General features: G+C 40.5%; 1 protein-coding gene, 1 long non-coding RNA gene, 3 other non-coding genes and 2 pseudogenes across 5 annotated transcripts; 5 read left to right on the top strand and 2 right to left on the bottom strand.

The window, feature by feature from the left end:
• Positions 1–31,726: 31,726 nt before the first annotated feature.
• LOC133570158 (uncharacterized) lies at positions 31,727–34,647 on the bottom strand. The gene is made up of 3 exons (XR_009810057.1): positions 34,466–34,647; positions 33,979–34,057; positions 31,727–33,862 (listed from the first exon to the last, which is right to left on the bottom strand). It is a non-coding gene; the product is annotated as an uncharacterized lncRNA (long non-coding RNA).
• Positions 34,648–35,160: 513 nt separating this feature from the next.
• LOC133570300 (H-2 class I histocompatibility antigen, alpha chain-like) lies at positions 35,161–41,426 on the bottom strand. Its single transcript, XM_061923144.1, has 5 exons — positions 41,264–41,426; positions 38,566–38,832; positions 37,524–37,778; positions 37,038–37,334; positions 35,161–35,399 (listed from the first exon to the last, which is right to left on the bottom strand). Exons 1-5 carry the CDS (start codon positions 41,424–41,426, stop codon positions 35,161–35,163), a joined length of 1,221 nt encoding a protein of 406 aa, XP_061779128.1.
• Positions 41,427–64,034: 22,608 nt separating this feature from the next.
• LOC133570436 (5S ribosomal RNA) lies at positions 64,035–64,153 on the top strand. The gene has a single exon (XR_009810203.1). It is a non-coding gene; the product is annotated as a 5S ribosomal RNA (ribosomal RNA).
• A 6,734-nt stretch (positions 64,154–70,887) lies between these two features.
• On the top strand, positions 70,888–71,006 carry LOC133570320 (5S ribosomal RNA). The gene has a single exon (XR_009810096.1). It is a non-coding gene; the product is annotated as a 5S ribosomal RNA (ribosomal RNA).
• Positions 71,007–73,426: 2,420 nt separating this feature from the next.
• Positions 73,427–73,545, top strand: LOC133570309 (5S ribosomal RNA). Its single transcript, XR_009810086.1, has one exon. It is a non-coding gene; the product is annotated as a 5S ribosomal RNA (ribosomal RNA).
• Positions 73,546–76,961: 3,416 nt separating this feature from the next.
• On the top strand, positions 76,962–77,070 carry LOC133570378 (5S ribosomal RNA; annotated as a pseudogene).
• A 7,023-nt stretch (positions 77,071–84,093) lies between these two features.
• LOC133570402 (5S ribosomal RNA) lies at positions 84,094–84,207 on the top strand (annotated as a pseudogene).
• The last annotated feature ends 25,929 nt before the right edge of the window (positions 84,208–110,136 follow it).

Raw genomic sequence — 110,136 nt, 5'->3', positions numbered from 1 at the left:
AATATCAACATCTTAGCTTAGTGTCAGTTTAGTTTTTTCACTGTGCTCTGATGTTTGCTTTTCTACCCTTGCTATTATCCTCATAATCGCCTCTAACGAGCAGCGCTCATGTGTCTTATAACAGTTTTTTGTTTGTAAAATAAACGAGTGCATGTTTCCACTGGAATCAACTGATGTCTGAGTGTTTATTTATCCAGTAAATATTTCCTATGAGACTAACTGCAATGTACTGTATAGGCTACCTTTGCTAACATTAACAGTGCTTCTTTGTGATTTAGCCTTGATTAAAACTTATAATACCTGGGAAGTGGTTCTTAATTCCAATTGCCCCAAAAACCTTTGAAATCCTGGAGGAAGAGTAAAAAAGTGTACTTACCGGCACAGAGGAGTTAGTAGGATTCTCTGACATGGACAGCAGCAAACACAATCAGTGTCAATAACACTGTCTCGCAAGGGATAAAAGAGATGCATATGTCATAATTTTGCCTTTTAAGTTTTAAGTTAGCCTTTAGATAAAAAGGGATGATGTGTAAAGTGGAGACTACATGATGAACATAGTGAGGTGGGTTTATCAACAAATGTTTATTTTTAAAATAATGAAGGATTTCATCATTTCATTTGGATGTTAAAAAAAAAGTTAAATTCCCCCATCTATATCAAATCAAACTTTATTTATTTAGCACTTTTTATACACAGGTAAGTCAATCAGTCAATGTTTATTTATATAGCCCTAAATCACAAGTGTCTCAAAGGGCTGCACAAGCCACAACGACATCCTCGGTACAGAGCCCACATAAGGGCAAGGAAAAACTCACCCCAGTGGGACGTCGATGTGAATGACTATGAGAAACCTTGGAGAGGACCTCTAGGGGAGACCGAATGCAATGGATGTTTTGCAAGACCCGCGTCACGTGACTTTAAATTTGACACCTTGTTGGCTGGTTCTTAGACAGGATCGATTGCTTCTGTCTTAAAGGCCTACTGAAACCCACTACTACCGACCACGCAGTCTGATAGTTTATACATCAATGATGAAATCTTAACATTGCAACACATGCCAATACGGTCGGGTTAGCTAACTAAAGTGCAATTTTAAATTTCGCGCAAAATATCCTGCTGAAAACGTCTCAGTATGATGACGCCTGCGCGTGACGTCACGGATTGGAGAGGACATTTTGAGACAGCATGGTGGCCAGCTATTAAGTCGTCTGTTTTCATTGCAAAATTCCACAGTATTCTGGACATCTGTGTTGGTGAATCCTTTGCAATTTGTTCAATGAACAATGGAGACAGCAAAGAAGAAAGCTGTAGGTGGGAAGCTGTGTATTGCGGCAGGTGTTGTGCCGGATAATGCACCCCCGCCGTATAATGCACCCCCTGACTGTTGTGCCGGATAACACAGCCGGTGTTTCATTGTTTACATTCCCGGAAGATGACAGTCAAGCTTTACCATTGGCCTGTGGAGAACTGGGACAACAGAGACTCTTACCAGGAGGACTTTGAGTTGGATGCGCAGACGCGGTACCGTGAGTACGCATACAGCTGCGGCTTCCAAACATTTGATCGCTTGCCCGTACGTGCGTGCCGCTATGTGCATGTCACATACGTAACTTTGGGGACTTTGGGGAAATATATGTGCTGTATGAACTTTGGCGAAGGTGAACGGTACTTTGGGCTGTGGGATTGAGTGTGTTGTGCAGGTGTTTTGAGTTGTATTGGCGGGTTGTATGGACGGGAGGGGGGAGGTGTTTGTTATGCGGGATTAATTTGTGGCATATTAAATATAAGCCTGGTTGTGTTGTGGCTAATAGAGTATATATGTCTTGTGTTGATTTACTGTTTTAGTAATTCCCAGCTGAATATCAGGTCCCACCCGCCTCTCACAGCATCTTCCTTATCTGAATCGCTCCCACTGCCCTCTAGTCCTTCTCGCTCACTTTCCTCATTCACAAATCTTTCATCCTCTCTCAAATTAATGGGGAAATGGTCGCTTTCTCGGTCCGAATCGCTCTCGCTGCTGGTGGCCATGATTGTAAACAATGTGCAGATGTGAGGAGCTCCACAACCTGTGATGTCACGCTACTTGTCTGCTACTTTCGGTACAGGCAAGGCTTTTTTATCGGCGACCAAAAGTTGCGAACTTTATCGTAGATGTTCTCTACTAAATCCTTTCAGCAAAAATATGGCAATAACGCGAAATGATCAAGTATGACACATAGAATGGACCTGCTATCCCTGTTTGAATGAGAAAATCACATTTCAGTAGGCCTTTAATTTACCAGAAGTGATTTTTGCATTTTGAACAAGTGAATTTTTCAACACTATATTTTTTTACACTGAATCCTTTACACTGATAGGTTTTACACTGAATTTTTATACATTGTATTTTTTTACACTGTATTTTTATACATTACATTTTTTACACTGAATTGTTATACATTTAAATGAATTAGTTTTCAATTAAATTGTCAGCATAATTTGATGTAAAAACATTAAGTTCACAAAATTCAAACGCAATAAATTCAGTTACATAAATTCAGTGCTTATATAATAAATGTAGGTGTACACTTAATATTGTGCACATATTTATTTATGTATCCCTAATAACCTGACATCCCTCAAAATGTTTTCATCCAATCGCATCCAGGACCTTGGCCATAGGCTCGGCCAATCAATGACTTGCAGGGTGGTGGACTGGCGAATGGGAGGAGATGAGGGGCGGGACAAGAGAAGAGCGGGAAAACAGAAAGACAGAAGATGGCGGTGCCCGAAGAGGTCCGAAACTGACGGAGATTTCGGTATGAGAAACAGTAAATAACAGTTTAACTCTTAGTTACTACGTGTGTGACAGGGTTGAATCTGAGCTACAGAACTTTTAAGGGTTGAGTGGCGTGTGGAGGAGCGGAAGACTCCACGCTAACAACGCTGAAAATTTGTCCTCCATTATACCAGCAACATAAGTCGCGTAGTGCGAGGCACATGTCCTCGTTAGAGAGGGAAACGTGTTGTTTACTCAGTTCTATGACTAACAGTCGTCAACGTGGGAGTCTCGTCACGTCAGAGAAGGACGACAGCCAGCCTGTTGACTGCTGCAGTACTGACGTGTCTGTGTCCGCTCTCCTCCTCATCCTCACACGCCAGTGATATACGGTGCGGTTGGTGAGTAAAAAGACTTCCCTGCCACACATAACTCCACCCTTTGGACCGGACAATACGCTCATGATGGACACAGGTTTTTGTTGTTTTTAACGGTCGGCACATACGAAACGTTGCGTTGGACAATCCAAACCGAAAGGAACTTTGAACAACGAGAGGACATTGAATACTGTGAAAGCTGTGTGAGACTGTTCTTGGGTTTACTATTACCGTATTTTTCGGACTATAAGCCGCAGTTTTTTTCATAGTTTGGCCGGGGGTGCGACTTATGTGTGAAATTATTAACACATTACCGTAAAATATCAAATAATGTTTTTTAGCTCATTCACGTAAGAGACTAGACCATGGGTAGGTAACCTTTTTGGCTGAGAGCCATGAAAGCCAAGTATTTTAAAATGTATTTCCGTGAGAGCCATGTAATAGTGTGTCTAGTTTCTCTTGTTATATTCTTATTTTACTGTTATATTTGTATTCTCATTGTTGCTTTTTATTTTTATTCTATTGTAATATTGTTCTATTTTGTTTCCATTTATACCCCCATTATTTACTTTTTAAATTCGATCTCAATTCTGTACACTGCTGCTGGAATTTTAATTTTCCTGAGGGAACTCTCCAGAAGGAATCAATAAAGTTCGTTCGTTCGTTCGTTCGTTCGTTCGTTCGTTCGTTCGTTCGTTCGTTCGTTCGTTCGTTCGTTCGTTCGTTCGTTCGTTCGTTCGTTCGTTCGTTCGTTCGTTCGTTCGTTCGTTCGTTCGTTCGTTCGTTCGTTCGTTCGTTCGTTCGTTCGTATATTGTTTGAACACTGAATACAACTAAATGTGTGCGTTTTTAAGTAAGACCAACATTTTTAGAGTATAATAGGTCTCTTATTCTTTTTAATAACATTGTTATTCTGAAGCTAACCAATAATAAATAAAATACTTCTTACTATTAATGCGACTTCTTGAACAGGTGCGGTGGAAATGGATGGATGGATTAAAATGCATGAGAATGTTTTATATTTTGAACGTTATTTTTAACATTGTGATTACCAGCGGAATTTGTCATTACTTATCGTGTTAAGTAATGTCAGCTGTGATTTATCTGAGAGCCAGATGCAGTCATCAAAAGAGCCACATCTGGCTCGAGAGCCATAGGTTCCCTACCCTTGGACTAGACCAGGGGTCGGCAACCTTTACCAGTCAAAGAGCCATTTTGACCAGTTTCACAAATTATAGAAAACAATGGGAGCCGCAAATTTTTTTTTAAATTTTAAATGAAATAACACTGCATACAAAGTTTTTTTTGCTTTGTGCTATGTATATACCAGGGGTCTCAGACACGCTGCCCGCACCTTTATATGGAATTTGAAAGCTGGTGCGGCACGCACAGAGAGGGGGGGGGGGGTGTTGATGTGTGAGGGAGCAGGGTTGGGGTGGGGGCGGGGTTTGGTGGTAGCAGGGGTGTATAATGTAGCCCGGAAGAGTCAGGGCTGCATGGGATTCTGGGTGTTTGTTCTGTTGTGTTTATGTTGTGTTAAGGTGCAGATGTTCTCCCGAAATGTGTTTGTCATTCTTGTTTGGTTTTGGTTCAAAGTGTGGCGCATTATTAGTAAGAGTGTTAAAGTTGTCCGTCAGTGTAACCTGTGTGGCTGTTGACCAAGTATGCCTTGCTGTCACTTACGTGTGCAAGCAGAAGATGTATATTGTACAACAAGTGTTGGGCTGGCACGCTGTTAATACAGATTGTAGAGGGTGCCAAATGTTGTACCATCATTGCACGCCCTTATTATAGCTGTAAGGTTGAAAATCGGTGAATATTAATCCCGGGAGTTTTCTGCGAGAGGCACTGAAATCCGGAAGTCTCACGGGAAAATTGGGGGGTTGAGCAAGTAAGCTGCTGAACCGCATCAGAATGATCAAAGAGCCGCGGGTTGCCGACCCCTGGACTAGACGAATAAGATTTCATCGGGTTTAGCGATTCGGAGTGACAGATTGTTTGGTAAACGTATAGCATGTTCTATATGTTATAGTTATTTGAATGACTCTTACCATAATATGTTACGTTAACATACCAGGCACGTTCTCAGTTGGTTATTTATGCGTCATATAACGTACACTAGTGATGGGTCCGGCAACGCCGATGCATCGGCGCATGCATCGAGCTCATAGAGCAAAACCCTGTGTCGGTGCGCGTACCGCTTTTAGAAAGTCACGTGGCCGATCATGAGCTGTTTCGGTCACGTGACCGATACGCAAACTGTCGCACTGACGCCTCCTCTGTGCCCTGTGAGCGGGTCTTTTCTACAGCCGGAGAAATAATAACTAAGAAGAGAAATTGTCTAAAATTTAATACGTTGTGTACTGGCAATCTTCACCTTCAAATGTTCCAATTTATTGTCATTACTCAACAGGTTTGAGGGAGTGATCCTACGCAGTAGCAAACATTGCATATGAAGTGAGGTCCAGTCAGAAATCCAGTTTATGTCTATTTATTAATGAACTTGCAGGGTGAATGAAACATACCAGGGATTATTGCAGTGATATTGTGTTATATGTTCTCCTGCCTGTTGCTGTCTGCTGTTGCATTTGCTGTTGCCTGATGTTGCCTGCTGCTGTCTGATGTTGTCTGCTGCTGGTAAGAACGGTTTGTGCTCCCACACCTGAGTCCTTCCTCGTTTGGCTCACCTGTGCTCCTACATATGCCTTCCCCCCTGCACTGCTCAACCAAAAAGCCCGCCACCTAGTGACAAAAGAAAGTAATGCCAACACAAAAATAAGGATGCCTTAAATGGCTCCTACACACCGGCCCCTAATTGTTTACGCTGTAACAATTACTTGAAAGGGAGCCATTCAAATTCACTTTTACAAGATTCTTCTTCCCAGTTTAAAAAAAAAAAAAAATTATTTTATTTTTTTTGTAATTTCAAAATAAAAATATGTTGGCATTTATAGTTCATTAATCTTGAATCTTCATTAGTCTTCAATTTCAGTCTTTTGGAGGAGACATATCTTGGTTATTGGTCTTTCCAGTATGTTGGTTTTGGTCTTTAGTCGAACTGTGCGTACAAGACCTTTTGCATCAGGAATAGTTTCCAGTATTCTCCCCAGTAACCAGGATCCTCGTGGGGCAGTGGAATCGACCACCACCACAATGTCACCAGGAGCAAAACTTCTCTTGGCTCTGGTCCATCGCTGACGTTCTTGGATTAAAGGTAAGTATTCTTTTGTCCATCGTTTCCAAAAGAGATCTGCCATGTATTGTACTTGTTTCCATATACGTTTGATGTACAGATCCTCCTTTACAAAGAGTCCAGGTGGCAATACTGGATTGTTTTTTTTGCAAAAGAAGATGGTTTGGGGTCAGCGCTTCCAGGTCCATGGGGTCATCAGAGGATTTGGTTACGGTGGCTTTAAATACTTGCATCTCTTCTTCAATCTTCTTCTTTAATTTGACAGGATCATTTTCAACACTACTCACAGCAGTTTGAACTTCTTTTCTTTTCCTAGTCAGTTGCAGGAGTGCGGTCTTTACTTTTAAAAGCCAGGCTATTGAAATCTTCAGTCTCATCCAGGATGAGAAGTAGTGGATGAAATAGTTAGTTGGGTTCAACTGACTTTTGACAATGGCATTTACTGTGATGCCAGGTTTGATCTCTGGATCATCAACAGAAATTTTGGATTCAACTTGCAAAATTGGCCATTCTTGGCTTGCTTTCCAGAGAAAATCTGGTCCTCTTATCCAATTTTTGTAGCCTAAGAAGCGATCTGCTGTCAGCCCTCTTGATGCTGCATCTGCAGGGTTTTCCTTTGTGCTCACGTATCTCCATTGTGATATGTCGGTAGCATCCCTTACAAAAGAGACTCTGTTTGCTACAAATGTTTTAAAGCGTTTGGTTTTGTTGCTTATGTATTTAAGCACGGTTGTGCTATCCGTCCAGAAAAATGATTTCTCCAGTTTTAACTAGATCCTTTCGCAGCATTGTGTCAACTTTGACAGCGAGGACAGCTGCCGCCAGCTCCATTCTGGGAATTGTCATTTGTTTTAATGGTGCCACTCTTGATTTTCCTATGATGAATGCAACATGCACTTTGTTTTTGTTTTCCAGTCTTAGATATGAGACAGTTCCGTAGCCACTCTCACTGGCATCCGAAAAGTGATGCAGCTGTGAGTGTGTGATTTGACCACAGTGTGTAGGCTGCATGCACCGGTCAACTTTAAACTCTTTCATTTTGCTGAGATCTGCTAGCCATCCTGTCCACTGTTGAGAGAAAACGTGTGGTATGGTTTCATCCCATTGAAGCTTTTCCTTGCAGAGCTCCTGCATAATCATTTTGGCTGGCAGAGTAAATGGTCCTAGAAGTCCTAAAGGGTCGTATACAGAGCTGACCACAGACAAAATGCCACGTCTAGTGTGTGGTCTTTCTGGTACAACAACTGTGAACTTGAACACATCAGTTTCCACACACCAGTGTAGTCCTAGGGCTCTTTCCATTGGTAGATTGTCCTTGTCCAAATCCAACTCCTTGATTTCTTTAGCCCTGTGCTCTTGTGGAATAGATGTTAATACAGCACAGCTGTTGCTGATCCATTTGGACAGAGTAAACCCACCCATTTGGCAAAGAGCAGTCAGATCTTTTACTAATTGTACTGCTTCTTGTTCTGTGGGAATCGAACGTAAACAGTCATCTACATAAAAGTTATGGCGTACTGTGTCTGTCACCTCAGGTGGAAAATTAGCTTGGTTGTCTTCAGCAGTTTTCCTCAAAGCGAAATTTGCACAACTTGGTGATGACACAGCTCCAAATAGATGTACCTTCATCCTATATTCAGTCAGATCTTGCTGCATATCACCGTCAGGCCACCATAAGAATCTCAAGTAGTCGACATGCTTATCAGACACCTTAACCTGATGGAACATGGCTTTAATGTCTGCCATCAAGGCAACCGGTTCTTGTCTGAATCTGATGAGGACTCCGATAAGTGAGTTGGTAAGATCAGGACCCTGAAGTAGTTCACAGTTCAGTGATGTTCCTTTAAAGACTGCACCACAGTCAAAAACAACTCTTAATGTTCCTTTTTTTGAGTGGTGCACACCATGATGTGGAATATACCAGAGTCTTCCATCTTTTCTATTCAGCTGGTCTGCTGGTACCCATTCAGCATAGCCACTGTCAATCATATCTGTGAGGAAAGATGTATATTCTTTATGGAACTTTTAATTTGTGTTGAACTTGCGTTTCAGGCTCTGGATGCGTTGCTCTGCAATACAACGGTTGTTCGGCATGATGGGATCTTCTTCTTTAAAAGGTAAGTTTAAACAGTAATGTTCATCTTTAATCTTTGCAGAGTGGCTCACAATATCAAGAAACTTTTCCTCTTCTCTTGACATTTCCTCTATTTCCTTACTGGATCTTTCACTGAAATCTTGGTTGTACCATTTGACTAATAACTCCTCCAGGTTTAGAATAGATATTCTATTGACACCAGCAACAGGGCAGCCATTATGCCTGCTGGTGTCATCTCCTTTTAAAGGACCATAAATGACCCATCCCAATAGGGTCCTCACTGCGTATGGCCCGTCCTCCTGGCTATTGACCACCTCCCAGGGTTCCAGTACCTTAGAGGCATTCGTGCCAATGAGGAGGTCGATGTCAGAGTCAATTTCAGGTAATGTGATATGGTTTAGATATGGCCAGTGTTTCAAATCCTGCTGTTTTGGAATATTGTGTGGTGAAACGGGCATGATTTTGTGTGTAAATACATCAGGCAATTGAATAAAGTCATTCGTATTTATCCTTGCTATTTCCAGTCCAGTGATGTGGTAGCTGGTTTCGGGTTTCACTTGATTCATGGTTTTGAGAAAGATGGTTGTTCTTTGTCCTGTTATGTTCAGTCTTTGCATCAGTTTTTCTGTGCAGAATGTGGAGGTGCTTCCATGATCCAAAAATGCATATGTTTGTAACACTGTATCTCCCTTGTTGCTTTTAACTTGTACAAGTACAATGGAGTAGATGGAGGGGTCATCCCCGGCCCCAATATGACCACAAGTATGCTTGGGAGGTTGCACAACAGTATTGGTTCCAATTGATTTGGTTTGTGTTTGTTCTGTCTGTTCAATGTGGAGTATTTGTGGATGTTGTTGTTTACAGGTTTCACATAATAGACGATTTCTGCAGTCTCGACTTAAATGTCCTATTTTCAGACAACCAAAACAGACTCCTTTTTCCTTTAAGAAGTCTATTTTTTCTTTGTGCTTCTTCCTCTTGAATTGTGGACAGCACTCCAGTGTGTGACCACTCTTCGTACAGAACAGTGGTTTGACAATCACATTCCTTTTTCCTTCATTTGACTCCACAGTTTCTATGGGTACTAATGTTGTTGCAAAGCTGCTTCTTGGACTTGACCTTACTCTTGGCTTAGGGACAGATGAGGGTTTGACAGTTGATTGCTTAGTGTCCTGAATGTTACCAAACAGCGGATCAGAGAGTATTTTGACTTGTTATTCAATAAAGTTCACAAGGTCTGGGAAAATGGCTCGATGGCCTTGCTTCTCCTGTAGGTCACAGGCCTTGTTCCTCCACTGCTCTCTGAGCTTGTATGGAAGCTTTAGGATGATGGTCCTCATATTAGAAACAACATTCATTTCTTCCATATAGGCCAGACTTTCCATTGCATTGGAACAACTTCTGAGGAATAGAGAGAATGCTCTCAATCCTTTTACATCCTCCAATTTAATTGTTCCCCAGGAAAAAGCCTTTTCCATATATGCTGTTGCAATATGATATTCATTACCAAAATGTTCCTTGAGTAGCTGTCTTGCCTTCTGGTAGCCCTGGGACGGAGGAAAATGTTGGCAACTTTCAACCAGCTCTTTTGGATGCCCTCTAGTATATTGTTCCAAATAATGCAAACAGTCATAGGTGTCACACTTTTTCTCCACTCCATATTCAAATGCCCTTATAAAGGTTTCATACTGAAACGGATCTCCATCAAACACAGGTACGTCTCTTGATGGTAAAGAGGAATGGACATTCTGCTTAACCAATAAGGCATTTAAATCATGTTGTCCTTTTAGTAAATCAAGAATGTGATCTTGTTTGATGGCATTTGTGACAGGGGATGTAGTGTGAACTGTATGACCTTTAACATCATCTTTTTTCACAGAAGTATGATCAGTTTGCCCAGTTGTATTCGACACATTTTTCATTTGCATAGTTGATTTTGACAGATTGTCAGTTTGCATTAAAGAGAGAGCAGCCTGTCATGGAGTCATGTAATGAGCTTTGGTATACTTTTCATATATGAATTGTTTTGGCTTCCCAACCTGTGTGTCAGAGAGGGGCATTGTTTTCTTTGGAGCAGCAGCTCCTTTGTGTGATTCAGAGCTCATTCTTGACACTCTTGATCCTTCCCTAGATCCCATGGTTGCAAAAACTTGCTCCCTTGCATTTGCTGCTGCCAGCTTGGTTTCCATTTCCAACTTTTCCTTTTCCATTCTGAGTTGTTCCTGTTGTTTTGCAAATTGTTCCTGTTGAATTCTTTGTTGTGATTCAATCTGATGTTTTTTCTCCAATGCAGCAGCCTCTGCCATGAGAGCAGCCTTTTCGGCCTGGGCTCGAATGCGAGCAGATGAGGTAGCAGAGGTTCTTGATGTTATGGAACTGCGTGGGATTGAGACATTTGATGCACTGTCCTGGGCTCCAATATCAGAAAGTGTAACACATAAATGTTCATCATGGGCAAGTGGGACATGCATTTCATCTTGGACTTGCATTTCAACTGAGCCATGTGTTTCAGAGACATGCAATTGTGACTCCTCTCCCATAGGGGCAGTGTCATGTGTGGTTAGCTTTTTCACTTCTGATAACCATTCATGCACAAGTTTTATAAAACCTTCTAGTACCTTAATCTTTTCTTGAAACCAGTCATTTTTTCTATCAAGTTCCTCTTCAGGCAATGGTAAGGCAATCAATGAGGAATGATTTCCCCTTGCCTCTCCACACAAATGAATCAATTCATCCAAGTGACCTCTTACAGCATTTGCATTTTCATCATTTTCATTTGAATGCATGAGTTGTTTAATTGTGTCCCTTATTTTAGCAGCTTTTTTAACACATGCTCCTATTGCTTTATGATAATTGTCAACTTTCATTTCCAAGCCTTTGGCAGTATACTTTATGGCTCTTTTTTCCTTTTCAAAATATTGTACATTTTCCTTTTCAGGATCCACCTTTTCGCCACCTTGTGGCTGTACATCATATTTGCCACCAGACATAATTGGCCAAGTCTCTCCCTTGTGCTGCTTTCAGCTCCACACAACTCACCCTATAGAGCTGGCAGGTGTTTCCTATCACCCTGGCTGATGAGCAGCAGCGTGGCCGTGGCACAGTTCGTCCTCTTGCGGCTTTTTGATGTCCTTCGGTGTTCTTCTTGTTGTCCTTTTCACTCGAAGAGCACCGTTCTTACTTGATTGTACTGGCAATCTTCACCTTCAAATGTTCCAATTTATTGTCATTACTCAACAGGTTTGAGGGAGTGATCCTACGCAGTAGCAAACATTGCATATGAAGTGAGGTCCAGTCAGAAATCCAGTTTATGTCTATTTATTAATGAACTTGCAGGGTGAATGAAACATACCAGGGATTATTGCAGTGATATTGTGTTATATGTTCTCCTGCCTGTTGCTGTCTGCTGTTGCATTTGCTGTTGCCTGATGTTGTCTGCTGCTGTCTGATGTTGTCTGCTGCTGGTAAGAACGGTTTGTGCTCCCACACCTGAGTCCTTCCTCGTTTGGCTCACCTGTGCTCCTACATATGCTTTCCCCCCTGCACTGCTCAACCAAAAAGCCCGCCACCTAGTGACAAAAGAAAGTAATGCCAACACAAAAATAAGGATGCCTTAAATGGCTCCTACACGTTGGAAAAACTGTTTTCTTTTAAAAAAAATGTGTAAAAAAAAAAAAAAAAAAAATTCCCAGTCCACAAGCATCCTCATTCACAACACAGTATCAATACAGTTTTGCAATGTGTCGAAACGCTTCATGACGCCTCATCAACCCATCACTAACGTACACTTATTCACAGCCTGTTGTTCACTATTCTTTATTTATTTTAAATTGCCTTTCAAATGTCTATTCTTGGTGTTGGGTTTTATCAAATAAATTTCCCCCAAAAATGCGACTTATACTCCAGTACGACTTGTGTTTTTTTCCTTCTTTATTATGCATTTTCGGCCGGTGCGACTTATACTCCTGAGCGACTTATACTCCGAAAAATACGGTATTAGCAAGGGTACTGTGTGTGTAATGTGTTCACAAGCACACGACTGCTATTTGCATATGTGCGATTTTTCTGATTTCTTTAAAGAAATGAGCAAAGCCTGGAAGGGCCACGTCATCTCGGGAGAAGTAATGCTGATGGTGTTGAATCCAGCTTTCAGGTGTTATTGTGCCTCTAGTGAAGTGAAGGTGAACACAACGTTTTGGGTTTCTTATAGTGGTTACAGATTATTAGAGAAATCATTCATATAAGTCTTTATTTTGTTTTTATCTTTTTTATTGACTTTTCTATTTTACTTATTATTAGAGTACTAATACTGGTGTAATAAATAACATAATCTTTTTCAACTTTCACCATACTGATTTTATTGTGAAGATTTTTTTCCTTTCTCTGAAGTAGGAGCATCTAGTCCTCTGTTCTAGAGCATAATAGTTAGGGGGAATACAGTAAGTCCCACACACTGACACTTTCACTTATTCTGTACTTTAGGTTCTCACCGTGACAGGTTCAAATCCTAGAGCAGTGGTTCTTAACCTTGTTGGAGGTACCGAACCCCACCAGTTTCATATGTGCATTCACTGAACCCTTCTTTAGTGGAGAATACAATTGTTTTTTGTTTTGTTTTTCAAATTCAAGACAAAGTTATGTTTTTGGTAACACTTTAGTATGGGGAACATATTCTAAGTAACAAAGACTTAATATAGAGTTATTTGGACACTAGGGGAACATATTCTAAGTAATAAAGACTTAATTTAGAGTTATTTGGTTAGGGTCAGGGTTAGGGTTAAAATAAGACCATGCTGAATAAGGCATTAATAAGTACTTAATAATGACTAGTTAAGAGACAATATGTTACTAATTTGCATGTTAATAAGCAACTAATTAATGGTGAATATGTTCCCCATACTAAAGTGTTACCATGTTTTCTTTACTGGTCCATAAAATGAACCGTACATGAACAAAAGTAAAGTTAAAGTACCAATGATTGTCACACACACACTAGGTGTGGTGAAATTTGTCCTCTGCATTTGGCCCAAACCCTTGTTCACCCCTTGGGAGGTGAGGGGAGCAGTGGGCAGCAGCTCAGGAATCATTTTTGGTGATTTAACCCCTAATTCCAACCTTTGATGCTGAGTGCCAAGCAGGGAGGTAATGGGTCCCATTTTTATAGTCTTTGGTATGACTCGGCCGGATTTTGAACTCACGACCTACCGATCTCAGGGCAGGCACTCTAACCACTAGGCCACTGAGTAGTTAACCTCACCTTGTTCAAACAACAAAACCAACAGTGCATAAACTCACAACAAACTACACTCCTGCAAATCAGTCAGCTGTTGCCGTAACCCTAATACGCTGATAGGGAGAAGTTTGTATTCACACGATGAGTCAGGTGTGTTTTGACCTCCGCCGAACCCCTGAGGCCGATTCACCGAACCCCTAGGGTTCGATCGAACCCAGGTTAAGAACCACTGTCCTAGAGCCTAAGATATTGTGTTTTGACTGAACAGGCAGAGTGGACACAATATCTCTGCAATAGCTCCATGTTTTGATTTCAAAATTGTGGGACTTAAGCAGATCACAAATACAAATTAGCAGGTGCCATCAGGTAAAAAAAAGTTAGTTTGGCATGATAGGGCTCCTTTAAGATATAAGTATTTTGAGTTCTGAATTTGGTTATGGAACAGATTGAGCTCGAAAGTTGAGGTGCCACTTGTAGTACTTCTGTAGTCAGAGGTAACCTTTCTGATACCTCCAGGTTGCCTCCCTGAAATTTTTTTTACAAGTATGTCCAACCGGTATTCGACTGAGGTAGAACTACAGAGCTGCCCCCTATGCAGATCAAGTGCTGTGCTTAGGGCCCCACAATCTATGATGGGCCTTGTTTTGCGTGAAGAAGCGCATGTAAAATGTCAATGAACGACAGGGTGCATCATATAAAATGTTACAGTAAACATATTCATCGCCACTTTCTGCGTTGTCACTGGAAAGAATATAATGACAATTGACCCCACCTGGTTTGACAGACTCCTGTGGTGTGCGGCATTAGTGCTTCTCTTCAAAAGCATGTAGTAGTAGTGGGTTTGAATTAGGGATGTCCCAATCCAGGTTTTTGCACTTCCGATCCGATACCGATGTTGTTTTTGCACTTCCGATCCGATACCAATACTGACCTATCCGAGCATGTATTAAAGTTTAAAGTTATTTAGCCTACTTGGTTGTCAGAATCATGTTGAAAAGCGTTTTAGTACTCTTGATAACAACGAGCCAGCTGAATTAGGGGAGTTTGAATAATACACAATGGTTGGTAACAAGAAACTGACCTGTTTATTCAAGGATAAACACAAAATAGACAAAATTATACATGACAAACAGAAATGGCATCATTGAACTAGGGCTGGGCGATATGGCCTTTTTTTAATATAGCGATATTTTAAGGCCATATTGCGATACACGATATATATCTCGATATTTTGCCTTAGCCTTGAATGAACACTTGATGCATATAATCACAGCAGTATGATGATTCTATGTGTCTACATCAAAACATTCTTCTTCATACTGTATTAATATATGCTACTTATAAACTTTCATGCAGAGAAGGAAATCACAACTAAAAAAATCACTATTTTTTTCATACGGTGTTGATCTGGAACTGTTTGCTTCGGCATTTTGATGGTGTGGGCGTGTGGCACCGAATGGAGATGTTGACGTGCGGAGTTTCAAACACTCTTCATTCTCTAGCAGGGGACTTTTCAAATTATGCTACATATTAGCAGTAATGCTACTTTTTATAGCAACGCTTTTGTTCCACACTTGACAAATTATGGTTGTCTGTTCGACATATTCCCACTTGAAGCCAAACCAACGCCAGACGATGCCCCCCCCCCCCCCCCTTACAATGACAATAACAAAAAATATTGTTTTTCATGAACTGTGTACTTGTATTGTTTGTCTGGGTGGAGGTCCTGCTTTGGAAATAATTTGTACCCCTTTCAGACATTGCATTTACTTCCCATTAAAACTTTCACATGTTGCACAATGAGATGTAAGCAGGGCATCATGTGTACATTCCTGCAACTTCCTGTTTGTAAAAAAAATTTTTTTTTAGTATTTATTTAATATACTAACAGCATTTCATGATTAATATTTATCAATCAATCAATGTTTATTTATATAGCCCTAAATCACAAGTGTCTCAAAGGTCTGCACAAGCCACAACGACATCCTCGGTACAAAGCCCACATAAGGGCAAGGAAAAACTCACCCCAGTGGGACGTCGATGTGAATGACTATGAGAAAACTTGGAGAGGACCGCATATGTGGGTAACCCCCCCCCCCCCCCCCCCCCCCTCTAGGGGAGACCGAAAGCAATGGATGTCGAGTGGGTCTGACATAATATTGTGAGAGTCCAGTCCATAGTGGATCCAACATAATAGTAAGAGTCCAGTCCATAGTGGGGCCAGCAGGACACCATCCCGAGCGGAGACGGGTCAGCAGCGCAGAGATGTTCCCAGCCAATGCACAGGCGAGCGGTCCACCCCGGGTCCCGACTCTGGACAGCCAGCACTTCATCCATGGCCACCGGACCTGTGCCCACCCCCCCTCCACAAGGGATAGAGGGGAGCAGAGGAGAGAAGAAAAGAAACGGCAGATCAACTGGTCTAACAGGGGGGCTATTTAAAGGCTAGAGTATACAAATGAGTTTTAAGATGGGACTTAAATGCTTCTACTGAGGTAGCATCTCTAATTGTTACCGGGAGGGCATTCCATTGTACTGGAGCCCGAATAGAAAACGCTCTATAGCCCGCAGACTTTTTTTGGGCTCTGGGAATCACTAATAAGCCGGAGTTCTTTGAACGCAGATTTCTTGCCGGGACATATGGTACAATGCAATCGACAAGATAGGACAGAGCTAGACCGTGTAGTATTTTATACATAAGTAGTAAAACCTTAAAGTCACATCTTAAGTGCACAGGAAGCCAGTGCAGGTGAGCCAGTATAGGCGTAATATGATCAAACTTTCTTGTTCTTGTCAAAAGTCTAGCAGTCACATTTTGTACCAACTGTAATCGTTTAATGCTAGACATAGGGAGACCCGAAAATAATACGTTACAGTAGTCGAGACGAGACGTAACGAACGCATGAATAATGATCTCAGCGTCGCTAGTGGATAAAATAGAACGAATTTTAGCGATATTACGGAGATGAAAGAAGGCCGTTTTAGTAACACTCTTAATGTGTGACTCAAAGGAGAGAGTTGAGTCGAAAATAATACCCAGATTCTTTACTGATTCGCCTTGTGTAATTGTTTGGTTGTCAAATGTTAAGGTGGTATTTTTAAATAAATGTTGGTGTTTAGCAGGACCGATAATCAGCATTTCCGTTTTCTTGGCGTTGAGTTGCAAGAAGTTAGCGGACATCCATTGTTTAATTTCATTAAGACACGCCTCCAGCTGACTACAATCCGGCGTGTTGGTCAGCTTTAGGGGCATGTAGAGTTGGGTGTCATCAGCATAACAATGAAAGCTAACACCGTACTTGCGTATGATGTCGCCTAGCGGCAGCATGTAAATACTAAAGAGTGCAGGGCCAAGAACCGAACCCTGAGGAACTCCGCACGTTACCTTAACATAGTCCGAGGTCACATTATTATGGGAGACGCACTGCATCCTGTCAGTAAGATAAGAGTTAAACCACGACAAAGCTAAGTCTGACATACCAATACGTGTTTTGATACGCTCTAATAAAATATTATGATCGACGGTATCGAAAGCAGCGCTAAGATCAAGAAGCAGCAACATAGATGACGCATCAGAATCCATCGTTAGCAGTAGATCATTAGTCATTTTTGCGAGGGCTGTCTCCGTAGAGTGATTTGCCCTGAAACCGGATTGAAAAGGTTCACAGAGATTGTTAGACACTAAGTGTTCATTTAGCTGCTGTGCGACAATTTTTTCGAGGATGTTCGAAATAAAGGGAAGGTGGGACACCGGTCGGTAGTTTACCATGAGGTCAGGATCAAGGTTAGGTCTTTTGAGCAGAGGATGAATAACCGCTTTCTTGAATGCTAGGGGAACAGTGCCAGAGGAAAGTGATAAGTTTATAATATTTAGCACTGATAGACCTAATAATACAAAAAGCTCCTTGATAAGTTTCCCAGGAAGTGGGTCAAGTAAACATGTTTGTTTTATCCCACTTACACGCCGTAATAGTTCCTCTAATGTTATTTCATCAAAAAGAGAGAGACTATTTTGTATTGCAGTAGCCGTCGTAGATACAGTTGTATCTGTGTTAATAGAACCCAGTTGTAGCTGGGATGCGTTGTCTTTAATGTCCTTTCTAATGAGTTCAATTTTCTTATTAAAGAAATTCATAAAGTCATCTGCCGAGTGGGTGGAGCTATTGGGAGGAGTCCCTTGTTGGGTTAGCGATGCTACTGTACTAAACAAAAATTTAGGGTCGTTTTTGTTGAGGCGGATGAGATTTGAGTAATATTTAGCTTTAGCTAAGGTAAGCATGCGTTTATACGATATTAAACTATCACTCCATGCTTGATGGAAAACCTCAAGCTTGGTCGTGCGCCATTTGCGTTCCAACTTTCTACATGATAATTTATGAGCTCTGGTTTCTTCTGTAAACCATGGGGTGCGCCTTTTAGGGGCCCTTTTTTGTTTTAGCGGTGCTATACTATCAATGGTTTTGCGCAGGGCATTGTCAAAGTTGTTAGTGAGGTTATCAATAGAGCCGACATAATTTGGGAATGGTGCCATTACCGAAGGCAGTAGGTCAGCAAGAGTCATCGTTGTGGCAGCATTAATGTTGCGGCTGCTATAGCAGTTATTATTATTATTAGTTTGTTGACAATGAGTCAGAACTTCGAATTTTATAAGGCAATGATCGGACATTACTTTAGTATACGGGAGTACCATAACTTTGGAGGTGGTGACACCCCTGACCAGCACTAGATCTATCGTATTACCGTTGCGATGCGTAGGTTCATTTATTATTTGTGTAAGACCACAGCTATCAATTATAGTCTGGAGCACCACGCACTGAGGGTCCGATGGGGTATTCATATGGATACTAAAGTCCCCCATTATGATTATATTGTCTGCGTGCCTCACTAGATCAGCAACGAACTCTGAGAATTCATTGATAAAGTCCGAGTAGGTCCCTGTGGGGCGGTAGATAACAGCCATATCGAGAGGCAGCGGTGCGACAGACCTCATAGTAAGCACCTCAAACGATTTGTATTTATTATTTAGGTTAGGGGTAAGGTTAAAGTTTTCATTGTATATTAGTGCGACCCCCCCACCCCTTTTAAGGGGACGGGCAATATGCGCATTCGTATAGTTAGGAGGAGATGCCTCATTTAGCGCAAAAAAATCGTCTGGTTTGAGCCAGGTTTCGCTAAGACCAATGACGTTAAGATTGTTGTCTCTAATGACCTCATTAACTAATAATGTTTTGGGCGACAATGATCTTATGTTTAAAAAGCCCATATTATAAGTATTGGGCTGTTTTGACGAGTTTTTGTTTAAATTATCCGTAGTAGCAATATTAATAATGTTGCGTTTATTATACGTAGTGCACTTTAAATAGTTTCGACCATATCTAGGAATTGATACAACGGGAATTTTCAGATTGTTTGCTTGATGCTGCGATCGACTGAACGTATCATGATTTGCCACCTCAGTAGAATGCATATCTACCCCGGACACATTCACAACAGAAAACACATTATGTGAGTTGTGTGTTATTCTAAGAAAATTGCTATGCGTACAGGAATTATCCAGCCTGGTGCTGGCTAGTTCTAGCTTAACTGACTCCTCACCCGGACTAGCAGGCTCTGTAATTGCCTGTGACCGAGCTTGCTCTAGTGTAGTTAGTCAAATGTGACTTAAACAGTAGTCTATGTTTTTAGGCAGGATGATGGCGCTTTCCTGGTTAGGGTGAAGGCCGTCTCTCATCAGCAAGCCTGGTTTGCCCCAGAAAGAGGGCCAATTATGAATAAACAATAGTCCCTGTTGTCTACAGAAGCTAGCCAGCCACTTGTTAAGCGAGACTAATCTGCTATATCTCTCATCATTGCCTCTCGCAGGCAGGGGGCCAGAGACAATTACTCGATGCCTGGACATCTTTCTAGCGAGATCACAGGTCCTGGCTATGTTTCTCTTTATAATCTCTGATTGTCTCATTCTAGTGTCATTGGAGCCAACGTGTACAACTATATTCGCATAACTAGTGGTGCGATTAGCCTGTCGTACGTGTTTACTAGGCCTGTTGCGAGTTAGCTCCCTAGAATTAGCCTCAATGTCAGGTGCTCTGGCACTGGGGATGCACTTAATTGTGGCTGGTTTGCTAAGCTTTATGTTTCGGGTGATGGAGTCCCCTATGACTAAGGTGTGGTGCCCGGTAGACTGGGGTGTAGGACTAGCTAAAGAGCTAAATCTATTATGCGTCTCAACCGGTACACCGTAGCTTGTAGGCCGCCTAGAACTACTACAGGCTGGGCTAGTTAGCTCGCTACAGCTAACGCTAGCAGATGTGTCCGCAACATCTAAAGTTACGAGATTACTCTGCTCTAACTGGCGGACACGGCCCTCTAGCAGAGCCAGCCTCTCCGTGAGTAAGGTGCAAGACGCGCAGGAAGCCATACTCACGGTGTTTTCTGTCACCGAGTGAAGTTCCTGCTGTCTTCCGAGAAGTCCTGGTCACGGTGTGCAGGAGTAGATTCCTTCTGACCGGCGACGCCTTTCTCCGCGCTAGCTTCGTTAGCTTAGCTGCTAGCTAGCTGCGGGAGGGGTGGAGAGACAGAGATCGGGTGATTTGCAAGTTAAATAGTACTACTAAATATGTTGAGAAAGTAATAAAGAAAGCTGCAGAACAATTAAAAGCACAGAAATAGAACGATACTTAGCTTTTTCGAAACAGCGAGCAGTCTGCGAGCAGTCACGCATTTATAAATTATGATTCCTAATAAATGACACTAGAATAAGCACACATTTGATTGGTAAATCATAGTGTAACGACCTGGAATTACACTTTATGTGTGGTGTTGGAGTTGTCCGACTTTTTGTGTGGTTGTAAACGCATCACTGGCTAAGTGTCATATGGGAATGTGTTGGCGCAAGTGAGAAAGAGCGAGCGGCTGCTGTTGATATAACAAAATTGCTTTTGGTCTGGTTTGTACTGCAGAAAATGACCACTTTAGCTAGATATATTTTTTTTTACCTATGTTTTGGTGATGTTTATGGCCGACAAAGAGTTTTGCTCAGTAAAGTGATCAATGGAATTCATGTACTCAAAGCGTCTCGAAAGACGTTACTATATTTTAACAATGATGACAAACTGTTTTCTCTGTCGTGTCGTGTCGAAAATTGTTATGCGCTTATTTGTTTATTTGATTTTGTGCTTGGCTTATATTTGCTGTGCTCAGAGGACGCTTGAGCAGTGCGCAATTGCACAGGCGCGTACCTTAGAGGGAACGTTGCTCGCACGGCTGCGCTAGCATCACAGCTAACGTTAGCCATGCTGCTACCTCTGCTGGGAGAGGGCAGATACGTATGACACGTATGACGTGACAGTATGTGACGTGTGTAAGAAGGTGCGCTTCTTGTCTGTGAGAGGGAGACACAGGAAAGAGTGAGAAGAGCCTGTCGTGTAATGCCAGCAGCTAAAAGCAACTGCGTGAGAATTCACAGACCTGTGGATGTGTTGAAGGTGTGCTAGAAAATGCGGAACGGAAATTAGGGAGCAGCAGAAAAGTGGAATGTATTATTTAAATCAGTGCGTTGGAAAACATAGACCGGAGGTTTTTTTTTAAAACTGGATCTGGATCGGCATTTTCCCATGCCTTTCCGATACGCATTTTTTGGCAAATATCGGCGGCCGATCCGATCCAAATATCGGATCGGGACATCCCTAGTTTGAATCCCAGTCGAAAATGTATTAAAAGATCAGAACATTTTGGTTTTTATATCCTAAAATTGAACAATGTATTTCTCGTGAATTAATTTTAGTATAAAACCTGCATCAAATTATATTTTTTCCATCCATCCATTTTCTACCGCTTGGCCCTTTCGGGCTCACGGGAGTGCTGGAGCCTATCTCAGCTGCATTCTGAAAATGTATTTAAAAAGTAGAAAAATCATTTCACATAAAGTGTGAAAATATTTTGTAATGGTGGCGGCCTCCAAACATATTTCTGCTTAAGGCCCTATTTAGCCTGTAGACCTACACTGTAAGAAATTACTGTAAAAATACAAAAAAAATACAGTTATATACTGTTCTTCTTAAATGCAGTTAAGTACTGTAAATTTGGTTGCATTTTACAAAAAATATCGACCAGCAGTAAGTTACTGTAAAACCTACAGTATAATTCAGTATTTTTCAGACTTGTTTCTTGGGTCCGCCCACAATTCGTCCAACCGAGCTTCATTTCACCTGGCCGCCGCAGCTAAATCCATCCTACTGGTGTGTTTTTTATAACAAGGTAAGAGTCACTTGTACCTTGATGTGTCATTTTCTGTTAGAATTGCTTTATATATTTTTTTATAAAGTCCGAAATGACATAGAGTCACAGTCAGCATCACAGATACTATCGTTGACCACATGTACCCCCCCCCCCCCACATGCTAGCTAGCTAAGTTTTCTTAATTTTTGTCATAGTGATTATAATGTCATAGTCATCTGAAAAAGATGATAACTTGCAACATATGTGCTACGACTTGCAGCAATGTATTTGCGTATGTTACACACATGCGAAGTCATAGTTGTATGCCTAATGCATCGTTTAAGTGTGCTTTCCCTAAATGCACAAGAGTTTTTTCCAACTTCTCAGCCTTCAAAACTCACAGCCGTCGTCATACAGTAAATATGGCAAGAGTAGGACTGATCTGTATAGCGCAGAAGGTTTACCTTGTAATATTGTTTCATGTAGCGCGAAGTGCGATGATATACGGGGCCTTCTCCTGCATATGAAAAGTCATATTACCGAAGGTAGGACAGTTACGTGCCCCTTCAGTCAATGTGAAAAAAGATTTACAGTCAAGTTTACTTTCACATCGCACGTGTCAAGGAAGCACTACGGCTACACTGAACCAAGTTTGACTTGCTGAATAGCAAATCCAAGCAGCTCCTGTGTTATTAACACTGATGATGACTATTGTGATATGCAACTTGAGAATTCAGGATATTCCTGCTATGAAGACATGGAGGTCTTAATTAAATGATGCTCCCAACTTCCATGTTATATTTTGTCTCAAGTCATCATGGTGACCTATTTTTTCTACAGTTGTCTGCCACTGCAGCCGATGTGGAGCGGACACTGACCCTCCTGACCAGTCCACGACTGATACTGCTGGGTAAGTGTTTCATGGAGCGCAGAACAAAAGTCTTGTTTGTCCTAAAGCTAAGAACCATAATGCTCAGTCTACCCTTCCTGTGGATGAAGATGGGGAGTTGACTCTTCGTATCATCCAGCTGTTGATGGCCTATTTTGATGAAAGAAGAGATGCACTGATACTCCTTGCAGATGTAAGTTTAGCACTATTAAGCTATAAAAGCATACCAACCTCTAAATTACTATTATAAATATTCTAAAATTCAATGTTTTTTTGTTATTGTTTTTCAATCTCTTACCCACCAAATTATGCAGAAATATTGTGTTCTCACATTATAATTAAATGATGCTCCCAACTGCCATGTTATATTTTGTCACAAGTCATCATGGTGACCTATTTTTTCTACAGATGTCTGCCACTGCAGCCGATGTGGAGCGGACACTGACCCTCCCGACCAGTCCACGACTGATACTGCTGGGTAAGTGTCTCATGGAGCGCAGAACATAAGTCTGTTTTGTCCTAAACGTATGTATACTCTGCTCTCCTGCGGATGTATTTGTATCGTTGTTTTTGTCATTCCGAACATTGGAAAGTAATGATTTGCAGCAGTACACCTTAGGAGACTAGATGTAAACAGAGTAAAGAGAGAGCGATATATTCTTGGGTGTGAGGTGGCCATTCCAAATACCTTTAAAATGCTACCCATATTGGATACTGTTTAGGAACATAAACTGCATTTCTTGACTGTACCAGTTGCTGGTGACAAAGTCACAATAAAACGTTGGATGATCAGCATGGAAGGTGATGTCATCTGCGAAGGCGTCCAACCTAGCTTCATCTCAGGGCTTGCTGCCCTTCTTGCCACCTACTATGTGTTCAACTTGGGATACCAAAAGGAAGGTGCTCAGACATTGGAATTTGTTCAAAGGTAAATCCTCTTGATACTGTTAAATACTGTTAGGATATTTTGCCCCCTTTCTCACCTCTGTTCAGGAATTTGACTTGTCATTTCCCCAATTTTGTGCCTTAAATCAATGACTCTTCTGTTCCTTTGTGGACCTTCTTATTACACATGCATACCTGCCAACTACTCCGGTTTTCCCGTAATTAGTACGGTTTTCATCAACCTATTCCGGGTTACGGTTGCAGTGATAAAAAATACGGTTTTTCATTAATTAAAAAATAATAATTTTTTTAAAGTTTTATTCACAAAATCGCGTAACATCAATGACAATCGACACTGATTCCCGTAACTTCCTATCGAGCCATTCCGAATGCCACACGCGAGGCTATTTATAGCACCGCTGCCAAGCACGAGGCCATTGTTTCCAAACGAGCGAACGATCATGGAATCAGCCGGAGAAAAATCGCATACGAGTCTTAAACCGAAAAGAAAACTGCAGTCATTCCGTGAAGAATATTCAAAAGCCTATCCGGGAATAATTATCCGTTCCAAAAAGGGTGAAAACTAGGCGAATTGCACCTTGTGCAGACAAGATTTTTCGATCGGACACGGAGGAATTAGCAATGTAAAAGACCACGTTGGGACAAAAAAACACAAGTCTAATGCCGTTGCTAGCGATACAAGTGGAAAACTTTCAACGTTTTTCGTCGCCCAAACAGATTCTTTGGATGTGATAAATGCCGAAGTTTTATTTACGGAGGCAATAATTGAGCAAACAAAAAGGTAATGACACCAATGTTATCTATTGGAATTGTTTAGTACTGTTATACTGTTAAAAGTGTTTATACTATTTATGGTTTCAAGTCCAAGTTGAAGAAATCTTGTTAAATGTTGACAGCATAACTACCAAAATACAGAAGTATGTCCTTAATATTTTTGCAGTGCTATTTCTGTTGAAAAGTTAAAATGATTACATTAGAGATGTGATGTGCCACTTTTCAAGTGTCTGATGGCTTAAATTAATTTTCATTAATTTTTCATATTTTGAATTCTTTTGAAAGGCTTACAAAAAAACTACATTTGAATTGTAATTCCATGCTATTGACGAGACTATTAATTTTAATGAAGTTAGCTTACCATGTTTACAGTATGATAATTGTGATAGAAATGTGAATTTTAGGCACAGAATATTTTTTACAATTGAACAAGGCAGTAGATTATACAAGCTTGGACAGAAAGTTAATAATGACACCAATTTTTTTTTTTAATGGAATTGTTTAGTACTGTTTTACCATTTGTTTACTGTAAAAAGTGTTTATACTGTTTATACTTTCAATTAACAAATTGAAGTCTTGTGAAAGGTTGACAGGATAACTGGCATTAACTGTCAAAATAATTTCAAACTATTGAAGTTAGTTTACAGAATAAACATGTCAATCAACCCATATGATTTTTGCTGTAATATTTTTGTTTTGAAAAGTCACTGTGACTGATAGAAAAGTGATGGTTTTAGCAACATTTTAACCTGTCTGAATGCTAATAATCATTTTGCGTCGGGGGGTGAAGGAACCCCCCACCAGGACTTTGTCCTGGACCTACCGGGGCCTGCGGCCCCTGGACCCTGGCTACTAGGTTTTTCTGATTTCAATAGTTGGCAGGTATGCACATGTTTCTTTTGATAGCAAGTTGAAGATGGCATGTTCATCCAAAGTGTGATGCTGGATTCAGTGTGAATGAATTATTAACACATTATGTTTTTTGATCCAGAGTAATTCTTTCTGGCCACCAGACTGTCTGTCAAACATATCAGCATCTCAAACCACAGCTACCTCATCTTTGTGCAACTTGTTCCAACCAGTCTGAACAATCCAGTCAACCAACATGGTTACCAAAATGAGGCGGGTTGTGCTTTGACATGGACATAAAGCCAGGTGAAGAGAATGAATCTGTCTCTGCCCTCCCTCTTTTGATACCGTGCCTTTTGTTGTTGTTTTTTTGGCATGCATAACAACAGATTAAGTTGTATTACAGTAGGTAAGTTTCCAAAACACTACATAACAAACTAGAAAATAATGTGGAGAGTGCAGACCACCACAATAGGGTCACTGGCAGCGACATTTTGGTGTGTCCAGATATGACCTTAGTTAGGAAATTATTTTCTAGTGCGCTGGGTACTCCTTCTGGCTCTTAGCCTCTATCACAGCTTATAACAGTGGGGTCTCTGGCAGAATCCTTAAAAAGAAAATACTGGATCCAGACAGTGATCTGGGTTTCCACCAAAATCTAACAATCTGTTCTTTATCTGGATACCCATCTTGTGTCCTTTGCCATTTTTAAAGAAAGCCTGTTTTCCTTTCAGATGACTGTAAAAGCAGAAATGAATATACAGGTAAAAGCCAATAAATTAGAATATTTTGAAAAACTTGATTTATTTCAGTAATTGCATTCAAAAGGTGTAACTTGTACATTATATTTATTCATTGCACACAGACTGATGCATTCAAATGTTTATTTCATTTAATTTTGATGATTTGAAGTGGCAACAAATGAAAATCCAAAATTCCGTGTGTCACAAAATTAGAATATTACTTAAGGCTAATACAAAAAAGGGATTTTTAGAAATGTTGGCCAACTGAAAAGTATGAAAATGAAAAATATGAGCATGTACAATACTCAATACTTGGTTGGAGCTCCTTTTGCCTCAATTACTGCGTTAATGCGGCGTGGCATGGAGTCGATGAGTTTCTGGCACTGCTCAGGTGTTATGAGAGCCCAGGTTGCTCTGATAGTGGCCTTCAACTCTTCTGCGTTTTTGGGTCTGGCATTCTGCATCTTCCTTTTCACAATACCCCACAGATTTTCTATGGGGCTAAGGTCAGGGGAGTTGGCGGGCCAATTTAGAACAGAAATACCATGGTCCGTAAACCAGGCACGGGTAGATTTTGCGCTGTGTGCAGGCGCCAAGTCCTGTTGGAACTTGAAATCTCCATCTCCATAGAGCAGGTCAGCAGCAGGAAGCATGAAGTGCTCTAAAACTTGCTGGTAGACGGCTGCGTTGACCCTGGATCTCAGGAAACAGAGTGGACCGACACCAGCAGATGACATGGCACCCCAAACCATCACCCAACCATGCAAATTTTGCATTTCCTTTGGAAATCGAGGTCCCAGAGTCTGGAGGAAGACAGGAGAGGCACAGGATCCACGTTGCCTGAAGTCTAGTGTAAAGTTTCCACCATCAGTGATGGTTTGGGGTGCCATGTCATCTGCTGGTGTCGGTCCACTCTGTTTCCTGAGATCCAGGGTCAACGCAGCCGTCTACCAGCAAGTTTTAGAGCACTTCATGCTTCCTGCTGCTGACCTGCTCTATGGAGATGGAGATTTCAAGTTCCAACAGGACTTGGCGCCTGCACACAGCGCAAAATCTACCCGTGCCTGGTTTACGGACCATGGTATTTCTGTTCTAAATTGGCCCGCCAACTCCCCTGACCTTAGCCCCATAGAAAATCTGTGGGGCATTGTGAAAAGGAAGATGCAGAATGCAAGACCCAAAAACGCAGAAGAGTTGAAGGCCACTATCAGAGCAACCTGGGCTCTCATAAAACCTGAGCAGTGCCAGAAACTCATCGACTCCATGCCACGCCGCATTAACGCAGTAATTGAGGCAAAAGGAGCTCCAACCAAGTATTGAGTATTGTACATGCTCATATTTTTCATTTTCATACTTTTCAGTTGGCCAATATTTCTAAAAATCCCTTTTTTGTATTAGCCTTAAGTAATATTCTAATTTTGTGACACACGGAATTTTGGATTTTCATTTGTTGCCACTTCAAATCATCAAAATTAAATGAAATAAACATTTGAATGCATCAGTCTGTGTGCAATGAATAAATATAATGTTCAAGTTACACCTTTTGAATGCAATTACTGAAATAAATCAAGTTTTTCAAAATATTCTAATTTACTGGCTTTTACCTGTATATCTATCTCAGATTATATCTTCTAACTGTAACAACCCCAGAGTTCTGTTTAAAACTATTAACACTGTCATTGATGCTCCCAAATCTGTTGGTTTTGATGCTTCTTTTGAATTCTGTGAAAATTGTCTCAATTTTTTCACTGACAAAATTGTGTCAACTAGAGCCAGTTTATCTCAGCCTTCATATGACCCTTCTGTTCCCCTGCATTTCTCTTCTGTTTTCCATCAGTTTGAGCCGGTGTCCTTTTCTTTTTTAAGTGACACAGTTAGTCATATGAAGCCCTCTGGTTCTCCTGCAGATGCCCTCCCATCTCGCCTGTTTAAGGAGGTACTTGCTGCTATTGGATCAAGTGTCCTTAACATTATCAATAGTAGCCTCTCTTCTGGAATAGTTCCAGTAGAGTTTAAACATGCAGTGGTACGACCTCTACTTAAAAAACCAAGCCTCGACCCCTCTCTCCTCTCTAACCTCAGACCTATCTCTAATCTTCCATACATTTCCAAAATATTAGAGAAGGTTGTCTACAGTCAGTTGTTGCCCTTCTTAGAGGATAATGGTATCACTGAGCTGTTCCAGTCCGGTTTTAAAGCCCTCCACAGCACATAGTCAGCGCTTCTAAAAGTTTTTAACGATATCCTCCTGTCAACTGATTCTGGTAAATATGTTGTCCTGGTGCTTTTAGATCTGTCTGCTGCGTTCGACACCGTCGACCACGCCACCTTAATCACTCGTCTTGAGAACTGTGTGGGCATTAAGGGCGCCGCCCTCAACTGTTTCCGGTCGTACCTAACCGACAGGAGTTTTTGTGTAAAAGTAGACAGTTTTATGTCTTCCACAGCTCCTTTACCACATGGGGTCCCCCAGGGCTCAATCCTTGCCCCAATTTTATTTGCGCTTTACCTTCTCCCCCTTGGTTCTATTTTTAGGAAGTACAGTATTGCATTTCATTTTTACGCCGATGATTGCCAGATTTATTTTCCCATGGCACAAAATAACACGGTTCAACGTCTTATTGACTGCCTGCACGACATCAAAGTCTGGCTTTCAGCTAACTTCCTGAGCCTAAATGAAGATAAAACAGAAGTTATGTTGTTCGGTCCAAGTCGCTCTCCCTCCCCCAACGTTGACCTCGGCAATCTGACCCCGTATCTCAGCGACTGTGTCACAAACCTGGGAGTAAAGTTCGACTCAGATTTTAAATTCGAAAAACAAATCAGCAGTGTCGTACAAAAAAGCTTTTATCAATTACGCCAAATAGCGAAAGTGAAACCGCTTCTATCAGGACATGATCTTGAGAAATTAATCCACGCTTTTATCTCGACTCGTCTTGACTACTGTAATGCCCTGTATGTAGGCATTAGCCAGGCCTCCCTCGCCCGCCTGCAGCTCGTGCAGAACTCTGCTGCTCGTCTGCTAACACAGACCCGCAGACGTGAGCACATCACCCCTATTTTAGCGTCCCTTCACTGGCTCCCTGTGCGTTATCGAATACATTTTAAACTCCTTTTATTTGTTTTTAAATGTCTAAACAACCTCGCGCCAACCTATCTCTCAGACCTCCTTCAGCCTTACTGCCCCACCCGATCCTTAAGATCAGCCGATCAGCTGCTACTGACGGTCCCTGACACAAGGCTGAAGCTTAGAAGTGACAGAGCTTTCGCCGTTGCTGCTCCCAAGCTCTGGAACGACCTACCCCTGAGTGTTAGACAAGCCTCCTCTCTTCCTGTTTTTAAATCTCTCTTAAAAACATACTTTTATTCCATGGCTTTTAACACTGAGTGATATCCATCCTGCAATGGCGCCCCATAATACACCTGCTGTGAACCTGTTTTTATTTATTCTATTTTATTTATTTATTTTTTATCGTGTTCTGTTTGTGTTGTGTTGTGTTTGCTCGGTACTCGTTTTATCTTTTAACCTGTCCATTGTACAGCACTTTGGCTACCCCTGTGGTAAATTTTAAATGTGCTTTATAAATAAAGTTGATTTGATTTGTGCGAATATATGATCAAAATACGTTTGAGCTGTTTCCATATTTTGCAAATGCACTAACATCAACAAAAACATAACCTCCTAGGCAGAGGTAAATATGTAAACGTGTCTAAGAAGTATCCATGTTGCATGCTCCTATGCAGTAATATGCCAGATACACAATGTCATTACATTGTTTTGTCTGCCAATGAAGGAATTATAAATGTGCTATCAAGAGATGGCAGAGGATAGACGGAGAGAAATACATAAATAGAGAGAGGGATTGGGGAGGCTTTAGCATTGCCTTCCTCTCTGAATTTTTACTCATGGGTTTTAGAGCATTCACTCATCTTCAGCTGTGGTTATGGTATAGGCTCACATATATCCTCAAATTGATATGAATATTTGTGCAGTGCATATTCATAAATTAACAATGTGAGGGGAGTTCTGTATCGACTGCAAGTAATCTTCAATCACAACAGAATATCTTATATGCTTTCTCTGTTTTTTAAGCGATTCATTGACATTAACCCTGAGAGGGGAACAAAGGCTAGCCAGGGAAAGGTGGTGTCCAAGAAGACCGGGAAGCTGGTCCAGAAAAAGGCAGCAACTGTAAATCCTCACTTAGCCACCCTTATAAAGAATCTCAGACTTTGAGTGGGGCTTTATGTAGCCGACAACTAAACACTGGACTCGTGTTCAGTTATTTGTCTCCAGTTTGAAATGAAGTCGACAACTGAACACTGGGTATGTCCTGTTTAGTTAGTTTAGTCAATTCTGCTGTTCAGTTTTGTTTTACAAATGTTTCTATTGCACATGATCCTAACTTATGTTTTGTTCTAAATGTTAAAATGTTCGTTGAAAATGTGTGTGCCCTCTCTGATGGTGAAACAGAGGCACTATGTATGGAGGTGGGTGTGGGGGGGATGTTACCATCATATCTAAATGGACATCTTCATTTTGATCGTTTTGATTGTTATCTGGATGTACAACCATGTTCTCTGATGCCATTGTTTGTTCAGATTGCAGGAGTTGCTTAACATTGTTTTAAATGTTAAAATGTTTTCTTAAAATGTGTGTGCTCTCTCGGATGGTGCAACAGAGGCACTATGTTTGGGGGTGTGGGTGTGTCCTGGTGAGGAGATATCTAAATGGACATTTTCATTTTGATTATCTAGTTCTATGGACTGTTCTGATGCTATAGTTGCTTAACATTGTTCTAATAGATAAAATGCTTCACTGAAGAATGCACTAAATGTACATTGAATGTATTTGATGCGCTTTAAAATAATTGGTTAATAAAAGCATAAACTTGCAAGGCCATTTCTCCAGTCATTTCATTCATTTTGATTTTGAAAAATTAAAAGTTCAACTCATTAACTTCTAGTGGCATTATACTGTAAAACTCAGTCTATAGTACTTACAATTATTTTACTGTAATTAACTGTCATGTATATTACAGTAGATACACTAAAATAACAGTGTAATGCCGCTAAACAGATGACAGTATTATGCTGTGAAACGTATATTTGATACAGCACAGTACTGTGATGCCTTTTACAGTAATAAACTGTAGTGATAAATCACATTATGTGTGCTGTAGAAAAACAGTTTTATACTGGAACCATTAGCTGCCAGTAGGTTACTGTAATTAAACGGTAACATTTCTTACAGTGTAGGACATGCTTTAAGGACTATGTCCCACTAGTGATATAACAACTTATCGACCTTGGGAGTGGAGTTAGAGGACTATGTCCCACTAACGAAATAACACCTTAGTGACCTTGGGAGTGAACTTAGAGGAAGTGATCAGAGACAGGGACTGCTGACAGACTGCTGTATCTGCAACCAACAACCAGGATTAGGTGAGGAGGAATTGATGGATAGATAGATAGTACTTTATTGATTCCTTCAGGAGAGTTCCCTAAGATGAACATAAATGTAAACCTACTGGTATACAGTAAAATAAGATGGATGGATGTCTTCATTATCATGGAAGATAATGTATTGCTGCCTCTCATCTTTTCTTATACATCGGAAACAACAGAAATCAACGAAACAGAAATTTCAATCAAAACATTTTTAATGGTACAGATATTAACATGCACATTCAAGATTATTCATACAAGTTGTAAGGGAAACCGCACTTTTTTTCCGGAATTTTGCCTATCATTCGCAATCATGAAAGACATGATGACAGATGTATTTTTATGCATGCTAAATATTAAATACATGCGATCAAAAGTTCGCTTACAATGGAGGCTAGTTAGATTAGAGAGATTAGAGTTAGATGAAGAATGACTCATAGTCTTTGCAAAGAAAAGGTGGGGGAAACCAAGCGTCTTTTTGTGTCATTCTTGCCATTTCCTGGTCTAAAATAGTGTACCATCCTCAGCCTTATTTTATCCAGGTGAGAGGCATGATTTATGATCTACAATAAAGTTTGACGAGCACGGAAACGAGGAAGCAGCTGATCAGTCGATCATGTCAACATTACACACAATCTTGTGATCAATAGTTTGTCTGCGTTATAATACCAATGTCACTAATATTTGGTTAATTTTTAAGTCACAAAATGTAAATGGGGCAGCACAGTGAAACAGGGTAGTGCATGTGCCTCACAATATGAAGGTCCTGGGTTCGATTCCCGGGCTCGGGGTCTTTCTGTGTGGAATTTGCATGTTCGCCCCGTGACTGCGTGGGTTCCCTCCAGGTACTCCGGCTTCCTCCCACCCCCAAAGACATGCACCTGGGAAAGGTTGATTGGCAACACTAAATGGTCCCAAGTGTGTGAATGTTATGTGTCTATCTGTGTTGGCCCTGCAATGAGGTGGCGACTTGTCTAAGGTGTACCCCGCCTTTCGCCCGAATGCAGCTGGGATAGGTTCCAGCACTCCCGTAACCCTGAAAGGGACAAGCAGTAGGAAATGGATGGATTGAAATGTAAATGGGGTATTGTTGGCGGTTTTTGGATAATTATTATTTGGGTTTTATGGGCAGAATAGAGGACTGGGCTCCACTGTAAGTAGACTTTTATTCACGTTTATTTACGGGTTGGAATGCTTTTTTAAAAAAAAATCCATTCATTGTCATGTGTTTCATAAGGGTTGTGAATGATAGGCAAAATTCTCAAAAAAGTGCAGTTCTCTTTAAGAAAGCTTACCAGTCCAAAAATAAAACATCTTAAATGTGACGATAAATGACACTGGAGTAATGCAGACATGTCACTTTTTAACACTCTGGTAAAAAACGTTAACTGTTAAAGGTTACTGGTCGAAGGTAAAACCATGAAATGACTTAACTACCAATCAAGTGACAACACTGTGGTCACACTGCAATGGTACTGCTTTGAATGTGTGTTTGCCAATAGAACATTCGATTTAAATTTTGACAAATCCATGTTTTGGCATATCAATATTGTAATTAATTTAAAGTAATATCTGTTAAAAATATACTATGTTTTACTTTTATTTCACAGTTTTCATCTTAGTTGGCTTTCAGTTAGTGCTGTGAAAACTTAAATCTTTATCTTGTTCTCTTCTTGTATTTTTCTCAACATCACTTTCTGACTCTTCCTCCTTCTGGAGCCGGAATGAACAAATTAATTTATTGAAAGAAATGTGGCACTATGTGATTGTCATCAATAAATAGCGGCGATTTCACTACTATTAGTTTGCATTTAAAGCAACACACACATTAGGACCTAAATCAATCTGAAACGACAAAACTTTGATATGATCATAACGGGTTTTTTAAGTGCCCAGAAAAGACAGTGCATGATGTAACAGTAAAATATGAGTATAAGGTATATGTATCATGAAGAACACAGAACATCTCCATCTCATCTCCATCTCATCTCCATTTTTTAAGTACCCAGAAAAGACAATGCATAATATAACAGTAAATTATGAGTATAAGGTATATGTATCATAAGGAACAAAGAACATCTCCATCTCATCTCCACCTCATCTCAATCTCATCTCCATTTTTTAAGTACCCAGAAAAGACATTGCATGATGTAACAGTAAAATATGAGTATAAGGTATATGTATCATGAACAAAGAACATCTCCATCTCATCTCCGTCTCATCTCATCTCATCTCAATTTTTTTAGTACCCAGAAAAGACATTGCATGATGTAACAGTAAAATGTGAGTATAAGGTATATGTATCATAGGAACAAAGAACATCTCCATCTCATCTCCATGTGGGATGATGTCCTTCAGGGATGGAGATATCTTTGTGTTCCTGGAGGAAGAAGATGACAGCATATTACCCACAAAAGTTAATCCAAGTTAAAGATCATCTTCACACCGAGTCCAAAAACATTTGGACATGCAAACAGTGCTTGTAAGTTAACTCACTGTGTGCCAGCTGCTGTGTCTCACGCAGACTCAGACCGAGTAAACCTAATGGTCATTGTCTCCCAGTAGGTACTGTGAGCTGTTGAACAAACACAAACGCACTGTTAGCTGGCTACTCATGCTAACCAAACACCTCACTCATGGTGAAGAAAGTGCATCCAGAAGGTTCCTCATCACTTGCATGAGATCTTTGAGGTGAGACTTAGAAACTTGATGTTTCTCTCTTACTTCCTCTTAATGAGTCAGCAAGATAAGTGTGTACACGTGATGTCACCTGAAAATAAGGGGACATTCTGGTAGTTTTGCTGTCGGAGAGGATTAAAATAAAATACAATTGCATGATGGGAAAACTACAGGACACTATTAAAATAGAAAAATGAAGACAAAATAAGGCTGTTTTCTGGTCAGAAATGGTCAGTTTGACAGGTTGAGTGATGCTGCGCTGAGTAATAGAAGACAAGAAAAAGACAGAAGATATGTAACTCACTGTGTCTGTAACGCTTGACAATCCCAAAGATGATGGCCGACAGAAGGACAGCCCCAGCAACGACCCCCACCGTGACAACAGCGACCTTGACGCTCAAGTTTTCTGTTGAGAGCAAAAAGCATAACTGGGTTGACAAAACATGGCAAGGAAATCTTCATAACTACTTTGCATGTAAACATCAATCATTGTCATCATGACATAGAATATAACAAAGTTAAGTGTAAGATGATTATTTTGACTTTTAGCACTCATCCAATCCCCAGTTAGAACTCAGCATAAAAGCATTCTTGGCCTTACAGACAATCAGACAATATACAATTATTTTGAAAACTGCACGTTTCTCTTACTCCTGTGTTAAAAAAAATTCCACAAACGAGACTGAAGAGGATGGAGGATTATACAATTATTTTAGAATTACGGTGACTCACATTAAGGGTGAAACATTCAAAAGGAGTATTCCATGACTCCATTTACTGGTATTTTTAAAACAGAAATATTAAAATATATCCATTTTTTTTACTGCTATGTTTTAGTGCAGCAACATTTCTGTTAAACAAAGCTATAGTCATATATAAATCAAGTTGATATATGAAATATGAATTAGATCTTATTTGAACTGATGCTCCTCATGTTTAAATAACCACTTAGAATATACATAGGCCTGGACTTAATGTCTCATATTTACAGTCTAAAATCTAAAATTGTCCCTTTGTCTGTTTACCTTCCAGATGATCTGTGGACTTACTGTGACCAGGAGTTGGCGGGGTGGCATCCGGGTTGTTGAGACTGGGTCGGGTGGTTGCTTCAATGGTTGTGTTCGGCCAGAAAGTAGTTTGGTTGTCATTGGAAGTACCGCTGGTTGTTGGTCTGATAGTGATGGTGGTCGGCCGTGAGGTTGCTTGGCTGTTATTACCAGAGATGGTTGTATTGAGGTCTGGATAGAAAGTAGAATGAACAAGCACAAAGTTAAAAGTGCTTCACACAAATAAATTGATAAATGGGTTTGTTGGTCCGTGTGGGGGTTGACAACTGGACCTAGATTCTGTTGTACATCACCACATAGCAGCTGAAACAGTAACGTGCTAATTACATAGCATGGATCAATGTAAGGGACAATTAGACTTCTGATGAGAAACATCTACATTAGGGGTGTGACGATTAGTTTTAATACCAATTTGATAAAAATCATAATTTGTGGTTGGTGATACAATTCAAGGACGATATTTTTTTTTTTTAGAACGATACGATACAAAACGATTCAAGTAAGTAGAAATCAATGCAGTAACTTTTTAGCAAAAAAGAAGTCAAGCAGTGAGACTGTCAAATAAATACTGGATACTGGACACTGCAGGTGAAGTTTCCAATATTCCCGTTCGTTCTTGTAAGGAAATCATGCATGAATGAATTATACATACAAACAAGCAAGTAAACAACAAGTAATGGCCAATTCATTTACATATTATTTAAATAAAGTCCAACCAACACTTTAGAATGAATTAAGAAAAAAATATTTTTTTTTTACATTCAAGAAATTGTCTAAAGTACAGTAACCAAAATTTCAACTGTAGATTTACCTGTTGACGTTTGCTTTTGTTTTTCAACATGAAATAATACACCATTAATATCAAACATAAAGTGCAACCAACATCTCTTCAGGTTGATTTAACAGTAAATTAACCTGAGAAATTTCAGGTTAAATGAGCAGTGGTTTGATCTGCTACTACTATCATTTTAGTAAACAGGCCGAGAAAAGGTCACAACAAATGCAAACTCCACAACACAACAACACGAAGCCACAACACAACAACTTTCAGCTACAACATGATTGCAAAAGCCACAACAAATACAAATGCGACAACACAACAACTAAAAGCCAAAACACAATTAAAAAGACATGAAGGAATTGATGGACCACAATGGCTGAGGCAGAAAGTTGAAAACGGTGTTATGAACAAAGTTGGAAAAGTCAACAACTTTTTCAGTCATAAATAACTTTTTTTTCTTTTTCATGAACACTAACACTCTATGTTCATTCCACCGTTTTCAATCTCCCGCCTCGGCCACTTGGTCCGTCGACGAAAGTTGCTCCGTGGCTTAAAGTTGTGTTATGGCTTCATGTTATTGTGTTGTGGTGTTTGTTTTTGTTGTGGCTTTGGGCTGAAAGTTGTTGTGTTGTGGCTTTCGGCTTTATGTTTTTGTTTTGTGGCGTTTGCATTTGTTCTGACGTTTCCCGGCCACCGTACGTATCTGCCTTTTTTGTTTTGATGACTGATGGCCACAGACGGCAGACAGACTTGAGTAACATTTAACATCCTCATTGTCAAATTCTAAACTTCATATAAAGTCGGACATTCTTACATCCAATGTTTTCTTTTCCTAGTATCAATAAAATCGATTGACTGCCTTTTAAAACGATGTTAGCGCAATATATATTTTGCGGAAGGTCAACCTGCCGAGCACGGATCGATGGAGTTGAATCTTAGGAACATAAATTGATAGATCATTCTATGGATGAATGGTTACACCCCTAATCTACATCAATGTGCCAATCAACCACATGTGTCTTTCTCACCTTCACCGCTCGCGTTGCTCAGGATGCTTCTGCTCTCCAGCTCGGTGACGATGTCCTCCTTGACGCCAGTCAGCTGAAACACACATTCGTACTTGCCCTCCATGTCGGCCGTCACGTTCAGGTCCACAGACATCTGGAAGGTTCCGTCTTGGAGCATTTCTCCGTGGTCCACGCCCTCGTGCAGCCTCTCGCCGTCTTTCCTCCAAAACATGACGGCTTTGTCGGGGTAGAAACCTGTTGCGTTGCAGCTGGCCGGAGAAGATGGTGTCTCCTGGAGTAGGGACACCTTTGGAAGCTCTGCACAGGAAGTGAGGTTATGTATGAACAGAGAACAATATGGAGAGAAGGTGTGGGAGGAGTAAATATGGACGGAAAGGGAGAAAATAGGAAGAGTATAAAGAGAGTGTAGTTTGTAATGCTAATAATGTTGCTATAGAGAACATGCTAACATGGTTACAAAGGTGAAAGTAAAAGGTGAGGTTCTACCTGTTCTCGTTAAGATGCTCACAAGCATCTTCAAGTAAGAAGGACACTCCTCACTGTCGAACATGAAGGTGTCTGGGGGAGCTTCGTCATCGTCCCAGATCAGTTTGATGTGATCCCCTTGATCTTTTGCTGCGGTCCATCTCTTCATTTGGTTTTCGTCTTCAGTAAATTCCATGTCTTCCATATACCAACCTGTGACCTCATCAGTCTCATCATTCCATTTACATCCAGAAAACCACACAGCAACTTGATCACCTGAGAGAGTAACAAGACATAGTTATGTGAAACTTGATTTGTTTAATGGCTCAAGTTCTTATGAGTCACTCACTAAAGTGTCTATTGGGGTACTTCTTTCACTAAAGTGTCTATTGGGGTACTTCTTTCACTTAAGTTACTCGTCACAAAGGCATGTGCAGAAACTTGCATATATGCAACAAGTTCCCCCCTTGGACTCGAGTCTTGATCAACTACTCGGGAGTCAGTGAAACTCGGTAAAATCAGTACATTTTAGTGTTTGCCAAGTAACCTTAAGTCAGTAAAACTTGAGCCTTCAGCGAGTCAGGGAAACTTGCCAAATGAGCAAGTGAATTAATGGTTTTGTTGAGCTTATGATTCCCCCTGGGCAGGAAGGAGAAAAATTAGCCGTTTTAAGACATGGACCAGATTTGTAGCTTTGCACAATTAATGACATGTTACCTTTTTTAATCTAGCTCGCAGTAGCAGGTATAAGTAAGGGAACGGGTGAATTGAGATGATTTAGTATCAAGTATTGAAGGAGTCATTCATAACCTGCAAATTCCTAACACAAAGTGTTGTAAAGCAAAGGAAAACCTCAACACCATAACACAGAGATACACACACACACACGAGTACACACACACACACACAAATAATGTTTTTTCATAGGTCATTCTAGGATGGACAGAGACAAAATATATGTACAATAACGTGTGCGTTTCACAAAGTAATGTGTGCGTATTAAAAAGTATTAAAATAGAACATCTAACATAACTTAACAGTTGAAAGTTCAACATAAACAAACCTTCAGTTTGATTCAAATCCTTCAAATAAGTTTCAAATCTGTTTGTGAGGAACTGCTCACGAACAACAGCCTTCTTGGTCTCTCTCTGCCAGTACTGAGGATCTTCTGCTGTGATTTTTCTCATCCAGTCCTGAACCGGTTCTACTTGTCTGTTCTTGCTCCTGTAGAAGAAAATGTCTTGGCCATCCAGAGTACCATCGTCAACATACTGCTTGAGCTTTGAATCTCGATAGTACACCAGTTGGATATGCCGCAGAGAGTGATTCACTAAAAGAAAAAAAAAAAACATATTTATTTAAATTGGATTTCATGTTCAACAATCTTTTAAGCAGTTTAGTTTTCAGTCAAGTCCTGATGTGCACTGCTAGATCCATCCATCCATCCATCCTTTTTATTTTGCTCATCTGAAGTAGGGTAGCGGGGGCAGCAACCTTAGAACAGAAGCACAGACTTCCCTCTCCCCAGCTACTTTCTTCCAGCTCTTCCCGGGGTATCTCGAGGCGTTCCCAGGCCAGCTGGGAGTCATAGTCTCTCCATCGTGACCTGGGTCTTCTCTGTGGTCTCCTACTGGTCGGACGCGTCCTAAACACCCCCCGAGGGAGGCGTTATGGGGCCATTCTGATCAGATGCCTGAGCCACATCATCTGGCTCCTCGATGTGGAGGATCAGCAGCTTTACTCTGAGTTCCTCCTGAATGACAGAGCTTCTCACCGTATCTCTAAGGGAGAGTCCTGCCACCCGGCAAAGGAAACTCATTTCGGCTGTTTGTACAGTATTTTGTATATTGTACACGATTGCTTATTGTTCTTATTGGATAGTAGTCTGTTTATTTCAATTACTATTTTTTTAATCTTTATTACTACTTGTGTGATTTATTTTTATTCCATATTTGTTTCCACTACTGCACCTTAAGTTGGAGTCCTTAATCTCGTTATATGCAAATATAATGACAATAAAGTCCATTCTATTCCATCCATTCTATTCTTGTACCCGTGATCTTGTCCTTTGGGTCATCACCCAAAGCTCATGACCATAGGTGAGGATGGGGACTTAGATCGACCGGTAAATTGTGAGCTTTGCCTTTACTTAGCTCCTTCTTCACCATGACGGACCGATACAGGGTCCACATCACTGCAGACGCTGCACCGATCCGCCTGTCGATCTGAAGATCCACTCTTCATCTGTGTTTTGTTGAGTTTGTACATGTGGAAAATATATAAATATTTTTTCTTTTAAATGGGGTTTGAATATTTTTTTTTACTATTTTCATTTGTAAATAAATATGTTACATTTATGACACATTTCCATTGGAGAATGAAAAAAGAATATTATACTGAATACCTATTTTTTAAATGAAATTAAAATACTGTAGGTTATGTATTTGTTAATATTTTGTTTACGTGTTTCTTATATTCAAAATGAAAATGGTATAATAATATTAATAATAATAATAGTTATAATAATGATGATAATAATACCGGTAATACCATTAAACATGTCCGGAGGAGTAAAAATAAGCTACACTAAATGAATGCTGCCACTTGTTAAACAAAATTCAACTAAATACAAAACATAAAACTGCAAAGCTTTTGTGTTTTATTGTTTTTCAAATTAAAACTGCTTGCAGGTAATTCTTCAATAAAGAATTCTACAATAAATACTGTGATCAAATAAGGCCTGGGTCTACTGTCCTGTCACTAGGGGGCGTTGTTTGGCATGCACTGTGATCAAGTTGCAAACACCTCCTTTAACTTGCTTGGGACGATCATGCTTTCCTTAAGTCACTAATGTCCCCTCCTCCTTTGTGGATGCTTCAACTTCAAACTGCTGCCTCATCATGTCGCTGTCATCCTTCCTGACTTGTTTCAACCCCACCACTCCCACTTTCCCTCATCCACTCACTCCCTCCTCCTTCTCTCTGTCCTTCTCCATCACCCTGATTAGCATTCTCAGCAGCAACAAAATCAAAGGAATTTTTTCAAACAAAGTTGCTAATAACTTGTTACTACTCAGCTTAAGAATTTACCTCCCACTTTCTTATCTCCTCTTAGTGCCACCCTATCTAGCTCTGTTTTGGCGGGGCAAGGGTGGGGGTGGGGGGGTGGGACATCAGTAATACAATACCCAATTAAAGTTGTCTGGTGACACCCATGGCTAATGCAATAAGGAGCATCTTCCTATAGTCAAGCTGAAGCTTTAATATGTTTCACCAAACAATTCCATCCATCCATCCATCCATTTTCTACCGCTTGTCCCTTTTTGGGGTGGCGGGGGCCTATCTCAGCTGCATCCGGGCGGAAGGCAGGGTACACACTGGACAAGTCGCCGACTCATCACAGGGCCAACACAGATAGACAACATCCACACTCACATTCACACACTAGGGACCATTTAGTGTTGTTAATCAACCTATCCCCAGGTGCATGTCTTTGGAGGTGGGAGGAAGCCGGAGTACCCGGAGGGAACCCACGCAGTCACAGGGAGAACATGCAAACTCCACACAGAAAGATCCCGAGCCCGGGATTGAACTCAGGACTACTCAGGTCCTTCATATTCATTCAATGAAATTGATGTCAAAAGACAATGACTAGCAGATTTATGACAATATACATGACAACCGTTTTTAATGACATAAAGTTAGATAAGAATAGCAAATGTTACAAAGAAGTTGACAAAGTGGTAAAGAAAAATGGCTTACCTGACACCACACTGTGCATTTGCACGGCCAGAAGAAAGAAGACAATCATATTCATGATGTCTGTTGTCCTCTGGCAGGTTGTCTGACAGACTTGCAAACCACTCGGTAGATGGAGGTCATACCTGTGAAAGCTCCTCCTCTCGCAGCCTGGTGTCTTCCCCATTCTGGTGTTGTCACCCTTATCCTGACGTCAGATATCTGCCACCCAGGACTGTGAACATACAAAATGTGACATGAGGAAAATGTTGTTTTTAAAACTTTTTTTAAATGTAAATATCTTCAAAATAATCCTGCACAGTCTCAACCTGGAGTGAAGGTTTAAAAAGTGACCCCAGAGATGAGGTGCAGGATAGGGGAAGGTTTGGAGGCCATTCAGGTCCATCACCGTGCAGGTCCAGTTCATGACCAGTCAGCCCCTGATGGCAACTGGAACCTCCAGTACCAGCTAGCAGAAGGGAAAAGCTGGGTCCTTTACTATTTTTTTTTTTAGATTAAAATGTACTGATCTGGATGATGTATCTGCTGTACAGATTTACTTTATAAAGGATAAGTGTGAGATACTTCTCTTGTTACATTATTAGTATTTACCTCATTAAATGTTTGGTGCAACAGGAGGACTTAGAAAGAAGAAAAAAAGAAGTCTTGTGGGGGACAATACTTAGAGGACACAACAACAAAACACAACAACAAAAGGGCAGATACATTATTTACAAATATGATACCAGAATTAATTAAAAAAGCAATATAAACAGTTATAATACAGTAAGTATATATATATATATATATATATATATATATATATATATATATATATATATATATATATATATATATATATATATATATATATATAAATATATACAGTAGAGCCCAAAGGTATTCATACCCCTGGCAAATAAAGTCAATTTTATTCAACCAGCAAGTTTTTTTCTTGATTGGAACTGACTCAGGTGTCTTCCAGAAGATAATAAAACGACATACACGAGGCGTTATTGTGGAAAGTAAAGTTTGTCAGCTTTTATTTACATTTGAACAAAAAGTGGCATGTCCAAAATCATTAATACCCTTCTCAATAATCAAAAAAAAAAAAAGCCATATTTGGGCTATTACAGAGATCAAACGCTTCCTATAAATGCTGACCAGCTCTTGCATGTCTCCACTAGTATTTTTACCCATTTATCTTTAGCGATGAGCCCCAACTCTTCCAGGTTGGAGGGTCTTCTTACCATCAACCTGATCTTTAGCTTCCTCCACAGATTCTTCATTGGATTCACTATTTCTTCACCACTTTTGCAGTGTGTTTTGGGTCATTGTCGTGTTGAAATGTCAACTGGGGTCCAAGGGCAAGGTTCTCTGCAGACTACCTTATGTTGTTGTTGAGAATCTCGATGTATTGCTCTTGTTTCATGGTGCCGTTTACTGTGATTAGGTTCCCTGGTCCATTAGTTTAAAAACACCCCTAAAGCATTAGGTTCCCACCACCGTGTTTGACAGTAGGAATGGTGTTCTTAGAGATGAAGTTTCTTTTTTTTTTACACCAAATGAAGCATACGTCATTGTGGCCAAGCAATTCAATTTATGTTCCACCTGACCATTAAACACAAGACCAGAAATCTTCTTCTTTGTCCAGATGAGCATTTGCAAAGGCCAAGGAGGCTCTAGTGCAGGAGTGTCCAAAGTGCGGCCCGGGGGCCATTTGCCCCACACAGGTAATTTTTTAACGGCCCCACAACACATTCTAAAAATACGATAAAAAACTAAACAAAACATAAAAAGTGGTATAAAAAAGCAAACAGGTGAAATGTAACAAGAAAATGTTGCATTGTTGACTCTAATAACATAAGTTGCCATGCAGGCTCTTTCTTTCTTTAAAAAATAATGATGAATCAAAATCAATGTCATTATGAACTATTGACCTATTCAAGGCTCCAATTACGTCACATTGAATATTCCACTTTGAGATATTTTTTGGGGAAAATGTTGCATATTTTGTGTTTGCCATATAAAAAAAACATTTTTTTATTTTTTTAAAGAAGGGCCTAAAACGAACAAACAAAAAACATAAACAACAATACAACTTATAATTGCCGAATAGATCTGAAGTTGATCTCAAGATTATTGTGTTAAAAGTAAAAAAAAATGTATAAATTATTTTTTAACACTTTAATGAGTAGAACCCTTTTGGATACCCAATCATTTTAGTGGGACTTTTGTTTTTTTAAGTGTCATTGCTCCAAAAATAATAATTAATTAAAATCAATGTTTTTTTGAGTTATTGACCTTTTTAAGGCTCCAATTATTATATAATCTCAAATATTCCACTTAAAAATTTTATTGGGTGAAAATATTGCATATTTTGTGTTTTTTCCATAAAAAATAGGATTTTTTTTGACAAAAAGGGCACACAACTTAAATCTTTAACAACGTTATATTGACAGGTAGACCTAATGTTGATCTAGAGATTTAAACCTTGAGTAATAATAATAATAATAATACATGTTTTATATATATTTTTGATCAAAACCATTCGGGGTCCCTGGGATCAAGCCTGAGTGGAGACCTAAATTTATAATATTTATATATATATTGTATTGGTTTTTTAAATAAAAAATATCAAAATGGCCCCCGCTTGCTTTGATTTTTCAGTGTGCGGCCCTCAGTGGAAAAAGTTTGGCCACCCCTGATCTAGTGTGACTTACCAGGAGAAGGGGTGTCCTCCATGGTCTGCATCCATGGAACCCAGCATTGTGCAGTGTTCATTGGACTGTCTGCCTTGAGATGTTGCCACCAGTGGAGCCCAGATTTATCAGATTCATTCTTTTTCACCTCTCTCACTATCCTCCTGGCCAGCACAGTTGTCACTTTTGGCTTCCGGCCTCTGAGATTTTCCACAGTGCATTGTATTTTCTAATAATACTTTGCACTGCAGCCACTGGAACTTGAAAACACTTAGATATGGCCTTGTAGCCCTTTCCTGACTTGTGATCAGCCACAATGTGCAGCCACAAGTCCTCAGTGAGTTCTTTGGTCCGAGCCATGACTGTCCACAAACCAACTGCAGATGATTAGGATGCTTTAAAACATCTTGGACTATTTAGAATGGTATAGATCGTTTAATTTTCCCATGGTGTGTGACAATTTGCTAAGAGTATGAATAATTTTAAACATGCCACTTTTTGTCTAATTTAATGTAAATAAAACCTGATATACATTTTTATCCAACAATGATGTCTCTTGTACATTGTTTTATTATCTTCTGGAGGATGCCTTTGTTATTTCCAATCAAGACAAAACTTTCTGGTTGAATAAAAGTAACTTTATGTCAAAATTTGCTAGGGGTATGAATAATTTTGTGCTTGACTGTATATATATATCCAATATTACCTCCATCAATACAACAATATTAACACATAATAATAATTATGTTTATCTCTATTATCACCATTACATCAACTCAAATGGAGCAATAACAATATTGATAAAGAATGATAATATTTTACTTTTATTATTACCATTACTATAAATTCAAGCAGAGCAATAAATACATTAGATTACAAGTATTTTATAAGAGAAAGAAGGAGAAAATTTTTAAAAAGAATGGAGATAAATATATAAACATTTAAATTGTAACGATTAGAGATGTTAAATGTTTATCGATACAATACCCTAATTGATATTCCTCATTGACGCAGGTATTTGTCAGAACTCTTATCGGTACTATATTTGTGGGAATGTGACATGTGAAAAAATGCATTTTGATTAGCATTCATAGTAGCTCAAGAGGTTGAACACCTCCAACATGATGAAGTCAACTATGTGTGCAGTGCAAGGTGAGATGCAGTGATGTCATCTTCTTGTAAAGACCACACAGATCCATCACTCTGTTTCTATTCATTACAATTACACTCCGCTGGAAATAATATGTATATATGGCATGCATGTGTAAAACACACACCTTTTACATGATGTATCATATCAAATATATCATATAAATCAATACAATCACTTAGCATGTTATGTGGATGTGCGTTTTGTAACCACAGGCATGGTTGTTTGTGTTTATGTTGCACACGGACGTATTTGAGTGACGGACCGAAAACAATATTGACTGTTGACAGCTATGCCGATGCATGTGTGTGTGGTGTGTATTACATTAAAGGCCTACTGAAATGCGATTTTCTTATTTAAACGGGGATAGCAGGTCCATTCTATGTGTCATACTTGATCATTTCGCGATATTGCCATATTTTTGCTGAAAGGATTTAGTAGAGAACATCTACGATAAAGTTCGCAACTTTTGGTCGCTGATAAAAAAGCCTTGCCTGTACCGGAAGTAGCAGACGAGTAGCGTGACGTCACAGGTTGTGGAGCTCCTCACATCTGCACATTGTTTACAATCATGGCCACCAGCAGCGAGAGCGATTCGGACCAAGAAAGCGACCATTTCCCCATTAATTTGAGCGAGGATGGAAGATTTGTGGATGAGGAAAGTGAGAGTGAAGAACGAGAGGGCAGTGGGAGCGATTCAGATAGGGAAGATGCTGTGAGAGGCGGGTGGGACCTGATATTCAGCTGGGAATAACTAAAACAGTAAATAAACACAAGTCTATTAGCCACAACACAACCAGGCTTATATTTAATATGCCACAAATTAATCCCGCATAACAAACACCTCCCCCCTCCCATCCATATAACCCGCCAATACAACTCAAACACCTGCACAACACACTCAATCCCACAGCCCAAAGTACCGTTCACCTCCCCAAAGTTCATACAGCACATATATTTCCCCAAAGTTACGTACGTGACATGCACATAGCGGCACGCACGTACGGGCAAGCGATCAAATGTTTGGAAGCCGCAGCTGCATGCGTACTCACGATACCGTGTCTGCGTATCCAACTCAAAGTCCTCCTGGTAAGAGTCTCTGTTGTCCCAGTTCTCCAGAGGCCAATGGTAAAGCTTGACTTTCATCTTTCGGTAATGTAAACAATGAAACACCAGCTGTGTTTGTGTTGCTGCAGTCGGCCGCAATACACCACTTCCCACCTACAGCTTTCTTTTTTGCTGTCTCCATTGTTCATTGAACAAATTGCAAAAAATTCACCAACACAGATGTCCAGAATACTGTGGAATTTTGCGATGAAAACAGACGACTTAATAGCTGGCCACCATGCTGTCCCAAAAATGTCCTCTACAATCCGTGACGTCACTCGCAGACGTCATCATACCGAGACGTTTTCAGCAGGATATTTTGCGCAAAATTTAAAATTGCACTTTAGTAAGCTAACTCGGCCGTATTGGCATGTGTTGCAATGTTAAGATTTCATCATTGATGTATAAACTATCAGACTGCGTGGTCAGTAGTAGTGGGTTTCAGTAGGCCTTTAATAAAAAGACTCAGCGAGCAAGTATAATGCTCAATCGTCCAGTTGGAAGTCAAGATACAGAAGGAACTGAAACACATTCAAGCAAAATGCGGCGCAATGGAGTGACGTCAGACGGCAACCAGAGACCTGTCAGTCACAGTGGATGTTAACTTGCTTCAAACCAACTTTATGGATTATTATATTCCCTCGATTTTCACTTTTTTGAGTGGATTAATATTGGCTTGTGGATTTATGGATCGCTAGGAGGACGGTTGATAAAATGCTAAGTGAAGTATATTTATATAGCGCTTTTCTCTAGTGACTCAAAGCGCTTTACATAGTGAAACCCAATATCTAAGTTACATTTAAAGCAGTGTGGGTGGCACTGGGAGCAGGTGGGTAAAGTGTCTTGCCCAAGGACACAACGGCAGTGACTAGGATGGCGAAAGCGGGGATTGAACCTGCAACCCTCAAGTTGCTGGCACGGCCGCTCTACCAACCGAGCTATACCGCCCCAACGTGGTCGGGACTTGTGAGTAAAGTGCGAATTGATATGCTACAAACTTTTTTGTGGTGTTGCTTCCTTATTTGTCATTATTCAAAGCTGATTTTAATGTGTAGCAACGGCAGTTGAACTCAATGTAACAGTGTGTCATTATAACGTCAGTCAGCTGGAACAGAAAATAGCAATAACTGTATCGTTAGTGCAGAATCTTCACGGTGCTCATGGACCAACCTAATTAGGAACCTCGACCAAAAACTAGCGCTACTCGGTATACATCCCTACTTACGATAGTATTAAGAGTAAATCACGCTTAGTGGTGTGCTGTGTTTTTGGTCATGTGGATTTGTGTTCGTATGCGTGTTAATGTGTACATTGGTACGTATAAATTATTATTAGCCTTTATTTAACCAGGTAAAATCCCATTGAGATCAAAGATCTCTTTTCCAAGGGAGACCTGGCCAAGAGGGCAGCCGCAAGGTTACATTAAAAACAGTAAACAAATACATAAAACATCACATTTACAACATTAAAACTTGCTCACATGACACATGTGCATACAGACAAGGTAGACTGCAGTCCTTTCATAGAAGTTTTAAACTCATTCAGCGTAACTAGGGTTTGAAGTTTAATGTTCGATTGTAGGTTATTCCAAGTCTTCGGTGCTGAAAACCTAAATGCTTTCTTGCCCAGTTCAGTTCTTACTTTGGGGACAACAAATTGCAGAACATCCATTGAACGAAGATTGTGACTTCCTTGTTTCTTTGTTAAAAGACAAGACAGATAAGATGGAGTGATACCCAGAATGGTTTTGTAGATGAAAACATACCAATGATTGAGGCGTCGAGCACATAAAGATGTCCAGTTAACCATTGAGTATAACAAACAATGGTGAGTAAGGGGAGCGCAGTTGGTGATGAATCTCAGTGCCCCGTGGTACACACTATCCAGCTTGTGGAGACAACCAGCAGTAGCATTCATGTACAACACATCTCCATAGTCAATAACAGGTAAAAAGGTTGTTTCCACCAATTTCTGTTTCACAGTAAAAGAAAAGCAAGACTTGTTTCTATAATAAAATCCCAGTAAAAGTTTCAGTTTTTTTACAACATACTGAATGTGCTCCTTAAAACTCAAGTGGTCATCAATTAAAAATCCTAAATATTTAAAAGCAGATACTAACATAAATACGGTTCAACTCTGACTTGGGACTTCATCTACTCCGGCACCAAAGTTTGCTGCAGTGGAAAAAGGGTGTTGAGGGCTTTTCTAGTTTATTACATGTAGTTTGCAATAAATCATGAACAGTGTGCTGCCTGAGAATTTATGGACCGAACAAAAGCATTTTATATAACTAATTAAATAATTAAATACATTTGAGAGGGCTGGCATCAGAGGGGTCTTGATTTGGGTTAAAAGCTACTTAACCTTAGAAGAGTATGTGATATTTGAAACTCAGAGAATACAAGCTTAAACATAACTTGTGGTGTACCTCAGTGGTCAATACTAGGACCAAAATGGTTCCACCTTTATATAAAAGACATCTGTAAAGTCACAAAGGACTTGTACTTAGTATTATTTTCAGATGATTTTACTGTGTTTTGTTCAGGAGAGAGCTCAGTGGAGATAATAGGAGGGATGAATAACTGAAAAAAATGGTTTGATTAAAAAAAACTCAATTGAAGTAAAACTAAAATAATGCTACTCAGAAAAGATACACAAGATATTCAAACACAAATACAAATAGATGCTATAGATATTGATAAAATGAAGGAAAACATAAATCTTTTTATAATAATACATGACAAAAATGAGCTGGAAATATTGCATTAGAAAAGTTCAACATAACGTAGGGAGAAATATATAAATAAACAATAAAAGTAAATTATTACTGGACCAGAAATCGATCCATATTCTCTACTGTTTGCTAGAGCTACCATATCTGAGCTATTGTGTAGACATATGGCGGAAAAAAAGGAAAAGTACATCAATTAACTGTCTTACAAAAAGATCAGTTAGGGTAGAATATAATGTTGGTTATAGAGAACATTTAAACATTTTATTTATTAAATCACAAATACTGAAGTTCACTGATCTGGTACAACTAAAACAGGTACAATCATGTATAGGGCAAACAATAACCTGTTACCCAATATATAATGTGCAACAATTTTTTTTCAAAAGAACAGGAGTAAGATAACCTTATGGAAAAGTTCAATTTAAAATATTTTTATGCACTTACAACACTTAAAACCTTTAGTATATCAGTATGTGGGATTAAATCATAGAAGGGATTAAACAAAGAACTCAAATGTACTAAATTGAGGTGTTTTAAAGGGGAACATTATCACCAGACCTATGTAAGCGTCAATATATACCTTGATGTTTCAGAAAAAAGACCATATATTTTTTTAACCGATTTCCGAACTCTAAATGGGTGAATTTTGGCGAATTAAACGCCTTTCTAGTATTCGCTCTCGGAGCGATGACGTCACATCGGGAAGCAATCCGCCATTTTCTCAAACACCGAGTCAAATCAGCTCGGTTATTTTCCGTTTTTTGGACTGTTTTCCGTACCTTGGAGACATCATGCCTCGTCGGTGTGTTGTTGGAGGGTGTAACAACATGAACGGGGACGGATTCAAGTTGCACCAGTGGCCCAAAGATGCGAAGGTGGCAAGAAATTGGACGTTTGTTCCGCACACTTTACCGACGAAAGCTATGCTACGACAGAGATGGCAAGAATGTGTGGATATCCTGCGACACTCAAAGCAGATGCATTTTCAACGATAAACTCAAAGAAATCTGCCGCCAGACCCCCATTGAATCTGCCGGAGTGTGTGAGCAATTCAGGGACAAAGGTCCTCGGTAGCAAGGCAAGCAATGGCGGCAGTTTGTTCCCGCAGACGAGCGAGCTAAACCCCCTATCGACCTTAGCTTCCCTGGCCTGCTGACATCAACTCCAAAACTGGACAGATCAGCTTTCAGGAAAAGAGCGCGGATGAGGGTATGTCTACAGAATATATTAATTGATGAAAATTGGGCTGTCTGCACTCTCAAAGTGCATGTTGTTGCCAAATGTATTTCATATGCTGTAAACCTAGTTCATAGTTGTTGGTTTCCTTTAATGCCAAACAAACACATACCAATCGTTGGTTAGAAGGCGATCGCCGAATTCGTCCTCGCTTTCTCCCGTGTCGCTGGCTGTCGTGTCGTTTTCGTCGGTTTCGCTTGCATACGGTTCAAACCGATATGGCTCAATAGCTTCAGTTTCTTCTTCAATTTCGTTTTCGCTACCTGCCTCCACACTACAACCATCCGTTTCAATACTTTTTGCGCTAAATGAGGCATCTCCTCCTAACTATACGAATGCGCATATTGCCCGTCCCCTTAAAAGGGGTGGGGGGGTCGCACTAATATACAATGAAAACTTTAACCTTACCCCTAACCTAAATAATAAATACAAATCGTTTGAGGTGCTTACTATGAGGTCTGTCGCACCGCTGCCTCTCGATATGGCTGTTATCTACCGCCCCCCAGGGCCCTACTCGGACTTTATTAATGAATTCTCAGAGTTCGTTGCTGATCTAGTGACGCACGCAGACAATATAATCATAATGGGGGACTTTAATATCCATATGAATACCCCATCGGACCCTCAGTGCGTGGCGCTCCAGACTATAATTGATAGCTGTGGTCTTACACAAATAATAAATGAACCTACGCATCGCAACGGCAATACGATAGATCTAGTGCTGGTCAGGGGTGTCACCACCTCCAAAGGTATGGTACTCCCGTATACTAAAGTAATGTCCGATCATTACCTTATAAAATTCGAAGTTCTGACTCATTGTCAACAAACTAATAATAATAATAACTGCTTTAGCAGCCGCAACATTAATGCTGCCACAACAATGACTCTTGCTGACCTACTGCCTTCGGTAATGGCACCATTCCCAAATTATGTCGGCTCTATTGATAACCTAACTAACAACTTTGACAATGCCCTGCGCAAAACCATTGATAGTATAGCACCGCTAAAACAAAAAAGGGCCCCTAAAAGGCGCACCCCATGGTTTACAGAAGAAACCAGAGCTCATAAATTATCATGTAGAAAGTTGGAACGCAAATGGCGCGCGACCAAGCTTGAGGTTTTCCATCAAGCATGGAGTGATAGTTTAATATTGTATAAACGCATGCTTACCTTAGCTAAAGCTAAATATTACTCAAATCTCATCCGCCTCAACAAAAACGACCCTAAATTTTTGTTTAGTACAATAGCATCGCTAACCCAACAAGGGACTCCTCCCAATAGCTCCACCCACTCGGCAGATGACTTTATGAATTTCTTTAATAAGAAAATTGAACTCATTAGAAAGGAGATTAAAGACAACGCATCCCAGCTACAACTGGGTTCTATGAACACAGATACAACTGTATCTACGACGGATACTGCAATACAAAATAGTCTCTCTCTTTTTGATGAAATAACATTAGAGGAACTATTACAGCGTGTAAGTGGGATAAAACAAACAACATGTTTACTTGACCCACTTCCTGGGAAACTTATCAAGGAGCTTTTTGTATTATTAGGTCTATCAGTGCTAAATATTATAAACTTATCACTTTCCTCTGGCACTGTTCCCCTAGCATTCAAGAAAGCGGTTATTCATCCTCTGCTCAAAAGACCTAACCTTGATCCTGACCTCATGGTAAACTACCGACCGGTGTCCCACCTTCCCTTTATTTCGAAAATCCTCGAAAATCCTGCTAACGATGGATTCTGATGCGTCATCTATGTTGCTGCTTCTTGATCTTAGCGCTGCTTTCGATACCGTCGATCATAATATTTTATTAGAGCGTATCAAAACACGTATTGGTATGTCAGACTTAGCTTTGTCGTGGTTTAACTCTTATCTTACTGACAGGATGCAATGCGTCTCCCATAATAATGTGACCTCGTACTATGTTAAGGTAACGTGCGGAGTTCCTCAGGGTTCGGTTCTTGGCCCTGCACTCTTTAGTATTTACATGCTGCCGCTAGGCGACATCATACGCAAATACGGTGTTAGCTTTCATTGTTATGCTGATGACACCCAACTCTACATGCCCCTAAAGCTGACCAACACGCCGGATTGTAGTCAGCTGGAGGCGTGTCTTAATGAAATTAAACAATGGATGTCCGCTAACTTCTTGCAACTCAACGCCAAGAAAACGGAAATGCTGATTATCGGTCCTGCTAAACACCGACATTTATTTAGTAATACCACCTTAACATTTGACAACCAAACAATTACACAAGGCGAATCAGTAAAGAATCTGGGTATTATTTTCGACCCAACTCTCTCCTATGAGTCACACATTAAGAGTGTTAGTAAAACGGCCTTCTTTCATCTCCGCAATATCGCTAAAATTCGTTCTATTTTATCCACTAGCGACGCTGAGATCATTATTCATGCGTTCGTTACGTCTCGTCTCGACTACTGTAACGTATTATTTTCGGGTCTCCCTATGTCTAGCATTAAAAGATTACAATTGGTACAAAATGCGGCTGCTAGACTTTTGACAAGAACAAGAAAGTTTGATCATATTACACCTATACTGGCTCACCTGCACTGGCTTCCTGTGCACTTAAGATGTGACTTTAAGGTTTTACTACTTACGTATAAAATACTACACGGTCTAGCTCCGTCCTATCTTGTCGATTGCATCGTACCATATGTCCCGGCAAGAAATTTGCGTTCAAAGAACTCCGGCTTATTAGTGATTCCCAGAGCCCAAAAAAAGTCTGCGGGCTATAGAGCGTTTTCTATTCGGGCTCCAGTACTATGGAATGCCCTCCCGGTAACAATTAGAGATGCTACCTCAGTAGAAGCATTTAAGTCCCATTTTAAAACTCATTTGTATACTCTAGCCTTTAAATAGCCCCCCTGTTAGACCAGTTGATCTGCCGTTTCTTTTCTTTTCTCCTCTGCTCCCCTTTTCCTTGAGGGGGGGGGCACAGGTCCGGTGGCCATGGATGAAGTGCTGGCTGTCCAGAGTTGGGACCCGGGGTGGACCGCTCGCCTGTGCATCGGCTGAGAACATCTCTGCGCTGCTGACCCGTCTCCACTCGGGATGGTGTCCTGCTGGCCCCACTATGGACTGGACTCTTACTATTATGTTGGATCCACTATGGACTGGACTCTCACAATATTATGTCAGACCCACTCGACATCCATTGCTTTCGGTCTCCCCTAGAGGGGGGGGGGGTTACCCACATATGCGGTCCTCTCCAAGGTTTCTCATAGTCATTCACATCGACGTCCCACTGGGGTGAGTTTTTCCTTGCCCTTATGTGGGCTTTGTACCGAGGATGTCGTTGTGGCTTGTGCAGCCCTTTGAGACACTTGTGATTTAGGGCTATATAAATAAAGATTGATTGATTGATTGAATACATGCGTAATCTGTTGAATCGCTGAAGCCGCTGAAATCCGAGTCTGAATCCGAGCTAATGTCGCTATAGCTTGCTGTTTGTCGTACTAAACATATTTGTTATTTTAATAAATTGCATGTACTGCATAAAAGTGCATTTTTTAAATTATGTTGTCTTAAAAAAAGGAAAGAAAAAAAATAAATTAAATGCTAATGTAAAAACATCATATTAACATATATTCCAAACATATTTTGTTGAAATAAAAAAAAATCAGATTTAATAATCAAATGCATAGGCAATTGTGTAATTATGTCATGAGGTGATTATATATTAAATACTTATACTGTTTATTCCTACTCATTTTTGGACACGCTGAAGTGTGAAACTTTAAATACGTAATATATTACTGTGTATTCTTATTTATATGTTCGAAATAAACAAAAACAAAAAATAAAATAGAGCACAAGCACATTGAGACTAAAAAATACATACTGGTCTAAAAAAAAAAAGCAGTTAAATGTACATGTGTTGAATGCAGAGATTCATTTCACAGTATGTTGTAAATGTGATAAATACAGTTCAATTCTTCCTAATTGTGTCCTGGTGGATTAGAATACACAAACAGTATTCTTGCCTGAAAGGTGCTTTGGAAAAGGACATGTAACTATGTAGCTATTAATATTTTCAAGTTAAGGTCATGCAAACTATTCGGCCAGTGAAATACATGAAAACTGTTACAATGTTGTACTGTGAACATCATCTGGTCCAAGTAGTGTTATCATGTTCTCTCAGCACACAGTCGTCTTCTCTTTCCACAAGGTCAATGAACACACTTGACTGTGAAAGTTGCCCTCTTGTCACTTTGTTCCACTTTCTCAAACATTGTTCATGCTTTCTGTGCATTTGAATATATAGCAGGGCTCTCTAACATTTAGTTTGTTAGCTGCCATCCTCACCTCATTTGAAGTATCTAATGCACATTCAGACAGTGTGCTTCTATGACAAGTTAGCAGAAAACATCAAAGACATCGACCGCACTGTTTGAGTGGAGATCTGCTTCGCGGATAAGATACAATTTAACACTTTATTCTTTGTTTCTTTTTGTCAAAGTAGCACTGATCGCGATGAAAGTTGGGGAGTGAAAAAATGTGGTCAAGAATTTCAGGAAAGTCTTATTAACCTAGCAAAGTGTTTGCTTGGAACCATGCTCTTAAGTGTGAGACGGGATAAAGTTCACTTTTCCCCCACTTTTGTAAAAATGTCTCATTCCTCATAAATAGTATAAGGAGTCATCTGGTAAGGGGGGTCACGCTGGGGATGATGTCACTCAAGACCATTTGACCAATAATGTCAAGGTTGCCATGCCATACTTGGTTTCCATTTTTGCTGTCCAAAAATATAAGGGGTGTATAATTATTGGGTTAATTGCGATTAATAAATGACAGCATTATTAAAAATGGTGTTAAGAAAGATTACCCTCAATACTTGAAAAAAATATGACAATACGAACAAAGAAGTAAAATATCGGACCAAATCATTTGGTGGAAAGGATTCCAGATCCCGGGTCGGTTGAGGACTTGAATGACACCATAGACAGAAGTCCATATTCAGAAGTGACAGAAGAGGAATTAGTCAAAATAGTGAATATATGTAAATTCAAGACCCCAACAGACAGAATTAATATGAAAAATAATTTTAAAAAAGTTATTGAAGAAATTTCAGAACCTTCAACATACATCAGCAATCTATCATTTCAAACAGGCAAATTCCCAAACAAAATGAAAATAAAAGTGGTATCGATTTATAAGACTGGAGACAAATACAAACTATACACTTGTTTCCTTACTTCCATATTTTTCTAAAATTATTTTTTTTAAATGTTCAATAGATTTGACAAATTCATAAGTAAAAGTGGAACACTTGCAGAAAACCAATACGGATATTATTCTGCATTATTGACAGAGGAAATGACCAATGCAATAGCTGGTAAACAAACAGTGTGCAACTGCAGTGTTTAAGGGTCTAACTAAAGCATTTGACACAATTAATCATACAATTTTAAATGACAAATTAGAACAGTATGGCATCAGAGGGTTGGTCCTGGACTGGATAAGAAGCGACTTAACTAAGAGGAAGCAATACGTGAAGCTGGGCGGACATACGTCTACAGAGCTGAATATGTCTTGTGGCGTTCCCCAGGGATCAATACTGGGACCAGAAATTTGTAAAGTTACAAAGTACGTAAAGTTAGTATTAATTGCAGACGACACAGCTGTGTATTGTTCAGGAGAGAACACACAGAAGATAATACAAATAATAACGGAAGAAATGAACAAATTAAAAAGATGGTTTGACAAAAACAGACAATCTTTGATAAAATAATGCTATTTGGTAACAGTAGAAGAGAAAGTCAAATACAAATAGACAGAGTAGATATTGAAAGGGTGAAAGAAACCAAATTATGCGGTGTAATAATAAATAATAAACTAGAAATCTCGTATAAAAAAATGTAAAACGTAAGTTGGCAAGAAATATTTAAATAATGAATGAGGCTAATTATGTTTTGGACAAAATCACTCCATATTCTATCCTGCTTGCTGGTGTTACCATACTGCATGGGTGTCAAACTCTGGCCCACGGGCCAAATTTGGCCCGCCGTGTAATTTCACTTGGCCCTTGAGGCGATATCAAATTAACACTAAAGCTGGCCCGCCGATTATATATTGCGGCGGTGCCGCCGTAACACCGCATTCACCGCTAATTCTAATACTTGCCAACCCTCCCGGGAGTCTTCCAAACTTCAGCGCCCCTCCCAAAAATCGGCAGGTCTGCTTTTCAGCCAGTCCAACGAGTGCTGGCCCAGTCACATAATTACTATTCTGTTGGATCCACTATGGACTGGACTCTCACAATATTATGTCAGACCCACTCGACATCCATTGCATTCGGTCTCCCCTAGATGGGGGGGGTTACCCACATATGCGGTCCTCTCCAAGGTTTCTCATAGTCATTCACATCGACGTCCCACTGGGGTGAGTTTTTCCTTGCCCTTATGTGGGCTTTGTACCGAGGATGTCGTTGTGGCTTGTGCAGCCCTTTGAGACACTAGTGATTTAGGGCTATATAAATAAACATTGATTGATTGATTGATTGATAATATGTGCGGCTTCTGCACGCACACACAATTGAATGCAACGCATACTTCATCAACAGCGATACAGGTTACACTGAGGGTAGCTGAATAAAAAACTTTAACACATTTTGGGAGAACATCCGCACCGTAACACAACATAAACACAACAGAACAAATACCTAGAACCCTTTGCTGCACTAACTCTTCCGGGACGCTACAAGGTGTGTGGGGGGGGGGGGGGGAGGTTTGGTGGTAGCGGGGGTGAATTTTGTAGCGTCCCGGAAGAGTTAGTACTGCAAAGGATTCTGGGTATTTGTTCTGTTGTGTTTATGTTGTGTTAAGGTGCGGATGTTCTCCCGAAATGTGTTTGTCATTCTTGTTTGTTGTGGATTCACAGTGTGGCGTATATTTCTAACAGTGTTAAAGTTTTTTATACTGGCACCCTTAAGTGTAACCTGTATCGCTGTTGATCAAGTATGCGTTGCATTCACGTTTGTGTGCGTACAGAAGCCGGACATATCTTGTGACTGGGCCGGCACGTTAGAATAGATGAAAAGCGGACGTGACGACAGCTCGTAGAGGACGTTAAATGCAGTGTCTTTAAGGCACGCCCCAAGACTGTGGTCCGGGTGGACTCCAAGATATAATGACTGATGACCACCTTCGTTCGATAATGAAGGTTGCCTCAGCTCAAAGCCTGAGCCCCGACATTAATGAACCAGCATCCAAGAAAAGATGTCAGGTATCTGTCTTGGGCACATCAGATTAGATCAGTGTGTTGCAAAATGAGCAGTTTAAAGTCCTGAATGGTTGGTTTATTCATTATTTTATTTTCAAATGTATTAGCCTGTGGAAAACGTTAATGTTGATATTTACCTCAGAAGGCTGCAAATAGAAAAGAGGCATTCAATTTTTTTTAAATTGTATTTGCATTGATATTTTTTTATTATTATTATTATTATTTGAAACTCGATTTTGCGTGTCACTATAAAGTTATATAAGCCTTGCTTGTTCAATATTCAATGCAAAACTTGTTTGGGTCCCTGTTAAAAAGGTTAATTTGTTCAACCTTGGCCTGCGGCTTTGTTCAGTTTTAAATTTTGGCCCACTCTGTATTTGAGTTTGACACCCCTGCCATACTGGATCTGAGTTGTTGTGTAGAAATATGAGCAAATAACTACAAAAGTGAATTTTATTCACTAATTGTGTTAAAAAAAGGGTCGGTCAGAATAATACATAATGTTGGATATTAACAACATACAAACTTTTTATTTGTTGTATCAAAAATATTCAAATTCAATGATTTGGTGCATTTGCAAACAGCAAAGATGATGTAAAAGTAAACTAAAACTTGCTACCCAAGAATTTACAACAATTCTTCTCAACAAAAGAGGAGAAATGTAATCTTAGAGTAAAATCTAACATAAAACATTGTTATGCATGTACAACACTTACAGTAACACCTTTAGTTTATCGTTATGTGGAATTAATTGATGGAATGGGGCAAAATAAATCCAATAAAGTACTAATATGATACAGTTTATGAAACTCAAAGTGTTTACAAAGTACAAAAAAGAAGAATTTTCATAAACATTTTCATAATAATAAGTATTTATTGGGAACTTTATTATTTATCATCAATGTAGTGAATGCTTGTCTGTTGGCTGTTGGCCCTGCGATGAGGTGCCGACTTGTCCAAGGTGCACCCTGCCTTCCGCCCAAGTAAAAAAGAAAAGGGGGCAGAAATAAATGAGATCTGCTTCTTCCTACTTCTTTTAGGACGTGTTGCAATGAGAAATTAAAAAAATGTGATGCACCATGTTGTAACTGTATGCATGTTCGAAACAAACTTAAAATGATAAACCGGGGTGTGAAAAGTATGCCAGTTCAGGCCCGGGAACAGGTTTTAATCCATACTTGCCAACCCTCACGGATTTTCCGGGAGACTCCCGAAATTCAGCGCCTCTCCCGAAAACCTACCGGGACAAATTTTCTCCCGAAAATCTCCCGAAATTCAGGCGGAGCTGGAAGCCACGCCCCCTCCAGCTCCATGCGGTCCTGACTGACGTCAGGTGCGCAACACCACGTAAATCGTTGGCCAACCAAAAAGTAACCCCAGTATGCTATAGCCAACATTCACCAGGAGATGGCAACAGACAAACATAAATAACTCTATTACATTATTCCCCTTTTAGAAATGTATAGAAGTTACTCAAAATAAATAAACAACCCAACCAAAAAAATGCAGCAGCTCAATTAAAAAACTGTACTCAAGCCACATTCTTTTTTTTTTTTTTTTTAGTGCTGAACTCTTAACCCTCATTTGTAAAAAAAAAAAAAATAACATGCTTATTATACAAACAGTATTTGTACACCTTTAACACAGATTTTTATACTGTCCTCAGAGATTCAGTTTTTTTGGTGGTACTCGAAACCTTTCTGGGTACCTGCGAAAGGGTGTTCAGCATGGTTAGAAAAATAGTGACAGAGAATAGAACAAGGATGGACAATTCAACCCTTAACTCAACAATGAGTAGATGAGTGTTATGTGTGTGTATACGTGTAAATAAATGAACACTGAAATTCAAGTATTTATTTTATTTATATATATATATATATATATATATATATATATATATATTGTATATATATATATATATACATATATAAACTGCTGTCCTAAATGTGTCCACTGGATGTCGCAATAGCAATTCTTTGTATCCCCTGCCACGCATCTTCCAAGGGGGCGGAGCTAGTTGCCGCGTAAAGCCAGAGGCACCACTTCCATAATTGGCCGCTACGTACTTACGCTGCTTATTAGTGATAGTATCCACAATGTGGATTGTTACGTTCATGCCTTGCTCGTCAAAGATATTGTTGGTAATGTAACCTGTGACTTGTTTACACAAATCAGTGCTTTTGATCATCTGTACATTTCAGGTTGTACTTAGACTGAGGACACATTTTCTAATAAAATAATAAGCATCTCCTTTTAACTTCATGTGTGATTATTGAAATGAGTCCAAATTCACAAGTTGTGTTGTAGATGATGCTACATGTGTACAGAATAAACCACATGATGTTAGTACGGCAGTTGAGGGAAATGAGTAATTTACATTAACACAATCCTGTAAATTGATGATCTGATGGATGCAATATTAACACCAATGGGAGCATTTTGAAACTCAGACTCAATCCCATCTAATTGACTGATGAACATTATAAGATAATTTATTCAGAAAGTATAAATAGCGACAAATAAAGACGGAATGCCATTAACTGCAACATGTAAGTGTAAAAAAAGACATTATTATTTGTACTTTTACAGAAAATACTTTATCTATTTTTAAAGAAAGAAAACAATCTGAAGTTGTCTTTATTTTTAAGTTATCACACCATGATTTTACCACATAATGCCTAGTTGGGAATAGATTTTCCTCAATGTGGCCCCGAAGCAAACATGAGTTTGACAACCCTGTTAGGTACACAACTAGTGTATTGAAGACATGACATCCTTATCATAATGACAACAAGAGGGGAGAGTTGCTAAATTTACACTACAAAAAGTGAGCTAAGTTAGCACAAACCTTGTTGACGTGATAGCCACATGCACCACATTCAGCTCAGACAAAAGCGATCGACAAACGATCCCATTTGCGATTATTTTTTACAGAAAAATGTCACCGTAGTAAAAAGTCACATGTGAAACTATTGATTGATTGATTGATTTTTGATTGATTGAAACTTTTATTAGTAGATTGCACAGTACAGTACATATTCCGTACAATTGACCACTAAATGGTAACACCCCAATAAGTTTTTCAACTTGTTTAAGTCGGGGTCCACGTAAATCAATTCATGGTAGTCAGATAATTCTAGCCAGTTGCGGCCAAAATGAGGTAAAGCGACAACAGCCAAGGCAAAAAGAATAAACAGATGCCAGAAAAGCTGAACGGCACAGAGTTTGATGCTAAGCGATCAGACACGCCGTTAGCTTAGCCTTAGTCTGCGGCAAACTATCTTGTCAAAGCTGGTGTCATTCTTTGGAATCTATTGATATTTGACCGACTATTCTTTATCCCCACGGTAATAAAGATACAGGACAAAGTGCGTCCCCTGATAACTCGATATGGAACATGTCTTTTCTTTCTAAAAATGAGACGATTCGGTTTTTCAAGGGACTACATGCCAAGTAGTTAACTGGGGATGTAGCGATACACCGTATTAATGATAACCACAGTAAAAATCCAGATGGTTAGTATTACCGTTTTGAATTGTTATCGTAAAACCGTGATTGATAACAGCGCGTTGATAAACTTCCAAAGTGAGTATCGCTAACTTGCTTGGTAGCTTAAAGGGGAACATTATCACAATTTCAGAAGGGTTAAAACCATTAAAAAATCAGTTTCCAGTGGCTTATTTTATTTTTCGAAGTTTTTTCAAAATTTTACCCATCACGCAATATCCCTAAAAAAAGCCTCAAAGTGCCTGATTTTAACCATCGTTATAAACACCCGTCCATTTTCCTGTGACGTCACATAGTGATGCCAACACAAACAAACATGGCGGAAAGAACAGCAAGCTATAGCGACATTAGCTCGGATTCAGACTCGGATTTCAGCGGTTTAAGCGATTCAACAGATTACGCATGTATTGAAACGGATGGTTGTAGTGTGGAGGCAGGTAGCGAAAACGAAATTGAAGGAGAAACTGAAGCTATATCGGTTTGAACCATATGCAAGCGAAACCGACGAAAACGACACGACAGCCAGCGACACGGGAGAAAGCGAGGACGAATTCGGCGATTGCCTTCTAACCAACGATTGGTATGTGTTTGTTTGGCATTAAAGGAAACTAACAACTATGAACTAGGTTTACAGCATATGAAATACATTTGGCAACAACATGCACTTTGAGAGTGCAGACAGCAGTTTTCATCAATTAATATATTCTGTAGACATACCCTCATCCGCTCTCTTTTCCTGAAAGCTGATCTGTCCAGTTTTGGAGTTGATGTCAGCAGGCCAGGGAAGCTAGGGTCGATATTCTTCTCTTGATCATCTTCGGTGGCATAAGGGACGGTTGCCATCTCTGTCGTAGCATAGCTTTCGTCGGTAAAGTGTGCGGAACAAACGACTGACCATTTCGTCGGCTTTCCCCACACCCTCGTATTTTGAACAAATTTCGTCCAATTTCTTGCTACTTTCGCATCTTTGGGCCACTGGTGCAACTTGGAACCGTCCCTGTTCGTGTTGTTACACCCTCCGACAACACACCGACGAAAGTGAGAAAATGGCGGATTGCTTCCCGATGTAACGTCACGTTGTGATGTTATCGCTCCGAGAGCGAATAATAGAAAGGCGTTTAATTCGCCAAAATTCACCCATTTAGAGTTCGGAAATCGGTTAAAAAAATATATGGTCTTTTTTCTGCAACATCAAGGTACCGTATATATTGACGCTTACATAGGTGTGGTGATAATGTTCCCCTTTAAATGCTAACACAAAAACCAGAGACAATAACTTCTTTCCTCCGAAAAATGACATACACCAATCTAAACTTTTATACACATTATTGTTATATAATATACACATTATAAAATAATACGGCAATGTTTATTGTTTCTTCTTCCCACAAAGTATATAGTGTGTCTATTTATTTGTAGTTATTTATTCTAAATAAAACTTGGTTACAATATTTCAGTGTGTATCTGTACTTTTTGCGCACATTCAACAATCCCGCTGTAATAATGATGACCGTAATCATCTTGGTCACAATAATCGTGATATGAAATGTTCATATCTTTTTTGGTGTTGGATATTGCAGTGGTTCCTAAAGCTGTGACCCCTGACATGCAAACAATGACCATGACTTGTCGTAAACATGGAAAGAAGTACCAGACCACGTGAATTATTTGATTGCTACTTTGTAGCTTTGATTGATTGATTGAAACTTGTATTAGTAGATTGCACAGTACAGTACATATTCCGTACAATTGACCACTAAATGGTAACACCCCAATAAGTTTTTCAACTTGTTTAAGTCGGGGTCCACGTTAATCAATTCATGGTAAACAATGTGCTGGTTAGTTCGACATGTTGGTGGAGAGAGTGGACCTGAATACACAAAAAATAATATTTGACTCATGGCACACTTTATTGGGACTGGAAGTGGGTTTACTGTATACAAACTCATTTTGGGGGGAACAACAATCTGTCAAAAATGTGGATGAAGAGGGGGATAAAAATATGCAGATATAAAAGAGGTCAAAAATAGCATATTCAGCATACAGCAAGTCTGTGTGGCTGAGTAAAATGTCCAAACAAAATTACCCATAGAACTGAATTGAAAGTTAATTAAAAACAACAGATTTTTTCTCTCAGCATGTCAGAAACAGCGCCCTCTGCTGTGAGTGTGCCGCAAGTGTAAAAGGTTCACATCACCTGGTTATCCCAGGTCGTCTCCTATTCTAGTATGGAGCTGCAAAAATGACCCTTTTTTTACAAAAATGCCTCACAAATGGCGTGTGCACACATTAATGTTCAGTTCTTTTGTGGCTATGTGACTGTTGTCTTCCTTTGCTGCGGTTCAACGTGAGGCCATGTCAGGAACAAACACGCTTGGCTCAGCCAATCACAAGTCTCAAACTGCCGTTAGTCCCGCCCCTTGGCAGCCAACAAACCGCTGTGACGTTCCATTAATAACCTGTGGATAAATATATATTAGTCAGGTTAGAGGAAATTAAAGACTTTGTCCTTTAATAGCAATTTAAAGTGTTCACTCGCAGCAACTCCAAAAAGTCGGTGATTGGTGAATTGATGAATATGCTAATGAGGCCGGAAGCAGCTGGGTGCTCTCCCATTGGCCAATTTGTTGGGAGATAAAGTTGGCCAGAAGCGGAGCTGATTGGCTGATAAAGTTGTGTTGGAATAAGAGACGCTGATTGGTTCATTTCCCCAAATAGTGAAAATATTGCCGGATTAAAAATTGCATGTTTAAAAATGACCAATCACGGACTGTGTACGATTGTCACTTTAAATGACCATTAATGACATAGCCTTTGATTTCCACTAACCTGGCCAATATTTGACTACAGGACATTTTTGGAACGTCACACAGATGTTTGGGCTGGCAGGGGGCGGGACTAATGTCAGTTGTTGGACTTGTGATTGGCTGAGCCAAGCGTGTTTGTTCCTGACATGGCCTCAGCGTGAAGTGCAGTAAAAGGAAGACAACAGTCACACAGCCACTACAAACACAACATTAGTGTGCGCATGCGTGCTAGGTTGGAGTCTAAACAATAATGTTACCCACTGTTTGATTTAAGTAGGTACATTTTGCATACGTTGTCGGCTTACGGCCATACTACCCTGAACACGCCCGATCTCGTCCGATCTCGGAAGCTAAGCAGGGTCGGGCCTGGTTAGTACTTGGATGGGAGACCGCCTGGGAATACCAGGTGCTGTAAGCTTTTTACACTTGCGGCACACTCACAGCAGAGGCCACTGTTTTCTTTCTTTCAATTGTTTTTTCATTCACTTTCATTTCCAAATATACAGCAATAATTGGCACGAAATATTTCAATCATGGGTAAAGCTAAATATGTAAAATCACTCCATATTATCTACTGCTCGCTAGTGTTACCATATCTGAGTTATTGTGGAGAAATATGGGGAAATACAGTAACTACAATAGTCAACTTTATTTACTAACCGCGTAATTAAAAAAAGGTAATGTTGGCTATTCAAACCCTTTATTAATTGAATCCATCCATCCATCCATCCATCCATCTTCTTCCGCTTATCCGAGGTCGGGTCGCGGGGGCAGCAGCCTAAGCAGGGAAGCCCAGACTTCCCTCTCCCCAGCCACTTCGTCCAGCTCCTCCCGGGGGATCCCGAGGCGTTCCCAGGCCAGCCGGGAGACATAGTCTTCCCAACGTGTCCTGGGTCTTCCTCGGGGCCTCCTACCGGTCGGACATGCCCTAAACACCTCCTTAGGGAGGCGCTCGGGTGGCATCCTGACCAGATGCCCGAACCACCTCATCTGGCTCCTCTCTTTGAGCTCCCCCCGGATGACAGAGCTTCTCACCCTATCTCTAAGGGAGAGCCCCGCCACCCGGCGGAGGAAACTCATTTCGGCCGCTTGTACCCGTGATCTTGTCCTTTCGGTCATAACCCAAAGCTCATGACCATAGGTGAGGATGGGAACGTAGATCGACCGGTAAATTGAGAGCTTTGCCTTCCGGCTCAGCTCCTTCTTCACCACAACGGATCGATACAGCGTCCGCATTACTGAAGACGCCGCACAGATCCGCCTGTCGATCTCACGATCCACTCTTCCCTCACTCGTGAACAAGACTCCGAGGTACTTGAACTCCTCCACTTGGGGCAAGATCTCCTCCCCAACCCGGAGATGGCACTCGGACTTGGAGGTGCTGATTCTCATCCCAGTCGCTTCACACTCAGCTGCGAACCGATCCAGTGAGAGCTGAAGATCCTGGCCAGATGAAGCCATCAGGACCAAATCATCTGCAAAAAGCAGAGACCTAATCCTGCAGCCACCAAACCGGATCCCCTCAACGCCTTGACTGCGCCTAGAAATTCTGTCCATAAAAGTTATGAACAGAATCGGTGACAAAGGGCAGCCTTGGCGGAGTCCAACCCTCACCGGAAACGTGTCCGACTTACTGCCGGCAATGCGAACCAAGCTCTGACACTGATCATACAGGGAGCGGACCGCCACAATCAGACAGTCCGAAACCCCATACTCTCTGAGCACTCCCCACAGGACTTCCCGAGGGACACGGTCGAATGCCTTCTCCAAGTCCACAAAGCACATGTAGACTGGTTGGGCAAACTCCCATGCACCCTCAAGGACCCTGCCGAGAGTATAGAGCTGGTCCACAGTTCCACGACCAGGACGAAAACCACACTGTTCCTCCTGAATCCGAGGTTCGACTATCCGGCGTAGCCTCCTCTCCAGTACACCTGAATAGACCTTACCGGGAAGGCTGAGGAGTGTGATCCCACGATAGTTAGAACACACCCTCCGGTTCCCCTTTTTAAAGAGAGGAACCACCACCCCGGTCTGCCAATCCAGAGGTACTGCCCCCGATGTCCACGCGATGCTGCAGAGTCTTGTCAACCAAGACAGCCCTACAGCATCCAGAGCCTTAAGGAACTCCGGGCGGATCTCATCCACCCCCGGGGCCTTGCCACCGAGGAGCTTTTTAACTACCTCAGCAACCTCAGCCCCAGAAATAGGAGAGCCCACCACAGATTCCCAAGGCACTGCTTCCTCATAGGAAGACGTGTTGGTGGGATTGAGGAGGTCTTCGAAGTATTCCCTCCACCGATCCACAACTTCCGCAGTCGAGGTCAGCAGAACACCATCCGCACCATACACGGTGTTGGTAGTGCACTGCTTCCCCTTCCTGAGGCGGCGGATGGTGGTCCAGAATCGCTTCGAAGCCGTCCGGAAGTCGTTTTCCATGGCTTCCCCGAACTCCTCCCATGTCCGAGTTTTTGCCTCCGCGACCGCTGAAGCCGCACACCGCTTGGCCTGTCGGTACCTGTCCGCTGCCTCAGGAGTCCCATGAGCCAAAAGAACCCGATAGGACTCCTTCTTCAGCTTGATGGCATCCCTCACCGCCGGTGTCCACCAACGGGTTCTAGGATTACCGCCACGACAGGCACCAACTACCTTGCGGCCACAGCTCCAATCAGCCGCCTCGACAATAGAGGTGCGGAACATGGTCCACTCGGACTCAATGTCCAGCACCTCCCTCGTGACATGTTCAAAGTTCTTCTGGAGGTGGGAATTGAAACTCTCTCTGACAGGAGACTCTGCCAGACGTTCCCAGCAAACCCTCACAATGCGTTTGGGCCTGCCAGGTCTGTCCGGCATCCTCCCCCACCATCGCAGCCAACTCACCACCAGGTGGTGATCGGTAGAAAGCTCCGCCCCTCTCTTTACCCGAGTGTCCAAAACATGAGGCCGCAAATCCGATGACACAACTACAAAGTCGATCATAGAACTGCGGCCTAGGGTGTCCTGGTGCCAAGTGCACATATGGACACCCTTATGCTTGAACATGGTGTTCGTTATGGACAATCCGTGACGGGCACAAAAGTCCAATAACAAAACACCACTTGGGTTCAGATCCGGGCGGCCATTCTTCCCAATCACGCCTCTCCAGGTTTCACTGTCGTTGCCAATATGAGCGTTGAAGGCCCCCAGTACAACGAGGGAATCACCCGGGGGAGCACTCTCAAGTACTCCCTCGAGTGAATCCAAAAAGGGTGGGTACTCTGAGCTGCCGTTTGGCGCGTAAGCGCAAACAACAGTCAGGACCCGTCCCCCCACCCGAAGGCGGAGGGAAGCTACCCTCTCGTCCACCGGGTTGAACACCAACATGCAGGCTCTGAGCCGGGTTGCAACAAGAATTGCCACCCCAGCCCGTCGCCTCTCACTGCTGGCAACGCCAGAGTGGAAGAGAGTCCAGCCCCTCTCGAGAGAACTGGTTCCAGAGCCCTTGCTGTGCGTCGAGGTGAGTCCGACTATATCCAACCGGAACTTCTCTACCTCGCGCACTAGCTCAGGCTCCTTACCCCCCAGCGAGGTGACGTTCCACGTCCCAAGAGCTAGCTTCTGTAGCCGGGGATCAGACCGCCAAGTGCCCTGCCTTCGGCTACCGCCCAGCTCACATTGCGCCCGACCTCTATGGCCCCTGCTATGGGTGGTGAGCCCATTGGAGGGGGGACCCACGTTGCCTCTTCGGGCTGTGCCCGGCCGGGCCCCATGGGGACAGGCCCGGCCACCAGGCGCTCGCCATCGTGCCCCAACTCCGGGCACTCCGGAGGGGGGCCCCGGTGACCCGCGTCCGGGCGAGGGAAATCTGAGTCTCGGTTCTTGCATTTCCATAGAAGTCTTCGAGCTGCTCTTTGTCTGATCCCTCACCTAGGACCTGTTTGTCTTGGGAGACCCTACCAGGGGGCATGGAAGCCCCCGGACAACATAGCTCCTAGGATCATTGGGACACGCAAACTCCTCTACCACGTTAAGGTGGCAGCTCAGAGAGGAGTTGTTGGACTTGTGATTGGCTGAGCCAAGCGTGTTTGTTCCTGACATGTTGAAATTCAATGATTCGGTACATTTGCAAACAGCTAAAATGATGTACTAAGTAAACTATAACTTGCTACCCTCAAATTTACAACATTTATTCTCAGCAAAAGAGGAGCAATATAAGATGTAATTCAAAACATTTGTATGCACATAACATATTTAAGACCTTTAGCATATCAGTGTGTGGACTTAAGTTGTGGAAAAGATCAAGCCAGTGGTTCCCAAACTTTCTTCACCGAGTACCACCTCAGAAAAAAACTTGTCTCTGCAAGCACCACCATAATGACCAACATTAAAATACAGTAGCATAGTAGGCCTAAGTATTCATTCAAAAAAAAACAAGGCAGAGGTTTTATTTAACAATTATATTGAATATTTTGGCCAGTAGCACTGTGTTTATACGTAGGAAAATACAACACTGTACATTAATGAAGTGATTCTTTGGCGTACCACTAGATGGAGCCCGTGCACCACTAATGGTACACACATCACAGTTTGAGAATCCCTGGATTAAGCAACAAAGTTAAACAATGTAATAATAGGATCCATTTTAAGAAACTGTTCAAACCCAAAGAAGAATCCTTTTAAACATTTTAAACCTTATAGAAAAATGAGATAATTTTGTTCATTTCATAATGTGAATTACAACATGTTTAACTGTTTATTGAGAACAATATTATGTATTATTAATGGATTTAGACTGGGACAGCACGGCGGAACAGAGGTTAGTGTGTGTGCCTCACAATAAGAAGGTCCTGGGTTCAATCTCAATGTTTCTGTGTGGAGTTTCCATGTTCCCTCCGGGTACTCCGGCTTCCTCCCACCTCCAAAGACATGCACCTGGGGATAGGTTGATTAACAACACTAAATGGTCCCTAGTGTGTGAATGTTGTGTTGGCCCTGCGATGAGGTGGCGACTTGTCCAGGGTGTACACCGCCTTCCGCCTTAATGCAGCTGAGATAGGCTCCAGCAACCCCGCGACTCCGAGAGGGACAAGCGGTAGAAAATGGATGGATGGATTCAGACTGTCTACAAGTTGAGAACAGGAGAATAAAACATGTGTTAGTAGTTGTTATGAAAAAGAAAATAAGTGTGATTAAATAAACTCTGCTTCTTCCTACTCCGTTTCAGACATGTTGCAATAAGAAATTGGAAATATTCGCAGAAGAGTATGAAGCCGGACTCGAAGCTGCGACATCAGCTGCTTGCTTCTCTGAGACTTCATTGGATAAATGTGAAATAAAGGAGGCAGCACACAAGTGGAACAAAGGTAAATAACATCAAATATTTACTATTTACTTGATTACATGTAGTAAAAGTACTCAGTGACACTCCATTTGTGTAGTTATTAGCCTCAACTCCAGTGACCAGAATGTTAATGCTAAGAAGCTAACGCTAAAGTGTTTAATGTGTTTGTGTTGTCTGCATGAGATAAACACTGACATTTATTATTTATATAGTTATTTACAGCTGAAATGGACCAAAAAGAATCGCCCGGCCCTCATGAATTCATCATTTACTGAGAGGATGACTTTCTGACTGTTGGACATTGTGGACAAATGCCTGACTTTTTATAAACAATTTGGTACGCTTTATTTTTAAAATCATATTGTTTTGTATTTCACTTACTTTCTAGTAAAATAACTCTGACCTAATATTGTCTGATTATTGACATGGTATCAGTACAAAAAATATAGTAAACCACTCCTCCATACGTCATCAGCCTGATTTGTATAAACTACCCTGAACTGTCAAATGTGATGTAAACACAAACAATGTGCTGGTCAGTTTGACATGTTGGTGGAGAGAGTGGACCTGCATAAACAAAAATAATCTTTGAGTCATGGCCCGCTTTTTGGGACTGGGAGTAGGTTTAATGTATACAGCAGGGGTGTCAAACTCATTTTTTGGGGAACAACAATCCGTCAAAAATGGGGAAGAAGAGGGGTAAAAAAAGATGCAGAGAGAAAAGAGGTCAATAATAGCATATTCAGCATAAAGCAAATCTGTGTGACTGAGTGAAAGGGCAAAAGAAACTGCCCATAGAGTAGATAATAGCCAAGAATTTATTTGAAAGTTAATTCAACACAACTGATTTTTTTTCTCAGCAAGTTAGAAACAGCGCCCTCTGCTGTGAGAGTGCCGCAAGTGTAAAAGGTTTACATCACCTGGCTATCCCAGGTCGTCTCCTATTCTAGTATGGAGCTGCAAAAATTACCCTTTTTTTTTTCAAAAATGCCTCACAAATGACGTGTGCACACATTAATGTTCAGTTCTTTTGTGGCTATGTGACTGTTGTCTTCCTTTGCTGCGGTTCAACGTGAGGCCATGTCAGGAACAAACACGCTTGGCTCAGCCAATCACAAGTCTCAAACTGCCGTTAGTCCCGCCCCTTGGCATCCAACAAACCGGTGTGACGTTCCATAAATAAACTGTGGATAAATATATATTAGTCAGGTTAGAGGAAAATAAAGACTTTGTCCTTTAATAGCAATTTAAAGTGTTCACTCACAGTCACAGCAACTCCAAAAAGTCGGTGATTGGTGAATTGATGAATATGCTAATGAGGCCGGAAGCAGCTGGGTGCTCTCCCATTGGCCAATTTGTTGGGAGATAAAGTTGGCCAGAAGCGGAGCTGATTGGCTGATAAAGTTGTGTTGGAATAAGAGACGCTGATTGGTTCATTTCCCCAAATTGTGAAAATATTGCCGGATTAAAAATTGCATGTTTAAAATTGACCAATCACGGACTGTGTACGATTGTCTCTTTAAATGACCATTAATGACATAGCCTTTGATTTCCACTAACCTGGCCAATATTTGACTACAGGACATTTTTGGAACGTCACACAGATGTTTGGGCTGGCAGGGGGCGGGACTAATGTCAGTTGTTGGACTTGTGATTGGCTGAGCGTGTTTGTTCCTGACATGGCCTCAGCGTGAAGTGCAGTAAAAGGAAGACAACAGTCACACAGCCACGACAAACACAACATTAGTGTGCGCATGCGTGCGAGGCTGTAGGCTAAACAATAATGTTACCCACTGTTTGATTTAAGTGGGTGCATTTTGCGTCAATTGCCAGCTTACGGCCATACTACCCTGAACACGCCCGATCTCGTCCGATCTCGGAAGCTAAGCAGGGTCGGGCCTTGTTAGTACTTGGATGGGAGACCGCCTGGGAATACCAGGTGCTGTAAGCTTTTTACACTTGCGGCACACTCACAGCAGAGGGCGCTGTTTTCTTTCTTTCAATTGTTTTTTCATTCACTTTCATTTCCAAATATACAGCATTGGCAAGAAATATTTCAATCATGGGTAAAGCTAAATATGTCAAATCACTCCATATTATCTACTGCTCGCTAGTGTTACCATATCTGAGTTATTGTGTAGAAATATGGGGAAATACAGTAACTACAATAGTCAACTTTATTTACTAACCGTGTAATAAAAAAAGGTCAGTTAGATTTAACACATAATGTTGGCTTTTCAAAACCTTCATTAATTTAATTAAACATATTGAAATTCAACGATTCGGTACATTTGCAAACAGCTAAAATGATGTACTAAGTAAACTATAACTTGCTACCCTCAAATTTAGAACATTTATTCTCAACAAAAGAGGAGAAATATAAAAAATGTAATTCAAAACATTTGTATGCACATAACATATTTAAGACCTTTAGCATATCAGTGTGTGGACTTAAGCTGTGGAAAAGATTAAGCCAGTGGTTCCCAAACTTTCTTCACCGAGTACCACCTCAGAAAAAAACACGTCTCTGCAAGCACCACCATAATGACCAACATTAAAATACAGTAGCATAGTAGGCCTAAGTATTCATTCAAAAAAAACAAGGCAGAGGTTTTATTTAACAATTATATTGAATATTTTGGCCAGTAACACTGTGTTTATACGTAGGAAAGTACAACACTGTACATTAATGAAGTGATTCTTTGGCGTACCACTAGATGAAGCCCACGTACCACTAATGGTACACACATCACAGTTTGAGAATCCCTGGATTAAGCAACAAAGTTAAACAATGTAATAATATGAACCATTTTATGAAACTGTTCAAACCCAAAGAAGAATCCTTTTAAACATTTTAAACCTTATAGAAAAATGAGATAATCTTGTTCATTTCATAATGTGAATTACAACATGTTTAACTGTTTATTGAGAACGATATTATGTATTATTAATGAATTTAGACTGGGACAGCACGACGGTATGGGGGTTAGTGTGGGTGCCTCACAATAAGAAGGCCCTAAGTTCTATCTCAACGTTTCTGTGTGGAGTTTCCATGTTTGCTACGGGTACTCCGGCTTTCTCCCACCTCCAAAAACATGCACCTGGGGATAGGTTGATTAACAACACTAAATGGTCCCTAGTGTGTGAATGTTGTCTGTCTATCTGTGTGTCAAACTCGTTTTCTGGGGAACAACAATCCATCAAAAATGGGGAAAAAGAGGGGTAAAAAAAGATGCAGAGAGAAAAGAGGTCAAAAATAGCATATTCAGCATATAGCAAGTCTGTGTGGCTGAGTAAAATGGCAAAAAAACTGCACATAGAGTAGATAATAGCCAAGAATTGAATTGAAAGTTAATTCAACTCAACTGATTTTTTTCTCTCAGCATGTCAGAAACAGCGCCCTCTGCTGTGAGTGTGCCGCAAGTGTAAAAGATTTACATCACTTGGTTATCCCAGGTCGTCTCCTTTTCTAGTACTAACCAGGCCTGAACCTGCAAAGGAGCTGCAAAAATGACCCTTTTATGAAAATGCCTCACAAATGGCGTGTGCACACATTAATGTTTAGTTCTTTTGTGGCTATGTGACTGTTGTCTTCCTTTGCTGCGGTTCAACGTGAGGCCATGTCAGGAACAAACACGCTTGGCTCAGCCAATCACAAGTCTCAAACTGCCGTTAGTCCCGCCCCTTGGCAGCCAACAAACCGGTGTGAGGTTCCATAAATAACCTGTGGATAAATATATATTAGTCAGGTTAGAGGAAATTAAAAACAGTGTCCTTTAATAGCAATTTAAAGTGTTCACTCACAGCAACTCCAAAAAGTCGGTGATTGGTGAATTGATGAATATGCTAATGAGGCCGGAAGCAGCTGGGTGCTCTCCCATTGGCCAATTTTTCGGGAGATAAAGTTGGCCAGAAGCGGAGCTGATTGGCTGATAAAGTTGTGTTGGAATAAGAGACGCTGATTGGTTCATTTCCCCAAATTGTGAAAATATTGCCTTATTAAAAATTGCATGTTTAAAAATGACCAATCACGGACTGTGTACGATTGTCACTTTAAATGACCATTAATGACATAGCCTTTGATTTCCACTAACCTGGCCAATATTTGACTACAGGACATTTTTGGAACGTCACACAGATGTTTGGGCTGGCAGGGGGCGGGACTAATGTCAGTTGTTGGACTTGTGATTGGCTGAGCCAAGCGTGTTTGTTCCTGACATGGCCTCAGCGTGAAGTGCAGTAAAAGGAAGACAACAGTCACACAGCCACGACAAACACAACATTAGTGTGCGCATGCGTGCTAGGTTGGAGGCTAAACAATAATGTTACCCACTGTTTGATTTAAGTAGGTATATTTTGTGTATATTATCGGCTTACGGCCATACTACCCTGAACACGCCCGATCTCGTCCGATCTCGGAAGCTAAGCAGAGTCGGGCCTGGTTAGTACTTGGATGGGAGACCGCCTGGGAATACCAGGTGCTGTAAGCTTTTTACACTTGCGGCACTTTCACAGCAGAGGGCGCTGTTTTCTTTCTTTCAATTGTTTTTTTCATTCACTTTCATTTCCAAATATACAGCATTGGCAATAAATATTTCAATCATGGTTAAAGCTAAATATGTAAAATCACTCCATATTATCTACTGCTCGCTAGTGTTACCATATCTGAGTTATTGTGTAGAAATATGGGGAAATACAGTAACTACAGTAGTCAACTTTATTTACTTACCACGTAATAAAAAAAGGGTCAGTTAGATATAACACATAATGTTGGCTATTCAAACCGTTTTTTAATGTAACATATTGAAATTCAACGATTTGGTACATTTGCAAACAGCTAAAATGATGTACTAAGTAAACTATAACTTGCTACTCTCGAATTTACAACATTTATTCTCAACAAAAGAGGAAATATAAAAAATGTAATTCAAAACATTTGTATGCACATAATATATTTAAGACCTTTAGCATATCAGTGAGTGGACTTAAACTGTGGAAAAGATTAAGCCAGTGGTTCCCAAACTTTCTTCACCGAGTACCACCTCAGAAAAAAACTTGTCTCTGCAAGCACCACCATAATGACCAACATTAAAATACAGAAGCATAATAGGCTTAAGTATTCATTCAAAAAAAGCAAGGCAGAGGTATTATATAACAATTATATTGAATATTTTTGGCCAGTAGCACTGTGTTTATACGTAGGAAAATACAACACTGTACATTAATCAAGTGATTCTTTGGCGTACCACTAGATGGAGCCAGCGTACCACTAATGGTACACACATCACAGTTTGAGAATCCCTGGATTAAGCAACAAAGTTAAACAATGTAATAATATGATCCATTTTAAGAAACTGTTCAAAGCCAAAGTGTTTACAAAGTGCAAAGAAGAAGAATCCTTTTAAACATTTTAAACCTTATAGAAAAATGAGATAATCTTGTTCATTTCATAATGTGAAGTACAACATGTTTAACTGTTTATTGAGAACAATATTATGTATTATTAATGGATTTAGACTGGGGCAGCATGGCGGTACAGGGGTTAGTGTGTGTGCCTCACAATAAGAAGGCCCTGGGTTCAATCTCAATGTTTCTGTGTGGAGTTTCCATGTTCCCTCCGGTTACTCCGGCTTCTTCCCACCTCCAAAGACATGCACCTGGGGATAGGTTGATTGGCAACTTAAATGGTCCCTAGTGTGTGAATATTGTGTTGGCCCTGCGATGAAGTGGTGACTTGTCCAGGGTGTACCCCGCCTTCCGCCCGAATGCAGCTGGGATAGGCTCCAGCACCCCCGCGACCCCGAGAGGGACAAGCGGTAGAAAATAGATGGATGTATTCAGACTGTCTACAAGTTGAGAACAGGAGAATAAAACATGTGTTAGTAGTTGTTATGAAAAAGAAAAGAGGTGTGATTAAATAAACTCTGCTTCTTCCTACTCCATTTCAGACATGTTGCAATAAGAAATTGGACATATTTGCAGAAGAGTATGAAGCCGGACTCGAAGCTGCGACATCAGCTGCTTGCTACTCTGAGACTTCATTGGATAAATGTGAAATAAAGGAGGCAGCACACAAGTGGAACAAAGGTAAATAACATCAAATATTTACTATTTACTTGATTACATGTAGTAAAAGTACTCAGTGACACTCCATTTGTGTAGTTATTAGCCTCAACTCCAGTGAACAGAATGTTAATGCTAAGAAGATAACGCTAAAGTGTTTAATGTGTTTGTGTTGTCGGCGTGAGATAAACATTGACATTTATTATTTATATAGTTATTTACAGCGTAAATGGACCAAAAAGAATCCCTGACCCTCATGAATTCATCATTTACTGAGAGGATGACTTTCTGACTGTTGGACATTGTGGACAAAAGCCTGACTTTTTAAGAACAATTTGGTACACTTTATTTTTAAAATCATATTGTTTTGTATATTATTGCTTTGTATTTCACTTACTTACTTTTTAATAAAATAACTCTGACCTAATATTGTCTGATTATTGACATGGTATCAGTACAAAAATATAGTAAACCACTCCTCCATACGTCATCAGCCTGATTTGTATAAACTACCCTGAACTGTCAAATGCGGTGGAAAAACAAACAATGTGCTGGTTACTTTGACATGTTGGTGGAGAGAGTGGACCTGCATACACAAAAATAATCTTTGAGTCATGGCCCGCTTTTTGGGACTGGGAGTGGGTTTAATGTATACAGCAGGGGTGTCAAACTCATTTTTTGGGGAACAACAATCCATCAAAAATGGGGAAGAAGAGAGGTAAAAAAAGATGCAGAGAGAAAAGAGGTCAAAAATAGCATTTTCAGCATACAGCAAGTCTGTGTGGCTGAGTAAAATGGCAAAGAAACTGCCCATAGAGTAGATAATAGCCAAGAATTGAATTGAAAGTTAATTCAACACAACTGATTTTTTTCTCTCAACAAGTTAGAAACAGCGCCCTCTGCTGTGAGAGTGCCGCAAGTGTAAAAGGTTTACATCACCTGGTTATCCCAGGTCGTCTCCTATTCTAGTATGGAGCTGCAAAAATTACCCTTTTTTTTTCAAAAATGCCTCACAAATGGCGTGTGCACACATTAATGTTTAGTTCTTTTGTGGCTATGTGACTGTTGTCTTCCTTTGCTGCGGTTCAACGTGAGGCCATGTCAGGAACAAACACGCTTGGCTCAGCCAATCACAAGTCTCAAACTGCCGTTAGTCCCGCCCCTTGGCAGCCAACAAACCGGTGTGAGGTTCCATAAATAACCTGTGGATAAATATATATTAGTCAGGTTAGAGGAAATTAAAGACTATGTCCTTTAATAGCAATTTAAAGTGTTCACTCACAGCAACTCCAAAAAGTCGGTGATTGGTGAATTGATGAATATGCTAATGAGGCCGGAAGCAGCTGGGTGCTCTCCCATTGGCCAATTTGTTGGGAGATAAAGTTGGCCAGAAGCGGAGCTGATTGGCTGATAAAGTTGTGTTGGAATAAGAGACGCTGATTGGTTAATTTCCCCAAATTGTGAAAATATTGCCTTATTAAAAATTGCATGTTTAAAAATGACCAATCACGGACTGTGTACGATTGTCACTTTAAATGACCATTAATGACATAGCCTTTGATTTCCACTAACCTGGCCAATATTTGACTACAGTTTGGAACGTCACACAGATGTTTGGGCTGGCAGGGGGCGGGACTAATGTCAGTTGTTGGACTTGTGATTGGCTGAGCCAAGCGTGTTTGTTCCTGACATGGCCTCAGCGTGAAGTGCAGTAAAAGGAAGACAACAGTCACACAACCACGACAAATACAACATTAGTGTGCGCATGCGTGCGAGGCTGTAGGCTAAACAATAATGTTACCCACTGTTTGATTTAAGTAGGTACATTTTGTGTATATTATCGGCTTACGGCCATACTACCCTGAACACGCACGATCTCGGAAGCTAAGCAGGGTCGGGCCTGGTTAGTACTTGGATGGGAGACCTCCTGGGAATACCAGGTGCTGTAAGCTTTTTACACTTGCGGCACACTCACAGCAGAGGGCGCTGTTTCCTTTCACAAAATATCAATTGTTTTATTCATTATTTTTCATTTCCAAATATACAGCAATAATTGGCAAGAAAATTTTCAATCATGGGTAAAGCTAAATATGTCAAATCACTCCATATTATCTACTGCTCGCTAGTGTTACCATATCTGAGTTATTGTGTAGAAATATGGGGAAATACAGTAACTACAATAGTCAACTTTATTTACTAACCGTGTAATAAAAAAAAGGTCAGTTAGATTCAACACATAATGTTGGCTATTCAAACCCTTTATTAATGTAAGCAAACATATTGAAATTCAATGATTTGGTACATTTGCAAACAGCTAAAAGTATGTACTAAGTAAACTATAACTTGCTACCCTCAAATTTAGAACATTTATTCTCAGCAAAAGAGGAGAAATATAAGATGTAATTCAAAACATTTGTATGCACATAACATATTTAAGAGCTTTAGCATATCAGTGTGTGGACTGAAGCTGTGGAAAAGATTAAGCCAGTGGTTCCCAAACTTTTTTTTACCACCTCAGAAAAAAACTTGTCTCTGCAAGCACCACCATAATGACCAACATTAAAATACAGTAGCATAGTAAGCCTAAGTATTCATTCAAAAAAACAAGGCAGAGGTTTTATTTAACAATTATATTAAATATTTTGGCCAGTAACACTGTGTTTATACGTAGGAAAATACAACACTGTACAATAATCAAGTGATTCTCTGGAAAACCACTAGATAGAGCCAGCGTACCACTAATGGTACACACATCACAGTCTGAGAATCCCTGGATTAAGCAACAAAGTTAAACAATGTAATAATAGGATCCATTTTAAGTAACTGTTCAAAACCAAAGTGTTTACAAAGTGCGAAGAAGAAGAATCCTTTCAACATTTTAAACCTTATAGAAAAATGAGATAATCTTGTTCATTTCATAATGTGAAGTACAACATGTTTAACTGTTTATTGAGAACAATATTATGTATTATTAATGGATTTAGACTGGGACAGCACGGCGGTACAGGGGTCAGTGTGTGTGCCTCACAATAAGAAGGCCCTGGGTTCAATCTCATTGTTTCTGTGTGGAGTTTCCATGTTCCCTCCGGGTACTCCGGCTTCCTCCCACCTCCAAAGACATGCACCTGGGGATAGGTTGATTAACAACACTAAATAGTCCCTAGTGTGTGAATGTTGTGTTGACCCTGTGATGAGGTGGCGACTTGTCCAGGGTGTACTCCGCCTTCCGCCCGAATGCAGCTGTGATAGACTCCAGCACCCCCGCGACCCCGAGAGGGACAAATGGTAGAAATTGGATGGATGGATTCAGACTGTCTACAAGTTGAGAACAGGAGATCAAAAGTGTTAGTAGTTGCTATGAAAAAGAAAAGAGGTGTGATTAAATAAACTCTGCTTCTTCCTACTCCGTTTCAGACATGTTGCAATAAGAAATTGGAAATATTCACAGAGGAGTATGAAGCCGGACTCGAAGCTGCGACATCAGCTGCTTGCTACTCTGAGACTTCATTGGATAAATGTGAAATAAAGGAGGCAGCACACAAGTGGAACAAAGGTAAATAACATCAAATATTTACTATTTACTTGATTACATGTAGTAAAAGTACTCAGTGACACTCCATTTGTGTAGTTATTAGCCTCAAGCCCAGTGAACAGAATGTTAATGCTAAGAAACTAACGCTAAATGTGTTTGTGTTGTCTGCGTGAGATAAACACTGACATTTATTATTCATATATTGTTATTTACAGCTGAAATGGACCACAAAGAATCGCCCGGCCCTCATAAATTCATCATTTACTGAGAGGATGACTTTCTGACTGTTGGACATTGCGGACAAAAGCCTGACTTTTTAAGAATAATTTGGTACGCTTTATTCTATAAATTATATCGTTTTGTATATTATTGCTTTGTATTTCACTTACTTACTTTCTAGTAAAATAACTCTGACCTAATATTGTCTGATTATTGACATGGTATCAGTACAAAAATATAGTAAACCACTCCTCCATACGTCATCAGCCTGATTTGTATAAACTACCCTGAACTGTCAAATGTGATGGAAACACAAACAATGTGCTGGTTAGTTTGACATGTTGGTGGAGAGAGTGGACCTGCATACACAAAAATAATCTTTAAGTCATGGCACGCTTTTTGGGACTGGGAGTGGGTTTAATGTACAGGTAAAAGCCAGTAAATTAGAATATTTTGAAAAACTTGATTTATTTCAGTAATTGCATTCAAAAGGTGTAACTTGTACATTATATTTATTCATTGCACACAGACTGATGCATTCAAATGTTTATTTCATTTAATTTTGATGATTTGAAGTGGTAACAAATGAAAATCCAAAATTCCGTGTGTCACAAAATTAGAATATTGTGTAAGGCTAATACAAAAAAGGGATTTTTAGAAATGTTGGCCAACTGAAAAGTATGAAAATGAAAAATATGAGCATGTACAATACTCAATATTGGTTGGAGCTCCTTTTGCCTCAATTACTGCGTTAATGCGGCGTGGCATGGAGTCGATGAGTTTCTGGCACTGCTCAGGTGTTATGAGAGCCCAGGTTGCTCTGATAGTGGCCTTCAACTCTTCTGCGTTTTTGGGTCTGGCATTCTGCATCTTCCTTTTCACAATACCCCACAGATTTTCTATGGGGCTAAGGTCAGGGGAGTTGGCGGGCCAATTTAGAACAGAAATACCATGGTCCGTAAACCAGGCACGGGTAGATTTTGCGCTGTGTGCAGGCGCCAAGTCCTGTTGGAACTTGAAATCTCCATCTCCATAGAGCAGGTCAGCAGCAGGAAGCATGAAGTGCTCTAAAACTTGCTGGTAGACGGCTGCGTTGACCCTGGATCTCAGGAAACAGAGTGGACCGACACCAGCTGGACTGCTGCTGAGTGGTCCAAAGTCATGTTTTCTGACGAAAGCAAATTTTGCATTTCCTTTGGAAATCGAGGTCCCAGAGTCTGGAGGAAGACAGGAGAGGCACAGGATCCACGTTGCCTGAAGTCTAGTGTAAAGTTTCCACCATCAGTGATGGTTTGGGGTGCCATGTCATCTGCTGGTGTCGGTCCACTCTGTTTCCTGAGATCCAGGGTCAACGCAGCCGTCTACCAGCAAGTTTTAGAGCACTTCATGCTTCAATTCAATGATTTGGTACATTTGCAAACAGCTAAAATTATGTACAATGTAAACTATAACTTGCTCAAATTTACAACATGTATTCTTAACAAAAGAGGAGAAATATAAAATGTAATTCAAAACATTTGTATGCACATAACATATTTAAGACCTTTAGCATATCAGTGTGTGGACTTAAGTTGTGGAAAAGATTAAGCCAGTGGTTCCCAAACTTTTTTTTACCAAGCACCACCTGAGAAAAAAACTTGTCTCTGCAAGCACCACCATAATGACCAACATTAAAATACAGTAGCATAGTAGGCCTAAGTATTCATTCAAAAAAAAACAAGGCAGAGGTTTTATTTAACAATTATATTGAATATTTTGGCCAGTAGCACTGTGTTTATACGTAGGAAAATACAACACTGTACATTAATCAAGTGATTATTTGGCATACCACTAGATGGAGCCAGCGTACCACTAATGGTACACACATCACAGTCTGAGAATCCCTGGATTAAGCAACAAAGTTAAACAATGTAATAATAGGATCCATTTTAAGAAACTGTTCAAACCCAAAGTGTTTACAAACTGCGAAGAAGAATCCTTTCAACATTTTAAACCTTATAGAAAAATGAGATAATCTTGTTCATTTCATAATGTAAAGTACAACATGTTTAACTGTTTATTGAGAACAATATTATGTATTATTAATGGATTTAGACTGGGACAGCACGGCGGTACAGGGGTTAGTGTGTGTGCCTCACAAAAAGAAGGCCCTGGGTTCAATCTCAATGTTTCTGTGTGGAGTTTCCATGTTCCCTCCGGTTACTCCGGCTTCTTCCCACCTCCGAAGACATGCACCTGGGGATAGGTTGATTGGCAACTTAAATGGTCCCTAGTGTGTGAATATTGTGTTGGCCCTGCGATGAGGTGGCGACTTGTCCAGGGTGTACCCCGCCTTCCGCCCGAATGCAGCTGTGATAGGCTCCAGCACCCCCGCGACCCCGAGAGGGACAAATGGTAGAAATTGGATGGATGGATTCAGACCAGTGCCGGCCCAAGCCTCCATGGGGCCCTAAGCAAAATTTGATTTTGGGGCCCTCTATTTCTGCCAATAATATTGATTGTTGATCATTCACACACCTACTATAAACTCATTGCGGCTCTGGCAGTGTTGTTTACATGATCCTATTGTCAGCCTGGCATGTCTTTACAAATGACATGTCATTTATAAAGATATGGTGGTGGCCCAGTTAAGAACATAAATAATACCAATGAATGAACGAATGATGTCCAGAGTGCCACATATGGTTCCTAATCTTAAAATGTAGAAAACATTCAGCTACAAGGGTGGCCTGGGGTTGAACAGTCCAAGTGATAAAGCTTTGTATTTACAGTAAAAGTGTCATCTTGTCTCATCAGTCTTGTACTTATTACCTCTTTAATTACTAGTTTACATTTTTAGTTAATTGTTCATATTCAATGTTTACTTTGTACAAAGAGAGCGCAGTCTACTGAAGTTAAATTCATCAATAGTTTTCCCCTTTGAAAGACGCAAGGCAAATTTCTTCCATTTCACCATGTTGCTACAATGATCTTCACTGTTTTCATGCTGTTTCAGCAGTGCACCTATGTTGACCCAATCCCGCTGTCCCTCGGCTGCCAGTTTTAAGGACTTTTTGGAAAATAATTTGCAGCAAAAGCAATAGACTGCATCTTTACTTCTTGAATAAGTCAGCCAGCTACGCTTGACTTTTTCCCCATTGACTAGCTGTCTGTAGATATAATGATAATGAAAACTTCGGCCATCATGCCGTTTGGGGAATGAAAAGTTCTCCTTAATAGACAGTGGTCCTCTGATCACCTGCTCAGTCCTGTCTGAATCTGAGAGGAAAGATATGGCGTCACATTAGTGCCAAAAATCCGAGCGCATAAAAACTGTTATCGCGCGCTGATTCTCCACTTCGTGCGCGCGCGACACCCTTGCGCGCGCGCGAGGTGTCTTTTTGCGCGCGCGCGGTGCCTTTCTGCGGGCGCGCCGTCTCGGTCTGTGCACTCTCTGTGTACTCCTGGCATCTCTCCTCGCGCTGTCATGTTTCTTTTTGGCACTTTGGGGGCGGGTATGCTTAGACGGCCCCTCCTTTCTGATTGGCTCTGAGCATTTTTCATAAGACCAATCATTCTCCAGCGTAGCAACGTTGTAGCCATCTTACCTCGGACAGCTAGCCTCAATCATTACATTGATGTCAAAGCAAGTTATGGTAATTTAATTAGTACATGTACCAATTAAATTACCATAACTTGCTCGATTTTCGACCAATTTACAAATGGTTTGCCTTGTTACAAATCTTATTACATGTAGATATGACATAGGATCAGGGCCGGCCCGTGGCATAGGCCGTATAGGCAAATGCTAAGGGCGCCGTCCATCAGGGGGCGCCACGCCAGTGCCACAAATGTTGGAGAAAAAAAAAAAAAAAGTTGGTACTATTATTTCTAAATACAAAAAATAATCCCACGTTAATTAAAATGCAAAGTAAAGCCTATATAATAGAAATACTATTTGTTACAACATTACAACCCCCCTCATTTATTTATTCATATTTTTTTTTATCTTGTTAACTATTCTGATTGTTAATTTGCTTTCTTTAAGTAAAAAAAAGGTCAAAGACAAAGCTATTTGGTTTCTTGTGAGTATATACAGTTCACTGCCGATGTGGGGGGGCGCCACCTAAAATCTTGCCTAGGGCGCCAGATTGGTTAGGGCCGGGCCTGCATAGGATGCTGCACCTGTTGAAATCACCTCTTTCGCTATAAAAAAAAGACTTAATTGTGCAACATAGTTGTGTAGGGGCAGTGTTAGTCAGTTCTCTGATTATTTTAAACTGTTTCAGAATACATTATTAAAAGGCTATTTTTAACATTTTAAAAACAAAATTCAAAGATTATTTCATTAATTTTATGGCTGAATCAAAAGAAATTCCATAAATTAGAAAACAAATGTTCAAGAAGAAGTGAAAACTTTGCGCCTATAACAATCTTGATACATATTGACGATGACCCACCCTGCTATACTTCTGATTATCTCTGAGCATTTTTCGCCTGGCCAATCAGAAAGAAGGGGCCGGCTAAGCATACCCACCCCCAAAGTGCCAAAACGAAACACGACAGCGCACAGACCGAGACGGCACGCGCGCAAAAAGGCACCACGCGCGCGCAAAAGGGTGTCACGCGCGCGCACGAAGTGGAGAATCAGCGCGCGATAACAGTTTTTATGCGCTCGGATTTTTGGCACTAATGTGACGCCATAGCAGGCGGCAAACGTCACAGGTGCAGCAGAGGCAGCTTTACATTTAAAGAGAGGCAGGAAGAATCACTAAGCCTAGATCAGCAGCAGCACTCTGTTGACCTAAAATTGTGTTTTTGTACAATAATATATCTTTGATCATTTAGAAATCATCAGTCAGACTCGTACATGCACAAAATAAAAAATAAGAATTTTTTGTTAATTGCTTTTGGGGGCCCCCTGGTGGCCGCGGGGCCCTAAGCAAGCGCTTAGTACGCTTATGCCTTGGGCCGGCTCTGACTACAGGACATTTTTGGAACGTCACACAGATGTTTGGGCTGGCAGGGGGCGGGACTAATGTCAGTTGTTGGACTTGTGATTGGCTGAGCCAAGCGTGTTTGTTCCTGACATGGCCTCAGCGTGAAGTGCAGTAAAAGGAAGACAACAGTCACACAGCCACAACAAACACAACATTATAGTGTGCGCATGCGTGCTAGTCTATCGGCTAAACAATAATGTTACCCACTGTTTAATTTAAGTAGGTACATTTTGAGTGGACTGTCGGCTTACGGCCATACTACCCTGAACACGATCTCGTCCGATTTCGGAAGCTAAGCAGGGTCGGGCCTGGTTAGTACTTGGAGGGAGACCGCCTGGGAATACCAGGTGCTGTAAGCTTTTTACACTTGCGGCACACTCACAGCAGAGGGCGCTGTTTTCTTTCTTTCAATTGTTTTTTCATTCACTTTCATTTCCAAATATACAGCATAAATTGCCAAGAAATATTTCAATCATGGGTAAAGCTAAATATGCAAAATCACTCCATATTATCTACTGCTCGCTAGTGTTACCATATCTGAGTTATTGTGTAGAAATATGGGGAAATACAGTAACTACAATAGTCAACTTTATTTACTAACCGTGTAATAAAAAAAAGGTCAGTTAGATTTAACACATCATGTTGACTATTCAAACCCTTCATTAATGTAATCAAACATATTGAAATTCAATGATTCGGTACATTTGCAAACAGCTAAAATGATGTACTAAGTAAACTATAACTTGCTACCCTCAAATTTAAAACCTTTATTCTCAACAAAAGAGGAGAAATATAAAAAATGTAATTCAAAACATTTGTATGCACATAACATATTTAAGACCTTTAGCATATCAGTGTGTGGATTTAAGTTGTGGAAAAGATTAAGTCAGTGGTTCCAAAACCTTTTTTCACCAAGCACCACCTCAGAAAAAAACTTGTCTCTGCAAGCACCACCATAATGACCAACATTAAAATACAGTAGCATAGTAGGCCTAAGTATGCATTCAAAAAAACAAAGGAGAGGAGAGGTTTTATTTAACAATTATATTGAGTATTTTGGCTAGTAACACTGTGTTTATACATAGGAAAATAAAACACTGTACCTTAATCAAGTGATTCTCTGGAAAACCACTAGATGGAGCCAGCGTACCACTAATGGTACACACATCACAGTCTGAGAATCCCTGGATTAAGCAACAAAGTTAAACAATGTAATAATAGGATCCATTTTAAGAAACTGTTCAAACCCAAAGTGTTTACAAAGTGCGAAGAAGAAGAATCCTTTCAACATTTTAAACCTTATAGAAAAATGAGATAATCTTGTTCATTTCATAATGTGAAGTACAACATGTTTAACTGTTTATTGAGAACAATATTATGTATTATTAATGGATTTAGACTGGGACAGCACGGCGGTACAAGGGTTAGTGTGTGTGCCTCACAATAAGAAGGCCCTGGGTTCAATCTCAGTGTTTCTGTGTGGAGTTTCCATGTTCCCTCCGTGTACTCCGGCTTCTTCCCACCTCCAAAGACATACACCTGGGGATAGGTTGATTAACAACACTAAATAGTCCCTAGTGTGTGAATGTTGTCTGTCTATCTGTGTGTCAAATTCATTTTCTGGGGAACAACAATCCATCAAAAATGGGGAAAAAGAGGGGTAAAAAAAGATGCAGAGAGAAAAGAGGTCAAAAATAGCATATTCAGCATACAGCAAGTCTGTGTGGCTGAGGGAAATGGCAAAAAAAACTGCACATAGAGTAGATAATAGCCAAGAATTGAATTGAAAGTTAATTCAACACAACAGATTTTTTTTCTCAGAAATTAGAAACAGCGCCCTCTGCTGTGAGAGTGCCGCAAGTGTAAAATGTTTACATCACCTGGTTATCCCAGGTCGTCTCCTATTCTAGTACTAACCAGGCCTGAACCTGCAAAGGAGCTGCAAAAATCACCCTTTTATGAAAATGACTCACAAATTAGTGCACACATTAATGTTCAGTTCTTTTGTGGCTATGTGACTGCCTAAAGATAGCGTGATAAATATACCAAGTTATTCCACATTTTTTTTTATTTGCAAACCTTACAAAAATATCTGAATCTAGTAAAACTCACTGTGGAGTTAAAAACCTCAGAAGTGTCAGTAATCCATGCCCCTACATGGTCAATATCATTGAAAACGACAATTCCCAGAATGCCAAGGGAAAATTGCCGCCAAATTACTGATTGAAGGCACCTGAAAAGGAAGGAGGTTCAGTCAGAGTCATTCACCAAACAAGCTGCATGCAAGGAAGAACAGCAAGCAGACACAACCGCAAGATCTACTCTACAAGTTTCTCCAAACACACCAATGGTCGGTGAATATGCTTCATTTGATGACGATCGAAATGCTTTGCATATATATATATATATGCCGTATATATATATATATATATCAGAGGTGGGACCAAGTCATTGCTTTGCAAGTCACAAGTAAGTCTCAAGTCTTTACCCTCAAGTCTCGAGTCAAGTCCCGAGTCAAGACAGGGCAAGTCCGAGTCAAGTCCAAAGTCAAGACTGGAAAGTCTCAAGTCAAGTCCCAAGTCCTGCATTTTGAGTTTCGAGTCCTTTCAAGTCATTTAACCACAGACTAATATATTTACACAGATTGTGTATGCTTTTAAAACGCTGTATTTATTTATTAAAACAAGTGCATTTGAAATTGCAGGGAAAAAGATAGTGCTGACATTGCACTTCAAAATAGCACTATTAACCAGTCATTTTAAACATGTACCTCATTCCTTTACAGAATAAACACATTTGAAAAAAACAAGTGCAACTGTACTTATTTGCACAAAAGTGTTAACATTGTATTTCCATGGCATATTGCATTGTAACTAGTTCCACAGCAGTTTCTATCCTGTTCTTACCTTATCTCATTGATCTCATCTCATACTGTATGTGTGTTTATGTGTGCGTACACATGAAAAACATAACAAATATATGAACATAACAATGAACAGAGTTGTACTTTTTAGATGTCAGGACCCTATGCAATATGTACACATATTCTTAATATAGTATACATTTTAACTGACCTTTATTTGACTATGTTTGTCTTTTTGTAGGTGGCTAAAATACGCGGTGCTGCTGACTGCCGTCTAACGTTACGTTACTGTGTGTGATACATTGACTAACGTAATGTTACTGTGTGTGATACATTGACTAACGTAATGTTACTGTGTGTGATACATTGACTAACGTTACGTTACTGTGTGTGATACATTGACTAACGTAACGTTATGTATAGGTACCTCATGAAACCCTGCTTAAAAAAAAATCACTTGACAAAAAGTATGAATAAGGTAGCAAACTGCAGTGGACGCAACAGATTGCCGTGTTTGCAATGACGTTATAACCATAGACATCTTATAAGTAGACGCAGCATTGGTTGCTGTGACGTGAGCAATTTGCCCGCCATCTTGAAGTGCTGATGAGGAGCCGGCGAGCAGCCTAAACTGACAGTTGAAAGGTAGAAAACAAAGATGGTGTTCAGCGTTTTCCTGCTCAAATGAGCGGACTGTTGAAAATAGGAATCGGGGGATTACTTTTCACAAGTAAGATTTAACATTAACGTACTATTGGTTGTATTTTATGAAAATAATATTACCACAGAGTTGAGAAGGATCAAAGATCTTCAATATTTGCATGTGAAAATCACAAAGAAATCTTCTGGGGGAGGATGACGCCCCTACAGGGGTTTGGTTTACAAACTTTCAGCCCCACCTAAAACAAAACTCACCAGCCACGACTGATTATGATGCATTCTCATTTTAGGCAAAGTATAAGACAATACTTTCTTAACAGTATAATTGTAACCAGGAATCAGTCTTCAAGTAACAATATTCAAATACTAACATTGTTGGGTTAAACAGAATTTGGTTTTATTCTGAATCCAGTGAAACAGATTGGTGGTTTTAGCTGATATGAAGACTTTCAGGTGTTTATATATGTTTAAGTATTTGGCAGACGCTTTTATCCAAAGCGACTTACATAAAATAATACATATAAAACAATCACTGCAAACATTATCATTTAAGGGAAGAATGTAATAGAAAATATCAATACAAAGTGTCAAGACAGAATAAACTCTCTGCTGCTGAAGCAACAGAGATACAGTCTATAGGTCCCTAAGATATATAGATATCTAATGTATTCATACATTGTTTACGTAGGATACACGCATATGTATATATAACCTAATCATATTGTTTCTTCAATTTAAAAATAGTTTACCGTTTTTTTCCCCCTTCTCTGGGATTATATTCCCAGTTTTGATTTCGGACGTCTGGTCACTTATAGCGTATAAGAATATTATATTACTGTTAAGCAAACTATGAATAATAAAACACGCCAAAACATGTCTGTTACACACGTATGACAAAAAAGCGCGTGAAAATCAGTGGTATTCAGTGAGGTAAAATGAATTAAATGCGCTGACAGTTCATTGCTCCTGCCAAATGAATTGCACTGAGTGGAGCGGATCACCACTCCAAGATGGCGGCCCCGCGCCTCGTCTGCGCCAGTAGGCAGTAGCGCTCTATGCTGCGTCTACTTATAAGATGTCTATGGTTATAACGTTAGCAGTGAGTTTGCAGCCTCACTGATTTAACTACACAGCAAATAAAAGTCACGTTACTTAGCCAATAAACGTTATCTTACATTCAAAACTTACCCTTCTTTGTGCAACTTCAAATGTCGAACGAAGTTGGAAGTTGTTGCGTCTCCGTCTGTAATATTCGAACTGCGTGATTTTCATACGGCAATTCGTTTTTTGTTGACCAAGTCGTAGTTTTTATACCCGAACGAAACCAACTTTAACATAATTGTTTATCACTGGCACGTTGTTGGACCAACTCTTGTTCATTGGTTGTCCTGCAATTTGATTGGATGAATGCTGTGTGATGAAACCAACGTAGTTCTAATTTGATTGGCTGTTGTACTGACAGCACACCAGCTGACAGGAATAACACGCTGATAGACAGACGAAGAAAATGAAAAATACGGAGCGCTCCCAAATAACTTTTTAAGCTTTGGATTTTGGGGAAAGTGGCAAGTCATGTCAAGTCATGTCAAGTCAAAAGGCTCAAGTCCAAGTGAAGTCACAAGTCATTGATGTTAAAGTCTAAGTCGAGTTGCAAGTCTCTTTACATTTTGTCAAGTTGAGTCTAAAGTCATCAAATTCATGACTCGAGTCCAAGTCATGTGACTCGAGTCCACACCTCTGACTGATTGTAATGAAATTGATATGGAAACGATAAAAAAGGTTATTGAAGAGATCTCAGGACCATTAATGTATATTAGTAACCTATCATTTCAAACAGGTACATTTCCAAACAAAATGAAAATAGCTAAAGTTGCACCAATTTACAAGACTGGCGACAAACATCAATTTACAAACTATAGACCTGTTTCCTTACTTCCACAATTTTCTAAAATAATTGAAAAACTGTTCAATAACAGATTAGAGAGTTTCATAAATAAAAATAGATTACTCGAAGAAAATCAATATGGATACAGAGCTAATGTTTCAACTTCGATGGCTTTAATTGAAATTACAGAAGAAATTACCAATGCTATAGATAATAAAAAATGTGCGGCAGCAGTTTTTATGGATCTAACTAAAGCATTTGACACAATTAATAACAATATTTTAATCAAAAAACTAGAACGATATGGCATCAGAGGGTTAGTCTTAAACTGGATAAGAAGTTATCTAATGAACAGGAAACAATACGTGAAGGTAGGCGAACACACCTCTACAACGCTAAATATATCCTGTGGTGTACCTCAGGGATCAATACTAGGACCTAAATTATTCAATCTATATATAAATGACATTTGTAAAGTTACAAAAGATTTAAAGTTAGTATTATTTGCGGATGATACAACAGCGTTTTGTTCAGGAGAGAACACACAGAAGATACTACAAATAATAACAGAAGAAATTAACAAATTAAAAAGATGGTTTGACAAAAACAGACTATCGTTGAATCTCAGTAAAACTAAAATAATGCTATTTGGTAACAGTAGAAGAGAAAGTCAAACACAAATACAAATAGACGGAATAGAAATTGAAAGAGTAAATGAAACCAAATTTCTAGGTATGATTGATGATAAATTGAACTGGAAATCTCACGTAAAAAATATACAACATAAAGTAGCAAGAAACACGTCAATAATGAATAAAGCAAAACATGTTCTAGACAAAAAATCACTTCATATTCTCTACTGCTCACTAGTGTTACCATATCTGAGTTATTGTGCAGAAATATGGGGAAATAATTACAAAAGTACACTTCATTCATTAACGGTGTTACAAAAAAGATCAGTTAGAATAATACATAATGTTGGATATAGAGAACACACAAATCCTTTATTTATTGAATCAAAGATTCTGAAATTCTACGACATAGTGAATTTGCAAACAGCTAAAATTATACACAAAGCAAACTATAACCTGCTACCCAAGAATATACAACAATTCTTCTCAAAAAAAGAGGAGAAATATAATCTTAGGGAGAAATGTAATTTAAAACATTTGTATGCACGTACAACACTTAAGACCTTCAGTATATCAGTATGTGGAATTAAATTATGGAATGGATTAAGCAAAGCAATCAAACAATGTACTAATATGATCCACTTCAAGAAACTCTTCAAACTTAAAGTGTTTACAAAGTACAAAGAAGAAGAACCATGATAAACATTCTGAATTTATTTAACTCATCCATTCTTTCATTCTTTCACTCACAAAATAATCTTACTTATCTCAACATATGAAATGTAACTTACTTCACCAATTATTATTTATTTACTTATTTTATTGTGATTACTTATGGAGTATATTGTGAATAAATTGAGAACAGGAAGTGAACAAAAGTTTTAGCAACTGTTATGTAAAAGAAAAGGGGTAGGATTAAATAAGCTCTGCTTCTTCCTACTCCTTTTCGAACATGTTGAAAAGAGAAACTGGAGATTGTGATGTATCATGTTGTATACTTGCATGTTCGAAATAAACTCAAACTCAACTCAAAAATAATTTCATTTAGATGTTAAAAAAAAAGTTAAATTCCCCCATCTATATCAAATCAAACTTTATTTATTTAGCACTTTTCATACACAGGCAAGTGGCAAGCAAAGTGCTTTACACAAAAAAAGAATGAAGAGAATACACACGCACACACAAACAGCACTGTGTGTGGTAAAATTTGGTGAAACCCATCCCCATGTTCACCCCCTGGTAGGTGAGGGGAGCAGTGAGCAGGGAATCATTTGGTGATTTAACCCCCAATTCCAACCCTTGATGCTGAGTGCCAAGCAGGGAGGTAATGGGTCCCATTTTTTTGTAGCCTTTGGTATGACTCGTTTGGGGTTTGAACCCACGACCTTCTAGTCTCGAGGCAGACACTCTAACCACAAGGCCACACAGCTATTTTGGAGCTATATTGCCCAGATAGCCCACTTAACTGCTTGTTTTATGCTGTTTTGCAAGACCCGTGTCACGTGACTTTAAATTTGACACCTTGTTGGCTGGTTCTGAGACAGGATCGATTGCTTCTGTCTTAAAGGCCTACTGAAACCCACTACTACCGACCACGCAGTCTGATAGTTTATACATCAATGATGAAATCTTAACATTGCAACACATGCCAATACGGCCGGGTTAGCTTACTAAAGTGCAATTTTAAATTTCGCGCAAAATATCCTGCTGAAAACGTCTCAGTATGATGACGCCTGCGCGTGACGTCACGGATTGGAGAGGACATTTTGAGACAGCATGGTGGCCAGCTATTAAGTCCACTGTTTTCATCGCAAAATTCCACAGTATTCTGGACATCTGTGTTGGTGAATCCTTTGCAATTTGTTCAATGAACAATGGAGACAGCAAAGAAGAAAGCTGTAGGTGGGAAGCGGTGTATTGCAGCAGGTGTTGTGCCGGATAATGCACCCCCGCCGTAGAATGCACCCCTTGACTGTTGTGCCGGATAACACAGCCGGTGTTTCATTGTTTACATTCCCGGAAGATGACAGTCAAGCTTTACCATTGGCCTGTGGAGAACTGGGACAACAGAGACTCTTAGCAGGAGGACTTTGAGTTGGATGCGCAGACGCGGTACCGTGAGTACGCATGCAGCTGCGGCTTCCAAACATTTGATCGCTTGCCCGTACGTGCGTGCCGCTATGTGCATGTCACATACGTAACTTTGGGGACTTTGGGGAAATATATGTGCTGTATGAACTTTGGGGAGGTGAACGATACTTTGGGCTGTGGGATTGAGTGTGTTGTGCAGGTGTTTTGAGTTGTATTGGCGGGTTATATGGACGGGAGGGGGGAGGTGTTTGTTATGCGGGATTAATTTGTGGCATATTAAATATAAGCCTGGTTGTGTTGTGGCTAATAGAGTATATATATGTCTTGTGTTTATTTACTGTTTTAGTCATTACCAGCTGAATATCAGGTCCCACCCGCCTCTCACAGCATCTTCCTTATCTGAATCGCTCCCACTGCCCTCTAGTCCTTCTCGCTCACTTTCCTCATTCACAAATCTTTCATCCTCTCTCAAATTAATGGGGAAATGGTCGCTTTCTCGGTCCGAATCGCTCTCGCTGCTGGTGGCCATGATTGTAAACAATGTGCAGATGTGAGGAGCTCCACAACCTGTGATGTCACGCTACTCGTCTGCTACTTCCGGTGCAGGCAAGGCTTTTTTATCAGCGACCAAAAGTTGCGAACTTTATCGTAGATGTTCTCTACTAAATCCTTTCAGCAAAAATATGGCAATATCGCGAAATGATCAAGTATGACACATAGAATGGATCTGCTATCCCCGTTTAAATAAGAAAATCACATTTCAGTAGGCCTTTAATTTACCAGAAGTGATTTTTGCATTTTGAACAAGTGAAATTTTCAACACTATATTTTTTTACACTGAATTTTTTACACGGATAGGTTTTACACTGAATTTTTATACACTGTATTTTTTACACTGTATTTGTATACATCACATTTTTTACACTGAAATTTTATACATTTAATTGAATTCGTTTTCAAATAAATTGTCAGCATAATTTGATGTAAAAACATTAAGTTCACAAAATTCAAACGCAATAAATTCAGTTACATAAATTCAGTGCTTTCATAATAAATGTAGGTGTACACTTAATATTGTGCACATATATTTATTTATGTATCCCTAATAACCTGACATCCCTCAAAATGTTTTCATCCAATCGCATCCAGGACCTTGGCCATAGGCTCGGCCAATCAATGACTTGCAGGGTGGCGGACTGGCGAATGGGAGGAGAGGAGGGGCGGGACAAGAGAAGAGCGGGAAAACAGAAAGACAGAAGATGGCGGTGCCCGAAGAGGTCCGAGGCTGACGGAGAATTCGGTATGAGTAACAGTAAATAACAGTTTAGCTCTTAGTTACCGCGTGTGTGACAGGGTTGAATCTGAGCTACAGAACTGTTAAGGGTTGAGTGGCGTGTGGAGGAGCGGAAGACTCCAAGCTAACAACGCTGAAAATTCGTCCTCCATTATACCAGCAACAAATATAAGTCGCACACGTCCTCGTTAGGGAGGGAAAAGTGTTGTTTACTCAGTTCTATGACTAACAGTCGTCAGTGATAGTCTCGTCACGTCAGAGAAGGACGACAGCCAGCCTGTTGACTGCTGCAGTACTGACGTGTCTGTGTCCGCTCTCCTCCTCATCCTCACACGCCAGTGATATACGGTGCGGTTGGTGAGTAAAAAGACTTCCCCGCCACACATAACTCCACCATTTGGACCGGACAATACGCTCATGATCATACTTGCCAACCCTCCCGGATTTTCCGGGAGACTCACGAAATTCAGCGCCTCTCCCGAAAACCTCCCGGGACAAATTTCCTCCCGAAAATCTCCCGAAATTCAGGCCGAGCTGGAGGCCACGCCCCCTCCAGCTCCATGCGGACCTGAGTCCGCTTTCCAACAATATAAACAACGTCTACAGTAAAGCAGTTCGTCTGCTGTAAACAGCAATGTTGTGACACTCTTAAACAGGACAATACTGCCATCTAGTGCATTTGATGAAATCACTTTTGTGCGTGCCCACAGCAATGCATCATCAGAGTTTAGCATGGTTAGAAAGATAGTGACAGAGAATAGAACAAGGATGGACAATTCAACCCTTAACTCAACAATGAGTAGATGAGTGTTATGTGTGTGTATATGTGTAAATAAATAAACACTGAAATTCAAGTATTTATTTTATATATATATATAATAAAATAAATATATATTTATAGCTAGAATTCACTGAGTCAATTATTTCTGATATATATATATATATATATATATATATATATATCCATTCTTCCATCCATTTTCTACCGCTTATTTCCTTCGGGGTCGCGGGATATATATATATATATATGTGTGTATATATATATATATATATATATATATATATGAAATACTTGACTTGGTGACTTCTAGCTGTAAATATACTTCTCCCCTCTTAACCACGCCCCGCCCCCAACCACGCCCCCGACCCCGCCCCCACCTCCCGAAATTGGAGGTCTCAAGGTTGGCATGTATGCTCATGATGGACACATGTTTTTGTTGTTTTTAACGGTCGGCACATACGAAACGTTGCGTTGGACAATCCAAACCGAAAGGAACTTTGAACAACGAGAGGACATTGAATACTGTGAAAAGTGTGTGAGACTGTTCTTGGGTTTACTATTACCGTATTTTTCGGACTATAAGCCGCAGTTTTTTTCATAGTTTGGCCGGGGGTGCGACTTATGTGTGAAATTATTAACACATTACCGTAAAATATCAAATAATGTTTTTTAGCTCATTCACGTAAGAGACTAGACCATGGGTCGGGAACCTTTTTGGCTGAGAGAGCCATGAAAGCCAAGTATTTTAAAATGTATTTCCGTGAGAGCCATGTAATAGTGTGTCTAGTTTCTCTTGTTATATTCTTATTTTACTGTTATATTTGTATTCTCATTGTTGCTTTTTATTTTTATTCTATTGTGATATTGTTCTATTTTGTTTCCATTTATACCCCCATTATTTACTTTTTACTTTTTATATTCGGTCTCAATTCTGTACACTGCTGCTGGAATTTTAATTTTCCTGAGGGAACTCTCCGGAAGGAATCAATAAAGTACTATCTATCTATCTAATATTTTTTGAACACTGAATACAACTAAATGTGTGCGTTTTTAAGTAAGACCAATATTTTTAGATTGTTATTTTTAAGCTAACCAATAATAAATAAAATAATTCTTACTATTAATGCGACTTCTTGAACAGGTGCGGTGGAAACGGATGGATGGATTAAAATGCATGAGAATGTTTTATATTTTGAACATTATTTTTAACATTGTGATTACCAGCGGAATTTGTCATAATTTATCGTGTTAAGCAATGTCAGCTATGATTTATCTGAGAGCCAGATGCAGTCATCAAAAGAGCCACATCTGGCTCGAGAGCCATAGGTTCCCTACCCTTGGACTAGACCAGGGGTCGGCAACCTTTACCAGTCAAAGAGCCATTTTGACCAGTTTCACAAATTATAGAAAACAATGGGAGCCGCAAATTTTTTTTGAAATTTTAAATGAAATAACACTGCATACAAAGTTTTTTTTTTGCTTTGTGCTATGTATATACCAGGGGTCTCAGACACGCTGCCCGCACCTTTATATGGAATTTGAAAGCTGGTGCGGCACGCGGGTTTTAAATGAATGGAGCTTGTCAGCGTCATGCGTGCCGTGATGGTACAGCATATAGCACCCACCACAACCAGCGTGCCTGATCAGCCACACGTTGTATGGAGCTTCCGCTTGCTCACGTAGGTGACAGCAAGGCATACTTGTTCAACAACCACACAGGTGGCGGTATAAAAAAAACTTTAACACTCTTACTAATAATGCGCCACACTGTGAACCCACACCAAACAAGAATGACAAACACATTTCGGGAGAACATCTGCACCGTAACACAACATAAACACAACAGGACAAATACCCAGAATCCCATGCAGCTCTAACTCTTCCGGGATACATTATACACCCCCCGCTACCAAACCCCGCCCACCTCAACCGACGCACAGAGAGGGGCGGGGGTTGATGTGTGAGGGAGCAGGGTTGGGGTGGGGGCGGGGTTTGGTGGTAGCAGGGGTGTATAATGTAGCCCGGAAGAGTCAGGGCTGCATGGGATTCTGGGTGTTTGTTCTGTTGTGTTTATGTTGTGTTAAGGTGCAGATGTTCTCCCGAAATGTGTTTGTCATTCTTGTTTGGTTTTGGTTCAAAGTGTGGCGCATTATTAGTAAGAGTGTTAAAGTTGTCCGTCAGTGTAACCTGTGTGGCTGTTGACCAAGTATGCGTTGCTGTCACTTACGTGTGCAAGCAGAAGATGTATATTGTACAAACAGTGTTGGGCTGGCACGCTGTTAATACAGATTGTAGAGGGTGCCAAATGTTGTACCATCATTGCACGCCCTTATTATAGCTGTAAGGTTGAAAATCGGTGAATATTAATCCCGGGAGTTTTCTGCGAGAGGCACTGAAATCCGGAAGTCTCACGGGAAAATTGGGGGGTTCAGCAAGTAAGCTGCTGAACCGCATCAGAATGATCAAAGAGCCGCGGGTTGCCAACCCCTGGACTAGACGAATAAGATTTCATCGGGTTTAGCGATTCGGAGTGACAGATTGTTTGGTAAACGTATAGCATGTTCTATATGTTATAGTTATTTGAATGGCTCTTACCATAATATGTTACGTTAACATACCAGGCACGTTCTCAGTTGGTTATTTATGCGTCATATAACGTACACTAGTGATGGGTCCGGCAACGCCGATGCATCGGCGCATGCATCGAGCTCATAGAGCAAAACCCTGTGTCGGTGCGCGTACCGCTTTTAGAAAGTCACGTGGCCGATCATGAGCTGTTTCGGTCACGTGACCGATACGCAAACTGTCGCACTGACGCCTCCTCTGTGCCCTGTGAGCGGGTCTTTTCTACAGCCGGAGAAATAATAACTAAGAAGAGAAATTGTCTAAAATTTAATACGTTGGAAAGACTGTTTTCTTTTTTAAAAAATTTGTAAAAAAAATAAAATAATAATAATTCCCAGTCCACAAGCATCCTCATTCACAACACAGTATCAATACAGTTTTGCAATGTGTCGAAACGCTTCATGACGCCTCATCAACCCATCACTAACGTACACTTATTCACAGCCTGTTGTTCACTATTCTTTATTTATTTTAAATTGCCTTTCAAATGTCTATTCTTGGTGTTGGGTTTTATCAAATAAATTTCCCCCAAAAATGCGACTTATACTCCAGTACGACTTGTGTTTTTTTCCTTCTTTATTATGCATTTTCGGCCGGTGCGACTTATACTCCGGAGCGACTTATACTCCGAAAAATACGGTATTAGCAAGGGTACTGTGTGTGTAATGTGTTCACAAGCACACGACTGCTATTTGCATATGTGCGATTTTTCTGATTTCTTTAAAGAAATGAGCAAAGCCTGGAAGGGCCACGTCATCTCGGGAGAAGTAATGCTGATGGTGTTGAATCCAGCTTTCAGGTGTTATTGTGCCTCTTTAGTGAAGTGAAGGTGAACACAACGTTTTGGGTTTCTTATAGTGGTTACAGATTATTAGAGAAATCATTCATATACCGTATTTTCCGCACCATAAGCCGCCCTGGGTTATAAGCCGCGCCTTCAATGAACGGCATATTTCAAAACTTTGTCCACCTATAAGCCGCCCCGTGTTATAAGCCGCATCTAACTGCGCTAAAGGAATGTCAAAAAAACAGTCAGATAGGTCAGTCAAACTTTAATAATATATTAAAAACCAGCGTGATGTGGGCGCGCATGGAGTCGTATATCAACATGGACGGAGCTGCGTGAAAAAAGCCACCCGGCCTCTTCGCGTAAACTTACCTTAACCACTCGCTCATCTTTTCTTCATCCATCCATCCCTTCGAGTTAGCTTTTATGATGACGCCGGCTGGAAAGGTCTCTTTTGGCAAGGTCTTCCTTTTGAATATCACCATGGGTGGAAGTTTCTGGCCATTAGCATGGCAAGCTAGAACCACAGTGAAGGATGACTTCTCATTCCCTGTGGTGCGAATATTCACCGTACGTGCTCCCGTTGTATCCACAGTGCGGTTCACAGGAATATCAAAAGTCAGTGGAACCTCGTCCATGTTGATAATGTTCTCTGGCCGGATCTTTTTTTCAGCTATCTTGTTTTTACAATATGCACGGAAAGTAGCCAGCTTTTCTTGAAAGTCTTTAGGCAGTTGCTGTGAAATAGTAGTCCGTGTGCGGATGGAGAGATTGCGTCTTTTCATGAACCGGAAACCTGTCGCTTAGTAGGAGCCATTTTATGGTCTTTACAGATGTAAACACACAAAGGAAATGAAACGTAATATCCGCGCGCTTCTTCTTCTTCTACGGGGGCGGGTGGTTGCTTACAGTAGAAGAAGAAGCGCTTCCTCTTCCATGGGGGCGGGTGCTTACCTTGGCGGTTGCTTGCGTAAAAGAAGAAGCACTTCCTCTTCTACGGGGAAAAAAGATGGCGGCTGTTTACCGTAGTTGCGAGACCGAAACTTTATGAAAATGAATCTTAATATTAATCCATATATAAAGCGCACCGGGTTATAAGCCGCACTGTCAGCTTTTGAGTAAATTTGTGGTTTTTAGGTGCGGCTAATAATGCGGAAAATACGGTAAGTCTTTATTTTGTTTTTATCTTTTTTATTGACTTTTCTATTTTACTTATTATTAGAGTACTAATACTGGTGTAATAAATAACATAATCTTTTTCAACTTTCACCATACTGATTTTATTGTGAAGTTTTTTTTCCTTTCTCTGAAGTAGGAGCATCTAGTCCTCTGTTCTAGAGCATAATAGTTAGGGGGAATACAGTAAGTCCCACACACTGACACTTTCACTTATTCTGTACTTTAGGTTCTCACCGTGACAGGTTCAAATCCTAGAGCAGTGGTTCTTAACCTTGTTGGAGGTACCGAACCCCACCAGTTTCATATGTGCATTCACTGAACCCTTCTTTAGTGGAGAATACAATTGTTTTTTGTTTTTTTTTCAAATTCAAGACAAAGTTATATGTTTTTGGTAACACTTTAGTATGGGGAACATATTCTAAGTAACAAAGACTTAATATAGAGTTATTTGGACACTAGGGGAACATATTCTAAGTAATAAAGACTTAATTTAGAGTTATTTGGTTAGGGTCAGGGTTAGGGTTAAAATAAGACCATGCTGAATAAGGCATTAATAAGTACTTAATAATGACTAGTTAAGAGACAATATGTTACTAATTTGCATGTTAATAAGCAACTATTTAATGGTGAATATGTTCCCCATACTAAAGTGTTACCATGTTTTCTTTACTGGTCCATAAAATGAACCGTACATGAACAAAAGTAAAGTTAAAGTACCAATGATTGTCACACACACACTAGGTGTGGTGAAATTTGTCCTCTGCATTTGGCCCAAACCCTTGTTCACCCCTTGGGAGGTGCGGGGAGCAGTGGGCAGCAGCTGTGCCGCGCCCGGGAATCATTTTTGGTGATTTAACCCCCAATTCCAACCGTTGATGCTGAGTGCCAAGCAGGGAGGTAATGGGTCCCATTTTTATAGTCTTTGGTATGACTCGGCCGGATTTTGAACTCACGACCTACCGATCTCAGGGCAGGCACTCTAACCACTAGGCCACTGAGTAGTTAACCTCACCTTGTTCAAACAACAAAACCAACAGTGCATAAACTCACAGCAAACTACACTCCTGCAAATCAGTCAGCTGTTGCCGTAACCCTAATACGCTGATAGGGAGAAATTTGTATTCACACGATGAGTCAGGTGTGTTTTGACCTCCGCCGAACCCCTGAGGCCGATTCACCGAACCCCTAGGGTTCGATCGAACCCAGGTTAAGAACCACTGTCCTAGAGCCTAAGATATTGTGTTTTGACTGAACAGGCAGAGTGGACACAAACATCTCTGCAATAGCTCCATGTTTTGATTTCAAAATTGTGGGACTTAAGCAGATCACAAATACAAATTAGCAGGTGCCATCAGGTAAAAAAAAGTTACCGTATTTTCCGCACCATTAGCCGCACCTAAAAACCACAAATTTACTCAAAAGCTGACAGTGCGGCTTTTAACCCGGTGCGCTTTATATATGGATAAATATTAAGATTCATTTTCATAAAGTTTCGTTCTCGCAACTTCGGTAAACAGCCGCCATCTTTTTTCCCGGTAGAGCAGGAAGCGCTTCTTCTTCTACGCAAGCAACCGCCAAGGTAAGCACCCGCCCCCATAGAACAGGAAGCGCTTCTTTTTGTACTGTAAGCAACCACCCGCCCCCGGAAGAAGAAGAAGCGCGCGGTGCATGCTGGGATATGTGACGTTTCATTTCCATTTGTGTGTTTATGTAAAGACCCCAAAATGGCTCCTATTAAGTGTGTTGTCTGTCTAATTATAAATAATGCAGACGAGGCGTGTTAACTGAGTTCTCAACGTTTACTCACAGCGTGCTCATAACCACATTCTAACTCCCAGCATACAACAACGCTTCTCAGGGCTACCGCGCATGCTCGTAACTATCGTTGCATGCTGGGTAGTGTAGTTGTTATATTTGCTAGCTCATAACATCACATTAAGAGACACGCTTACGCGCTTAATTCAATACTCGCCGTCATTCCGGGTGGATTGACAAAAGACCTCCAGCCGCTAGATATTGGTGTCAACAGGGCATTCGAAGCTAGACTGCTAACTGCGTGGGAACAGTGGATGACGAAGAAGCGCGCGGTGCATGCTGGGATATGTGACGTTTCATTTCCATTTGTGTGTTTATGTAAAGACCCCAAAATGGCTCCTATTAAGTGTGTTGTCTGTCTAATTATAAATAATGCAGACGAGGCGTGTTAACTGAGTTCTCAACGTTTACTCACAGCGTGCTCATAACCACATTCTAACTGCCAGCATACAACGCTTCTCAGGGCTACCGCGCATGCTCGTAACTATCGTTGCATGCTGGGTAGTGTAGTTGTTATATTTGCTAGCTCATAACATCACATTAAGAGACACGCTTACGCGCTTAATTCAATACTCGCCGTCATTCCGGGTGGATTGACAAAAGACCTCCAGCCGCTAGATATTGGTGTCAACAGGGCATTCGAAGCTAGACTGCTAACTGCGTGGGAACAATGGATGACAGAATGCGAACACACATTCACTAAGACAGGGAGGCAGCGCCAGACGACGCCAACATCTGCCAGTGGATCGTAAATGCCTGGGCAGATATTTCGGTCACAACTGTGGTCCGAGCTTTCCGGAAGGCAGGATTCACAGAACTGCTGGATAACAGTGACACTGACACCGATGACTTCGACGAGACGGAACCGGCCATTTTGGATCTCACATTTGCCCAACTTTTCACTTCGGACACCGAAGACTAAGGATTTACGAATGAAGAATAACTTCAGAAAGTGAGCGCTATGTTTATTTTGTGTGTTGTGACATTAACGTTCGAGCAACATTATGTTGCTATTGCTCTGCACTATTTTGAATTTTACTATGTTTGTGATTGCACATTTGCGTACATTTTGGGAGTGAACAGAGTTGTTAGAACGCTGGTTTTTAATATATTATTAAAGTTTGACTGACCTATCTGACTGTTTTTTTGACATTCCCTTTAGTGCAGCGTAGGCGCGGCTTATAGTCCGGGGCGGCTTATTGGTGGACAAAGTTATGAAATATGCCATTCATTGAAGGTGCGGCTAATAATCCGGTGCGCCTTATAGTGCGGAAAATACGGTAGTTTGGCATGATAGGGCTCCTTTAAGATATAAGTATTTTGAGTTCTGAACTTGGTTATGGAACAGATTGAGCTCGAAAGTTGAGGTGCCACTTGTAGTACTTCTGTAGTCAGAGGTAAGCTTTCTGATACCTCCAGGTTGCCTCCCTGAAATTTTTTTTACAAGTATGTCCAACCGGTATTCGACTGAGGTAGAACTACAGAGCTGCCCCCTGTGCAGATCAAGTGCTGTGCTTAGGGCCCCACAATCTATGGTGGGCCTTGTTTTGCGTGAAGAAGCGCATGTAAAATGTCAATGAACGACAGGGTGCATCATATAAAATGTTACAGTAAACATATTCATCGCCACTTTCTGCGTTGTCACTGGAAAGAATATAATGACAATTGACCCCACCTGGTTTGACAGACTCCTGTGGTGTGCGGCATTAGTGCTTCTCTTCAAAAGCATGTAGTAGTAGTGGGTTTGAAATAGGGATGTCCCGATCCAGGTTTTTGCACTTCCGATCCGATACCGATGTTGTTTTTGCACTTCCGATCCGATACCAATACTGACCTATCCGAGCATGTATTAAAGTTTAAAGTTATTTAGCCTACTTGGTTGTCAGAATCATGTTGAAAAGCGTTTTAGTACTCTTGATAACAACGAGCCAGCTGAATTAGGGGAGTTTGAATATTACACAATGGTTGGTAACAAAAAACTGACCTGTTTATTCAAAGATAAACACAAAATAGACAAAATTATACATGACAAACAGAAATGGCATCATTGAACTAGGGCTGGGCGATATGGCCTTTTTTTAATATCGCGATATTTTAAGGCCATATTGCGATACACGATATATATCTCGATATTTTGCCTTAGCCTTGAATGAACACTTGATGCATATAATCACAGCAGTATGATGATTCTATGTGTCTACATCAAAACATTCTTCTTCATACTGTATTAATATATGCTACTTATAAACTTTCATGCAGAGAAGGAAATCACAACTAAAAAAATCACTATTTTTTTCATACGGTGTTGATCTGGAACTGTTTGCCTCGGCATTTTGATGGTGTGGGCGTGTGGCACCAAATGGAGATGTTGACGTGCGGAGTTTCAAACACTCTTCATTCTCTAGCAGGGGACTTTTCAAATTATGCTACATATTAGCAGTAATGCTACTTTTTATAGCAACGCTTTTGTTCCACACTTGACAAATTATGGTTGTCTGTTCGACATATTCCCACTTGAAGCCAAACCAACGTTAGTATTTATTTAATATACTAACAGCATTTCATGATTAATATTTATCAATCAATCAATGTTTATTTATATAGCCCTAAATCACAAGTGTCTCAAAGGTCTGCACAAGCCACAACGACATCCTCGGTACAAAGCCCACATAAGGGCAAGGAAAAACTCACCCCAGTGAGACGTCGATGTGAATGACTATGAGAAAACTTGGAGAGGACCGCATATGTGGGTAACCCCCCCCCCCCCCCCCCCCCCCCCCCCCCCTCTAGGGGAGACCGAAAGCAATGGATGTCGACTGGGTCTGACATAATATTGTGAGAGTCCAGTCCATAGTGGATCCAACATAATAGTAAGAGTCCAGTCCATAGTGGGGCCAGCAGGACACCATCCCGAGCGGAGACGGGTCAGCAGCGCAGAGATGTTCCCAGCCAATGCACAGGCGAGCGGTCCACCCCGGGTCCCGACTCTGGACAGCCAGCACTTCATCCATGGCCACCGGACCTGTGCCCACCCCCCCTCCACAAGGGATAGAGGGGAGCAGAGGAGAGAAGAAAAGAAACGGCAGATCAACTGGTCTAATAGGGGGGCTATTTAAAGGCTAGAGTATACAAATGAGTTTTAAGATGGGACTTAAATGCTTCTACTGAGGTAGCATCTCTAATTGTTACCGGGAGGGCATTCCATAGTACTGGAGCCCGAATAGAAAACGCTCTATAGCCCGCAGACTTTTTTTGGGCTCTGGGAGTCACTAATAAGCCGGAGTTCTTTGAACGCAGATTTCTTGCCGGGACATATGGTACAATGCAATCGACAAGATAGGACAGAGCTAGACCGTGTAGTATTTTATACATAAGTAGTAAAACCTTAAAGTCACATCTTAAGTGCACAGGAAGCCAGTGCAGGTGAGCCAGTATAGGCGTAATATGATCAAACTTTCTTGTTCTTGTCAAAAGTCTAGCAGTCACATTTTGTACCAACTGTAATCGTTTAATGCTAGACATAGGGAGACCCGAAAATAATACGTTACAGTAGTCGAGACGAGACGTAACGAACGCATGAATAATGATCTCAGCGTCGCTAGTGGATAAAATAGAACGAATTTTAGCGATATTACGGAGATGAAAGAAGGCCGTTTTAGTAACACTCTTAATGTGTGACTCAAAGGAGAGAGTTGGGTCGAAAATAATACCCAGATTCTTTACTGATTCGCCTTGTGTAATTGTTTGGTTGTCAAATGTTAAGGTGGTATTTTTAACCCTTTGATGCATAACATATGCACACCCCTTTTAATGCACAACATGGGTCAAAAATGACCCGCATCAATTTCCCATGTTATTTCATGCTGCCTGAGTGTTTCTTTGCTGTATCTGTTTAAATCAATGTATTTTATAACTTAATAATTCAAGTATTCTTTAAAAATCTTGTTTTTGATTACCACAAATCATTATTTATATTTTTCCTACCATACCTTATGAACAAAAGTATTTTTTGTAATACTACATCAAGTTTACACACATGGGTCAAAAATGACCCATTATCCAAGTGCGATTTAAAAATGGATGAAGGCATATTACAAAAATATTTTACTTCAAATACGTATTGTAGATGTGATTCGGGCCAAACAATCATACATTTATTGTTTGAAACCTGTTTATTTGTCATTTTGGCAAACATCTGGCAGTAACAAAAATAAACTTGTGAATTAGACCAATGTAAAATAAAATTGTCAATTCAATTCTTATGATTCTTTTATTCTTTATTAGTTAGTTGTCAGATTCCTCACATGTAGCACACATTATCACTGTGCGTTTGTGCTCCTTGCACACAGATTTCTTGCACTGCGAACACCAGCTGCTGACATTTCTGTCTTTGGCAGCTGGGCAGATCGCACACCTCTTCCTCTTCGCCGCGCCCTTCTGTCTTATGTCCTCTTCTGGTTGGGTGGTGACTATGGTTTGTTTTTCTATCCCGCATCTTCCCATTGCCTCTATGATATGCTTTTGGAGTGTGGGTGTGCCCTCCATGCGGCTCTTCATATGTGGCATGACCAGCTCTTTGCCTAGCTCCTTGATGAATAGTCGGCTTGCATTGGTGCCTGGTCCTCTTGTCGTCAAACCGTATGAAGCGGCGGATATCCTCATATCTGCTGAGCCCCATGGTGGCCTTGTACATTGGATTTTGCAGCGGATCCAGAAACAGCTCCCGCAAGGCCACATCCCAGCTCTTGTCCCCCCCTGAAAGGAGGGTCAAACCAATAATGGCCATGAATTCCTCTTTCTTGACACTTCTCCACGTTTTCCCTTTAGCTGCGGCTGCTCTTCGTCCCTCTAAGTTGGTGCATTTTAGAACCTCCTCAATGATGTTGTCACTGATGAACATATCCCATGCATCTTTCGGTGAAACAGCTCTTGATCCGGGTGTAGGTCCTGGGCAGCTTCTGAGCCTCAGAATGTTATGGCTTCTTGTTCTGCTGGAAGTGGGGGGATTCTCATTCCAGTAAGACCCATTTTTACTCAGTCTATTAAACTGGGTCTGTGCTTCCTCTTCTGAGGATTCATCATCAGATGAGTCACCTATGTCTATGTCTTTTTCATCTAGTAGAGCTGGATTTGAAGACACACCCACATCTTCAGCTTGATCCTGGGGCACATAGTCCGAGTCATCATCCTCAGATATTTCAGACTCCGAATCATTTCCAATCGCCTCCTCATCTGGTTCTTCATCCAGCATCCTTAGAACCATCTCAGCTGTAAATCTTTTAGCCATACTCTGGATAAAGCAAATCAAATGTACAATACTGTAAAATGCACATCAATCTAAATTTCTATCTTGAGTTTTATGTTGGTGACCCAGCTATAAGATTAGTTTAGCTAACAAGAATATGTCAACAGTTAGCTAATAGTATTGCAAATATTTCCCTTTCTGACAAGTGATGCACTAAATTATGCCAACCCTTTCACAAGGCATCAAATATTTTCTTAAGTAGAACAATTGTAAAATAACTTACTTACTTATCAGATGTTCAAAGGTGTTGAGTAGAAAAATGTGTCAAGTGAGCAGTTGTCCGCACAACATACATTCCTAATTGCAAAAATGCTCAAATTCAAAAGGTTCCTACCAAATGTCACAGTGAATGCAGGTGGGTCATTTCTGACCCATGTGTGTGAAGTTGATGTATGAATACAAAAGCTGTGCTTGTTCATACAGTAAGAAAGGAAACATTAAAAATATGATTTTAGCTGAACAAAAACATGATATTTACTGAATATATGTGATAGTAAACGATAAAATACATTTATTTGAAATATATAGCAAAGCAACACTCAGGAGAACATGAAATAACATAGAAAATAGATGTGGGTCATTTTTGACCCATGTTGTGCATTGGAAGAGTAGTAATACAAAAATCATTTTTATTCAAAAATTATGAAGAGAAAGAATAAAATAACAATGTTTAATGACCTAAAACAAGGTAATTGAGGAATACCTGGAATACTGAAATATTACATTCAATTATTGCAAAGAAACAGATAATAAAAACTTGGTTGGGTCACATTTGACCCATGTTATGCATCAAAGGGTTAAATAAATGTTGGTGTTTAGCAGGACCGATAATCAGCATTTCCGTTTTCTTGGCGTTGAGTTGCAAGAAGTTAGCGGACATCCATTGTTTAATTTCATTAAGACACGCCTCCAGCTGACTACAATCCGGCGTGTTGGTCAGCTTTAGGGGCATGTAGAGTTGGGTGTCATCAGCATAACAATGAAAGCTAACACCGTATTTGCGTATGATGTCGCCTAGCGGCAGCATGTAAATGCTAAAGAGTGCAGGGCCAAGAACCGAACCCTGAGGAACTCTGCACGTTACCTTAACATAGTCCGAGGTCACATTATTATGGGAGACGCACTGCATCCTGTCAGTAAGATAAGAGTTAAACCACGACAAAGCTACCGTATTTTCCGCACTATAAGCCGCCCCGGGTTATTAGCCGCACCTTCAATGAATGGCATATTTCAAAACTTTGTCCACCTATAAGCTGCCCCGGGTTATAAGCCGCGCCTACGCTGCGCTAAAGGGAATGTCAAAAAAACAGTCAGATAGGTCAGTCAAACTTTAATAATATATTAAAAACCAGCGTTCTAACAACTCTGTCCCAAAATGTACGCAAATGTGCAATCACAAACATAGTAAAATTCAAAATATTGCAGAGCAATAGCAACATAATGTTGCTCGAACGTTAATGTCACAACACACAAAATAAACATAACGCTCACTTTCTGAAGTTATTCTTCATTCGTAAATCCCTCGAATTCTTCGTCTTCGGTGTCCAAATTGAAAAGTTGGGCAAATGTGGGATCCAAAATGGCCGGTTCCGTCTCGTCGAAGTCATCGGAGTCAGTGTCACTGTTGTCCAGCAGTTCTGTGAATCCTGCCTTCCGGAAAGCTCGGACCACAGTTGTGACCGAAATATCTGCCCAGGCATTTACGATCCACTGGCAGATGTTGGCGTATGTCGTCCGGCACTGTCTGCCTGTCTTAGTGAAGGTGTGTTCGCCTTCGGTCATCCATTGTTCCCACGCCGTTCGCAGTCGTGATTTGAATGCCCTGTTGACACCAATATCCAGCGGTTGGAGTTCTTTGGTTAATCCACCCGGAATGACGGCGAGTGTTGTATTTGTGTGCTTCACTTGTTTTTTGACACCATCTGTGATGTGGGCGCGCATAGAGTCGTATATCAACATGGACGGAGCTGTGTGAAAAAAGCCACCCGGCCTCTTCGCGTAAACTTCCCTTAACCACTCGCTCATCTTTTCTTCATCCATCCATCCCTTCGAGTTAGCTTTTATGATGACGCCGGCTGGAAAGGTCTCTTTTGGCAAGGTCTTCCTTTTGAATATCACCATGGGAGGAAGTTTCTGGCCATTAGCATGGCAAGCTAGAACCACAGTGAAGGATGACTTCTCATTCCCTGTGGTGCGAATATTCACCGTACGTGCTCCCGTTGTATCAACAGTGCGGTTCACAGGAATATCAAAAGTCAGTGGAACCTCGTCCATGTTGATAATGTGCTCTGGCCGGATCTTTTTTTCAGCTATCTTGTTTTTACAATATGCACGGAAAGTAGCCAGCTTTTCTTCATAGTCTTTAGGCAGTTGCTGTGAAATAGTGGTCCGTGTGCGGATGGAGAGATTGCGTCTTTTCATGAACCGGAAACACCAAGAAGCACCACCTTTAAAATCATCCAGGTGAAGTTCGCTTGCTAGCGCTGTTGCCTTCATTCGAATAGTGATGGTGCTGACACTTCTGCTTGCTGCTCTCTGCTCAACAACCCACTGTTCGAGTTTGTCCTCCAACAGTAGCCATCTTGCTTTGTTCCCTCCTCGGAAACTCTGTTTTGTCTTCTTTACCTGGCGCAGGTCATCTTCTTGCTTCCTCCACCTACGCACCATTGATTCATTTATGTTATATTCTCTTGCTGCTGCTCTATTTCCGTGTTCTTCGGCATGACTTATTGCCTTAAGTTTAAATTCTGCTTTATACGTGTGTCGCTTAGTAGGAGCCATTTTGTGGTCTGGTCTTTACAGATGTAAACACACAAAGGAAATTAAACGAAAATCCGCGCGCTTCTCCTTCTTCCGGGGGCGGGTGGTTGCTTACAGTAGAAGAAGAAGCGCTTCCTGTTCTATGGGGACGGGTGCTTACCTTGGCGGTTGCTTGCGTAGAAGAAGAAGCGCTTCCTGTTCTACCGGGAAAAAAGATGGCGGCTGTTTACCGTAGTTTGCGAGATCGAAACTTTATGAAAATGAATCATAATATTAATCCATATATAAGGCGCACCGGGTTAAAAGCCGCACTGTCAGCTTTTAGGTAAATTTGTGGTTTTTAGGTGCGGCTAATAGTGCGGAAAATACGGTAAGTCTTTATTTTGTTTTTATCTTTTTTATTGACTTTTCTATTTTACTTATTATTAGAGTACTAATACTGGTGTAATAAAAGTGATACGCTCTAATAAAATATTATGATCGACGGTATCGAAAGCAGCGCTAAGATCAAGAAGCAGCAACATAGATGACGCATCAGAATCCATCGTTAGCAGTAGATCATTAGTCATTTTTGCGAGGGCTGTCTCCGTAGAGTGATTTGCCCTGAAACCGGATTGAAAAGGTTCACAGAGATTGTTAGACACTAAGTGTTCATTTAGCTGCTGTGCGACAATTTTTTCGAGGATTTTCGAAATAAAGGGAAGGTGGGACACCGGTCGGTAGTTTACCATGAGGTCAGGATCAAGGTTAGGTCTTTTGAGCAGAGGATAAATAACCGCTTTCTTGAATGCTAGGGGAACAGTGCCAGAGGAAAGTGATAAGTTTATAATATTTAGCACTGATAGACCTAATAATACAAAAAGCTCCTTGAAAAGTTTCCCAGGAAGTGGGTCAAGTAAACATGTTTGTTTTATCCCACTTACACGCCGTAATAGTTCCTCTAATGTTATTTCATCAAAAAGAGAGAGACTATTTTGTATTGCAGTATCCGTCGTAGATACAGTTGTATCTGTGTTAATAGAACCCAGTTGTAGCTGGGATGCGTTGTCTTTAATGTCCTTTCTAATGAGTTCAATTTTCTTATTAAAGAAATTCATAAAGTCATCTGCCAAGTGGGTGGAGCTATTGGGAGGAGTCCCTTGTTGGGTTAGCGATGCTACTGTACTAAACAAAAATTTAGGGTCGTTTTTGTTGAGGCGTATGAGATTTGAGTAATATTTAGCTTTAGCTAAGGTAAGCATGCGTTTATACGATATTAAACTATCACTCCATGCTTGATGGAAAACCTCAAGCTTGGTCGCGCGCCATTTGCGTTCCAACTTTCTACATGATAATTTATGAGCTCTGGTTTCTTCTGTAAACCATGGGGTGCACCTTTTAGGGGCCCTTTTTTGTTTTAGCGGTGCTATACTATCAATGGTTTTGCGCAGGGCATTGTCAAAGTTGTTAGTTAGGTTATCAATAGAGCCGACATAATTTGGGAATGGTGCCATTACCGAAGGCAGTAGGTCAGCAAGAGTCATCGTTGTGGCAGCATTAATGTTGCGGCTGCTATAGCAGTTATTATTATTATTAGTTTGTTGACAATGAGTCAGAACTTCGAATTTTATA

The sequence above is a fragment of the Nerophis lumbriciformis genome, linkage group LG27, assembly GCF_033978685.3.
Source record: "Nerophis lumbriciformis linkage group LG27, RoL_Nlum_v2.1, whole genome shotgun sequence".
NCBI lineage: Eukaryota > Metazoa > Chordata > Actinopteri > Syngnathiformes > Syngnathidae > Nerophis > Nerophis lumbriciformis.
The sequence above is the reverse complement of the archived record's forward strand: the minus strand, read 5'-3'. Positions and strand labels throughout refer to the sequence as shown.

What these genes read in the sequence shown, in the direction of transcription:
- LOC133570300 (XM_061923144.1), bottom strand. Translation starts at nt 41,426, where the DNA reads ATGGGGAAGACACCAGGCTGCGAGAGGAGGAGCTTTCACAGGTATGAC. An exon ending in AATGCACAGTGTGGTGTCAG is followed by an intron (nt 38,833 to 41,263) that starts GTAAGCCATTTT and finishes TTTTTCTTTTAG; the next exon opens with TGAATCACTCTCTGCGGCAT. An exon ending in GAGCAACGCGAGCGGTGAAG is followed by an intron (nt 35,400 to 37,037) that starts GTGAGAAAGACA and finishes CTTTCTATCCAG; the next exon opens with ACCTCAATACAACCATCTCT.